The 142,931-nt window shown below is 33.2% G+C and overlaps 7 protein-coding genes, 2 long non-coding RNA genes and 1 pseudogene across 11 annotated transcripts; 5 read left to right on the top strand and 5 right to left on the bottom strand.

Moving 5' to 3' along the window:
- The first annotated feature begins 5,068 nt into the window (after positions 1-5,068).
- On the top strand, positions 5,069-8,742 carry LOC141486612 (uncharacterized). The gene is made up of 3 exons (XM_074184846.1): positions 5,069-5,861; positions 6,068-6,193; positions 6,538-8,742. The coding sequence occupies exons 1-3, from the start codon at positions 5,696-5,698 to the stop codon at positions 8,601-8,603; spliced, it is 2,358 nt and encodes a 785-aa protein (XP_074040947.1). The 5' UTR covers positions 5,069-5,695; the 3' UTR covers positions 8,604-8,742.
- A 12,165-nt stretch (positions 8,743-20,907) lies between these two features.
- LOC141486609 (uncharacterized) lies at positions 20,908-24,108 on the bottom strand. The gene is made up of 2 exons (XM_074184844.1): positions 22,691-24,108; positions 20,908-22,638 (listed from the first exon to the last, which is right to left on the bottom strand). Exons 1-2 carry the CDS (start codon positions 23,849-23,851, stop codon positions 22,468-22,470), a joined length of 1,332 nt encoding a protein of 443 aa, XP_074040945.1. The 5' UTR covers positions 23,852-24,108; the 3' UTR covers positions 20,908-22,467.
- A 1,119-nt stretch (positions 24,109-25,227) lies between these two features.
- On the top strand, positions 25,228-33,904 carry LOC141486611 (glutaredoxin-like). The gene is made up of 4 exons (XM_074184845.1): positions 25,228-25,496; positions 25,914-26,031; positions 30,326-30,430; positions 33,721-33,904. The coding sequence occupies exons 1-4, from the start codon at positions 25,420-25,422 to the stop codon at positions 33,817-33,819; spliced, it is 399 nt and encodes a 132-aa protein (XP_074040946.1). The 5' UTR covers positions 25,228-25,419; the 3' UTR covers positions 33,820-33,904.
- On the top strand, positions 27,914-30,349 carry LOC141486610 (short-chain specific acyl-CoA dehydrogenase, mitochondrial pseudogene; annotated as a pseudogene).
- A 9,831-nt stretch (positions 33,905-43,735) lies between the features above and the next one.
- Positions 43,736-64,759, bottom strand: LOC111511702 (uncharacterized). Of its 2 annotated transcripts, none has more exons than XM_074184644.1 (8): positions 64,624-64,759; positions 60,657-60,779; positions 59,279-59,474; positions 55,645-55,841; positions 48,439-48,521; positions 48,270-48,381; positions 46,680-46,929; positions 43,736-44,043 (listed from the first exon to the last, which is right to left on the bottom strand). In XM_074184644.1, the coding sequence occupies exons 1-8, from the start codon at positions 64,687-64,689 to the stop codon at positions 43,796-43,798; spliced, it is 1,275 nt and encodes a 424-aa protein (XP_074040745.1). In that variant the 5' UTR covers positions 64,690-64,759; the 3' UTR covers positions 43,736-43,795. The 2 variants fall into 2 exon arrangements, with proteins under 2 accessions (XP_074040745.1, XP_074040746.1); XM_074184645.1 differs by having other exon boundaries at positions 64,509-64,742.
- Positions 61,074-61,618, bottom strand: LOC141486517 (uncharacterized). Its single transcript, XR_012467904.1, has 2 exons — positions 61,229-61,618; positions 61,074-61,174 (listed from the first exon to the last, which is right to left on the bottom strand). It is a non-coding gene; the product is annotated as an uncharacterized lncRNA (long non-coding RNA).
- Positions 64,760-70,981: 6,222 nt separating the features above from the next.
- LOC111511699 (uncharacterized) lies at positions 70,982-95,170 on the top strand. Its single transcript, XM_023167735.2, has 8 exons — positions 70,982-71,267; positions 71,331-72,489; positions 82,030-82,144; positions 88,736-88,886; positions 88,941-89,075; positions 89,160-89,293; positions 94,866-94,965; positions 95,024-95,170. Exons 1-8 carry the CDS (start codon positions 71,163-71,165, stop codon positions 95,036-95,038), a joined length of 1,914 nt encoding a protein of 637 aa, XP_023023503.2. The 5' UTR covers positions 70,982-71,162; the 3' UTR covers positions 95,039-95,170.
- Positions 95,171-102,035: 6,865 nt separating this feature from the next.
- Positions 102,036-108,379, bottom strand: LOC111511701 (large ribosomal subunit protein eL38). 2 transcript variants are annotated; one of them, XM_074184764.1, is made up of 5 exons: positions 108,262-108,379; positions 108,024-108,055; positions 106,757-106,817; positions 103,822-103,944; positions 102,036-102,112 (listed from the first exon to the last, which is right to left on the bottom strand). In XM_074184764.1, the coding sequence occupies exons 2-5, from the start codon at positions 108,024-108,026 to the stop codon at positions 102,087-102,089; spliced, it is 213 nt and encodes a 70-aa protein (XP_074040865.1). In that variant the 5' UTR covers positions 108,027-108,055; positions 108,262-108,379; the 3' UTR covers positions 102,036-102,086. The 2 variants fall into 2 exon arrangements, with proteins under 2 accessions (XP_074040865.1, XP_074040866.1); XM_074184765.1 differs by having other exon boundaries at positions 108,159-108,272.
- Positions 108,380-113,056: 4,677 nt separating this feature from the next.
- LOC141486512 (uncharacterized) lies at positions 113,057-114,726 on the top strand. The gene is made up of 2 exons (XR_012467898.1): positions 113,057-113,344; positions 113,436-114,726. It is a non-coding gene; the product is annotated as an uncharacterized lncRNA (long non-coding RNA).
- On the bottom strand, positions 114,107-141,346 carry LOC111511704 (L-xylulose reductase). Its single transcript, XM_074184626.1, has 5 exons — positions 141,251-141,346; positions 140,113-140,193; positions 129,696-129,867; positions 121,295-121,612; positions 114,107-114,273 (listed from the first exon to the last, which is right to left on the bottom strand). Exons 1-5 carry the CDS (start codon positions 141,300-141,302, stop codon positions 114,162-114,164), a joined length of 735 nt encoding a protein of 244 aa, XP_074040727.1. The 5' UTR covers positions 141,303-141,346; the 3' UTR covers positions 114,107-114,161.
- Positions 141,347-142,931: the final 1,585 nt, after the last annotated feature.

Here is a 142,931-nt window from a genome sequence, read left to right as displayed (position 1 = left end):
TGTGTTTTGTTATAACAAATAAACTGTCAATTGCGTTTGGTTATAACAAATGAACAATGATCGTGAGCTGTCAGAATGAATGTGGGTTGTCAGACTAAATATGAGCTGTATTTGCGTTTTATCATAACTTGTCACATTCATGGACGTAGAAAATTAAATGGACTCAGTTATTTACCTCATTAAATGAAGCCGGTGAATGGGAGCACAAAAATAATAGTTGATGTAAAATCTAACAATGATTTTGATTTCAAAGAGAGGCAATGACACTGTTGATGATTTTCGTTGTTAGAGAGAGAAAGTCTGCTACGACAAAATAATGGTGGGTTAAAGAAAATTAGACAGTCAAATTGTAAATTCAATCAAAAGGTGAATATTATCTTCTTACTAATTACTTTAGTAACCCATCTACTCTTAAAATTATTAAGAAATACCGTTTTGTGATCAAAATACTCAATTCAAAACATTGTTCCTTTTTCCTCTTTTTTCATTTATCAATTTTCAACAGTTTTTTAAAAGAACCGACTTTTTCGAGTAATTATATTTATTTCGAATACAATGAAGTTTTCCTGTAATTGATATCGGAAATATCTATAATCTCTAACAATAATTGATGAATAGATCTCTGAAGTTTTCATAAGTATATAACATTTTGCATATTTTCGTTTACATTGCCCATATTGAATTTATTGCGTGCGCCACTGTCGTTGGAGGGTATGTCACAGTCTATCGTAAGATTCCTCCTTCCCCGTAACCCGCTCGCCACCGAACCGAACGGCTTTAAAACATTCTGTGTTGAAGGTATTGGTTTGCCGAGTCCATTTATTTTTCTACGTCCATGGTCACATTTATCACTGACTAGCTTTTACTCGCAGCTTCACTCGCATTTATCCTATCAAATAAGTGTCAGTACAATAGAAATGAATCAATATGAGAACTATATTTTAATGCTTGGCTGGGATTATCAATTTTATTTAATTAGTACATACGATGAAGTTTCGAAAATTCAAAATATGCTTTATTGAATTGCATCAGCAAATGTTAAAATAAATTTCACTGTAACAAAAATAACCTAACCTAACCTAAAAATAAAAATGACAGAAGAAAATAATAATAAATATAGAAAAATTCTAAACAGCTGAAACTATAGAGTCATTTGGATTGGATTGGATATTGTCGAAACTGAATAATACAGTGCGACGGTATTACGGTACTAAGGGTTGGAACTTCATTACTAGAATGCTAGATAACGTTAAGGTAGCTAGATTTTGAGATTTTTTTAACAAACAATTTTTCATCTTAGATAAAAAATAATTTTTTAAATAAAAAGTATTCTATGTTATTTCTAATACCTCCAACAACATGTGTACAAAATTTCATGATGATCGGTTAAGTAGTTTTCGCGTGAAACCGTAACAAACGAACTTACATTCGTATTTATAATATTAGTAGGGATGTTTTACCCTTTTATTAATAATATTTTCATTGATAAAATATCATATTTTAATACCTATTATCCTGTTCCCAAGACAAATCCAAAAACATAAAAATTGGTCCAACTGTTCTTCAGTTATAAATAGTGTAACTAACACAACTTTGTTTTATATATCAAGTATAGTAAAACCAATAATGTTTGAGAGTAAAGCGCGTTGTCATATCTAAATTTTACGTTACCAGTTTATAGCAGAATCAAAATATAGTAAGCAGTAGAGTTGTAGGTTGTGGCAAATTATAGATAATACACAATACTAGTACAATTAAAAGGTATTATTTATGACAAAAATCAGTAATAAGCTTGTAATGAGTAATACTTATACATTTCCTGATTACTGATCAGTTAAAATTCATTATTTTCTGTATAGTGTTAGATATTTATTACAACTAGTGGCAACGCTGTACGCAACGATATTTCTGTCTTTGTCACTTTACCGTAACTTCCATCTCATCGTTGCAGTCCTCACTAATGTACTTGCGGCCATGAGCGTATCATTGGTTTGTGAATTATACAGCGTGAATTGTACGTTTTACAGTTAAGTTAAGTCAGCAATCGACGTGTTGTGATAACAATTGGTGAAAATAATAGTGCTAATAAGTGTTTAAGCGTTACATAATTATATTTCTATACCGTTCTCAAACTACTCAAAAAATGGGAGACATGGTCGGGCCTTCCACGTCGAAAAAGGTAAAACGGTCGGAGTCTGTGCTCTGATTATACCGGTGTACCAAAATCATCGATTTACAAAATACTAAGAGAAGCAGAAATTCATGGGGACGTACAAACGCCAAAAACTAGTAGCGGACGAAAAAAAATCACAGTTGATGAAGAAGCCAAAACCAGTATACGCAGAACTATTCACAGTTTCTTTTTCAGAAATGAGCTGCCCACACTACAAACAGTTCTGGAGGCACTTAGCGATCATGAATTGGTCCCAAAAATGGGTAAAGAAACATTTAGGAAACTTGTACACGAAATGAAATTTACGTACGGAAAAGTTGACAGGAAAAGCATTCTCATTGAATGAAGGCAATGTTGTCGCTGCCTTCTAAAAGAAAGTGTTCTGCAACTGCTAATTTATGTTTGGCCATATCAGCAACTTCTTTCGTGTTTTAGGCATTTGATTATTTTCATTCATATCTTCAACGGTAGCTTATACTAATTATTACTGAAAAATCGGAAAATAATAAATACAATGTAAGTCAAGCAAACGACTTATTATCGTCTTCCTATCATTTGGCGAACAGCTGAAAATCATTACACGTTCGAGCGTAGAAAAATAAACCTAATTACCTGAATGCAACGGTATTTTTAAAATGTCAGTATCTAGATTGTCTATTCACATTCAAATCAACTAAGGATATAATTTCATCATAGTCAATATTACCTGTTGAATTTTTTTTTTAAAAAACCTTTCAATAATTACTTTCCGACTTTCTAATGTTAATGAATTGATGACGAATATTTATATATGAGTAATCCTCTTTTCTGAGAGTTATCTTAAGCGCACAAATCTTTAAAAAGGTATTCTCTACAGATTCATTTTGTCTTTTATGAATTTCGCAATAGGGATTCCAAATAACTGAACCATACTCCAACAGATATCTCACCAATGAACAGTATAACAACTTGAGACTATTCAAATAGAAGTCTTCACAGACTGTACAAACGAATCTTGACATTTGGAATGTTGTGTCGTTAATATACTCGATACACAATTCCTAGAAATTTAATATCTGATGTTCTATTTAAGTAAATGTTATTGTGCGAGTTATGTATATAAAACCCTCCTTTATGCTTATTCATCAAATGCTGACTAAGTTATAATAAACTTATAAAAGCTAGCCATCTTGAAGGAGGAGTCAGTTCTGTTAGTACGATTGTAAGAGTAACTTCTGTACAATAAAGTCTGTAAATCTAAATAAAGTCTTTTTAAAAAGTGGTTCCCGTGGCCCGAAACTATAACTGGCGCAGTCGATTGTAGGATAGTGGAAGAAAATCGATCCTGAATTTTCTTCAGTACCAACTGTTTGTCCACTACAAGAAACCAGCTTCGTCCACCAACCACCCACAAAAAGGACCGGATCGTCAGACTCAGCTACTACAGTCCTCCAGGAAAGAATACTGACACACCATCGAGGTAAGTCGAGTTTTCCTACCTGATTCCAAAATTTCCTTAAATCTTTATCGTAAATATTTGTGGAAGTTTCGGAAAAGTGATTATTATAATCAAAAAACGAAAGCAGACATCATTTTCTCTTATAGCAATTGAAATTGGTGACAGGACTATAGAAGTCACGTAGATTAAGAAAGACAATTCAAATACTGATTTAAATTGAAGCAATTAAGTGAAAAACGCCGAATAAAAATTTCATACATTCAAATCATTTTTCTCTTTCCTCACTCATAGCAAACAATAAATGCATAGTGTTCACTAAATAGTAAAACAAAGAAGCTAAAGAATAACTTGCTGCTACTTATATCATATGCTTAATAGACAGAAAATAATCTATTTATATCACACGCTGATATAAAGAGAGTATTAATTTCACACACACACAACGACGCTTCAGAAATATTCTTGTGATAAACTTCGCAATATTATTACCGTGATTCTTTTCTGAATAAATGAAGAAAGCAAACTTTTATCTTGAATAGATTCGCTGAGCAATCTTTTCCGATAAGATCGCGACAATAACACATGACCGATCCTGAAATTGAAGATTTAGTACAGTCGCTTGTCTCTCTATCCGTTTCAAATATGTCCACCGAAATTAATTATACTTTATTTAAAATTTATTCTGACACCATACCTTTGTATGATGGATCTTCAGACACCCTCGAAATTTTTATAAATGCAATTGACAAATTTCATAATAAATATTATAGCGCTGACGATACACTAAATCAGTGTATCTTGAGTATTATTATTGGTAAACTCAGAGATAGAGCACAATTATTGATTGGTGCAAGAACGGAATTAAACACATGGATTTTAATAAGAAATGAATTAAGAAATACATTTGGTGATAGACAAAATTTAGATAACCTTGAACAACAACTTTTTACACTTGTCCCTAATAGAAACGAACACCCCCTTGATTTTGCGAAAAGAATACAAGTACTGAGAAGTAAATTAATCTTTAAAATTAATTCTATTGTCGCTGTAGACCCACAGACTAAAGCGATATATATTCGTCAATATCAATCACAGTCTTTGAAAGTATTTATGAGAAATTTAACTATTAGATTACAAGATAAAGTAATTGTTCAAAAACCAGATAGTCTTGAAGAAGCAATGAATTTAGTTTTGGAAGATGAAAATTTTAGACAAACACAAAATATGGTTTTTCAGAATCGCTCAAGCACTAACGTTCAAAAACAACACCCATCAAAACAAATAAAACCAAATCATAGTAATTTCCCTGTACAAAATTATTCACCCTTACAAAATTTTCAACAAACTAACTTTAGAAATCCTACACATTCTACTAGTCAAATGCCAAATAGACCTTTTAATAATTATCAACAATTTAACCAAAAACCACAATTTCCAAGCCAACCCATAAATGAAGAGGTGAGTGCATGAAGGGGTTATGTACCAAAATGTAAAATTTCCGGCTTTCAGAGGGAATAAAGGAGTTATGTGTTATACTTTTTTCTGCGCTGAGTCCTGCTCTGTAGAACCTGTATTAGCAGAGATCCTAGAGCATGAAAGAGGTATGTTTTTAGAGCATTCGTAGTTTGCAGGGGATGAAGGGGATATGTAACATAAAAAAGCACATACTTCTAGTATGCACAAGTAACAAGTGTTTTCCTAGTGAAAGAAGGTGTTATGTTACAATAAATCGCACATACCTCCTCCATGAATTCATTCAATTATTCTAATATACTTTCCTCTCAGTGAATAAAGGGGTTATGATACACAAACACCACACATACCCCCTTCATGCATTAAAAGGTAAGACAGATGAATATTAAGAAAGAATGTATGTGTCAAAATATTGAACATAACCCCTTTATGCGCTATGAATTGCAATATTGTACTAAAGAGAAATAGGCATGTGTGAATCATACCTCCTTCATGCACCAGTCAGCTGCTGATAACCCAATAAACTAGTAACATGATGCTTGTTTAGTGTTGCTAAAAATTTGTGATTTTCATTGGTAGTTTCATATAAAGTTGGTGTTAATATTGTTATAATGGCTACAAGAGGCCAACGTATGTTAAACCTCGTTTTGTCATCTACTATTAACACTGAAAATGAAATAAATGTTGCAAGTAACAGTAATGAACCAGATCCTAACCTACAAAATCAGAAATCAGTAAGATTGGAAGTAGAAACAAACAATAATATTCAGCAAATAGGTAAGTACAAGTTTTATTCATTACAATATTTCATTGAATAATGATCAAATACTTTACTATGATAGGCTACAGTGAAACGATCCTTTTTCGCAGCTTAGGCCTACCTAGTTTCGTGTTATGCCGCTAAAAATATCTTAAGCCAATTTTTACTATTTTCAAGTGACGATTATAGACAGAAGTTTAGACATAAACGTGTTTTTTTTCAGAAATAGTGACACCATCCACATCATTGCCTACAAATGAAGGAGATTCACGTATCACGAAAAAATCAGAAAAGAGGTCATTTCCAAAGAGGAAAACGACGAGAAATGTTGACAACTACAGGAAACTACGTAAGACTATTACTTTACTTTCCTTCAATACTAGTATGTGAAATAATAGTGTACAATATAAGTTGAAATGAAATTTGGTTAAAGGGATTAGCGGTCCCTGAAAACAACGTTCAGGTGAGAAAAGTGGGGAAAGCGAATTTTCCAAATGTTATTAAACTTTTAATCGTGATTTTTTTTGTGGTCCTCCATCACGAAAAATGGACTATCTTTTTTGAGTTGATTGAAAACTGTTCAATATTTCAAAGTCTTACAAGAAAAAAAATATCCCATTACAGAAAATGCAAGATCTTCATGTGTTTTGCTACCATAATAAAAACATGTGCACTCTTTTTCGTCTGTTGTAGATAGAGGAGACGATTCTGAAGAAAGCGACACTCTTTTTGGTGATCCTTCCAGCGATGAATATAGCCCGGATGATAACGATCTTGATGAATCAGATTACGAGGACTCTGACAACCAACCGAAAAAACAAAAAATTCAAAAAAAAGTGGTGCGACAATCAGAAAATGAAGTTTGTACCAGACAATGTGACACTGATGCAATTGATGATCAAGTCGATGTAGTCCAAAGTGGAGATGGAGATCTTCTAATGGCTAATGAAAATTTTATAAATTCTGAGGAGCCGCAAATTCACACTGTAAAGCGAAAGAAGAAAATATTTTCTCCGAAACTCAAAGTAACTAAAAAAAGGAAAAGAAATCCTAATGAGTGGAAGAAAATCAAACGAATCTTAAACAGAGAAAGAGGCGAGTCCTACATAAACTCGAAAGGTGACCTCAAACCAGCTAAAAGCGTCTTTGTAGGGAACCTGTGTCCTGACAAATGTCGCTTGAAATGCTCAGAAGTTTTCACCTTGGAAGAAAGGGAACAAATCTTTTCGTCATTTTACAAACTAGACATTATTGCTAAGAACTCTTTACTATTTAGTTCAATGCAAAGAAGCATTCCACAAAGGAAGCGAACTGGTGCAGTCAATCATAAAACTGCGACATTCAAGTATACTGTAACTGTCGGGGGAAAACAAACAACTGTTTGTAAAAGGGCCTTTGTCAAACTATATAATATAGGCACAAAAAAGGTTGAATTAATCCAAGCCTCTATAAAGAGTGGTTTGGGAGCTCCTGCACCTGACAGACGGGGAAAACACAAGACCAGACCAAACAAAACACCAGATAATGTAGCGGCTTACATCATTCAGCATATCTCTAGTTTTCCTGCCGAGGAATCGCACTACTCAAGGAATAAGAATATTCACAAGAAATACCTTCCTCCATTACTTTCAATTCCAATAATGCACAAGCTATACCTCGAAAAGTGTTTAGCGGATAAGGTAGATGAACAGTTTAAAGTTAAAGAGTGCACTTATCGCTTCATTTTTAACAATGAATTTAACTTGTCTTTTGGACACCCTCAGAGCGATACCTGCAGTACGTGCGATTCAGGTGTTGCTAATGAAGAACATGTGGAGACCTATAAGTTGGCTTTCGAATCTCAAAAAGCAGACAGAGAAGAGGCCAGAAATTCATCCAATACTGTGTACATGACATTGGATCTGCAACAAACAATGCCTCTACCTAGACTTAGTACTTCTAAGGCATTCTATCTACGCCAGATGTGGTTTTACAATTTGGGATTGCATATCATAGCTAAGGATATTGATAGAACAATATGTTGCACATGGACTGAAAATCAAGCAGTCAAAGGTAGTAATGAAATTGTTAGTAGTCTTCTTAGAGCAATAGAAGTCGAAACTAATTTCAAAGAAAAGGATCACTTGATACTCTGGACTGATTCCTGCTCAGGGCAGAACAAGAACTTTTTGATGGTGTGTATTAATCAATACCTTGTTGGAAAAGGATATTTCAAGACGATTGATCACAAGTTCCCAGAGGTTGGTCATTCTTACCTAGATTCCGATAGAGATTTCGGGCGAATCGAAAAACGTTTGAGAAAACATCAAAATATTTACACTCCAGATCAGTATCGCGAAGTTATAGTATCTTCTAATAGAAAAAATATGGTGATTGATATGAAGGATCATTTCAGGGACACAGAAGATTTATCAAAAAGAATGAAGATTTTCAACAAGAAAAAAGATCTCTTAAAAGAAAAGGTCTGTTTCAGAGATGGCATCAAATGGTTTCGAACAGAATCTTTTGGATCATATCTCTTCAAAGAAACTTATGACGCCCACACACCCTTCAAAATGGTCATTCTTCACAAACAACCCAGAGATGACGATCCACCATCACTCCCGAATGATTTCGTCATCCCCAGGATCTTCAGAAAATTCAACTCAATGACAAAAGAGAAAATACAAAACTTGAAAGAACAGCTCTGTTTTGTTCCAGATCAACATAAATGGTTCTATGAACAAGTGTTGAATGAACAAGATGGAAACGTAGAATAATAAGTATGTTGAAAAGTGCTATGGTTTAGGAAGAAAGTGACAAGAGACTTGTGTCACTTTACGTTTTGATATTTCCAATGAAATGTGTTCTCTATTATACTTTGTTAAAATATGCATAACAAATACATTTTTCTGAACAGTTATCTAGTACTTATTTTTTCCTAACTACTAATCACATCACCCATAAGATAGCTAAAAATGTACATCTGCGTAAATGTATGAAGGAGGTGAGTGAACATACCTGTCTTTACAAGAATAAAAATAAATGAAAAATAAAATTTCCTTGTGAATAAAGGAGGTATGTACAAATTCTTTTTTATTTATACTTCAATAAGCAAATATTTAAGTTGATCACCATGCCAACATAATTTTATACTATTTAGGAGTACAATAATGTAATTTAGAGCAAAAATGTACATAACACAAAAAAGTTCCAGCCCTTGAACTTTGGGACTATTTATCTCAGAAAGACCTTTTTGTAACATAACCCCTTCATGAACTCACCTCTTCAAATATCCAACCTAAACAAGTTCAACATAAATTTTTAACGAATAAACAAGTGTTTGGACCACCCCAAAATGTGTTTAAACCAACAAATAAACCTGATACTAGAATCATTCAACCAATGTCGACTACTTCTAGAAATCCTACGGTTAGTAGATCAAATATGCCTTACCACCCAGCAAATAACCGATCTTTTAGGCAACCCCCAAGACAAACCTTTATAAGTGAAGAACTTTACAACCATAATGATGACAATGAATACGACATGACACTAGGTTACCCCATTAACCAATACCCTGTCGAAGACCAATACCCAATTGAAGACCAACACCCTCCAGATCAATATCAATTAACTGATTAATTAAATGAATATTACTTTACTCCCCAAGAAACGACTGAAATAACTGACTCAAACACTGAATACGAAGACGAAAATTTTTACAAACCGCCTCCGATAAACAAGACGGTATAATAGAACTTTATTCAGGCTCTATAAATGGATTACCTTATATACAAATCCAAAATCCCCCTATCAAACTACTAATTGATACCGGATGTCATACTTCCATGTTAAGACCATCTATTGTAGAAAAATATTATCCAGACAGAATATTCAGAGAACCCTCTCAGTTAAAAACTTCATTAGGTGAAAAAGAAATTCAATATAAAGCTATTATTCCAGCTTTTGAAGAATTTCAAAGCAACTATGAAACGGAATATATTTTATTCCAATTTCATGAATTTTTTGATGGAATTTTAGGTTTAAAAGAACTTAAAAATCTTGACTTAAATATCGATTTTAGCAATCAAATCTTAAGAAATGAAATTGTACAAATCCCTTTCTACTATAGACAGCCTCACGAAACTTCTTTTACTTTCGAAATACCACCATATGAAACTTTAATAAAGAAATACCCTGTCGATATCAGTGAAGGAGAAATAATAATTCCAGAGGGATATATTGATAAACTATACGTACCTGAAACAATAACTTATGCCAAAAATTATCGCGCAACTTTCGAAATTTTTAATAAAACTAATAAAACTATCTCTATAACAATGAATGAACCGTTCCCATCCAACCAAATAAATAAAGAACAATTTGAATTTTATAATATTGAACAAGCCTTACCTGAAAATTATAATAATAATTCCATAACTGATATAACAAGTAAAATTAGGACCGACCATATGAACACGGAAGAAAAAAACGCAATTTTAACAGTTTGCAAAGAATTCTTAGACATATTTCATGATGAGAATACTAAACTTTCTTTCACAAACAAAATAAAACATGAAATTAAAACGACAGACGAAATACCAGTACACACTAAATCCTATCGGTTTCCTCATTGCCATAAAGAAGAAGTAAATAAACAAATAGAAAAAATGTTGAATGACGGAATAATACGACCATCATCATCATCTTGGAGTAGCCCTATTTGGATTGTACCGAAGAAAGCGGACGCCTCAGGAAAGAAAAAATGGAGAATTGTCGTTGATTATAGGAAATTGAACGAAAAAACGATTGATGACCGATACCCCATTCCTAATATCGAGGACATACTGGATAAACTAGGGAAATGTAACTACTTCACTACTCTAGATTTAACTTCAGGATTTCACCAAATAGAGATGGAAGAAAATTCTATTGACAAAACAGCCTTCAACGTAGAACACGGCCATTACGAATATGTCAGAATGCCGTTTGGATTAAAGAACGCTCCAGCGACGTTTCAACGAGTTATGGATTACGTTTTGAAAGACCTAAGAAACAAAATATGTCTCGTCTATATGGACGATATAATAATTTTTTCGACCTTCCTTCAGGAACACATTTCTAATCTAAAACAAGTCTTTAAAGTATTAAGAGAAGCTAAATTGAAAGTACAATTAGACAAATCGGAATTCTTAAAACAAAATGTAGAATTTTTAGGACATATTGTAACACCCCACGGTATAAAACCCAATCCGAATAAAATAAAAGCAATCCAAAATTTTCCCATACCAACTACTGCTAGAGATATTAAATCATTCCTCGGTTTGCTAGGATATTATAGAAAATTTATTAAAGATTTCGCGCAATTAACAAAACCGCTAACTCAATGTCTAAAAAAAGGAGAGAAAATCCTTCATTCTGCCGAATTCCTAGAAACCTTCGAAAAATGTAAACAAGTTTTAACTAATGAACCTCTTCTTCAACATCCCGATTTTAGTAAACCTTTTATCTTGACAACCGATGCTTCTAACGTAGCAATTGGAGCTGTGTTATCACAAGGCCCTCTAGGTAAAGATAAACCCATCGCGTATGCCTCAAGAACTTTAAATCCCGCAGAACAAAATTATTCAACTATAGAAAAGGAATTATTGGCAATTGTCAATTTTACCAAATACTTTAGACCTTACCTTTTTGGTAGAAAATTTACGATTGTTACCGATCATAAACCACTCCAATGGTTATTCAATTTAAAAGACCCCTCTTCAAAATTAGTAAGATGGAGCCTAAGATTAGAAGAGTATGAATATAACATCATTCATAGAAAAGGAAAAAAGAATTCTGTTGCTGATGCCCTATCCAGAATTGAACTACATCCATTAGAAAATTATTCTTTACTAGGAAATTTCGATACGGAAGAAGATCGTTTAGAAGATTTCGCAGAATATTGCGTAGATGAAAACGATAACCCTGAGATTGATGAAATTGCCAAAATAGTGCAAGAAATAGATGAACTCGCCAATGAAGAAGTCGAAAAACATCAACCAAGAGAAGAACCCCAACCCGAAAATTACCACACAGGACATTTTCAACCAGCTAAAGAAAAACAAAAATTCTCAGAGGAAAAGAAGATTAAAATACTTTCAGACATAATAGTCGTACCAGCCCAACAAGAAGAACCGAAAATAAAACACTCAAATGAAACACAACATTCTTCGCAAGAAGACCCGATTTTAGAAATCCCAATATCAGAGCAACCATTAAATAAATTTAAAAATCAAATATTCTTAGTTCAAAGTAATGACATAATTTCACCAAAAGTAAGCATAACAAAACCCTTTGATAAGACACGTTTAAAAATCGTAATATCTAAGAGAAACATTGAAAACGATATAGTAAAAATCTTTTTAGAACATTTGAAACCTAATACTGTTTATGGCATAATATTTCAAGAGGAACTAAAGAATGTAATAATTCCGATAATCCAAAAACATTTTAGAAACTCAGCCTTCAAACTTGTTCAAAGTAATATACTATTGAAAGACATTTTGAAGAAAAATGAACAACAAGAAAAAATTAAATACCATCATGAAACAAAAACTACACATAGAGGCATAAATGAAACAAAACTGTCTCTATCAAAAGTATACTATTGGCCTAATATGATTCAAGACATAACAAACTACGTAAATACATGCGTAACATGTCAAAAATCAAAATACGAAAGGCACCCTAATGTCATAAAATTTAACCCAACACCAATTGGAGAATACCCGTTTGAACATATTTATGTTGATGTTCTATCACTTGATAGACTAAAATTCCTAACAATTATTGACAGCTTTTCGCGCTTTGCACAAGCATACCCCATACAACTAAATGCGACAGACATCTTAGATGGTTTATTAAAATTCATATCTCATTACGGTATTCCAAATAAAATAACCTGCGATTCTGGCACAGAATTTAAAAATAACTTGATTGAAGATTTTTGCAAACTCCATAAAATTATGTTGCATTACATCACCCCAAAAAACCCGAACAGTAATAGTCCGGTAGAACGTATTCATTCTACTCTAATTGAAGGAATACGAACTTTAAAATTAGAATTTCCTAATCGACCAATAACAAAACAAATGTATGCGATTCTAGGATATAATAATACTGTCCATTCCGCAACTAAATTCACACCCTTTCAAATTATTAAAGGTAATGTAGAACACCAGAGTCCTTATGATGTAACGTTAGAAAAGATAACCTCAAACTATATAGAAAAACATTCGAGAAATATGAAAATATTAAAAGAAATAGTAGAACAAAACAATGAAAAAGCCAAGAACCTATCTAAAGTAAATTCCAACAGAAATGACCCCCCAGAAATTGAAATTAATAAAAATACTTTTCTTAAAGAAACTCCCCGAAATAAATTATCACCCTTATATAAGGAAATTCAACCAAAAAAAGATAGTAACTTCAAAATTGAAACTTCTAAATCAAAATACCATAAAAGTAAGTTAAAGCCACAAAGAAAAATCATTAAGAAACAAATTGTTTCAGATGACAATGTTATACCTTCTACTTCTTGGAATCCTTGCGACGACAGGACAAGACATAATAATGACGAGGATAAATAACCCTATCCTTCCCTTTTCCCTTGGAAAAGCAAGATCCACTACACAAAAACATACGTTTATAAAATACATTGACTTAAAACAATTTGATTCTCCCCTAAACATCTTAAATAATAATACAAAAACAATCGCAGAATTTATCTTGATCAAAGACCCTTTATACCCACAACTACACCACATGTATAATCATCTGAATTATTTGCTAGACAAAATCAAAGTGAAATTAATCAATATTAAACCTCAAGAAAATAATCGATCGAAAAGGGCACTTATTAATATAGTAGGCAGAACAAGTAAATGGCTCTTTGGTACTTTAGATGATGAAGATGCAGAAAAATATAATAAAGCAATTTTCACTTTGGAAAAGAATCAGAACATGCTTCACCATGATTTAGAAAATTACCTAACTATCACAAGAAAATTTATGAACGAAACTACGAATAGCTTACAGCAAATTGTTAAAAACCAACAATTAATTGACGAACAAATAAAAAGTATTGTCTTAAATTTGAATAAGTTCACGCTATTCTTAAGACTTCAAAATTCTCTTGATACAATGATAATAGATTGTCAAATTATATTATCAATACTTAATAACATTGAAGATTCAATTTTATTTGCAGAATTAAACATCATTCATAGCACGATATTACCATTATCTGATATCGAAGAATTATTAAAGATAATGTCAAACCTTTACAAAGGCAGTTTACCAAACTTTAAAAACATTCAGTCGTATAATAAATTACTAAAAATTGAAATTAATTATAAAAATGGAATTATTATATTTGCAATTCATTTTCCGATACTTCTTGAAAATGTTTATGATTACTTCCATTTGTTCCCAATTCCAATACTCAACCAAGCTATCGTTCCTTTAAAACCCTATATAATTCTTAACTCGACTTACCATCATTATGAAGATGAACCCTGTACGAGAATTGAAAATACCTGCATATACCATGTTGACAACCAAATTTCAAAAGAAGATTGTTTACCGAAATTACTAATTGGTAAAACCGATCATCAATGCCAGACGATTCAAATTCAATTAGACCAGGACATAATAGAACCTGTCAACGATGCCTACATGATTATTATTCCCATTGATAAGATCATGATTGAGAAAAATTGTAAGGAGCATGGATACGAAAATATCAGACAACCACAGTTGATCCATATCCCACATAAATGTAACCTCACTGTTAGAGGCGAAGTTTATTCCAACGACGCCACTTCCGTTCAAGGAAACCCTCTACAGTTACCCGAAATAGATACTATCCAGCTACATCCTGAGAATAACCCTATGAAAGTTCCTGAAAGAGTAAACCTCGACGAACTAACCCGACTTCAGGACCTTGCTGAAAAAACCCAATTACATCGACTAGAAGCCTTAGAAGAAGACAGCACTTCTTATACTTTAATGTATATTTGTATATTCATAGTTATAATACTTCTTACATATTTTATTTTATATTCCAAATATAAGAACAAATTCGAATGTTTTAAAAGGAAAAATAAACAAGAAAATATTCATTTAGAAAATGTTGATGAAAATAATGTTAACGTATTATTTTCATCTTAGGGATGGAGGAGTTATGTATATAAAACCCTCCTTTATGCTTATTCATCAAATGCTGACTAAGTTATAATAAACTTATAAAAGCTAGCCATCTTGAAGGAGGAGTCAGTTCTGTTAGTACGATTGTCAGAGTAACTTCTGTACAATAAAGTCTGTAAATCTAAATAAAGTCTTTTTAAAAAGTGGTTCCCGTGGCCCGAAACTATAATTTGCGGTACTCATTCAGATGCATTATTCTGCAAAACATTGAGTGTGATTAGGGCCGTCGCCATGGGGGGGATGGGGGGAGCCTCCCCTCTGCTTTTTCGACTTGGGAAAAAGTCGGGAAATTTTGGACCGTGGAGATAGAAAAAAATAATAGTAAAAAAATGAATGAAGATTAAAAAAATTAAAATGAGAGAAAAGAAAGGGAGAGGTAACAAGAAAAGGGAAAGAACCGGGAGAAGGTTACGATTTCCCAACATGCATAACTTGGAGATCCCATACTTTGGAATTCTGAGTTGTCTGAAAACTTCAAAAAAATTTAATTCTCCCAAGTAAGATAAGAGTCCTGGACAGTCCACAAATTTTGAAGTGACAATTTTACAAAATTCCCAACTTTTCGCTGTTTTTTCTACTTGGAAAAGTTGTGAAATTTTGGGCCGTGAAAATAGAAAAAATAATAGAAAACGATAAGCACAATATTATTCAAGTGTTGTCTCCTTTCATTTGTATTGAATATTCGTATACATGGTGGATATGGTGGAAGACCAAGGACCTTGGCCCAAAGTAGAATAATTCCCATTATTATTTTTATTATTAGCAAAATTTATTTTTGTTTGTGCATACCCTAACGGGCATAAGCATTGAGCCAATCTTTGGAAAGCTAACTAAGAAAATCAATATATTATAGTAGTAACTAATCCCTCGCCTTTCATTTTTTCGAAAGTTGGGAAATTTTGCTGGTGGGGTTGGGAAAATTTGAATTCCTTCCCCCCCTGGTATTTCTTTTCGCTACGGCCCTGAATGTGATAAATTCCAGAATTTAATGACCAATTGAAATTAGTTTGTTATTGTTGTTGTTGATATTGGATTCGCTAATGTGAACACTTCTTTATGAAAATTGCTGGAACATCGTCAGGTCCGAAAAAATCAATCTGGTAAGTTGTTAACTCTGTCAATAACCTCAACATTGATTCCAAAAGTAATGACCTTTAATAGGTATAATGGGGGATTACTATGTTACCATGGCAAGTAAACACAGAAAAAAATACGTATAAAAAAATGTATCTACTTATGTCTCTCTATCAGCTACTTGAGCATGTGGATTCTTTGTTTTTCCTAACGAATCATTGAAAAATGTTTCAACTGTATACCGTAATCTGGGCCCTCTGCCAGTCTGCGCCCTAGGCTTTGGCCTTGGTTGGTTTTATCGATTATCCAGACCTGCAAATATATAACACAATACCATAGGGAAGAAATATGCATTTGACAAATTTAATTCACAACTGAAAAGACATCATCATTCAACATTGGGAAAACTCAATAGTTTGTGAAGAGTTATCAGGGGATGTTTAATAAACATTTCATTAAACTATCTATAGATTTTCTCAAGTCATCAGACAAAGATACAAAACTTCTTAAAGATATTTTTGATTGTTACCTTCTAGAAAACCACTATATGGGCCCAACTAGAATTTTTACTTATAGGAATGGTCATACTAGTTCTACTTGTATCGACTATATGGTCACTAACCCTACCTAATGATACTTTCAAATGTGAATTGATTCAGCCAAATGTAGCATCTGATGTCTGTCGACTGGATAGAATTATACTACCAGGATGTGACAACTTGTTTTTCTTATTTTCTGGACCAGATTTCATGATGCTTCAATGTCTCGTGCCCTATCAAAAATATAAAACTCAAACAAAAAATTTCCAAGCCATGGATAACAAATGATATCATACGAGAAGGAAAAACATTAAAATACATGTTATGGCTTATTTCTTCTAGTAACACTGTAGACCCTGATATGATGCATAGTTATAGGGCAAAACTAAAAAATCACAGATTAAAAATCAAACAAGGAAAGACCAACTATTATAATGCAAAAATATATAACTCCAACAATAAAACTAAACAAGTATGGACTATCATAAATAATGAACTTGAGAAAAAAACGAAAAATAAAAATCCAGCATGTATAGCTTTGAAATATAACAATCAAGAAATTGAAGATCAACATACGGTTGCAGATTTGTTTGCTAGGCATTTCTCTTCAGCGGCTGCAACAGCAATTTCGGATCATTTTGGATGTAACTTAATTCTACCATGTACTTTTGCCAAGAATATTGTCGTTCAAAATGAATTCGATATCTCTCAGAAATTTCACCGCTTGAAGTTTTGAAAACTTTAGATAAAATGAGGAACAAAAATTCAGCTGGTATTGATGATATGTCTATTGTTACTGTAAAGCAAATTATTGATATAATTATTGAACCATTAGTTTTTTTGCTTAACCAGTCCTTTTATGGGGATTTTTTCCCAGATGAATTGAAGAGGGCTCTTGTCTTTCCACTGCACAAAAAAGGTCGGATAACAGAAATTGACAATTATAGGCAGATTTCGTTGATTTCATCCTTTTCAAAACTCTTTGAGAAAATAATAGGTAATAGAATTTTGATGTATATTGAACAAAATGACCTATTCTGCAATAATCAACATGGTTTTAGGAAGAGTAAATCAATTGAATCTGCATCTTATCAACTATTGAACTATATTTATGCACAAGTGGATAATAATAACCTAGTTTTTTCACTTTTTTTAGATCTATCAAAAGAATTCGATACTGTTTCTTCCAAATTTCTATTGAAAAAATTACTAGTAATGGGCCTTCCCAATAATGTGTTGTGTTGGATAGAATCGTACATGGAAAACCGTAGTTTGGTGGTTGAATGTAATGGAATTACATCAGTTCCTTATGATGTGAAACTAGGTGTTCCACAAGGGTCTATTCTGGGTTCATTGTTATTCTTGACTTTTATCAATGACTTGCCTGAATTCATTTCAGATTGTCACATAACTATGTACGCTGATGATACTACAATCACTGTTTCTGGAAAAAATGAGAATGAATTATCGATGAAAATTAATTTAGTTACTGACAAATTCAGTAGTTGGTGTCAACGTAACAAACTGATTTTAAATGAATCTAAGTCAGTGCTGATGAAAACATTTGTTAGGAGGGATTTCTGTTGTAATTTAGTCACTTTGAATGACATAAAAATATCAAAAGAAGTTTATTTTCTTGGAACTATTTTAGATGAGAATCTCCCTCTGGAGAAGTCACATACAAAAAGTGTGCAGTAAACTCAATTCCGCTTATTATTCGATCAAACAGTTGAAACATTGTTTAGATAGGTTTGGTTTACTAAATGTTTACTTTGCGAATGCATACTCCCACATTAGTTTCAACATAATGGCTTGGGGATGTACAAAGGAATTTTCTAGAGTTTTCATCTCAAAAACGACTGATAAGATTGATATTCAACCTGGGGTACCAAGAAAGTTGTAGACTCGTTTTCAAAAGAGAACGCTTGTTAACTGCACCCGCAATTTATATAATGAAATGTGTCATTTTTGTGCACTGGAACCTTGACTTGTATATAACGAACTTGAGCATTCACGGTCGTGATACTCGCCATGCTACTGCTCTGAGGGTCCTTTCAAAAAAAAAAAAAATATATATATATATATATATATATATATATATATATATATATATATATATATATATATATATATATATAGTTATAAAGCCATAAATTTTTATAACAGACTGCCACTTTCTATAAAGAGGTTGAATCCTTCAACTTTTTTTTTTTTTTTTAATTTAAGTTGTTTATTGTCCCTTCAACCATTCAGGTTATTAGAGACGGCATATTACATGTTATAGTAAATATAAAAATGTAAATAATAGATACAGTTAGGTCAGTTAGGTAATCTATAAGCTGGGATGGATTGCAACCTTCCTTCAGAAGTTCGGCAAGAGTTGAATTCTTCAACTTTGTTCAATAAGAAAGTTAAAAACTCATTACTGGACAAATGTTACTACAGTCATAAGGAATATTTAGAGGATTCTTTCACAAAAGGATAATAAGATATATTATCGTTCTAAATTTCCACTTGCTGTTTTGCTTTAGTTTCAGTGTTCTGACTGGCGATTTTATCGTTTTTTTTTAAATATATGTGTACATGTTTGTAAATATATGTATATATGTAAATATATACATATGTATATTTATTTGACTACGGCAAACAAAATTGCCACATTTTTTATTCATATACCTTTGTATATGCAAATATTAATTTTTATTCAAGCTTTGATTCCATAATTTTATTCATAAGTGACGTACTGTTTTTTGTAAATAATCATTGACCTACCATATATACGCTATGTATCACAAATGGTGAATTAATATTATTATTATTATCTTGCCATATTACTAGGCAAATGAATTTTAATAAATTATATTTCAATGTAGTTGATCAACTTACTCATGATGAGAAATATCAGAATTATTCCCTGCTGAGGTCTTACAAATAATGCAATAAACCACCATATCTTTTGAGGATTTCCACAAATAATTCAAATTGAGAACATAATATGGTTATTTCACCATTGTGAAGGCGTTACGTGTATACAAACCACGAACAAATTTGATATTACTGTCAAGAAGCCAATTTCCAGAATGACAGTTTTCAGCTAATTAGAAATGGGAGAAAATAATGGACCTGTTGTTATTTTAGATTTGTTTATTTACTTCTCAATCTATTAAAATGCCAAATCGAGTCGCTTCAACGGTAAGAACCACAAAATTATTCAAGCAATTATTCATTAACTCAACTGTCAGTTTCATAGAACTGCAATATTCCAGACAAAGTTCACACTGGCCGAGTTGAAGAGTCTGTGGTTGAAGAGTTACAAAGAACGATATATTCGATAAAAGAGTGCATGCACTTTAATGTTGATGAAATGGTTATGAGCAACCAATTTTGAAACAACCAATTGTAACAATAATAAGAAAACGGTTTCAGAAATGTTTGAAACTGCTAATAATTATTATTCTGCTAAACTACTCACCTTTTAGATGGAAGTCCAACTGATTACTTCACTAATGCCCGTATTCGCCGTTTTTTCTGTAAAGCCAAGCTTGCGTAAGCCCGCTTAAAAATCAAGCCAAGCTTAAATGTTTGCATTATGCACCGCAGAACATTAAACGTAACTTAGTCAAGCGCCAAAATAACTTGGCAACGTTGTATATTTTGTAAATTGGGGTTTCGATGGTTTACTTTTACGAAATAGTTGGGCCTCCTAAAAATTCCTCGTGGAAATTCAAAATCAATGATGTGTAAGATGACATTATTGACTTCCAGCATGATTTCATCTTCTAGTTAGGAATCACACGTTAAAAGGTAAGACCTCGTTAATCCTTAGCTCGCACAAGTTTCGACTTCTGAGAGTTGTCGTTCGTAGGGGTGCGACAGCTGATTAACGGAAAAACAGAAAAAAAACAGTTCCATCATTCTGCAACAACAGATTTTCAATTTCACAAGTCCGTTTACTGAAACATTTCAGAAAAACGACACATTATTTCCAAAACTAAAGAATAAAAAGTGAGGTTCTGATGTCTACATAAGCTTGGCTTCACATATACAGCCACCGAATTTGGCCGCATACATTTAAGCGAACTTGAAGGCGATTGAGCACACGGTGCATACAAAACTGAAGCGTTAAACGAGCTTGCCCCTTAAGCATCGCTTACTGGTATACGGCGAATACGGGCACAAGAGAATGACAACTTTTTAATAATGAACCAAAATGAACTTTTTAATAATGAACCAAAATGAACTTACTAAAATCGAGAACACAGCTTTTAAACAATAAAATGTAATAAGCGAACTTGAACAGAAAATACATTTTGACTGTACTATAAATGGATCCGTATAGACGTGTGCCGGGTCGATCCTCAACCATACAGTGCTACAAATTAAATGCTGTGTTTTTAAAAGAGTAAACATCAGCGCGTTGCTCGAAAGACCCGAATCCTTCCACCCCCCGCGCAGCAAAGGTTTGTAGGCATATATTTATCAAGAGTGGGAGTGAATATAATGTATTTGATTAACATTGGCAACACCACTCCTGTCCAATTACCCAATATTCATTTAGATTTCCGTATTCTAGATCAGTAGCACGGATGATAGCAGTGGCGCGCTCGAATATTCGCCCTTACTGTACGGCCGATTTATTTCAAAGTTTGTTTTTCAATGTTATTATTTGAGGATGATGAATACCAAAGTTTATAGTAATGTTTGAATAGGATAGCAGTCGATGAATATGATTTTGATATGACGGGTATTCGGTCGGAATATTGAAGAAAGGTAGACGTTAAATAGTCGACGTTTCGAAACTTATTTTTTCATCTTCAGGACTCTGAAGTATAAGTACAAAAATATACATATTAAAATGAAATTTTCAAACGGGATTCAGAAAAAACAAAAATAAATTATGTGAAATAACAATCGTTAAAAAAACAGTATACAGAAAAACAACATTGGTTAGTACTTTCATTTAGAGTGGTTCTCCGAGTACAAAATTGTTGAAAGTAAATGAAATCGACATAAAATATAAATGCATGTACAAGTTAACAAAAGACGTTGACACAGACACATAGAAATGAACAAACTGAATTATCGAGGAATCGGTTCTTTCTTGTAAATAAAAAAAGCTATTGATATTAATAATGAAAAAGTCCCCTGCTAATGAGCTGATTTATGTTTAATTTTTTTTATCAAATTCAAATACGAGGTGTTTAACTTTTCAATATGTATCATACACCATGATATTCTGATCCAACCCCACATTTTTCTTTTAATGTTCAGTACAAAATTGGTATCTTGGAATTTTTATGATCGGAATAAATTACGAATTAAATGTATAAATTCGAGAATTCGATGGCGGATAAAGTGATTTATGTCTCGAATGTAATCAATATAACTCGTACCAACTGTTATTCAAATGTATTAAAGTGGAAACAATGTTTTGTTAAATGTGCGAGGTTAGTTATTTTGTGTTAAAACTGAACTGGTCGCATGGCAAATTTCTGCTATTAGAAGGATAAAAAAACTAACACATCTAACAGAAAATAATCTTCATCAGTGCATCTGAACAAAAGCATTTCTTTGAAAGTTTTCCATTCATACAATTTTGTCAGCTTTCTGTCGTCAATAATCTTTCACAGCTTTTTTAAATCAAAATAGTGTCGATTTGAGGATGTTTATAGGGCATCTATAGAATATATTTATGGAAAGTGGATTTTGAGGTTTTTTTTTTAAGTCCATATATCAATAATATAATAATATATATCAATATATCAAACATAAAACTGTTTTATTCTGTATCATAATTTTGTAATTTCCTCAAGTGTTTTCTAGAATTTTCTCTGATTTCCAAGCCCCTTGTCACTCTCAGATCAACCAGTTTCGGCAGAAGACAATTGAAATAAAATATCTTCAATTTGAGCACCATTTCATTTTTCCAGAAGTGTTTATCTCTGGATATCTGAAAAAAATACATGGCCAAATGAAAAAGGCAGTGATTGATCAATAGTTACCCCTTCTACAAGGAAACCTTTTGGACTCCATACTACAAAAAAACATTTTTCTCTTTTTGTTATTGCTAATTGCCCTTGAACTTGGAAATAATAATTGTGTTTTCTATTCAGAACAAATGTATGGTTCTCAACTTTGCCAAATTTGATCTTATTCGTCCTTATTCTCTCTTCTTGAGACATATCCTTAATGTTGAAAGGACACTTTATCTCCACAATAGCATCATTATTCACCAATCCATCAGGATTTGCCCCCAAAAAATAAAATGTTTTATCAATGAAAAATCCACTCTTCCTGACTTTCACATTATGTTTTGATTCAAAATATTCGATCGCAAACGATTCGTTCAATTTTCCATATTCTGTCGCCTTGTTTCCTTTGAATTTCTTGTATAATAATTCCTTAATCGTATTGATGGTGCGGGTGTTCGATTTCATTTTACAAATTTTTCCAAAATTGGATGCAGTGATTCTTTTTTGTCTTTCTTCCATCCATAAGATGGAAGAGCTCTGGTCATTTGTTTCCCTCTCAATGTCATCGATCTCCTCTTGTGATTTTTTTAATTTATTCAGAAAATTAATTTCTTCTCTTATGTACTCATCATCATTCATATAAGGGATGGATTCGACAATATTGCCGTAGTCATTATCTGGAAGAGCGAACCCTTTTTTTTGGCGAAGCTCTTGTCGACGCCTCCTTCTTTCATTGGACAAGTTTGCATATCTCAGGTTTCTCTTTCTGATTTTTCCCATATAATTTTTGGTAAATATGCTAGGGCTATTGCTTCTTGTCATCGTTTTATGAAGGACCCCATAATATTCTGGTTCTTTGTTGAATGATATAAGAGCAGCTTCACATCTGGATTGGTAGGATTTTTTTTTCGAATAATTTATTCTCTTACCTCCAACAAATTTGCAAACTATCGAGTTATAATATTCAGCAAGATTATTGTTCATGTTGTAAAGTAAACTCTCGATATGTATAATGAGCCGATTCATGCAAACCTGGATGTCTCTGTATAAACCACATTCTTGCATTGAGGATACAACGTTAGTGCCTTTCTTGTTGCAATTGAAATAATTAATTTCATCGCATTTGGCGTGTTCGCCAAACACATGGGAAGGAGCATTGAGAATATCTTCTTTTAATTTTTTTACTTTCATCTAAAAATCAGCATTTTCTTCAATTCTATATTTCGTTGCCTTACTGATGGCAAATCGTAGGCGTTTAGCATTATTTTCGACTTCTTTTCTCAGGTACACTGATACCAAGGCATTCGTTAATGCGCGCTCCTTCGTCTTTCTGAAAAAAAGGTAGAATTAATTCGTTATATCAAATCAACAAGATATTCAACTCACTGCTTATAACTCTCAATTTCGAAGAAAAATTGGTAAATTTTCGTTTTGAGGACACCCGAAAAAATTTTTGACTGTACTTACGTATTTTGATGCGTAGATTACGAATCCGAAAGAAAAAATCGGCGCTCTCCCTTATTTAAAAAGTTACGGCCCTTCAAAGTTCATAAAAGGGCAACTTTTCAGCCTTCTTTTTCACTAAATAAACTATTTAAAAACACAAGCATTTATTCACTAGGTCACCTTTACACCTTATTCCTCCTTCTTTAACACTTTTCACTTCAATAATCAACATTTTTCTTATGAAAATGTTAAAAAATGTACGGAGCTGCTTTTTGGTTACATATCACTGTATTTTACGTTTTTAAGGTTAATGATATGGTTGGTACGACTGATGCAGTCCATATTCCTGAAGTAATTCAAATGATTTTTACCTTCATTCTTTAGATCGTAAATTGGTTTTTGGTGGTGTATTACGAATTTGAAATAGTAGGCGACGGCAAATACCAACCGCTTTTTTCTGAAATGTCACTAGTAACTAACCTAAAAATAGAATAATGTCACCAGGAGAAGCATTCGTTTTTAAATTAAGTTTTTCATAAGAAAAATGTTGATTATTGAAGTGAAAAGTGTTAAAGAAGGAGGAATAAGGTGTAAAGGTGACCTAGTGAATAAATGCATGTGTTTTTAAATAGTTTATTTAGTGAAAAAGAAGGCTGAAAAGTTGCCCTTTTCTGAACTTTGAAGGGCCGTAACTTTTTAAATAAGGGAGAGCGCCGCTTTTTTCTTTCGGATTCGTAATCTACGCATCAAAATACGTAAGTACAGTCAAAAATTTTTTCAAAATCGCCGGGTGTCCACATAACGAAAATTTACCCTTTTTTCTTTCGGATTCGTAATCTACGCATCAAAATACGTAAGTACAGTCAAAAATTTTTTCAAAATCGCCGGGTATCCACATAACGAAAATTTACCACATCAAAACCTAATCTACTAAATACGGAGAATGGAGTGAATTCCCTTACTGGCGTACGAAAAGGATAACAATAACCAATCTTGTCGTATCTTCACGATGATTGCGGTATGACGATTCTACAGGTTGCCAGTTGTGTTCAATAGTTAAAGTACTATGTAGGTGGCAGCGCCAATCAGTCATCAATTTCCCGATCGTAGAATCGGTGTTTTGCAAAAACTAATGATTTCATAAGAATTCGGAAACTTGTTGATTTTTCCAATTCATCATGTCATATAATTTTTTCTTTAAAACTCATCATTATCAAAAATCACTGAAGTTCCCGAATTTACAAATATATGTAGAATCATTAAAAAAAAAACAAAACTGAAGGCTTAAAACCGATTCCAGTTTTATCAAGGTAATGTTGGCTCTCAAAACACTTAATAGAGGAGTGCTGAAGAGTGAATTTTTAATCTGCTCCGGTATGAGTTATAGCCGGTAAGAAAATCAACAAATTCTAATCGATCACATTTTTTCTTCGCCGTCGTAAATACATGTAACTAAGACAACAGATGTGCATTATCGAACGTTTGCCGAGCTAAGGGAGCTATTCATCGCTCAGATTTGTATTAAACGAACGTACCTTTTGTTGAGTGAAATAAAAAAGTCATAATTTTTGACAGTAGTCTGAAGAGAGTTTATTAATTTATAATTTCTCAATATTTGTGATTTTAAAGAATTCTGTAAGAGTTACTCCGGACTTCATAAATTTATTTTCTAGTCTAGTCTAGATCCATTGATCTATCATTAATTTACTTTTAAGTTTGTCACTTCTTAAGTCTAGGCTCCATTCAGTCGTTCCAATTTTCTTAGTTAAATTTTTGTATATTTTTGATTAATAATGGGCATTTTCAGTTCAAAAATGGTGGATCTGTCATCTCCCAAAGCGATTTTAGTGAAGGACCTCATCAAAAGTGATAAAATTGTAATTTTCTCTAAGTCGACATGCCCCTATTGTGTAATGGCAAAAAAGGTAGGTTTATCACATTGCGATGTGTCAGATAATTTTTTAAACAATTTCTTATGTAGCTATCTTGTATGATTGTAGCATGATTGTTGAGAATATGTTGTAGAAAACCTTTTTAAACCTTATCTTGTATAATACAGACATCACATCAGAATACAAATATTTGTGAGAATTCAATTTCCCGTATGTTTCTGATGTTGCAATAAAATTGTTTTTTGTTTGTATATATTTAGTGCCTGACAAATTTTCAACAAGACAATTACAAAAGAATGTCGTATCTGAAATTCCTTTTCAAAATTTAATGGAGTTACTTTTTCATATGAATTATGAAAAGCTCTCTACCTTTTAAAAGCAACACTAATAATTAAGGACTGTATCTAAGAACAACCCTCGTTTTTGTACAGGTAAATAACCCAGTTATTTATCAATTGATATTTTTCTGTATAACTATTTTCTATATATTAATTTTGTCCAAAAAATTACTCGAGTATCCTTGTGAAGTAATAATTATATGTCATAATAAAAGAAATGAATTTTTTATTACTTTGGTTATGTTGGTAGGTGTATTGAAAATGTTTGCCATCTTTTAACACTCCGGATGGTTGGGCTTCTACTCAGTCGTATTATGGTTTATGAAAGAACTTGAAAACTATCCTTTTTTAGTCTGAGTTTTCAATGGTGCAAATGTTGAAGAACATTTTTACAAAAAAAAATCAAATTCATAGCCCAGTTCTCTTTCCTTGAAAGGCAAGTCCTGTTTGGCCATTAAGAAATCAATGAGAGCATGTGACTTTTTGAAAATTTAAAAATAATTTTTGCTTCCTATGCAACCTGTTAAGTTTGTCAGTGTCTCTAAAAGTTCATGTATATGTTAATATACCTCCATTAACAAATATGGACACGGCATGTCAGGAATTAAACATACTTCTGATATTGCACATGCTTTTGACAATATGTACAAAATCAATACACATTCAATATTAGTACAGATAATAATAATAATAATGTTTATTTTAGAAAATGCCACAATTATTTGTATAAAAAATAATTACAACATATAATAAAATGACGTGACACACAATTATAAAACTGATGTTTTGAAAAATCCTCAACACAATAGGGTTCTAGATCTACAAGTATCTTTTTGATGTTTTTCTTTTAAATTGATTGCTACTAGCAGATGTCTAACAAGTACTGGTAACTTGTAAAATTTCATTGCCATATAATAGGGAGATTTTTCAGTAAGTATGATACCTATGTAATTTAATGTATTATATGGATAAATGAGGTCATGCCTCCTAGTGTTATATTCATGTTCTGTAGCATTTAGATTAAAAAGTTCTCTATTTTTAAACAAATACATCAAACATTCAAAAATATACAGAGCATATACAGTCATGATGTTTTTATTCTTGAAAACTGTTCGACAAGAGTCTTTATAATGTTTGTAATTGATTATTCCAATTCCACTTTGGTTTTCGACTCGTTCAATACTAACATTTGTTTTCAACCAGTTTTTTGTTTTCTGAAAAATGTTACAACGGTTTACCATTATCTCCGGATATGTTTCTCCCCGTGCCAGAAGGCTTGTATCATCAGAATATATAGTTATAAATTGATTCTCTGCTAATTCAGATTTGCATAAATCATTCATAAATATAACGATTTCCCAGCACAACAGTCGAAATGTTAATTTAGAATTCACACAAATGTAACACTACATTTTTAGACTGAATTTGCAGGTTGCCTTATTTAACTGTATTGAATGTTGAATGTTGTTTGATCAACTTTATTATAAGTCTCTCACGTTAGACTGGTATATATATATATATATATATATATATATATATATATATATATATATATATATATATATATATGTGTAGACCAAGAAATTTCACAATCTCACTCAGTTTTGAGGATGGATTGGAATTGAATTATCGGCTGTTTACACAAGAATACTATTACCTTTTTGGAATGGTTTTGGCTTTCTACTTCTCCAAATACTTTTGAAGTATACGTGGGCTGTTGAAAAAATAAGGTGAATATTCAGATTTTGCAGGCATGTCCATTGCTATGCTATCGAAAAAATGGATCAAAGAATTTGCATTAAATTTTGTATAAAAAAATGAATTAAGTGCTCAAAAACACTTGAAATATTGACAGTGACATACGGTGATTGTACTCAGTCTGAAAAAAGTTCACAAATGGTACAAGCTTTCCACAGAAGGTTGAGAAGATGTGAATGGCACCTTGGGCGCCCTAGCACATCAACAACACATGAAAATGTTGAGATAGTGAAGAAAATTGTTATGGAGAATTGTCGAATCACTATTAGGAAAGTTGCTGAGAATTTTGACTGAAAAACCCGGTGCATGAGAAACTCTCAGAAATTGTTGAAAGACGTCAACAGGGATCCAAATTTGCTTGAAAGGGTCATAACTTGTGACGAATCACGGGTATACGGGTATGACATGAAACAAAAGTCTAATCGTCCGAATGAAAGAGCTAATATCAAAATAAGAATGCCAAGTTTGATCAAAAGTCGAGCTTTTGCTCACTGTTTTCTTCAATTATTGAGGCGTAGTGAATTCAGGAGTTCTTGCCATATGGTCATACAGTCAATTATTGTACCCAAACCAATAGAAGGCCTGGAACTAGGAAAAAAGGAAGACAAGCTAGGCATAAGAGGATCCTCAACATGTAATTTGATATTCGATAGTTGCAGAGTGCCCAAGGAAAACATTTTGGGAGAGCCTGGATTTGGATTCAAGATCGCCATGATGACTCTCGATGCAGGTAGAATAGGTATAGCCAGCCAAGCTCTAGGCATTGCCCAGGCTTCTCTGGAAGTAGCTGCGGAGTATGCTTCCAAGCGTCTGGCATTCGGGAAGCCCCTCACCAAGTTGCAGACTATCCAGAACAAGTTAGCAGACATGGCTCGCCAACTGGAGTCTGCCAGGTTGCTGACCTGGAGGGCGGCTTGGCTGAAGGACAACAAGAAACCGTACACCAAAGAAGCTGCGATTGCAAAGTTGGCTGCTAGCAAAGCCGCCACGTTCCTCAGTCATCAGTGTATACAGATTTTGGGCGGGATGGGGTATGTGTCTGATATGCCGGCTGAACGCCATTATAGAGATGCGAGGATTACTGAAATCTATGAAGGAACCTCTGAGATTCAGAGGCTGGTTATTGCAGAAAATTTGATTAAGGAATTGGGTATCAATTAATTATTTTCAAGGTGTTTCGGCTTGTTTTTGAGTAACCGTTTTTCCTGACAATTTTTATATTTACACTGTATTTCAGACTGACTGATTATTTTTATAGAAAAGTGTCTTATATTGTACTGTGAACTCAAATATATTACTTCTACAATAAAGAGTATCTTGAAGTTTTGCGCCGCTTTCGAGAAGCAATACGAAGAAAACATCCGATATTGTGGAAAAACAAGTCATGTCTTTTGCATCACGATAATACTCCTGCTTGTTCATAATTTTTTGCCCAAAAACAACATTGTAATCATGCCTCGGCCACCGTATTCACCTGATTTGCACCCCTGCGACATTTCCTGTTCTCAAGATTGAAGAGACCCATGAAAGGGCGACGTTTTGCGACGATTGATGATATGAAAACCAAGTCGCTGAGAGACCTCAAGAATATACCCAAAAAAAGTGCATATCAGAACTTCTTCGAGGATTGGAAAAAACGCTGGCACAAGTGTATTATATCTGAGGGGGACTACTTTGAAGGGGACAAAATAAAAATTGATGAATGAATAAAAATTTTTTTAGAAAAATTTAAATTCACTTTATTTTTTGAACAGAGTAGAATATGTTTCATTTAAAAATTCAAAACTGTAATCACTCCGTTGAAACTGGAAGTGATTGGACAGTGAAAAGTATGTGAAAACTCTCCTCCTTGCATATCATTCATCTATACCAAATCTCATTTTGGAACATCTAATACTCTAGAAGTTGCAACTGTCAAATATATTCATTGACACCAACTATATCATTTAAAAAACAAATCAACTTTCACAAATTATTGTCATCGTATTAGAATTAAAACTATTTTCAGTTAGTAGTAAATGAAGGGAACCAATATATGATGGTCCAGAGTTAAAAAAATTATAGAGAAAGTATGATTTTAATTTTTTGCTTTTCTTCCTTCTTTTTAATTTTAATTCATGATGAAACTTCTTACTCCGTTATTCTGATCTGATATCATCAAAATATTTGTCAAGATTTGTGTGATTATTTTTTCTCAATACTGTATAGCTTATCGATGTTTTTGTCCCTAGGTTTTCGATAATATCAAGGCAAAATATACGGAAGTTTTGTTGGACAATAGAGAAGATGGAAGTGAAATACAATCTATCCTAGGGCAAATGACTGGTTCTAGAACGGTAAGGTCTAAAAAGTTTCATCATTTTCCGTAGTGCAGGTAAAACCACTCTATAGATAATTGAAATGATATAAAACGAAACACCGTAGGATTGTGCATTCTGTATTAATGTACTGTAGGATCTGAAAGAACGCCTCTATTCTTTTATGAAACACTGAAATATTGAGGTTACTTTTCTAACTTAGGCCAGTCCAGTTACAGTATCATCAAAATCACAAATGATTATTTGATGTTTCCTATTATATAGCTACAATTTCAGTGCAGTGATTGATTATCGTTATTTGAGTTTTTCCTGTTTGCTCCTTTTGGAAATATATCTATCGTTTTTAGTGTTAGGCGGTAAAAATAATATTTAATAATTTTTTGAGCATTTTAAATATTAAATGAACTGAACTTTACTCAATAATATTTTTTTAATGTAGTTTATTTTTATATTTAGTAATAAATACATTTAATAACTTTACATAACTGTGTAACTATGACTATGTTTTACGGAAGCACAGAAGGGCAACAGTTTTTCATTAATTTTTTTATGGAAATTACAGATGTGAAACTCTTAATTTTCGACTTCAATCTCAAAATTCAATTTAAATCTCGTAATTTCAAAATTATAACTTTAAACTCGAGATTCAAATTGGAATTTCGAGTTCAAAGTAGTAATTTCGAAATTAACAAACATCTCATTATCCAGGCCGTATTTTTTAGCTGATACCACTATTGCTAGGTCGGAAACGGTAGATCCTACAAGGACGGTTAAATGGAACAAAAGTTGCCTATTTAGGAATGCAACACACTGGTATTTTTATTTTTTTGCTCTACCGCCTCCATTTTCAATAATATCAAAAAATGACAAAGAACATGTGCTTTATATTCTGGATGGACTTATTTTTCAATACAACGTTTTGTTCATTGAATTCAATCATCAATATATTCTTTTGAATACGGACCTGTATTTTTTATACATTTTCGTAGTTATTATAATTACAAATTCGTTGACATATCACAACATATCTATTTCTCGAGGTTTTTTCCCGAAACCACATCATCAATATTCTATCATTTAACTTTATTTATTGAGTGAGAAATCAAATATCAAACTATTGTTGTAATACATAGTTAACAGTATCGTTAATACATCATATTGAAAAAAAGACAGTTGCGAAAGAAAAGTATCGAAATAATAAATAATAGAAAATGAACACCATAATGGAATGTCTCATGTTACATTTTTCAAGTTACCGTCTCACGCGATATCGCATCAAATGTTCAAATTGTCTTCCATCATTTCTTAAACAAATACTTGCTCTAGAAATAGTGTGCTTGTGGCAGTTCTCTAAAATCTGTGGAGGGATAGCGATGCAGGCACTCCTTATTGAATCTTTCAATTCTTCAATATTTTCAAAATTTGTTCTGAATACTTGATCTTTTATGAAGCCTCACAACGAAAAATCTAGAAGAGAGAGGTCCGGTGAACGTGGTGGCCATTCAATAGGACCATTATTTCCTATCCATCTTCCTGGCATAGTTGTATTGAGTAAATCTCTGCACATTATCTTGCGATGTGGTGGAGCTCCGTCGTGTTGGAAATAATCATATTTTTTCGTTAGGCTAAGTGACATCTTCTAGAAACTCAATTAGAGTCCCTGATGAGGTGTCAAGAACATCAAGCCATACGTTAACACCATAGCTCTCTTGGAAATTAGTGACTCAATGTAAATATTCATTTTCTTGTCGCTAGTGATAATGTATATTCCTGTTGAACCATCCGTTATTGGTAAATGTACTTTCATCACACCACACATTTTTTTACAAATTTCATTATGCTGGCGAAATGTTCTAATGCGCCATCTACAAAAAACTTTTCTCCTGTTGAAGTCCGTTAAACGCAAATGATGAACTTTCCTGACTCGATAAGGTTTAAAGTTATTTTTCTTCAAAATTTTCCGTACAGACGTAGTGGATATGGCCGAACTATGAGCAATCTCTCTCAGAGAGATACTTCCTTGTTCTCAATTTTTTTATTTTCCATAAATCCTAAATCAAATTAATGTCACTTCATCATTATTGTGAATCTTCTTTGAACTCACCTAAAACGCCGACTTCATTATCGCCACCACATTCAGTAACCGTACATTTTCTTTCGGAGGGTTTTTCAAAAGATCCATAATTCCGTAAAGTATTTTCGATTCGTTGAAAATATCTATGATTAGGTTGTCGTTCAGAATACAATTCCTGATACATTGCCAGAGATTTGGTAGCATTCCTCAAACATCTCGAATATACCAAAAGCATATCCACTTTTTCGTCATTGGAAAAATTCATGTTTTTCCCTTAAAATCGCTCAACGATTTGAATAACTTTTATTTTGTGTGTGACAATTAACTTGACATTCACATTCATGTATTTCATGACTTACTTCAAAAAAGAAATTATCGCTTATCATGTTTCTCGTGAAAATCATCTATGACTTTTTTAATACAATATTTTTATTAGTTAATTCTTGTTGATATCCTCATTTTCTGAACAGAATATTATGGGTAGCTACAAATTCTCAAAAGTCATTTGGAAGTTATGAATGGCTTGGTATTGATACAAAGATTATTGGTCTCTCTTTTTCAATGCGACCCTGACAGACCCTGAAACAGTATCAGTTAACGTATCAACTGAAACTAGTTTCAGTTGATAGGTCAAAATAGTACTTTGCAGTTGAAACGTTTGGAGATTGTAATCAAAGAAGACCACGGCAAAACCCGGAAACCAACCAAAACTCAGCTGATTATAGTTTACTGCTAAAAACCAATGAAAAAACATTTGGCCCAGACACCCCCATATCTCCTGAAAAAATCATTTGAAACTAAAAGTCTCTTGGGTAAAAACTATGATATCCCACAATTAAGAGACAGTTGTAGTATTGATGTGTTACTCTCTTTTTACTGTGTGTATCCACAGTATTTTTCCTTATGGTATGCTCTGCTGAAGAAGTTCTAGACTCTAATGGTGTTTTAGTTTGGTAGAATATCGTTTTGTGAAACATATTGAAATTAACATCACTTCATATAGAAATCACTTTAGAGAATTGGAAATTCTATCTATATTTAATGTTGCTTATTACACGTAAAAAAATATAGAGCACTTTCTACTTCGTGGGCAAGTTAATCCATACAGGACAAGACAATCTAATGAATACTTCATTCGATATCTTGCTCTATTCATGAGTTAAAAAGAGGACTTACTATGCAGAATTATTTTATTTAGATTTAAAGCAGCTACATTATGAAAATATTTTTTCAGGTGCCAAGGGTTTTTGTTAACGAAGTTTGTCTTGGTGGCGGAACAGATGTCAAGGCACTATATGAAAGTGGAGAATTGCAGAGAATTGTGGCAGCTTGAATAGTGTCAAGTGAAAAAAATTATACTTTGGAATTTATGCTGTAATGTCTTTGAAATGCCTATTAAATTTTAATATATCGTTGTATATCTTTTTCTTTGTTCTAAACATTTCAAAGGTTCCTAAAAATGTCAACTTGACTGGTCTCTAATTTCCAGATTTTTTATTCCATTTCTGAAAAACTACTGATATGAGAATACTAAGCAAATGAAGTGTTTCTACTAATTTCATACATTATACCATTTATTGAAGGATATGAATGGCGCCGACTGTTAAACTTTTTCTGAGAAAAAAATCCGTATGGAGATATTTGACCTTTTAATACTTTGAAAAAGGGAAGTTCTTGAAAGCATGTTGTTGGTGGTCCGAAAGTTAGCAAAACAAAAGTGTTCGTTAGTATTTTAACGTTCCATTCACCAGTTTTCAGAAAATTATATTAACACATGGAATATATCCTAATAATTTCATCCTTGTTATTGATTTGTTGTGCAAGTCAACAAGAATTCACTAATTGAATAGAACTGGCCGATACTTGATGAAAATCCATATTAAAACAATTTATTATATGATTTTTACAAAAACCGCGATACGTGTTTCATTATAAAATTAACTTCCTCAAACGTAAACTTGAGGAAGCTATTATATAGTATAGTAGTATATAGTATAACCTTTTATAGTGAAAATCATACAATAAACTGTATTAATTACTATAATTAATACAGGTATAATTACAGTTATAATATATACTAATTAATTATAACTAATTATAATTAATTAGTATATATAAAGTGCAAAGGTAACAACATAAAGAAAATGGAATGTTGCAGTTACATTACATGAAAATCATTCACAGTAGCGAATTGAATTTAATTTGAATAGAATAGAATATAGCTTTATTTTCGGGAATGAGAATCACAGTGAAGTTAAGAGCATCTCACAGTGATCAAAATTAAAGAACGTAGTGTCAGGTAAGATTGATTGAATCAATCTGGGAACTGGAAGAAAATTATTTGTATGGGTTGAAATTATAAAAGCATTTGTATAAATTAAAATATTGAAATAAATGAAGTGGTTTAAAAAAACGTTTGTGTCTTATTCTCTTTGCAGGTTCGCTTCGTAAGACTATCTATTCTTCTAAATAGTCTTTGATAGAGTAAGGTTCTAGATCTACTATAATATTGATTATAAGCCTCTTGAATACTTTTATGTTGTTGTATTTATTCATCTTTCAGATCATTATGATAATAGACATGTCAATAATAAAAATAACAATAAATAAATATATTCCTATCAAATAAAACAGGTACTATACAAAAATCATAGACAAATTATTATAAAAAAACATAATATAATTATATACAATTAAAAGGTTTAACATAAAAATAGGAAGGAAAAGCAGTGAAAACAAGTTATATAATAATAATAATAATCAACTTTATTCAGTATTTAATATTACATAATAGGCGAAGTTTAGCTATTAGCTACTCTTATAAGACATCCCTTTGCAGGAACTCATCTAAGCTATAATAACCCCCGTTCGTAAATAATTTTGTGATATGGTTCTTGAAACTTACTAAGTGTAGGTCCTTGACATCCTGTGGCAATTAATTAAAAAATATGATATCGTTATACCTAAGAGATTCCTTGAATGTCAAAGTTTTGTGTTTTGGGATGATCAAAAGTGTTTAGTTCGTGTTGCATAATTATGAGTGACTAACTCATGATTGAAATGAATTATGTTGTATCTCACATGAAGCAGAGCTTTATAAATATAGATACAGGGTAAAGTTAATATTTATATTTTGAAAATAAAGCTCTACAGCTATATATTGGTGCAATGTCAAATATGATTCTCACGATTCTTTTTTGTAGAATAAATACACGTCTAACACCAGCAGAAGTACCCCACATTAGTATATTTTGAGCCATGTGAGTATAGGCCAAAGAATAATAGACCGTCTTGATACCATCTAAGTCTAGCAACTCTATGAGCTGGCGTATTGCAAATATTGCCTGATTCAATTTTTTACACACATAATCAATGTGAGGCTCCCAAGACAGGGTTTTATCTAAGTACATACCTAGGAGTTTGGCTGTATCAGATAGTTGGATGTTATTAAGATTCAATGTCTTTCTCAAGGAGAAACCCAAGTGAATTCTTTTATTTGCATTCAGTTTCAGTTGGTTTCTGTCACACCAAGAAACCATAGCGTCCATGACTAAGTGTATATTGTATTCTAACTCATTTATTGTGTTACCAGACACTGATATGGTAGTGTCATCTGCGAACATTATGTTGTAACCATGTTTGATATATTTTGGGAGATCATTTATATAGATTGAAAACAGCAGCGGTCCTAATATTGAACCTAGTGGTACACCAAGCATAAATACTTAAATATGTGAAGCAGTGTTATTCAGAGTCACAACCATTTTTTTGTTAGATAAAAATGACTTAATCCATTCAAGTACGAATCCTCTGATACCAATGTTGTACAATTAACTAATCATAATTTCATTTCTCACTGAATCAAAGGCTTTCGCTAGATCAAATAAGATTGATACTACATACTTTCCCTTTTCAATGTTATTGTAAATGAATATTACTGGAGATTTTTCCCAACACCAAATCGTTATTTTCAACACCTCGACTCGTGTTTCGATCACCAAGTGATCATCTTCAAAGAGGAAGATTAAAACTAGATACTAATGCGAGCTAACCCTATTTATGCTATATACAATTTTGCCTTTTCTATTATTTTACAATATATGAACGAAATCTCGACTTTCAGAAAGGACGAAAACCAAGATGAATATATCTCAGTTCCATACCACCAATATACGAGGAACTTTGGAAAGATTTTCAAGGAACTACACACGTCGGAAAAGTCTAGGGATATTTTTATAACATACTGAATATCATAAAAATAAATGCATGAGGTCGTTTAATTTCGATTAAATTGGTACACTCGACCACCCTGTAGATTTCTATGGGTTGAACAAAGCCTGCAAAAACGGTAACTAAATCTTTTATCAAGTTTTTTACAAACTGTAGGTTTTCGGCTAAAATGAATAATCTAAAAGTGTCGAGTTTGTACATTCTATGCAGTTCTTGCTCAGCAATTAAACTGGAAGTATTGTGCTTTAACATGGAACGCCATCACTTACCATTGGCTGAGATGAATAGAGCTGTAGGGATTCTTCAAGGTGGCATGCGACAAAATGATGTAGCTCTTCGTTTGGGGGTCTCCCAAAGTGTTATCAGTCGATTGTGGCGGCGTTTCCGTGAAACTGGCAGTCCAGCCGAACAACATCCAGGGCGAGGACGCGGTACAACTGCAGTTCAAGACCGATTTTTGGTCTTAACCGCAAGAAGACAACCGACAATCACAGCACCTGAGTTGGTTAACGTGTTGCAGCAGACGCACCAGGTAACCATTGGTCGTGATACTGTCAGAAATCGACTGCATGAAGCAGATCTCCACAACAGAAGGCCACTTAGATGTCCACCTCTGTCGAGAGGCAATCGCGGTAGAAGATTAGAGTGGTGTCAAGAACATCAAAACTGGGATGCAAATGATTGGGCCACAGTTTTGTTTACGGACGAGTCCAGATTTGGATTTCATCCAGATTCTCGTCGAGTAAGACTGTGGAGACGACCTGGAAATAATGAACGTTTGAGACACGTCCAGGAAGTCCACACATACAGAGGTGGTACAGTAATGCTATGGGGCGGAATCATGATCGGCGGCAGAACCGATCTCGTTTTTCCAAATCACTCCCTCACAGCTCGACAGTACCTTGACACCATTCTTCTACCTATCGTCCGTCCGTTTGTTGGTGCTGTTGGTGAAAACTTCCACCTAATGCACGATAATGCTCGTCCACATGTCGCGCGTCTAGTGACTGACTGGCTCACCAACGAAGGAGTTGATGTATTGCCATGGCCAGCACAATCACCGGACCTGAATCCCATCGAGCATGTGTGGGACATGCTTCAACGAAGAATAACTCCGCATATGGGGAACATTCACACAACGTTTCAATTGAGAGAGCTTTTAATCGCTGAATGGGCAAATGTACCTCAACAAGACATTGACAATCTCATTTTGTCGATGCACGATAGATGTAGGGCCGTAATAATCCAGCGTGGAGGCCATACTTTGTACTGATTCTTATTTTTTTTGTATTATGATTTTTTTTCGGGGTGCCAAAGAGCCATATTTTTTTTTAGTTTTGCTTATATGCGCACTCAGTATTTTTGACCATTTAATAAATTTTGTTGTAAGTTACATTCGTTTAATAATCACCCGTCAACTTTTTTTTTCCCTAAAGCGATCTAAAAAAAATTATTGCCATTTTCAAAAATATCCCTAGACTTTTCCGATGTGTGTATAAGTAAACACAATAATATTATGAATAACGATGATGGACCTATATCAAAGAGCATACCTATACCATAGCTTGTTATGTTGGCTTTACTGATTACTACATAAGAACACATTGCAAAAATAAATTTGGATAGGCAATATTGTGAAATTAATTTTTATATAGTTGAAAATTGTTTTATATATATATTGTAAAATAATAGATAAGGCAAAGTTGTAAAATTAATTTAGGTTGGTATACCTGTATAGGTGGTACGCCTGGATGGTTCCTGTATGGGATACCTATATAGCATAAATAGGGTTAGCTCGCATTAGTTTCTAGTTTTAATCAGCAAATCAGTAATTGCAGAGCATGTTTCGACTCAACAACAAAACATCAAGTGAGCTCAAGCTGAAATCATCCACGAGGAAGAACACTGGTTTAGGAGAGAATTCAACGAAGCCGCATATATGTTGTACAACAACGCATTTAGCCAAGCTAGCGTAGTGATACGCAACATACGGAAACCTCTAATCAAGCGGAACACGACCAACTCCCAAACGCTCAGCTTCCGCTAAAACCGATGAAGCGGAGGGAGGGAAGAGGAGACAGGTGAAAGCACTCGAATGACCTACAAATAGTCAGATCAGATCTCAGAAGAATCAGTCGAAAGGGTAAGGGAGCCAGGCTCCAACCTGTTTAAATCAAGATGACACAAATAAGTCCAGTTATCACCCGAAGACGATTGTGGATACTAACAATCGAAACGTCAGTGAAACTTACTTTGGAATCTTTTAATTTTCATTTCTTGTTAATAATACTTTTAATTTTCATCTCGTGTTGATAGTTTGATTTTTAATTTTTTGGTTGTTGTTTGTGTTTTATTTCATTGTGATTTCAGTTTTTTTGCTTAATATTATTGTTATTTTTTCAGTAAATTTTTTTTATAATTTTTTACAGATTCTTTTCGTTATTTTAAATCAATTTTATATCATATTAGACAATGGAAGTCCGAACTAATGAAATGCATTAAAAAAATACTTTCTGCCAGGCTACTTCCTCCCCAGAAAATGATGCCAAAACGCATCAGTGAGTGGAAGTTGACAAAATGAATGGTTCGCTTTGCTCTGTCATCCAAATACGTTAATATCTCCCTCCCTAAATGCATAGCAGATAGATGCCAATTTATATCTGGTTTCCCTGTATTTTTCGAAATCTTAGTTTTGGTCAATGTATACGCAGAGAAATTTCGTGTTTCCTGCTAGTGTTATTACCTATATATGTTTGTATTTGAAGTGCCTCAGGTATGATGTTATTTTTTATTTTAGTTCGAAAACAAATATAATTTGTTTAACCTTTGTTTAGTATAAGTTTATTCATAGTAAACCATTCCGGTGCCTTTTCCACCGTTTCATGTGATATGTCTAAGAGATTGTTTAGTGACCAACCTACTGTAAGAATGTTTGTGTCGTCTGCAAAATTCACAAGAATAATATTTTCATTATTCATAATATCTAAGGCTGAATCAATTATGAAAAATATGAATAACAAAGGGCCCATGATACTAACCTTAGGGACACCTACTATTCAATTTCCTCTGGGTAATATTTAATTCCCTGGCAATTTATAACTACTTTTTGTTTGCGTTGTGTCAAATAAGACTTTCTCCAGTCATGAGCTGGTCCTCTGATATTATATCTCTCCATCTTTTCTAACAGAATTTCATGATCCAGACTGTCGAATGCTTTTGACAGGTCTAGAAAGATATCCATTGATATATTTTTATTCTCATATGCGTTGGTAAGTTTTTCTATCAACTCATATATGGTAGTCTCGATGGACTTACCCTTCAAGTAGCCATGTTGCGAGTGATTCAACGATTTTTTGGTATAGAGATATCTTAGGAGTCTGAAACACATTGCAAGTTTCAAAATTTTTCCATGAGTGTAGGGTTCTTTTTATGAACACCAGAATCAAATACCATGGATATTGGACAATATTGGCAAACTGGACACCTCGATAAAAGATTCTAGCAATAAAGCGGTTTTCAAGTCGAAGTTGAAAGCTTATACTTCAAAAAAAAATGCTTCACTATCAAATTTATAGACGGGTAATTAAACATATAAAAAAAATGTATTACAAGAGTAGAATAAACAAAGCTGATGATAAAATCAAAGAAAACTGGCCATAGTGAATAGTCTAAGAAATAAATCAAATTCAATTCCAGAACACGTCAATATAGATCCGGCAACACTCAATAATTTTTACTGCACAATTGCTCAAAAACTAACTTCATCCCTTGTTCCTACTTCAAATCCTATGGATTATTTAAATAATGTAAATATGCCCAACAACTTTCACTTTGAAGACACAAATTTATTAGAGCTGAAAGAAATCTTGCAAGAAAATAAAAACAAAAATGCAACGGGCATTAATTAACTTTCAGTAACAAGTTTAAATAACCTTTCCGATTCAGCTTTGAATACACTAGTGATGGCTGTAAATAAATCCTTTTCCCTTGGAAATTTCCCTCCGTGTCTAAAAACAGCTCTTGTAATTCCTATTTTCAAAGGCTGTATGCCGAAGATCCAAATAATTTCCGACCTATCTCCATACTCTCAACACTCTAAAAATCATAGAAAAAATTGTGAAAAAAAGGGTATTAGCTTTTCTTTATAAATACAATATATTAAACAACTGTCAATTTGGCTTTCAGAAAAATGAATGAAAAACTATCACACGTTAAGGATATCTTATGGGGCGTTCCACAAGGATCAGTACTGGTCCAGATTCTTTTCCTTATTTATGTAAATGACCTTGTTACAGCATCAATGTCTGATCGTTTGCATGATGCGGGTGATTGTAAGTAAGGGTTTGAGGTGAAAAGAAAAAATTTAACCGAGCGCGTCAGATTTTCTAAAGGGGCGTTAAGTGCAACAGAAAAAAGCTCTCATTTAATAATCTGACGATTTCGATCTGACGCAAACTCGCGATACTAATTATATAACGATATACTATATATAACTAACGATATATATATATATATATATATATATATATATATATATATATATATATATATATATATATATATATATATATATATATATATATATATATATATATAGAATAGTAGTTTTTCGGGGATTCGGTCTGATTAGAATAAATATTTACTCTTTTTAGCTGCCCGAGCTTTCGCTAATGTTTATTAGCTTTATCGAGGGCTGTAATATAAAAAGGACATGATAAATATATATATATATATATATATATATATATATATATATGTATATATATATATATATATATATGTATATATATATATATATATATATATGTATATATATATATATATATATATATATATATGTATATATATATATATATATATATATATATGTATGTATATATATATATATATATGTATATATATATGTATATATATATATGTGTATATATATATATATATATATGTATATATATATATATGTATATATATATATGTATATATATATGTATATATATATGTATATATATATATATATATGTATATATATATATGTATATATATATATATATATATATATATATATATATATATATATATATATATATATATATAAAACATAATAACGGATAAAACAGAATACCTGTGCTATTTGAGAATATTCAATTTAAAAATTTCAATTTTGAAAGAAGTCTTCAACATCAAAATGACAACTTGTTGTCATTTTGATGTTGCCACTTCCTTGAGTGCTATGTCCGATTAAAAAACTCCTTTATCTATATCAAGACACTCGATAACCTTCGTATTTATATTATTTCCAGGACCCGGATGTCACGCAGGTAGCTATAGCTGCCTCCGTGGTGATTTTGATAGTTTTCTTGTAAACACAAGATCTATTAAGTGAAACCACAAATGTGCGGCTGGCTCCTGCTGGTGGCTCCGTGCATTTGTATTTATTTCTTCTGGTAACCAAGTGTTGCCCATCCTTACACTTGGCTGCACCATACTGATGATGGGCCAAAAGCCCGAAACACGTGTCTATGGTTTGCCACTTCCTTGAGTGCTATGTCCGATTAAAAAACTCCTTTATCTATATATATCTTTATCTATTATATCGTTCATCTTTATGTTCTAGACGTGCTGTCTCATAATCTGACAATTATCTAGAGCGATTCGCCTAATCTGTTAATTTTTTTTCAATCATTGAACTTAATTGAAAAGTTCAGGAAATAGCATGCAAATAAATAAGTGTAGGTTTTTTAAGTAGAATACTTGTATTTATAAGAAGATAATTTTTTTAAATGTTCAAAAATATTTAATTTTTTATAATCAATTGATAAATTAATCATCATCTTCATCACGAACGAGTCTCTGTGATCAGCTGTGATAGCGCCATGGCAATAGAATTCAGAGTAGGGACGGAGTGAGAGAGTAATAGATAGACAAAAAGTGAAAGAGGAATAGAAACTCGGAGAGGGAAATATAGGTATTACACAGCTGCACGCATTAAACTTTGTCGACGAATTTTTGTTATTTCGGCTTGCGGAAATCGTCAGATTATATATTTTCCATTAACCTTGAATTATTTCCTTTAAAATGAAAGAAAACTTACCTACGCTCGAGAATGTGGAAATGATGTTATTTTTTTAAAACTTTGCTGCCCTCCCCTTTCTTTACGTCACTCTCAAATTATCAGATTACTGGAATATACACTTTTTAACATGGGGCTCATATTTGGTGGAGGTACTTAACCGGGTACAAGGTTTCCCCCTGAATATTAATCTGCCGTGCTTTAGTTCCGATAATTGAAAATCGAATTGGGAAATCATCGACTTTATGTTGATGATATACACTACCTTGCACTGACGAGTGGCCAAACAGCCCGAAACCGGTCTGCAAGTGTGTTCCAATAATTGAAAATCTATTGCGGCAGTTGTATCGCCAACAGCATATGCAGGAATAAATTCTGTGAAGAATCCTGCACTGACACCTGTCGGATATAATCCAACGCCCTTCGTGGTATTAGCCAGGGGAGTAGTTGTTTTCTGATATGTGTCAGTCCATTAACCTACTGTGTAGGGAGTTGAGACTGGCCTGAACGAATTGTACTTAGATAATTTGATGTACGGTGATATTGGTTTCTTCGGGGTAATTAACGTCAAAATGAAATGGAAAAAGTAGGATTTGTTTTTGATACTCTCTTCGGAGTAAAATGCATCTATTTGAATAATACCTAAGCTTCTAATGTCCCAATTTACTGATATCTCTATCAGCTGTAACGAGAGCTGTAACATGAGTTCAATCATGAAAACGACTTGTTACTTTTCAAATGGATTTCAAATGATGACTTGGTCAAATAATTATTTTTGGTGAGAAGTTACATTTGTTTCATTGCACCTGTCACTGATAAACAAAATATAGAAGGTTTCATATAGCTCCCAAATAGGGTTCCTTTTGATGAACTCCACTCAACTCGATGAGAAATAACTTCAAAGCCCCCCTCTTCTTTTAATGAACTCTACACCATAACTAAAAAAAATTCATTTCAAAATGTAATAAATTTATAAGTAATTAACAAGATTTCCAAATATTTTTTCACCAATTTATACCAAGGACAATAGGAAATCAGTACTATCAGCATCTGCTTGTTCCGACTGTAGTTGATTTTCATAGATGCAGGGATCATCATCAAATATTTGGGTCATCAATTCTTCTTTTTTTCGTGATATTTGGATTTCTGGATCCATATTTTCAACCGGTGTCAAATCTGCACCATCATCAATTATGGATAAAAGAATACTATTTTCGTTAATCGGTTCAACATCATTCAATATTTTATCTTCTTGTGGTTCTAAAATATACGTCACAATTTATTATTCTTCCACATGTTCTAAGGCAGGGGTCTCCAAACTACGGCCCGCGGGCCAAATCCGGCCCGCCAATGTCATCAATCCGGCCCGCGACAGCCAATGATTTACTGTCATCAATCTGGCCCGCGACAGCCGATGATTATCTAATTGTTGTTACTATTGCTGTGATGAGTTGAAGAAGAAAACACAGAATGATAATTACTCGGTTTTATTTACTTGCAAGGTAAAACTTAACGACAGAAATGATGACAAAGAAAACTTAACTTGAGTATCTAAGTTTAAGCATATTAATAACTGACAAATAATTGAAATGAATTACCTACAGTAAAACAAAAACACTAATGAGATTTATGTAATTGTGATTTTCCACCGACAATACTTTGTAGCTGTGGATCAATTTTCTTTGTACCAATTATCAAAACAGATTTAAGATGCTCATCGGTTAATTGAGATCTGTAAACATTCTTTATTTTCATCTTGGAAAACGTTTTCTCACACAAGTAAGTTGTACCAAAAACAGAAAACAACCCACGAGCAAATTTATGCAAATTGTTCCAGTGGAAGACTCTTATAAAATTCCAACAAAGATGAATTTTGATATTTGTTCTTAAACATATCACTGCACCGTAAATCAATAATTTCCATTTGGACTTCCAGAGCCAGGGTTTCAATGTCAGAATCAAAAGGATTTTGAAAAAGCTTAATTTCATTCGCAATGACATCAAAATCTGAAAAACGAGTATCAAAATTTATCTTCAAAGCACTCAAAGTTTCGATTGCAAAATTAACGGGAAATTCAGTCTCTGTAGTGTGGCTGAATATTTCACATGTTTCAAAATGTGTGAAACATGTTTTACGTAAGTGCGATTGAAATAGTATTATTTTCTGCGTGAAGGATTTGATATTGGTGTATAAATCAGGGAGAAGCTGATTTTCTCCTTGCAATCTCAAATTCAGTTCGTTCATATGATTTGTCAAATCGACATAGAAGACTAACTTCCACATCCATTCACTATTTTCTAAATCGGCAGAAGGGCGCTGCTTCTCATTTAGAAAAATTTCGATCTCTGCTCTGCTACAAAAAAGCGCTTTAGGACTTTTCCGCAACTAAGCCAGCGTACGGCAGTATGATATGGTTAATCATTTTCTCCAATCTGTTGAATAAACTCGCGGAATTGTCGGTGATTCAGCCCAGTGGATCTGATGAAGTTAACAACTGATATGACTGGTTTTAAAACTTCAGACATATCCAAACATTTTCCGCACAAGGACTGTTGATGAATGATACAATGTAAGACTAATGGTTTTGAACCACCATCATTTTCTACAGCCTTTGACACAAGTGCAACCACTCCTTTATTTTTGCCATACATATTTTTGCCTCCATCAGTTGTTATAGATTTCAAATTTCTCCAACGAAGGTTCTTTTTATTAATGACATTTTCAACTCCCTTGAAAATATCTGCCCCAGTTGTCGTGCTGTGAATACTATCAATATCAAGAAGTTCTTCATACACTTCATAGCTTTTATCTACTCCGCGAATAAAAATCAATACCCGAGCAGTATCTGACACATCCGTTGACTCATCCAATGCTAGAGAAAACCACTCATGATGTTCATTTTTGTCAGACAGTTGAGATGATATATTTTCTGCGATGTCTTGCACCCTCCAAGCCACGGTGTTTGCTGACAAACTGACACTTTTAAATAAATTAACCTTTTCGGGCCATATTTCTTCGGATACTGCAATCAAGCATTCTTTTATCATTTATCCATCGGTGAATGGTTTGCCACGTTATCCGATTTCAAGAGCCACACGAAAGCTGGCGCGAGTTGCAGACTCTTGTTCAGTATTCGTTTGGTAAACAAAGATTGCTGCGATTGTAGTCCGCATTTCAAAGCTTCAAATTTTTCCTTCCGCAAACTTCCTGTATACTTGGAGTAACTTTCAAGATGTTTCGATTCATAGTGTCGTTTAAAGGTATAGTCTTTGAGAACAGCTATGGTTTCATTACAAATTAAACACAGCGCCTTATTACTGGACTCAATCACAAAATACTGAAAGTTCCATTTTTCTTGGAACGTTCTGCAATCACTGTCGATTTTACGCTTCTTTTCCATACTAACAAATCACACATAAAAACAATAAGTCAAATAAAAATACTTTTATTGACGGGTGTTACTTTATTTCACAATAGACAGTTTCGCTTCCTTCGACTTTCTTACGCAGACTAACTCGCAGTTGCGCCGCTAGCCTTTTTATATGAAATTATTACTGCCATCTCGAGGTGATCGGAATACACTAGCTAGAACCAGAACTTTCTCGAACCAACGCGGTAATTCCAAACATTTAATTACGCCTACTGCCACCTAGCGGGTAGCTGAAAAAGATAGTACATAGTACCACTACACGCCACTAGATGTCGTTAAGTGTCACAATACACAATAATAATTGAAATGCAAAAAAATCGTAAGTTTGCTTAGGTCACGCACTTTGCGACTATCCTAGTCTAGAAATATAGTTAAGGGCAGAAATTGGCCCTTGGAACAAACTGAAAAAATCATTATGGCCCGAAGGTTTCAAAGTTTGGAGACCCCTGTTCTAAGGTATCATACCTGAGCCTATAGTCTCATAAATTATAGTGTCTGAAGAACTATCACTGGAACATGGATCCTCTACCTTTTCATTTGCATTTTTATTTTCCATTTCATGTTCATTTTTGATAGGGTTTCTTATATTTTGGGAATTGAGTTCTATCATATCATCTTTCGGCTTTGGTTTTTTATAACAGCGACGTTTGACTCTATTTTTGGTTGGCGATATATTATTATCAACAGCCCATTTTGACAATATTTCAGTATAATTCTGAAAAATATATTTCGTTGTTTTCAATTTGTTTTTAATGAAGAAATATGTAGATGATATACTCATAGCTTTAACGCAATACAAAATTGCACAAATAGTCTGTCTATGTGCTGTAACAGTTACAATCTGTACCTATATCCATTTTACCATTAAATGTGAAGATGGAGATCATTTGTTATTCCTTTTCTGGACACGAAATTTCGTCAGACACATGATAATACTATACTAATATATTGTTATCGTTAACTCATTAGTTCATAAATATTTATTAATTATGAAAAATGAGAATTAAAACTTCCTTTGTTTTTATACCTTGTATTTGTATTTGTTTTTATACTTGTATTTGTTACCAACGTTACTGCAGAATCGCCCTACACAGACATTTTCAAAGAATACAATAAAATTGTATTCGTGTTTATTGCCCAATTTTTATATTGGTCAAACGGAGAGAACTTCCTTCCCAAGAATAATAGAAGATAATTATATTTTTTCAATAAGACCAATTACACATTTCCAAACCATCCCCTGAGAGAAAGAAATGAGTTAACTCAAGGTCGTGATTAATTGAATTTGCAAAAGAAAGATATAAAACTCTACTACTGTTTGAATAAACTTGAATTTTTAAACAATTTGAAAATAAATTGAATGTTATTATAAACCATGTTTATGACATATAATTGTCAAATTTTAAACACTTTGTTGCAGTATAGCAAAAAAGGGCGTTTATACCTGCCGAACAGTAGGAATAATTGAAGTAAAAATGAAACCCTTTTAGCTACAGTCGGGAATCACTGATGTTACTGGATTGGACAGGAAAGGGCGGCTTTCCTTAGGAAACAACATCCATCTAACCTAGATTCTAGATATCGTTTGGTAGTATTTCTGATCTTAAAAAAATTGGAAAATCTGCTACAAAACTATTCTGAAATATTTGAAATAATGAAATCTGATAGATCAGACAGATGAATTGGAATTAATTTCTGATGTTTATTTAGAGAAAGAATACACTTCACAGGTGTCTGGCGCATAGACTTCAGCAATCAGCATGGCATTAGATAGTATGAGTTCATTGTTGTTTTTTATCAGTTATATATACAAGGTGGTAGAGGAATAGGTGTGGTATGTCCAAATACTTGGTCATTCTGGAACTCACCAAAATATTTTTTGTACTGGTTCTTTCCCTTCCTTGCACTTTATTAGCTAATACGGACATTCAGCCACAAAAACATATATCAATGGTCCGAGTTTGCTATGTGGTACATTCGCGAGTTATTTATTTCCTTTTTCTTTATAATAAAATACTCAATTATCTATATTTCTATATATAAGTATATGATTACCTCAATTTCATCATCTGAAAATGGCTGAAAATGTTTGGAATATTTCCAAGTCAGAGTAAACCACCAATGATGATAATTATCACGTAAGTTGGCGAAATTGTCATTGTCGTTTCTATAAAAAAATATAAATACATTAAGTAGCTAACACATTGAAATCAACTCTTCTCACTGGTAAAATTCGTTCAACTTTCCAACACATCCTGGATTGGACCAATTCAACAATGTCCACTGCAATTTTTGTTGAGGTTTGGCCTAAAAATTTTAATGATTATTAAATGAAAACTAAATGGCTTGTTCAGTATTAATGATTAGTTGATGAAAATATGGTTTAGTAAAAAGTTTCAAATAAAAAAAAAAACAAAAAAAATAGTGAACCATAGAACATAATCGTGTGCATCTTTAGAGAATTTTGTGTTTCAACAGTGTTTGAAAAGACACATTCAGGGTTGCATTATCTAGTAGAGGATGCTACTTTATTTTTTTGATGTGTAGGAGGGTAAGTACAAGCTGAAGTTTAAGTTTGTGGGGTCGCAACCCTTGTCCCCCGGCCGCCATCTTTTGAAAAAGAGGTACAAATGGTTTTTGCACTTTTACAAACCCTTCAGAAAACTTTATGAAGCATTATTTGTAGCAAATGAAATTGTCTACAACTTTATGTTATCGTGAAATGTGAATTAAACAAATCATAAATATTCGTGTGTTATATTTGTTTTCTGGTCATTTTACAATAAAATAACATTTTCTTAATTTATTTCCGACCCTTTTCCCCAGGTATAGAGTCTGGATGCACATTTTTTTATGTGGTATTTCCAGTAGGCCTAATCCACGGACAATTTCTGGGGAAGATAATATTGAGCATAATCATATACTTGAAAAGTTATTTTCCAGCTTTTTTTTTTAATTTTCTTTGATGGTCCAGGCTGCAATTAGGGATCTAATTCAGTGTAATAAATGACCGTCGGGTCTGAATTGGCGATCCCTCTATACTACTAATGATATATAATAATTATCTCAGTTATACTCGTACCAGAAAAATACACCCTACTGTATATAGGATCGTTCAGCCGAAGGTATTTATTTTTTAATTCAGTTTGGTAGCGCGAGAATTGCTACCACCAGATTAGATAAAGTTTGAAATCCGTCCTGATCACACGGATTGAGAATTAGTGGGCTACTTGGTTAACAGATGAATTTTTTACTTTTCTAATTTCGTAGACCAATGACTTGGTTATGCCACCAATTATATATTCAGAGACTGAAGATATAATTGACCCACTTAATCGCTCCTGCCTGGAAAATGCTATAACCTAATAATAACCTTATCATGAAAAAGAGAACCCAATTCGTAGCTATATGATAAATTTTCAACAACACCCTAGGTGCCAATTCGAAAATATATATAACACATACACATTGCAATAACATATATAATATATATCCTGCCTATCCCTTCCTCCGCATTATTCAAGGATTCGTTTTTTTTTAAATGGTGTTAAAATGTACAATCACCTGCCTGAACGCCTCAAAGAAGCAAATCTGAACATTGAATACTTCCGAAAAGATATCAAAGGAGTTTTAATCAGCAGGCCCTATTATAGCTTGGAGGAATTTTACGATGATCATCTCTACTTGATATTTCTTGTTTATTTTACTATATATATATATGTATGTATTCGTAATGTAATAGTATATATTCATACATGTACGAGCGTATTTTCGCATACATTTATTCATTTATTTTGTACTATATATATGTAAGCACCTATGACAAAAATCTTACTGAGAAAGATTTGTTAATGTTGTTTTTAGTTTCGATGTTTTTTGTGAGTCTATATTTTTAAATGTATTTTATATCTTAGCTATGTAAACTTTGTCAATAAGAATACCTTCTTGAGACAATAAAGTATATATATATATATATATATATATATATATATATATATATATATATATATATATATATATATATATATATTACAATGTAGGTTTTCACGGATGGTAGAATATGATGTGTTGTTCTTCCGGGTGTTCATCCGTTGGGTACTATTCGATAGTCGACGTTTCGCCATCATCTCAGATGACATTATCAAGACGAGTTACTGCTTCGCTTCGAGAGGTGTAACTGATGTTAGGTTCTTCTTGTGGTGTTTTTATATGGTTTCGCTTGCGTAAGTTGTATGGATTTGTTACCTGTTTTCCTACCTGACGGTTGTTGATGGCTTTTGGTAGTTCTCCTACCTGTTTTTCTACCTGAGGGTTGTGAATGTCTTCTGGCAGTTCTCCTACCTGCGATGGTTCATTATCAATTTGTGGTTGTCTTTGGTGGTTGTTTTTAATTATTGATTTCCAAATCCTTGGGATGTTTAGTGAGTCATCCCTTTTGTTGATGAGGCCTTGCTTTTCGATTTCGATTGCTTCCCTGATTTGTCGAATTCTTGGGTTTTGCACCTGTGCTATCTGTTTCGTGGACTCAAAATTAATCTTGTGACCTGTTTGTAGATGGTGTTGAAAGAGGGCAGAGGAGGTTTGTTTTGTTCTTATCGAGTTTTTGTGCTCCTGGGTTCTGGCAGATATACGTCTGTTGGTCTGACCGATATATTGTTGTCCACAGTCCTCGCATGTGATGCTATATACTCCTTGGTTTTCTAGGGAGATTCTCTCTTTCGGTCTGGGCAGCCAACTGGATATCGTTTTGTGTGGTTTGTAGGTTGTCCGAATGTTTTTACGTCTTAGTATTCTCCCGATTTTGTCGGTCACACCTTTGATATAAGGTAGTGTCACAGATTGTCTGTCGTGTGGAGAGTCTTCTCTTGATCTAGGGGATGTTTTTTTGGTTCTTCTTTGTCTGTCGATGGCCTTTTGAATGATCTTTGGTCCGTAACCATTTTGTCGCAGAGCCGTTGTTGTCTCCTTCAATTCTGTTGCCCTGTTTGTTGGTTCTGTTAGGCGGAAACTGCGGGATATTAACGTGTTGGCTACGGATTGTAGCTGGGTAGGGTGGTGGTGTGATGCTGCTTGTAGGTAGCGGTTGGTGTGTGTGGGTTTTCGGTAAACTGTATAACCCAAGTTGCCAGTTGGTTTTCGTGTTATGAGTAGGTCTAGGAAAGGTAGCTGCCTGTTCTCCTCTCTTTCGGTAGTGAACTGGATGCGGGGATGGATGTTGTTCAGGTAGGTCACAAACCGGTCTAGTTCTTGGCCTCATCAACAAAAGGGATGACTCACTAAACATCCCAAGGATTTGGAAATCAATAATTAAAAACAACCACCAAAGACAACCACAAATTGATAATGAACCATCGCAGGAAGGAGAACCGCCAGAAGACATTCACAACCCTCAGGTAGAAAAACAGGTAGGAGAACTACCAAAAGCCATCAACAACCGTCAGGTAGGAAAACAGGTAACAAATCCACACAACTTACGCAAGCGAAACCATATAAAAACACCACAAGAAGAACCTAACATCAGTTACACCTCTCGAAGCGAAGCAGTAACTCGTCTTGATAATGCCATCTGAGATGATGGCGAAACGTCGACTATCGAATAGTACCCAACGGATGAACACCCGGAAGAACAACACATCATATATATATATATATATATATATATATATATATATATATATATATATATATATACATATATATATATATATATATATATATACATATACATATATATATATATACAAAAGCCACTTTTTCCCCAAAAACTGTCCCAAATTCTTACCAGGAATTCGAAAATGTTCTCTAAATCAACTAAATTGAACCAAACCGCGAATACTTTCAAAACCCAATATCACTTTTCTAAACAGTGACTTGAAATATCTCAATATTTCAATTCACCCAAAACTTCCTCTAGAATTTCCAGCTATTGTAGGAAATTCAACTGGATTCACCAAATCTTCGCACACGACTGCCTTATAATTCTTTTCCAGAAACTTAATTCTGTTAGGGGATGTACTTCACAATATCTCAGAAAAGTTCCTACCAATTGGAAAGAGTCTGAAATTATTTCCAAACTCGGTACTCTTAACGTCCTCTACATGTTCAGCGAATAAGTCCGCAAGAATTCCCGACTAATCTCCGATATTTCTAATGTCGTGAGTCTGCTATTGATATATAGATGTCACTGCAAGGGTTATTTTGATATTTTCTCTGTCTCGAATAAGAATAATAAGAAGTATGTAGACTGTCCTAAACGGATGCCTTAAATTTGTCATGTTGTTACAACTTTGAACTCATAAAATAAATTTCACGAAGTGTTCTGTTGTTGTTGAATTTATTGGAGCCTCTGGAGACACCCTACATTTTGTTTTATAAGAGAGAGGACATTGTTAGATCAAGATCTTCAGATGATGTGGTGCTGCAGGTTTTTCCGGATTTTCCTGCAGCTGAAAAAGCAAATGCGCCACTGGAATCAATGAAGTCGCCCCGGAGCGCCAATTAATTTTTATTGTTGTTTCAATTTCGATATTTATTATACTTTTAAGTATTTCTTGACAGTTATTCTAAATGAGGTACACAGACTGAATAATATATTTTCGACCCTTAACGTTATGATAATGAAATGAATGATAAGGTTGAATGTTCTGAAATATCAGATTCCTTAAACATCGGGCAGTTAATATTAACGAATTTTCCTTTGAATGGCTTGGCTCTGGTTGACCTGAAATTATTTCTGAAAGCTGATAAAGGTTCCCTTTTCCTACGAAAACCCATCTGTTTTGGTAGTCAATATTTAACGAAAAATAATATACTTATCCAACTCATTACATCAGTATCGGAGGTGAATGTTTGTGAAATAACGGGAGTTGACCTCAATTGGCGTCATTGTGGGTAATTCATTTTCCAATTCATTTTCTTCGATTAATCTTGATATTTCCATGATATTACTGCAGACTTCACCAGAATAAATCAGGCATGCCGCAGAGCATTTGAGGCCTGCTTTTCGGCAACCACACATACCTCCACAGTTTCCCTTGTATATACAGAAAATTAATTTCAGAAGTTCAGTGGGTACTGGAGGCTTGGAAGTTTAAATTGGAATCCAAATTTTTCCATGGTTTTTCCAGACCCAAACTTCAGGATCACAGTGTTTGTCAAGTTACCACTGAATCTGGTGATAAACTAGGATACTGGAACAGGGCTGCACCTTGTATTGGAAGATGCTAGGTTGAATGTATTTTTGGTTACTGTCTTGGCAAATCGTTTGTATCTCATAGTGTTCAGAGAATCATCTTTATTTCCACAGACATTGAGCAAAAATTGCTCGACTTTCTCACCGAGGATGTTTCTGTAAAATGTTCATGAATTTAAGTTTGCCTATGTTATTAGTTGTTGATGACAGTATAATTGATCAAACGTACGCACTTTTGAAGGTTGAAAAATACATTGGACTGCTTCCTTCCTAATGCCGTTAGCAAGACAAGAATGTCAATGCCCTCTGCTACGATAGTCGCAGAATAATAGGATTGGGATGCAGCAAGCGCAGAAAGGACAATGGCTCTATCTGCCCACCTTTGTAAGAGCAGTTTTGAGAAAATCTATTAAGTTTGCTTTGTTCTTTTCATTACCAAGAAAATTATCTTGGGATAATTTTGGTACGGTGCTATTATCAAACTTTATCTCTATCGATTGATGCATTTTCGTGCGTTACTCGCGCTCCCACGACTTTGTTTTTGCGATATTAAGGTTTTTGGAGTAGACATCAAATATTATACTTGCAGATAATCCACAGTACTCTTGAACATACATACATACATACTTATCAAGAATGTTGTTCAAAGACAAAATTCGATCCTAAACCACTACATGTAACAGAAAGCCCAGATAAATCAATTAAGTAGTGAAAATTATTCATTGAAAAACCCTCTGTAAGATTGCTCTGATTCTGATGTTCAGAAAAAAGTTATAAAGCGCAAAAACTGTCAGTTATTTTTGTTTATAATTTTTTCATTGCCCATTTTATGATAAAAAGTAATAGGAATAAGTCGTAGACAATTTAATTTTCTACAAATGTCTCATAAAATTTTCTGTTCGAATGCTAGTTTACAAAATACAGCGCAAAAACCCTTTGCATCTCATTTTCAATCTCACCATACAAACTAATCGGCTTCGTTAAGAAGCTGGGTTTATTTGGCCGAGTGTGAATAGGTGTGAGCCACAATAAACCCTTATGGGTTGCGGTGGAGGGTAGAATAGACCCACTCACTTTAGACCTACCTACCATTTTCCAAGATGGTAGCCGAAGGACGAGAGTTGCGACCCCACAAACACATCAAAAGCACATCAAAAAAATAAAATTGCGCCCTCTAAAAAATGCAAGCTAAAGCCTAAGGAGTCTAACATTTCAATGGAGTATATCTATGAATTGGAAAGATCTTCATTTGACAGTCCATAGAAAGTTATTTATGGCTATAATAAGGGGTTGTCCGGCTCCCTTTAAATATCACATATCACAAGATATATTTTTTGATGCCTGATAGATATCTCACTTGTCCATTTGTTCCAAGTCATCAAAATAAGTCAGCCATCCACTCTCCATATCATCATCTATATCATATACTGGACCTGGATGTCACGAAAGTAGCTAAAGCTTCCTTTCACATTTATGCGCAACACTAAACTTTTATTTGAAACTTATTCAAGCCGCAACATTACTGGCATTATTTTAGTTGAATCGAATAATTACATATGATATATTAATATCCTAGTTACATTACGTGGAAAATTAACAGACAATTTGAAATACATCTTTCTGAGTTATTATCAATAAAAGAGTATGATATAAAAATACAGGTTAGTTTATAGGTTTTACATAGACCAACAAAGTTTTCCCCTTCCCTTGAAACAAGATTCTATATAAGACACTGCTGTAGTCAAATTAAAAAATCTGTCTGGTGGACTTGGCCAATACTTGATGAATATCCATGATAACGGGTTATCAAGGAAAATATTGTATACTAAAAAATCTTACATTTAATAATTTTAAATATAAGTTAAAAATGCAAAAATGTATTCAAAATGTTTCTGCAAAACTAAACAAGATGTAGAATTTTACTAGTTCGGACTATTATTGTCTAATGTGATACGAAATCTATGAAAGAGCAAATAAAATTAGAATGAATATCTAAAATATTAATTATATTAAGCTAAAACGTGAAATGAAAATACAACGAAACGAATAAAATAATCAAGATAAAAAATGAAAATGAACACCGAGTAAAAAGAAATAAGAAAAAATTAAAAATTGAAAATAAGCAAAAAATTATTAATGTTTTGCCACGAAACATTGTCAACCACTTTCTAATCCACAAGATGTAGTTGATTTGGTCTTTACTTTTCAACATTAAAATTTATATTTTGTAATACTCACAAAAAAATTTCTTCTACTCAGCCCAATATTAAAATCACCATGGAGTTTTCTGATTACCAATTTGGTAGCAACTTCATCTATGTGATCTATAACTATTGAAAAAAACTTATATTCAACCAACGCTTCTGCTAATTTGATATTTGTGAAGGGAAGAAGAAGAACCAAACCATGTTTTAGGTCGAAATCTTCTGGGCAAGCTGCAAAAATGTATCAAACAATCACAGTCCAATAAAATATAAATTCATTCAAGACTAGCAAATTTTAAAAGTAGTATTTAACACATGTTACACGTAGCTATGTTATAATAGTTCAATAATAATAGTTTATTAACCATTTGTTGGTACGCTAGGTACGTATGGTAGGTCCTTATAGTATAATATTACAAGTTGTTACACTAAAAATATATGGACATATGTATAAATAAATAAAATCTGTCAATTTGTACATATGAATTTGAGTGTCAGTATATAAAAATAAAAATAAACAATCAATATTGTTAACCATTAAAAAGGTAAAAGTCATGTAAGATCTGTGTCTATCGAATTATCGTTCATAATAATAATAATATTTATTCATCCTTAAAGACGTTGACAAACGTATAGATAGGTCAGTATTAAGCACATAAAAATCACATCAAACGATAAAATTGTAGATCAGTAGATAAAAATAATACAATAATAATTTATATAATAAAAGTCAGAATTACAAAAATTAAAACAATTGCAGTTATAAAAATTGAATATGTCATGCCAAAGCCGCATGAACCCATTCAGTCGAGATGGTCCAAGAGAAATTCACCAATACTATAATAGGCCTTAGAAAGAAGCAATGTTTTAACTGCTTTTTTAAATGCTATAGTGTTCATCTGTTTGAAATGGTCTGGTAACCGATTGAATATTTTTATTCCCATATATTTGGGAGAATGTTCGAATTTTATAGTTTTATGTTTAGGAATGCTCAACTCCTCTGCATATCGAGTTGGGTAGCTATGATAGAATGAGTTCTTAGTACAGTCTGTTATACATTCGCGGACATATAAAAGTCTTTTAAAGATGTAGATGCAGGGAAAGGTTAAAATTTGATGACTAATAAAAAATGTTTTGCATGATTCCCTCCAAGGGATGCCTAGTAATTTCCTAATAACTTTTTTTTGAGCAATGAAAACCCTATCTTTGTCAACAGTGTTTCCCCATAGGATCACATTATAACTTAGGTGGCTATAGACCAGACTGTAATATACATCTGAAATGGCGTGTAAAGGCATACAATTCTTAATTCTTGAGATTGCATAATACCCTTGATTGATTTTTTTACATACAACTGTGATATGGCCAGACCACTTCAAACAGTTGTCTACATGAACGCCAAGGAATTTTGTACAGCTTGTGCAAGCCAGTGCCATTCCATTGATTAGTAAGGCAAGCGATTGCTTTCTCAGATCGTTTTTTAAATTAAAATAGATATATTTAGTTTTGGTCAAGTTTACAATCAGATTGTTCATTTCACATCAATTTAAGAACAGTGATATTAATTCCTCTGTTTTTGATTTTAATTCCTCCCGACTCTCTGCTGATACAGCTAAAGACGTGTCATCTGCAAAAAGAGTGAGAGCATATTCATTACAGGTGAAATAAGTAGGCAGATCATTTACAAACAACAGAAAGATCAGCGGACCTAACACAGAGCCTTGAGGAACTCCAGAACATATATCATGATAGTCTGATTTTATATCTTTAATCTTGACGAACATCATACGATCTGTAAGAAAGTCAATGATCCATTCTAGGAAGTCCCCTCTAAATCCTAGATTATATAATTTGCTCTCGATGAATTTAAAATTTAAACAATCGAACGCACGTGACAGATCGAAGAATACTCCTGCAACATGCTTACCACTATCTAAAGAAGCGTATATGATTTCTAAGAATCTCTAAGTAGCTGATTGAGTGGACTTGTCTTTGCAAAAACCATGTTGAGAATCGGACAGGATATTAAATCTTGATGAAAATCTTAATATTCTCTCATTCACAACCTTTTCAAAGATTTTTGAGAAAATGCTTAGCAGGGCCACGGGGCGATAGTTTGTAATATCCGATGTATCGTTCTTCTTATGGCTTCTTATGATCATGGCTGTAGAATTGAAGGAAATTTGCCACTTGTGACTGATAGATTCAACAAATAAGCTAAATGTTTTGAAATGTGTAACTTTATTTCTTTTAAAATTCTCACTGATATATTATCAATTCCTGTACTTTTTTTATTTTTTAAACTGTTAATTACTGCGTCAATTTCACATTCGTTAACGGGCATAAAGAAAAAAGTATTCGATTCAATTCCAGAAAGCTTGCATACGGATGATCTATTGTCGCCAAAATGGTCTGCTAAGCTATTTTCTACCACTGAAGAGAAATAGTCCCCAAATATGTTCGCAACATGATCTCTATCTGTGATTACTTCTTTGCCTGTATTTTTACATAACCAATGCATACTTTTCAAATCAAGACTCTTGGTAACTATAATAGCACTTTCTAAGTAAACATATTTTACTTTTTGTTGTGAAATACCATATCATTGGTAATTTGTTTCAGCTGATTTGGTAACTTATTATAACAACTGATTACATTGTACCGTGGAGAGTTCTCATACAATGAAGTTCTGTGTTGTGGAATTCTCAAAAAAGCTCCATGCCATGTATTATGTTCGTGTTCAGATCCATTTGTCTCCGAAATTCAAATTAAATATAAGTCCAGGATTTTTTTCTGAGCCACAAAAACTCTATTTAAGTCTCTTTCTCTTTCCCAAGCCATGATATTTAAACTAAGCCAAGAGTGAACCATTGCGTAGTAAATATTTAGGAGGTCTGCTTCATCTAAACTGGGCTTCATCTGCCATATAGCATAAAAGGCTTTGTTTAGATTTGCACATACATGATTGATTTGTTTTTCCCAATTTAGGTTGGCGTCAAGATGAATACCCAGGAATTTTACTTCTGTGGACGTTTGCAAGTCATCAATTTCGATAACGTTGTGGGGTCGCCATTTCCTGTAAAATTTCACGGCTACCGACTTCGAGGTGGCCTGGTGTCAGCTCCTGACACCAGGAGCTGAAATCATCGATAACGGTCTTCATGTTGGAAGCAAGTTGTTCAACAGTTGAACCTGATATGGTAATGGTAGTATCATCGGCAAACATTGTAACATAACCCGATGTTATTCGATGTGAGTCTCTTGATCAGTTTTATGACTCCAATAAAACAAAAGATATCCAATATATATATATATATATATATATATATATATATATATATATATATATATATATATTGCAGTAGTATGGTTTCTCACTGAGTAAAGTGCTTTTTAAAAGATTGTTGAGCTTTTAATTTTCCTTATTTCCAGTGGTTGCATTATGTTGATGACACGTTCGTGGTATGGCAAGATGATGAAGAGACTCTAAACAATTTTCCATTATATCTAAACTCTCTCGACCCAAAAAACCAAATCACAATGGAAAGAGAAACCCATGGGGCTCTAGCCTTCTTGGGTTTGGAATTTTCCAAAAATTGATTGTTCAAATATTTGATGTCAACATTCATTAATTGAAAAAATGAGAAGTGTAAGAAAGATTTACCCACTTTTAGGCGACACAATATGAACTTGGAGATCAGCATCTAGAGATAAGTGATAATGCCAGTTCAAAATAAGGTCATCTGGGCACAACAAAAGTACCAGGAATTTTTCCTTTGCTTGTTTGAACATGCCATTCAGGAATGCAGAAACTTGAAGTTGCATATTGAATCCGTCTTCTTCATTTAAAATTGCACCCTTGAACTGAAAATAGAAAAACTTGACTCAATGAATGGTAGCAGTAGATCTTTCTATATTAGAATATCTTAACGATTTCGTTAATATTATAAAATGGTGAGCTCCATCGACGGTGCCCTCATCTTTTCGTAGTGGTCGGGCTTGGGATCCTTAATGATCATGAGAGCCATGTCGACGAAGAAAGGTAGCACATCCTGCGGCACCAGGGGTTAGAATAGACCACCCTGCAGGTGGTCGCCTGCAGTGGCTTCATGAATGTGGACAACCATTTTCCTCATACTCATAGAAACTAAATGGACCACAACCGTAAAGGAATGGAGGACGACTTTTCGAGCGACCCCTCGGATGGTGTCCTGGCATTTCAACAAGTAAACATTTTCCATGCCGTGAACGGTTTTTTTACCACTTTTATTTGTAACTAACGTTACTGCAGTTTCTCCCTTATAGGACGAAACATGCTATGAAAATGATATATTCATTTCTTGAACAATATTTGGTCTCGAATTCGTAATTGTAACGGTCAGTTTTCTTATCTCCTGAAGTCTTCGACTTAGTTAGTGAAACGCACGTCGAGAAGAGTATTGAAGTTCTGATGATTGGGAAAAAAAAATATGGTTTTCCGTTAACCAGCTGTCGCACCCCTACGAACGGCAACCCTCAGAAGGCGAAACTTGTGCGAGCTAAGGATTAACGAGGTCTTACCTTCTTACCTTTTAAGGTATGATTCCTAACACGTTAATTGTTTTTTGGAATTATTCTCTGCCAGAGGGTCCAGTTTTACATTTTATTTTGTCAAATATATTTGCATGTCAGATTATATTTTACTGAATAAAAATAATTTCTGGTTGAGCATATTTCAGAAAAATATTACATCAATAGAATTGCTGACTTTTGCCACCTCAACAAATGACCTTAATTTCAACTCTTTGGGAAATCAATCGTTTTTCAAAAAAGCATGTTCATGATATAGCTATAAAAATTACTTCAAATGGTGAGTATTTAAATTTAGAAAGAATCTGGTCTCTGTTAGAGTTAGCAGTTAGTATCATTTCTTGATGACGCCAAATTGGTGTGTCGAACACGCATTTCAAAAAAGTATGTTATAATTCAGATTTGTGTAACATAAGTGCTTTTGTTTGATTCATTCTACACAAGAGATACGTAATATAAAAGTAGGGCAACTCTCACCTGTCTGTCGAAATTTCTATATAAATAGTCCAGTACTAAAAAGTCCTGTGTTCTCAATTTTTCAGTAAGTTGTTTAGGAAAAATGCAGACTTTTTCACTGTGTATGGCACAGAATTCAGTAGGCTGAAAATCAATAAATCTCAATTAAAAACAAAACAATGGCTATTTCAGTAAGTTTTGATCTCATTGAAAAGTGAATTCAAACTATCACCATCATTTTTCAATAATCATTCTGAAAATTGTCATATTTTTCATTTCTGATTTCAAGCAGATGTTGAGATAAATGTAGTAAAGTGAATGGTATTACTATCAAAATAAACTTGTTAATGCTTTACAGGAGCTTGAGGTAAATTTTCGTTATGTGGACACCCGGCGATTTTGAAAAAATTTTTGACTGTACTTACGTATTTTGATGCGTAGATTACGAATCCGAAAGAAAAAAGCGGCGCTCTCCCTTATTTAAAAAGTTACGGCCCTTCAAAGTTCAGAAAAGGGCAACTTTTCAGCCTTCTTTTTCACTAAAAAAAACTATTTAAAAACACAAGCATTTATTCACTAGGTCACCTTTACACCTTATTCCTCCTTCTTTAACACTTTTCACTTCAATAATCAACATTTTTCTTATGAAAAACTTTACTTCAGGAATATGGACTGCATCAGTCGTACCAACCATATCATTAACCTTAAAAACGTAAAATACAGTGATATGTAACCAAAAAGCAGCTCCGTACATTTTTTAATATTTGTATAAGAAAAATGTTGATTATTGAAGTGAAAAGTGTTAAAGAAGGAGGAATAAGGTGTAAAGGTGACCTAGTGAATAAATGCTTGTGTTTTTAAATAGTTTATTTAGTGAAAAAGAAGGCTGAAAAGTTGCCCTTTTCTGAACTTTGAAGGGCCATAACTTTTTAAATAAGGGAGAGCGCCGCTTTTTTCTTTCGGATTCGTAATCTACGCATCAAAATACGTAAGTACAGTCAAAAAATTTTTCAAAATCGCCGGGTGTCCAGATAACGAAAATTTACCGAGCTTGACTTATCTTTCATTCCAATTATAATAAATCAAATAACTAGGTTAAAAATTAACTTTTGAGTAGGTATGTAAGTACCTAAAATGTGCCGTCTGAGAGTCAATTATCATTGGAAAGGATTTGATGTTCAAGGTTCATATCAAGAGTATATAGGTATTATGTAATAAGACATTATACCTTGTTGTTAAGGTGCATCATTATTATAATTGTAATGTGGAAATATAGTAAATGAAATAAAAGCTTATTAGTTGGAAGATATAGGTTGAAACTGAGTTGTAAACTCACTCAGAAGATGACACAGTGAGTCGAAACACCTGTTAGCATTAAATGCTAGTATTGTGTAAATTGTGAAGTATTATTTTTACCCCACCAATTCAATTGAAATGAATTTACACATATTAGAAGACGAAGTTAGAACAACAGAGCATATATGAAAGATGTTAATAAAATAATCGACAGAATTACCTGCATTAACGCTATATATCATTTCATGATTATATGTTAAGTTTTTGTTATATTTTATCCCTACACATATGTGCACTGTTTCTCAATATTTTTGAATATTATACCTACCTGACATATTCAACATTAAATTATGTTATTTTTGATGAATTCTGAATGATAACGGATAACTTAAAGCTAACCCTTGAGAATAAATTTCATGAGTTAATCATTTTAATAGATTATTTAGTCATTTGATTGGTCACCTTCATATTTTAACCTAAATAATGGCATTTTTATTTGTAATATGTTTCCAATCTTCATGAGAGTAAGGTAATTCGTGAGATTTTTGTCAACAGGACAATGAGGACTTATTGTAGTTAAATTAAAAAGAGGTATAATGGTATAATTTTAGGATTGATACATTTTTTTTGGAAAAATTTTGGAGAACAAATTGAATAGAAAAAAGTGTTTTTTGTATAATTCAATGTTCATATAAAAGTGGTTGTTTGGAAAATATTTTTTTCTTTTGTGTTATTCAATGTTTATATGAAAGTAGTTGTTCCGAAAGGACTTTCTTTCAGTTTGTGTCTGAAAGTTACTTCTTTGCATGATCTTCACATCTTTTTATAGAGTTATTTCGAAATCAATTGATTTCTTCCCCTTTTTGGAAGATTCCCACATTTTTTGTATAAAGATGAAAAAGAAGAAAGACAAATTCTTTCTTTTCCAAGGAATGTTAAAAACTCTAATATTCAGTTTTCAAACTTTCTTCTTCATAAATTGAAGTTAATTCCCAGTATTTTGTTTGCAGTTGTGAAGATTGAGATTCCAAAGTTTGCTTTATCTTTATTTTCTGATATTGATGTAGATATAGGCTGCATATGCTACTAAACATGTGTGAACTTCTAAATAAAAATAATACACTGAACTTTTATTGTAACACCTTTATATTTCAATAATATTTCAAACAGCAACTTACTAACGCACTACACTTAACGAACTGTACTCTATCCAGGAACTAACATTAATGAAAGAATAATCATTCCTATTTCTCCATTGTTACCACTAATAACTTACATAATTCATGAATACTCAATCTATCAAAAGAAACAATGTGTCATCGAATTTCTCTTCACAGCCATATGCTTCCATCAACAATAATGCTAGTTCACACATGTAAATGTACTTTATTCCTGATTAACATGCATTTTGAAGTGAAAAATGGAATAAGTAGAACATTCACTATTCTACTTTGAGCAACAAACAGATTCTGCTGAAATGCTGGGTAAGCCAATAAATAACATGGTTAGGAACATATTTTAATAGTGCCTTGACCATAGTTTTCACAATTATTCACGTTCATAAAAGGCTTCCTATCTGTTGAATTATTTGAAATCAATTAACAAATCAAAAAGTGATGTTATCAGGAAATCCAGGTTAAAGTTTTATACCGGAATTTTGTCTCTTTTAAACAGGATTTCCTGAAAACATCTCTTTTTGAGTGGTGTCTTTTTCATTCTGGATGTGCAATATCCATAAGCTTCAGAAAGTATTACTTAGAATCATTTTTGTTGAGACTAGTTTTTTTTTTTTAAGTACACTACAGCAAAATCTTGAAAGCACTCTTAGAGCGGTGCCTGTGCTAAAGTAGCAATTCACATTTGGAGAAACGTTCTCATGAAGTTTATTCTACATAAACTCAGTTCTCCAGATGAGAGAGTTCTCAAATAGTGTAGTTCGAGGTGTACAGAGTCGAACCTCAAAACAGTCTTTTCCAATTTGGAAAATATCAAATTTGAAAGAAATGACTTATTAGTTGATACACAGAAATAACAACAACTTTATAAATATTACTGGAGGAAGATCAGTTTTAATCTTCCTCTTTGAAAATGATCACTTGGTGATCGAAACACGTGTCGAGGTGTTAAAAATAACGATTTGGTGTTGGGAAAAAACTCCAGTAATATTCATTACTACACCAAAGTTTCCAAACAGTGCATCATAAGAACACCTTTATAAAGAAAGTTTTTGGCTTTCTACTACTCCATCTTGATACAAAAAAAAGATGGAGTAGTAGAAAGCCAAAAACTTTCTTTCCCAAAAATTAATCACTCCTAAAAAATATAACCCCTTCAACCTTTATAAAATAATCAACAACTTGGACTTTTCTAAATTTGCCAACAAAGAGTTACAATAAATTCTTCATTGATTTGGTGTTGACTTCCCCATTTGAAAGCAGAAACTTGTCTGGGTAGATCTGGTTGTATATCCTTTATTTACTTGTATTTATATTTCTTTATAGAGGGCCAAACCTCAAATTACATACGAGGGTGGATGTAATCTGTGGCCAGAAATCTATTGACTAAAAAAATAATCACCTTCACAAAATTGAACATATTTTCCTTAGAACAGGTTTAGAGATATATCATTAAAATTTGATAATGCATAAAATGTCACCACCAAAACGTATAGAATTGTTATATATAAAATTACCACGAAAACAGAAAAACTGTTACTATTTTCATCAATACTTTCAACATAAAAAACAGTTTCTAGCATCTCAAAATTTTAACGTAGTTATGATTTTTGTTTATTATTGTAGTATATGACATATGTCGATATGTCGATAATGTGAGAGTGTAGATATTTGTCTTCTTCTTTATTCGGGAGATCACGAAGTGAACGACATTTAGGTAAAATGTAATCATTTGAATGTCAGGGAAAATGTATGGAACTGTAATCATATAACTCTAACATTAGCATTATCTGAATACAATACGGTAGTTGTGACAACTGCCTATTCTAATATTGTTTTACTGAAATGTAAATAACAATGAAAAGTGAATCCAAAAGGTTATTTCAGTGAGCCACTGTGATAATTATCTATCAGAATGCGTCCATGCACAGCTTTCTAAGCTTTTCTAAAGAAACTGGTGAAGAAATAGAATAGTGTACTTAGAATCAGTAAATCACTACAAATCAATGTGTTTATACTTCGACAGACATGATTTTACCTCAATTACATAAAATATTGCGAATGTATGTGTATATGGATTCCCGCAACGGTTAATCTAGTTCCTCATAATTAAATATTAAAAGCCCTCCATAATGATAGATATTAGAAACCAAATTGACTTGCTTTACAACTGCAAACACAACGAATAATTCACTTCATTCATTGAAATACCAGATTTAAGGGATGTCAAAGGCAAATCCTTCATCTCACACAAATATCACATGGTTCAATTCAGAAACTTATTTGCCTTCGACTATCGATCTGCTATATTCTTTTTAAAATTATCCACGGTAAGGATACTTTCACTAAGGGGATTATGAAAGGCTTTTTGATAAGATAACAACCGCTACCGCTACCTTGTGGAATTGGCCTCTTGGATATATTAAAACATCGCGACTTGTATCTAATGGTGGTTCTACATTTTTCACAAATTTGTATTCGGAAAACAAAGTTTGTATATCGTTCGGTAATAAAATTACGAATCGGGCGTGGGATCATGAATCCAGCCCTAAGATTTAAAACATTCTTGTGTGGAGACGAAAAAGTTGACCACCTACCCAATATATAATCAAAGTACAATAAAAACTTCAGAAGTGGCTGATGATCCAGTCATCAAATCCCAGAAAATTAAAAGTTTGTGCAATGACACTTTCAGTTTTTTTTTCTACTTTAAAGGTACACCTGCAATCTGCAAAGAGGGTATCACCACCGTGTTTTTTTACTGTATTCGAAGGGTCCATTGTCACAAATAAGGGGTGCAAAGAAAACAGAGAATTGCCAAAGCAACTATATATATTTTTTATGTTGGCATTTCTGTAAAATTTAAAATTGATTAATTTGACACACATTTCACCAGAATTCATGAAGTTGACGAAAATAACCCGTTATTTGAAAGTTATTTGAAAGTTATTTGAGTAAAATCATGTCTGTTGAAGTGCCAACACATATATTTGTTGATTAATTTAACGATTCAGAATATAATTTTCAATGTCTTTGCTTATTTCGGAAGTTAGAGACCTATATGCATGACCGTATTATCTGATACTTAATTATAAACTGGCTCACTTTATGATTTAAAAAAAAATCTAATCACTATGAAGGGTTCATCTTCATGGCTCCACTCAAGAGTATAGCCTTGAAGATGATAGTACAGCCTGATATAGAAAGCGCTCGCATATAATAAGTAAAAGTTTTTAAAGCTTCAAATCTCCGGACGCGAAATTAACACTGAAACCTTCTTCTAAAATTAGTGGCAACGTATGATAGTCCTCTCCTAATTCTTCAGAGCCTACTTGATCGTGAATGTGTGCACGCACCTCTCTCTCTCTCTCTTTCCCCTACAGTAATATAAGAAACTTAACTAGCAGAATTTTGCTTCAATATAGTTAAAATTAAAGATTCGGCTAATTACAATTACAATGAACAAAGATTACAGAATTCAATATATCTATCAGAAACTAATGAAGAGGAGGTTCACAAAGTTATTATGAAATTAAAACAGAAGAAATCTCCAGGTCATGATGGAATTTGCTCAGAAACGCTCAAATTGATTGTCAATGAAATTAAAACGCCAATAACTCACCTAATCAACAAATGTTTACAGGAAGGCTGCTTTCCCAAAATATTCAAAGTTGGAATAATAAAACCACTTTTTAAAAGTGGAGACAAAACAATAGTGAGCAACTATAGACCTGTATCACTGATCTCAAACATAGCCAAAGTAATAGAGAAAATTCTAAAAATAAGATTAGTGAATTTTACTAGGAAATTCAAATTGATATCTGATCAGCAATACGGATTCCGGGAGGAAAGATCAAAGGAAGATGCAATACAAAATCTGACTACTTGTATTTACGAAGCTCTTGACAAAAAAATCCAGCAAGGTGCATCTTCGTTGATTTATCCAAAGCTTTTGATACCGTCAGTCATACAAAACTCCTGAGAAAATTAGAGAACTGCGGAATACGTGGGAAAGCTTACGATATTTTTGAAAACTATCTATGTGACCTAGAACAGAGAGTTAGTATCGATGGATTTATGAGTTATCCCAAAATTGGTACTTATGGTGTTCCGCAAGGAATGGTTCTAGGACCAATCCTGTTTACAATATATTTGAATGAACTATTGCAGATACCAATAAAAGGTAAAATAGGTTGGGGAGGAGTGAATGATTGTTATACTAGGAATCTAAATGTTATACAAAAATGGATACTGAAGATTATATTTAATAGGAAAAAAACTCATCCAACTGCTGCCTTATTTAAAGAAGTGAATGTATATGATATTCGACAACTTTTTTGTTTGAGCATACTCAGAAATGTAAAAAAAGTAAACATAATCCACTCCTACAATACTAGGAAAAAGGCAAACTCTTTAAATGCACCACGATGTGACAAAACCAAAGACAAAGAAATGCAACATATCTCGGACCACCAAATATTACTAGAAAAAATAAAAAATATCAACAGTTCTCACATGTTTAAGAGAGAAGTGAAGAAATTCATTCCGAATACCGAAAGAACTTTCTTTTCTGATTTTGTTAATCAAACTATTTCAAACAGCAATTTAACTTAAGCATTTGTTGAGCAGACGAAAATAACTATGTATTCTGTCTGAAACTACTGTCTGTTAATAGGGTTATTGATTAATTCATCATTCATTATCTTTCAATGTTACATAAAGTATTTATACAGTTAATTACAATGTATCCTTATCACGAACAAGCTATAGATTTCAATGGCTTCTGTGATTATCTTGTTTATTTTCGATAGTACTCTATGTAATGTATATCAGTGTATGCGATAAAAAACATATTATTATTATATTATTATTATTATTATAATATATAGGCAGTGTGACCACCTGCTGGCAAATCTGGCATCTATTTGTGCAATGTTCTTCAAGAAGAACACTGGCTGGGTTTGACAGGCAAATCAGTTTTTTTCATTCGTTAGAGACTCTCTGACACGATTTTATACGTTTAATATTTAATTGATGTAGAGATCAAAACCAATGTTCTGTTAGGCAGTTTCAAAATAATGATTCTACAGCATTGCAAAAACTTAATAATTATCAATCGAAAAAATCAAACCGTGATTCAATTGTCATTGATCAATTACCCGATATTTCTTTAAAATTCGTTAAAACAATTTTTTGTTTGAAGGTGATTGACAATGTTTCGTGATGAATTTCACTAGTTCGGACTTCCATTGTCTACTATATAAAATGATTTGAAATCCCTGAAACAAGTAAAAAAGAATAATTAAAAAAAAATAGTTGAAAATAACAATTATATTAAGCAACAATAAACCAGAAATGAAATGATAGTGAAATAATCTACAAGTAAAAATATAATAATTGAATAAATAAAAATTAAAGAAATGAAAAAAGAAAATAATAAAAAAAAAAAGTGTAGAGATTCCAAGTCACGTTAGTTCACGACGTTTCGATTGTTGGTATCTACAATCGTCTTCGGGTGATGACTGGACTGATTCCTCCGAGAGATGACTATTTTATAGGTTTTATAGGTCGTTGAGGTCGACAAAAAGAGGAATCATCAAGACTCTATTAGACCGTGCTTTTGGGCTCTGTAATACAAAGGAAGGTCTCGACAAGGAACTAGACATCATCAAAAATGATCTTCAGCGGAATGGATACTCCAAAGCGATGGTAGAAAAGACTTTGGCTAAAAGACAGCAGGAGCCTCGCAAGGAAGAGAAGCCGTCACAACCAGTGCTTGCACTTCCCTACATCAGAGAATTATCGGAGAGGATAAGAAGGATTGGTTCCAAGTACAACATTAGAACCTGTTTCAGATCCGGTAACACTATCCGTAGCAGCCTCACGAAAACCAGGCCCCCAAACGCGGACTGCGATTCCAAGAATTGCATTTACCGGATACCCTGTGAGTGCGGAAAATCCTACATTGGTGAAACTAAGAGGCCATTGAATGTTCGCATTGCCGAGCACAAGAAGCACACACAGCGAGGAGAAACCAGCAAATCAGGAATAGCAGACCATGTTTATTGGACCCATCAACACAACATCGAGTGGTCCCAAGCTGAGATCTTGCACAGAGAGGAACATTGGTTCAGGAGAAAATTCAAGGAAGCCGCATACATGTTGTCCAACAACGTATTCAGCCAGGCCAGCGTAGATATACGAAACATATGGAAACCCATCATCAAACGAAAAATGACCAACTCCCGCCAAAACGGTCATCTCTCACGGAATCAGTGAAGCGGAAAATGGAAAGTAGAGAAAGTGAAAGTATTTCAACGACCTATAAAATAGTCATCTCTCGGAGGAATCAGTCCAGTCATCACCCGAAGATGATTGTAGATACCAACAATCGAAACGTCGTGAACTAACGTGACTTGGAATCTCTACACTTTTTTATTTTTTTATTATTTTCTTTTTTCATTCCTTTAATTTTTATTTATTCAATTATTATATTTTTACTTGTAGGTTATTTCACTATCATTTCATTTCAGGTTTATTGTTGCTTAATATTAATTGTTATTTTCAACTATTCTTTTTTAATTATTCTTTTTTACTTGTTTCAGGGATTTCAAATCATTTTATATAGTAGACAATGGAAGTCCGAACTAGTGAAATTCGTTAAAACGAATCGATCCATTAGTTCTAAATGTGTGACCTCTGAAAATAATACACATCTGAAGAGACAGAAGAAAAAAGAATTATACAGAAGATACTTTTCTTTACTCAGTTTGTATTTCAAACATTCGTTGTGAAATAAGATCAGATATCATTCACATGAGTTCTACTTTAAATGAATGGTAACAAATTGTACTCACATGGAACACTGTCATCCTCACTGGTATACATAAATTTGTCAATTTGTTGCCATTCATTTAAAGTAGAACTCATGTGAATGATATTTGATCTTATTCCACAACGAATGTTTGAAATACAAACTGAGTAAAGAAAAATATCTTCTGTATAATTCAGTGTTGATATGGAAGAAAGAATTTTTTCTTTCATGTAATTCAATGTTTATATGAAAGTAGCTGTTTCAGGAGGACTTTCTTTCAGTTTGTGTCTGAAAGTTACTTCTCTGCATGATCTACACATCCATGTATAAGATATTTATTGACCTTCAAAAATTACAAAAATGTTTATGAGATAAATTCACAACATAATTGTGTAGATACGTCAAGACTGAGGTGTAGATATAAAAATGTATATGAAATTTGTAAAGCTATGTAAATAAAATTTGTAAAGCTGTAAAAATGAGATAATCCTAGAAACTAGGCTTTATGTAAGGTAGAACGTTAAATGGACAGTACTAAATATTAAGTCCATATATGGGAAAAACATCTTCAATATTATAAAGTGGATTGTTTTAAGTAGTGTTGTGAATGTCGTTCAATCTACTGGTATAAGGTTATATAGTTTAATTGGTAGATAGTCAGTCTGCTTCATTGTTTTAGTGTAGTTCACTCGAGGTAATCTATACAATTCTTTATTGCTAGTATTGTACTTATGAATTTCACTCCCCGTAGTGTTTGCATTTTTGTTTTGATGTATAATCGATGTTGCCAAATGGTGAAATAGAAACGAATCCCTTTAAATGTTAATGCATTATTTCATTCCTCTTTTTTAAGTATTTAAATATTTTTTTCAAAGAAAAAGGTTGAAATAATGAGTTTAAAATGCGTTGTTTTAAAACTCTTATATGAAAACTACTTGATTTTCGTCAGGAGGAAATTCCCTATTATACACTGTCAGCGCGCTGACAAATCCACTCATGGTAGAAAATTATGAAGGCGCAGTAGTCCTACAAACATTAAAAGTCCCGACGCGACGAGTGTGACACTTGACACTCTTGACAGCTTGATAATACTGGTTCAGCAATACTGTGGTGAAAGTTTGTTCCTGAACACATAGATTTGATAATAATAAAATCATACATTTAACTGAAATCTTCAATATATTTGCACGTTGATCCGAAAGTAAATTCTAATCCTTATTCATTTTGTATTTATTTGCTAGAATGGAGAAGAGAAATTCAAAATTAGATAAGATCTGGAGACAATATGATTCTTTAATACAGGAAAAAAAAACTCTTGAAGACAATTTGATTCTTGTTTTCAATCAGGTGTGTAAAATGATTATTCTTGGTAATAAATTAATTCCAATAGAAACTTTTCATTTTTTATAGATACATGTTTTTGTTGATCATGCCAGGAAAACTGGAAATCCCAAAGATCTTAATGAAATATTGACACTTGAGTTAAAAATTTTAAAAAAATTGACTGAATTCAGTATGGATTTAGAGAGAATTCTTGAGGACAAATCTGTTAGTATATCAGAAATTTTAGATAACTTTCACTGCATAAAAAATCCAATTGGGAACAAGACTGAACCATTTAATGAAAAATTTGAATTATCTGAGGTTAAATGTGAAATTGAAATGCCTGCTCAACATTCTGAACATCGCTTAGTAGATTCACCTGTTGAATGTACAACAGATATTGATGAATCATCTGCAACGATAATTCCATTTCAATTTTTTGAGTTGGGATGTGAAAATGAAAAGCATCAAAATGATATCCAGAACATGAAAAATTGCCTTGACAATGTTAATGCAGGATTGGGACTAAACCAGCAGAGTTTCTCACGTGTGGGAGATTTTTATGAAAATTCATCAATCGGTCTTAATAAAACAAATCAGAGTGACCTATCCCAAAGGGTTGTTCCAGAAGAAGCTTCATGCAACACCTCAAAAGGAGCCATTTCAGTAGGGTTTGAAATACCAGAGAGGGATACTCTCATATCTGACATATTACAATCAGATCCTGACAATATAAGTTGTCCTGAATCTAAAAATTCACGTTTCAACACAATCACCCAAACAGATGAAGAAATACAAGATTCAGCTGGTGGAAATTCCATTTTCTGCAATGATAGTAGTGTCAGTGTTGAAACAAAAGTATCAAATATAACCGACACTGATTGTATATCAAGTATGAGAAGCCAATGTAAAACTCAAACAAACTCTGATTATAAGTATTCTGGGAACAGTAGAGATCAAAACCAATGTTCTGTTAGGCAGTTTCAAAATAATGAATCTACAGCATTGCAAAAACTGAATAATTATCAATCGAAAAAATCAAACCGTGATTCAATGGACATTGATCAATTACCCGATATTTCTTTAAAACTCGTTAAAACAAATCGATCCATTAGTTCTAAATGTGTGACCTCTGAAAATAATACACATCTGAAGAGACAGAAAAAGAAAGAGAATTTAGAAAGTGATGTGTGCAAAAGCAGTAAGCAGTGGCCTGGAAGCACAGTAAAATTGGATACACTTTATGGTAAGGTAATATATATTTGATTGTCCTGTAAACCAGAGCCTCAAATTTGCATAAAACGTGAAAGAGTGTATTCTTTGATGAATAATTTTTGTGGAAAGGTCAATGTTCTTGTTTTTTTAGGCGTATAACCTTTCATAATCCGAAAAATGAACGAAACTAAATCAACAAAGACTCTGCTGAAGTGTAATAAGGGACAAACTGAAGAAGTTCATCCCAAAAATGTTACTGTATAATAGAAACTACTGAAGAGTGAAATTGGTCAGTAACTTGTTGTATTCACATATTTTGCCTACACATTGAATAATCATCAAAAAAATGAAATTTCTATACTTAGCTTCCTTCAGATAAATGACATTTCGGAAAATAACTTTCTTCAGATGAATGACGTTTCGGAAAATAAATTTCTTCCTTTCTTACGCCCAAACAACTATATTTCCTTTTACAAATGTTAAAATGTTCTTTAATATTATGCGCTGTCTCTAAATTATCGCTTACAACTTTCTGCCAATCAATAGTATCGAAGGTTATGTTAGGTGGGATGTCCTGATAATAATAATATTTTTCATTGCAATACGATCAACAGTTGACAGCAAAATTCAAACTTTCAAGAAGTTTATTCTCATTTGCCCTAAGAAAAAGGTAGGTATTGGTTTAACAATGATTAAAACAAAATAAAAAATTTAAATTCATTAGTTCCTTCAGTAGAGGTCTATATGCTTTTATTGCCTGATAGTAAGCTCCTTTCTCATAATATGTAAGAGTTATGGCTGGGGATAGCCGGTTCGTTACAATGTCTGGTATTAATATTCTTAATATTTGATTATTGACCACTATTTCTGGGAAACAGGTTAGAATATTTTTTTACAAAGTGGACAAGACCCTGGTGTTTTCCAGATTTCGTTTGGATCATCTTTGAACTTGTGAATTTTATCAAAATAGTACAATTTTTTCTTTGATTTAAGAATTACCACACTATTTTTTTGCCCAATAGATTTCCTTGGCTGGTTCTGGCGAAACATAAATAAAATTAGAAATACTACATAATAATTTTTAATGATACAAAATGATACAAAAACGACTTATGTTTCGGAATTTTTGTCACCTTCAAATTCTAAAATATCAATGATTTTCAATCACAGAAATGTACAATGAATAACTTCACTTAGAATAAATGTTTTGAGTTTTTAGTGATGAGACTACACTATGATATGTAGGAATAAAATTTATAAATTAGAGATATTATACAGAGAAGGTAAAAATAAAATGAAAAAACAGAAAAAAAATATAAAGTGGTTCAAAAAGTAAGATGCAGAAACTTTATCTGTTTACTACTATTACTTTTTCTGTTTACTACTATTACTTTTTCTGTTTACTACTATTACCTGTGTTGTACAGTTTCCGTAAACGTTTTTTCATGATTGGTTTATAGAAACTTGATGGATAATTATTTGCTTTTAACACTAATGTGATCAAATTTAAGTTTTTGGTCTTTTCTCATGGTGGGGAAGTCGAATTGCATGGTCTGTTACACTTATCAAACTTTTTTTGTAACAAGTGGGTGCATTCATTTCAAAGTTGAAATAGTGTTGTGATTAAATATTCTTTTTAAACCAATCAATCTTAATGTTTTCGTGTACATTATATTTCAGGGTAGTATCCTGTTATTTTTTCAATTGTGAATTGCAGGTGAGGATGGAAGTAGTTCAAACCTTGATGAGTGTATTTTGATTTGTTGACAGGGATACATAAAACACTTGAATTATTTTTCAAAACATAACTTTCAACATTATAAGGAATTTGAAATCAGGAGAAATTGCCATTTACAATTCTGAATTTCACAACAAACATCTCCAATTAATTGAGAACTACCTAGTGAAAAATAATTATCCTAGAGCCCTTATTAGAAAAATAATTAAAGAAAGAAATTACTCTTCCCAAAATACAGGGGTGAAACCCAAATATCACAAAATTCCATTTGTAGAAAATGTATCTGATAAAGTTGGAATGCTACTCAGTACCCAACAAATTAAAGTGGCCTTTTCAAATAAAAATACAGTTGGAAAGCATTTTTAACAGAACAAAAAATGAAAACACAAGACATACATCCAATATAGTGTACAAATTGAACTACGGAAGCTGTCACAAATGCATTGTTGGTCAAACCGGACGGCTCTCGAAACACGAGTTTCAGAACACATGATATACTTTAGGAAACTAAATGTAAAAAACCCCACAGTCGTCGTTGAAGATGAAAATGAATATAGACATATGTTTGAATAGAACACCTACACATGCGGATGGTGAATTAAAAAGTTATTGTCTACAAAATATTTTTTTCTAGAATAACTTGGCAATGCCTCAGTGGAAATTCGAAAACAAGAATTCCTTAGAGAGCTAAAAAAATATGGAATCGAATGACGTATTCATATACTGGGGGTTCCATTTTAAAATCTATTACTTTGTTGGCCACGCTCGGCTGAATCACCCAGTATGCTAGAAAATAATTTTGAAAGATGGTATTTATCGATATGACTGTGAAAAAAAATTGAGCAATTCAAAAAATTGTTTTCCATGATATCAATGGACCGAGCAGGGAATCTTGTTGATTCACCCTGTATATAATACTCGTACCAGATCATCTCAGTTCCGTTGGGGGTGTCAGCTCATTCAAAGTTGTTTTTATTGGTTAACTGTTTTCATTCAATTGAGGAATATCTCACTTTAATTAGCCCAATATTACATTTTTTTCATCTTTCAACGTGAGCCTCTTAATGTACTGTGTAATGTGTTTATATTTATTTATTTAATAATAATAATAATAAATTTAATCTTCAGAAACATACAGTTCATAGGCACGTCAATAAATATGCTTGAAGCAGTTTGAGATACATTACTATAACTAAGTTATAACAATAATAATAATAGTAAGTCACTTGACTAAGATAAATACATAAAGTCATAAAAAAACATGTAAAATATAAAATATAAAGTGCAGAAGTTACAAAAAAAAAGAAACTAGTTAAAATTAAGTGTTAATATTAAGATTAAACATAGATACATACATGTGAGACTATTAGTTTAGGTTGGGTTTGTGACTGCTCAGCGAGTATACGTCATCAAGCCCCCGTTTATCACACAAGTTTCATATTCCTCTAGTGAGTAGAAAGCATTGTCCGTCAAGAAGAGTTTAATAGTGAATTTAAACGTAACTTAACTGGTAGCACATTATATAGTTTGTAGTTGTTTATATGAATCATGTCAATATCCTCTTGGATCTAATGATAATAAATATTATCAGTATCATTATTACACTGACTGTGATAGTGTAGTGTTATCACTAAAGTGAAATTACTTATTGAACATTTCTGTTTGTGGTTTATTAAAATTTTCTAACCTGAAGATGGCAAAAATGCTGAAACGTACTTCGTGTTTGTGTCATTGAAAATGAATATGTTGAGTTTTTAATTTTGGATATATATTGATCGAATCTGCCAAGGAAATCACTGAATGAAGGAAAACGGTCAGGATAACTCAGTATTTATATTTCTATGTCGTTTGTATATTCGCCATTTAATTCGTTTTAAATTATTAGAGCTATTTCTGAACTTTCTATAAGATATGCCTCTCATCTGAATTTTATCAGACTTTATTGTGAAACCAGGAAACATTTGATTTATAAGTATAAGATTCAATATGTGCCATATCATTTATGAGGGGGAAAACGAATGAAACTACAAATACATTTTGATAAGGGTTACTGCCCTAGATCGATAATTTTTTATGTACATCTCCATTGTTGGAAGAACTACAGAAATGTAATACATTTGCTTTTGGTGCTTACCATCAAAAAATATTTTTTTATTTATCCAAAACAAACAGTTTCCTGTGCCATGCAATTCTTTTTTCCTAAGGGGAGTCGCAAGCTATGAGGTTCTTGAAGCAATTCATGCATTAAAAAATTAGAAATCGGTAGATACACATGATTTAAATTGCCATATCATAAGACAAACATCAGATATAATTCTTGAGCCATTAACATCAAAGATCAATTTGATCTTCAGTGAAGGCATTTTTCCAGAGAGTTTCAAATTTACCAGAGTTATTCCTATTCATAAAAAGGGTGATATTACAGAAATTGACAATTATAGACCAATATCCATTATTTCCATATTTGCTAAAATCATCGAAATAATTCTGAAAAATAGACTAGTGAAATATTTTGAAAAAAAACAATTTTTGAATAATGCACAGTATGGGTTTCCACAAAATCGCTCTACAACTCTTGCAATTCTTAATATATTGGAAGGCATAGTTGAGGGTCTGGAACAAGGTGTACTCACGGGTATTACACTCTGTGACTTGTCGAAGGCCTTTGCGACTCAAATATTACGGTATTAGAGGGGTGGAATTGAAGTTATTCAGTTCATATTTAGAAAATAGAAAACAATGTGTTACTGTTAACCAAAGAAACTCGGACTTTCTACCTATAAAACATGTCGCACAGGGGTCAGTGCTTGGGCCATTCTTATATGTCATTTATATAAATGACCTATGCAACTTCCTATTACCCAATAAAAGCGTTCTATTCGCCGACGACACTACTTTGATGAGTACCGGTAAAAACCTTATGGAACTCACGTCTTCTTCTCATAACATTGAAAAACGTGCTGAAAATTGGTTTACTGCAAACAAACTCAAGTTGAACGCAAGCAAATCCCAAAAAATAACCTTCACCTCTGAAATAAACTTACAAATGGGAAACACTGTCAAGCTACTTGGAACTGTTATTGGTGACAAACTCACACGGTCGAATCACATAGAACAGCTCTGTAACAAATTAACAAGAACTCTATTTCTCTTGAGGCAGTTCAAAAAAGCAATTCAACCTGATACTTTGAGAATGACATATTTCTCTCTGTTTCATTCGCAGATAAACTATGGAATAATTTTATGGGGAAATGCCACTCGTGCAATAACCATCTTTCGACAACAACAAAAAAGTAGTAAGAATTTTAGCTGGAGTTGGATAAAGAGAGCATTGTCATCTACACTTTATAATGTTTGGCATCATGCTTTTACCTTCATTATATACCTACAATTCCTTATTAGAAATACACAGTTACAAACCCAGTCAGATATACATGACCATAATACTAGGTATGCTAAGTACTTATGATACACTGTTTGGATCCTTTGGTGTAGTAATGAATATTACTGGAGATTAAAATTTAATCTTCCTCTTTGAAGATGATCACTTGGTGATCGAAACACGTGTCGAGGTGTTGAAAATAACGATTTGGTGTTGGGGAAAAAACTCCAGTAATATTTAGGTATGCTAAGTTATTAAAAACTCCAAGGTATAGATTAACCAAATATCAACATAATTCTCCGAATATCAATCTATATAACTGCTTGCTGGAGAGAATCAAATCACTATCTTTCGATCAGTTCAAAAAACGCACAAGAAAATATATTCTTGAACACTGCTTTTACTCCACAGACGAGTTTCTCGTCACAACAAAGCAACTGAGTCATGCACTCAACACATCGCTTCTCTGAAATGTTCCATTCTGTTTATGCTATTTATTTATGCCTCACTTGATTATGTTTGTAACACTTTCAAAATATCATATGTTTTATTGTATAATTTTATTCATTGTATACTTTATATTGTATCTATTTATATATTATTGACATGCCATAAATGTATTTATATATGTAACGTGGTGAAAATATATCTATCTATCTACTGCACCGGATTGGCCCTTTTATAATAGTACAAGCATGAAATATAATAAATATTCATATACAATTTTCACCGTTCTCACTGAATCGATTGATAATAGTTTGCATTTTCGTAATATAAAGCCCAGTAGTTTTGATGTATTGACAGCGATTAGACTTATATGATCTACAAATCGAAATTGCTTTTTAAAGATTACTCCTATATCGTTCATTAAATTGACATGTGTTAGTAGATTATCATTCAGGGAGTATGAGGTGTGAAATTTTCTATTCACTTTGTAAAAGATGATAAAACTACATTTGCTGATGTTCATGTCAAATCATCTAGAGGAACAATTCGTTCAGGCTAGTCTCAACTCCCTACACTGTAGGTTAATGGACTGACACCTATTAGAAAACAACTACTCCCTTGGCAAATACCATGAAGGGCGTTGGATTATATTCGACAGGTGTCAAGTGCAGGATTCTTCACTGACGTTAATTCCTGTATATGCTGTTGGCGATACAACTGCCGCAATAGATTTTCAATTGGAATATACTTGCAGACCGGTTTCGGGCTGTTTGGCCACTCATCAGTGCAAGGTAGTGTCTATCATCAACATAAAGTCGATGATTTCCCAATGGGGATCATCTTCTAGACATAAAACTATTGAAATTTCCATAGAAAAAAAACACTAGTATATTTTTTGAACAAGTCATTACACTACAAAGCCTTTTAGGAAGTCCAAAAGACAAAGTCGAGAATTCGGAAAAGTCTGGAATTTACAAAATCAAATGTAAGGACTGCAATGCAAAAGAGTCGACCTTCAATTTTTTTTTCAGTTGTATGGCCAATTGCTTATACAGGAAATTTTCTGTGAAGATTTCTGCACTGACGCCTGTCGGATATAATCCAACGCCCTTCGTGGTATTAGCCAGGGGAGTAGTTGCTTTCTGATAGGCGTCAGTCCATTCAACCTACTGTGTAGGTATATTCGAGACTGGCTTGAACGTTTAAAGTTCATTTCTTTAGATTTGTTTACTGGCAGTCTTAAAGCATAGCCCACTGTCTAATAAAAAAATAACAAAGAATATTAAGAAACATGAAACATTTTATTAGTTTTCTTTAAGTGATTTTAACTTTGATTGTAATTTTCACAGTCACACACAAACTGGAAACAGTTTATGTGACTTCTTAGTTTATTAACTTAACTTGTTTTTACTATGTCTATATTCTATATTTTATATTGTACCTGAAGTTAATAAATAATAATAATAATAATAATAATAATGAATCAAGCTACATTAAAAATAACATGATACATAAACATCACACTCGGAATGGTAATGAACTGCGATATTATTATTATTATTACCCTACTCTCGACTGGCTCTTGGTTATCAGGGTATCATCTGCAATAATAGAGAACTTCAGCTATTTGGAAACATATATGTAGTTTCACTGAATTCCAAAGTGTTTTACTTGACTACCTTACAAAAAATGCATTTTATTCTACTGAAGAATTTCTACAACTCTGGATATTATTATATAATTACTTTATTTTACTTGTACAAATATATATATATATATATATATATATATATATATATATATATATATATATATATATATATTTAACAATTTTAAATAATCTAAGCTAATCACCCTTCTTGCATCTTTTTCAATATGTCAACTTAACTGCTAACATGTATATAGACATTCTAACTATAGATAAGCGCAGTTGCTTTATGTTCTGTTCTGACTAGTCTGATAAAGTTTGATATCTGTATGTACTACATGTATGAAATATTCAATGATGAATACATTTCTATTCTATTCATTATACGTGCTGCTTACGGGTTTAGAACACGGTTGATTCATTACAGTGGGCAAGGTAGACCGTGTCATGTTATTTTCCGTGTCTGATACGGTCCTAGCATGGCCATGGTTGGTACGGTATAGTGGGCAGAGACCTTAATCTTTAGCACTAATTCAGATGGTTTAAGGCCAGCTTCTTTCTGATTATTTTCCTATCTTCGCAATGAAACTTAATTCTAGCGAATTTTCTTCTTCCAGTTGCTCTACCTCTTCTTTTGAAATCTTCAAAGAACTAAAACAGACTCTACTGGTGTGGCCTTTTCTGTTACATGCAAAGCATTCCCATGCTTTTGCTGGACAATTCTCTGGGCCATGCCTTCGTCCACATCTTTTGACGTATTACTAGATGGTGGTTGTGGCTGTGACTGTGATTGCGACCGATTCTCTAATTTAAATTAACTTTCACGACTCCCAAACTTCTTTTGATTTTAGTACTCTCCATCCATGGCTCTAATTTGACCCTCCGCTAGCTCCATTGCCACAGCAGTGTTAAAGTTATTTAACCATGTATTGAAGACTGTATTGAAGTATTGCACTAGCCTACTAGCTACTAGTTGTTGTCAATCACTTTATCTAAATCAACCTAATTCCAAAAATTTGAAAAGTTTCTCTTGAATAGGCATGTCGATGTATTTAGATCATTCTCCACTCTCACCTTTCTCTTAAGTGGAAACTAGATTCGCGATGTATTAATCTTATTTATTTTTTTCACTGATGAACGCGTCCATTTGTCTTTTACCAACAGTATCTACATACTGTACATACATTATTGTAACAGTTGAGCTGAAAAGTGGGTAGGCTTACATAGAAAAAAAATGTATTGCCTTCGAGGGCGATACAACGATTATAGAGGTGATACAATTTTTCGATACCATTTTTATAGTACGATTTGTCTTTAGCCTTGAAATAGTCCTAGTTTCGTTAATTACCTTTTCATCGACGATACATTTCTTTCCAGCAAGCATTTTCTTGGAATCAGAACAAGAAAAAGTCGCTAGGTGCCAGATCTGGAGAATACGGTGGATGCGGAAGTAATTCGAAGCCCAATTCATACAATATTTCCATCGTCCCCATTGATGATGAAGCATCACTTACTTTCTTCAAATTGGACCGTTTTTCGTGATGTTGTTCTTTATATGCTAGGTAATAGTCCTTTTCAAGATAGTCGATGAATATTATCACATGAGCATCCCAAAATACTGATACCCTAACCTTGTCAACCAACTGTTGGTCCTTTCCACGCTTTGGAGTTCACCATGTGGAACAGCTTCAAACAATGCTCATCAATTCGTTGTTGTTTTTGGTCGATTGTGTGCCTGCGCGGCACCCTCTTTGAACAGAGCTTTCTCATACCCAAATATTCATGCACGATATGTCCAACACATTCCTTTGATATATTCAGACATCAAGATACTCAATCAACTTCACTTTGCAGTCATCCAAATTTATTTTGTGGACTTTTTTATGTTTTCATCAGTAACAGGCTCTTTGGGGCGTCCACTGCCTGCATCGTCCTCGGGGCTTAATTCACTTCGTGTAAACTCAGCAAACGACTTCTCAACGGTTGATTTTCCTAGTGCAAAGTCCGAATAATGTTTATCAAGTCAAGCCCTGGCTTCAACAGTATTTTTTTGCCAAAAATCAATGGTTTATCAGCACACGAAATTCCTTTTTATTCATTTTCTTCAATCTAACAAAAGTGGCTTCAATCAAAATGTTCTATCTCACAAACTAATAATCCGACAGCTGTGAAACTTGTATAAGTGTCATTTGAAGGTTAGGGTTAACTGATAATCATATTTATAGGTTTAATGTGCCATCTGCCCACCTAATATTTCTCAAGACACGTGTTCAAGGCAAAACATTCTGTTCTACTGCAAAATGACAATTTTGTTGACTTATCAATTTAAACAGGTTGTCTTTTCAATTCTTTTCAGAGCCAAAACGTAAAAGGACTCCAAAAGTCGGAGATGAGTGTGCCTTCAGTCACATAGAGTCACCCTCAGAATTCTATATACATATAGATGATGAAGAAACTAGTATGATCGACAGGTAAGCTACTTACTCGAATTCACTATTATTATTGAAATACATTGACAAAATTACGTATACAAATTCACCAAACAGAAAAATCAATAAAAAAAGGATTTGAACTTTTTGTTATTTTCAATGTACTGTAAGATAAACTCAGGTAGTTGGTTCACAGATGGATCAAAAACACCTTCCGGTTCTGGTGCAGGCGTTTTTAGTCGCATATCAAGGACAGAGATATCTACCTGCCTAGGAACTTATGCGACTGTATTTCAAGGGGCATTGGAAGCTCTTGGCTCCTACTGAGCAACGTCTAAATTGGTAGCAAATTGCAAAAAACGACTCTCCTCGATAGGAAGACTTGACAGATTGTCTCTGGTCTGGATTTCTGGCCATACTGGCCTGGAAGGTAATGAAGCTGTCGACTCCCTTGCAAAGGAGGGTGCTGTAAGCAGCTTCATTGGACCAGAACCTGTCATCGGCATCCCTTTAGGCTTTGCCAAACAAACGTTGAACACCTGGATGGCAAAAAGATTTATGGACGTCTTGCAGAACCTTTGGCTCACTCCAAGGCGTTTATTCACCCTTCAAAGCTTGATACCAAACAGTTGTTGGACTACAGTAGGGATGAATTACGATGTCTATCAGGCCTTCTTACAGGTCACTGTCATTTGAATCATCATATTCAGAGACTCGGACTGTCGGAAGACAGTGTGTGTCGCCTCTGTTTGGAAAATGATGAAACAGCAGAGCATATACTTTGTACCTGCCCCGTTGGGGACCGAATCAGGTTTTTAGAGTTCGGCAGAGCCGTACTCTTACCATCTGACCTGAAAGACCACTCACCATACAAATTAATCAGCTTCGTTAAGAAGCTGGGTTTATTTGGTCGAGTGTGAATAGGTATGAGCCACAATAAACCCTTGCGGGTTGCGTTGGAGGGTCGAATACACCCACTCACTTTAGACCTAACCTAACCTAAGATAAACTCAATATCCATCCCTGAAGTAACTAAATAATTGAAATTGAAAAGACCCCAAAGTTGCATGATAGAAGTAAACCTTATAGATTGATATAACAGTTTTGCATTTCTTGTATAATTTATAAAGGTTCCAGCATAACTCAAAACTCGTACCTAATAAGAACACTGCGATAAAAATCATCCTGCATCAATACCTATTCTAGAAATCATATTTGTCATTATCTGTCATATTGTAGTATAGTGATTAAAGCCAATTTCATTTTCAATCTATTTATAACAATTTGATCAACAAAATTAAGACTTCGATTGCGGAAAATAATGGAAGATATCTTTGAGGTTTATAATGAAACCTCAGATGAAATTGAATTGAAGTCAATGATAAACCACATATCTCCTAATATTTTCGGAATAATCAGTGAGTATAAAGTCTTCATCAGCTCTAAGTGCACTCGACAAAGTCTACATCATACCCAAAACGAAATTTTCGCCTGTCATCGCCTTGCTTCACGAATTCAGAAGGCTGGAGAAACTATCGATGAATATCTTCAAGAACTGAAACAATTGTCGAATTTTAAAGCTGTAGCAGCAGAACAGAATCAGAATGATAGTATGTATAAGAGATGCTTCATCGCCGGTTTGTACTTACATTACTTTCAAGTTGAATGAAGCTTTTGATAAAGCTTGATCACTGAAAATGACTCAACTAGATTCTGCAAAGTGCAAATTTGATTTGACTTTTTGCTTTTCATTTAGAAACAAAACTGACAATAAGTGTAGCTATATAAATCAAAAGAATCTCAACTGATTAATACAAAATTATATCCATCTAACAAACAAAGCAACCCAAACATGAAAGATGGGTGATCAAAGCATGATCACCATACACATCTGCATCTATTGAATGAAATAAACAAGCCTCCTTACGCTGGGTGCCAATTAGATTCAACTGCAATCATTGTTATAGTGTCGGAGTGGTCAGTTACGTTTTAACACCTGTGATGTGTACTTATACGGTATTTTAAACTTCATAATTTTTAAAATGTCAAGTACTGATAAAGCGGAATAAAGTGCAAATTTTTGTCCTTACCCCCCCACCTAAAGAATGTTCCTATACTCAGCCGCATATTATTAAAAAAATAAAATACAATTAAGGATGCTCCTTAATGCGACTCTGTACAAGCAGCCTTGTCTGGGAGATCACGTGCACTGTACATGATAATGTTTCGGAGTACTCCGTTGCTTGGTTGGAGTCTAGGTATGAAATTAATTAACTTCCTCCGGGGCTCGCAAATGACTACTTTGGCTTTAATAAAATTATTTTTGTGATGGGTCGACGATAAACACCTGTTGCTGTAGTCACTTGAACTATTAGTACTCTGCCATCTGGACCAGGAAAAATTTGAGTAACTTTTCCTTGTGGCCATGAGTATCTGGAAAAACTAACATCTGCAATGACAGTGTTCTTTCTGCAACATCACTGCCATTTGCCCGTAACCCCCGTCAAAGCTTCCGCATATTGATGATCAGAAGGCACATAAGTTAAGGGAAGGCTATGTACTGTATACTAATTTTTTTCTAAGGACAAAACACAAACACTACAGAAAAATCCTTATGGCGCTCTAAGGGCGGTGCAAGTACGAAAGTACAGACACTATTATATATTAAATTCATTTGAAAAAACTTTTTCAGGAAGTTTATTCCACATAAGCACAGTTCTCCAAATAAAAGAGTTGTTAAACAGTGAAGTTCGAGGTGTACTGAGTTGAACCTCAAAACGATAAGCAGCCACAGTCCATTGCGTATTTCTGATATATAGGTACCGCTCTTGGTAGAATCAAATGTGCCAAGTCACTTGAACATCTCCCGTGAAAGTATCTACAAAAGAGAGACAAATCTCCAACTTTTCTTCGATGTTTCAGACTATCAGACTACATGATTGGTGTTCATTTTAACCCCCAATAAAGTCATCAAAGCGGAATTGTCTGTCCTGAAATTATTATATTGTGTTCGGAGATATTTATCTTTTTGAAGAAAATCGATGCCTGGTTACTTTCAACCAAATTCAAAATCACCCTGTAGATCCTCATTAAGATATGCAACCTCCTGCTGCTGGTAATGATGTGTGTGGCTGGACAGCCACACACAAAAATGATCCGATAAGTCATAGCATCGAAGTTTCGCCAGATTGAGAAATATCAAGCGCCACTACTCTTGACTTTCTATTTTTCTTCATTGCGTTATTCCAAATACGGGTAATATACGATAGAAGATCGCTTGTTGATCTTTGTTTCCAAAAGTCACATTGATGTTCGCTCAAGATGTTGAAGCCTTCCAAATATTTGAGGATACATGATTTTTTATATCACTGATAGCAAAGCGACAATTTCAATAAGAGTATTTAAAATCTCTTCTTTCGGGCTTGTTGGGTAAGAATTACCTTTAAGCACTTTTAACATATTTAATAATTCTTACATTCATCCTACATGACTTGTTGCTGGTGGATTCTTGAACTATTTTATATGACGAATGCAGCAAAACTATTGAGTTCGGTTTGAATCTAGTTCTTGGATGGCTAGTTTCATTTATTTTTTCAGCACCGCAGAGGTTTGGTCCACTATCAGGAGTGTAATTCTTATAGATTACCTCTTCTACAAATGAATCTACGAATTGGCACGATGGCAGAGTCGTAATAAGGAAAGAAGGCAGTTCTAGATGAATTACCCTCGTTGACATGCAGTTAAAAATAACCCCGTACCTCTTTTCCTACCTTCTGCCAATTGTGACTCCCATCGGATCAAAATGTCCATGCCTGTAATCAAGAATGGTCTGCATTGTCACACTGTCCTGAAATACGGAATAAGTCCCATCTGTTGAGTTTCAATCCTGGCGTTATTTTTCTTGCATATAATGCAGGATGATACAAAAGCTTTTACTGCTGATCTCACCTTGATTATATAAAATTGTTCCCTTGAATGGTTCATGATTTGTTCTCTTCATTGATGAGGATTTAGTTTATGATAATGTATTATCAACAAAATGGTCATCCATTTTCTTGAATCTAGAACAATTGGCTGTCTCATACGTATACCTTGGTGTTGTGCTTCAACCAATCGTTTACTAAGTCTGGCGATAAGTAAATTTGAATTTAGAAGACGACTTTGTTATCTAGGTTTTTTCATACGATTTAATATCTCAATATCTTCCAAGAAACAACTCATTTCTTATTTCCTAATGATTTCGAGCTCAATCTTTTGAAATTCTCCAACCGTTAGCTCATCCGAGAAAATCTGAGAAGTTGGTAGACCAATTTTCTTCTTCACGAGTTGAATGGATCTCATCACCCAAGCGACCGCTGACTAGTCATAAATAAGTCGAAAATCTTGAAAAATGAAAAATTTCTTCACATCTCTCGTTGATTACATGAACAATATTTTCCTTTTTGTCTACCTATGTGCCATCTTTTATCTTTTCTTCAGCATACGGTCTTCTGATCTCTTTCAAAGTCAAGTATTGAGGATCTTCAAACCAATTTTGAAAGTTATCAGTGTTCCTGGAACCCCTGGTCGCTTCATCTGCTGCACTTTGCGTGTAGCCAATGCCATTATTCAGGACTTCTATTACTAAATTTAATCCAACTCAAAACTATTTCAGAACCAGTCCAGAAGATTTTTTTATCTATTTTTAGGCCATGATCATTTTTAATAGCTTTAGCCGATCATGATACAAGAACTGCTTGAAGTTCAATGGGCTTGTTTCATGATTTGTGGTTTACAGTTCATTTGATAGTAATTTCAAATTGGAAAATAGTATACTTTGTTTCAGCTCTCTAAATACCGTTGTTTTCCCATAATTAATTATTAAAAATCGGATTTTCTAGGCCCGTGATGTCACCGGCCTGCTTCTTGTTCGATTGACCAATAAGAACAATACAATTAATCAACATTAAGAAATCTTAAAATTCATGGAGCGTATAAACAGTTTCTGATTCATTCGTGATTCAAAGTAAAATGACTCTCACTTTTGACAACTAAATCTAAGAATCAAGTGCAAGAAATGCATTGGAAGGGATAATTAATTATACATGGGATGCAAATAACACAAAACGCAATAAAAACGTTATCTTTGAAATATCTGTGGCATTAGACATTTTAATGTTGATATCACAGACATTTTAATAATGAAATTGTAGGTATATTAACCTGTTAACGACTAAATTAATGAAAAAATTCTCCACATGAAATAAAATGTACACGAAAACCATTGTAGGAAATAACTTCTATATATAAAATCAGTATGCAAAATCGAAAGATCACAAAATATTTACCTAAGCTATGAAAACGTTCTTCAATTAGAAAATTGTAACAAACAAATCGGATTATAACAGTTGTATTCACACCGAGTTGACAACAATAACAACAAAAATGGTATCTGTCAAATTGGATCACTATATTTCAGTTCTGTGATTGGATATTAAAAAACCAATACCCTTGGCAACACTGTAGACACGATCGATGTTATTGGTGAACAGACACGCGGCCAATTTGAACTCTTGCTTCTCGAATTTTTCTTTTTTCTGCAAATATAAAGAGATTTTGGGACCGATTAGGCTTGATAAGTATAATATACCCCTAACTCGATCAGCATATAAGCAAACCAGGATCATTTTCAATAGTATGAATCTAGCCCATTCTGGGTACTGTCATGGGTTTCAAGGAAGTGACTCCTGACTTAGCCATTACCAAGGTATTGTGAAGATATTCGAAAATATGACTCAGCAGTATATCATTTTTCACCGCCATCAGTGAAAATATATAGTTGAATTTCAACAGTACAACATACAGCTGCTGAATACATCGAGGAATTTTCAAAATTTTTATTTTGTATAGAGCAGATATATTTTTGTGAACCAGACTTACTGTTTCAAGAATAAATAGAGAGATCATTGTTAGTATTCCTTGTTCAATGAATAATGGTTTGCAGAGTTCTTGAAAATAATGTAAAGGGATTGAAGTCACTTTTGAAATAGAGGTTTGATTTGGCTTAACAAATCAATGTGAGCTTGAATTATTTTTTTTTTTAATTTAGATACTATTGTTTTTGGGTTTTCAATTATATGATCACATATCTTGAATGTAATAGGTATCCCTTTGTGTATTATTTTTATTTGTGATCTCAGATTCGTTCCATAAAGAGCAACTTGTACTTGGTGAATTGAATCTAGTGTTTTGATATTAGTGTTTCCTTTCTTCTTTCATCAATAAATTGATGAGTGGAAGTGGAGGTTGAGTGGAAGAACAACTCAGTAGCACTTGTGCTAACTAAGTTGAACTTCGCCTTTTGTTATCAGCAACTAGCTCTCTAATTTATTTAAATATTTGTATGTAACTACAGCTGGGTAACAATAAAGACGATTATTATTATTATTATTATTAAATGGTGCTTTTCCTTAGATTCTTTATGTGCAGGTTCAAAAATAGAATAGGCATTGTTCAGTATAAACAAATCTTTTAAAAATGTACATTCTGCACAAGAGGTCTATTCCTACTTTTTAATTTATATGTCTCTCATCATAACCACTGTAAAAGATTAGAATGATTACATACAGAGTTTTTGATTTTTTTTTATTCCAGCATTAATGAGCAAAGCAACGAGTATTTTAAAGGAACAGTTTCATCATATTGCAGTAAACGTGCGGCTGTAGGTGATATTGGTAAATTTTGCTTTTCATATATACCAGATTATCATGGATGGTTCCGAGTGGTGGTTTTGGACTGGTGTTTGGTAAGTTATAGCAAAAGTATAACTCTTGGAAATGACATTACTTTTATATTTTAGAATGATACAGAAAACGTCCTAATTCAACTTGCAGACTATGGAAATATACGAAATACGTCATACAAAAACCTCAGGAAAATGATTAAAGAAATTAGCGACATACCGTTACTTGCGATTCGATGTCACTTTCCTCAGGTAAGATTTACCAATATGTTATGGGTATCAACTTTTCGTTCAGGAAATGCGGTTATATTAAATGATTTTTTCCTATCATTTCAGATGTTTCCATTTGGTTCAACAGCCAATAATAAGCTAACTGATTGGCCAGATGTTGCTATAGAAGCTCTTATAGGCTTAAGCAGGAATAATGAAAACCAAAATATGTTCAAAGTAGTGTATGCAGAGAAAAAATCGTGAGTACTTATTCTCATTTTAGCATTTCATTATATCTATCAAAAGGTAAAGGATAGGAAATTTCTTAAATTATCATGCAGTTGCGTATCTACTAACTTGCTGTAGGATGCCAATTTTTCCAATTATCTTTAAAAGAATGATATATTTCTTTTCATCTGTGTCTTCCGATGCTGGGGAGCCCGAACATTTTTTTGAATATAATCAAAATTGTTTATCAATCGAATATAATCGAGGAGGATCCTTAATTTTTTCAGCAAATAATTGATTTCATGATCCCATCTCAAATGTTTATATATTATTATGCCCAAGTACTTGATACAGTGGACCCAATTTCGGTGAAAAATTTTGGCAAGAACTGATCAAATATTTAGTTTTTTTAAAATTCATCATTAATACCTAAATTACTATCAAACCATTTCTTGATATTTTTGAAATCTGCTTCCACACTTACTTTTAAATTACACCAGCTATTAGCAGTATATAAAATGACCGTATCATCTGCAAAATATTGAATTTTTTCTTCAGTTTGCATATAAAATAAATCATTGATGTAAATATTGAACAATTTCGGACCCAAAACAAAACCTTGAGGAATACCACTTTTTCCAAAAGTATTGAATGGCTGGCCTTATCAAAAGCTTCAGCTAAATCAAGAAAAACAGATAAAATTGGTATTTTATCATCAAATAATTGATATACATCCATAATATAATAATTAAATATGTGGTCAATACAAGATTTTTGATTACCCACTTCTCTAGTGAATTCATTATAATAGAGTATTCGTGAGCATTCTTATTGAATTTCTTATTCTCATCGAAAAATGTCTTCAGCTGTAAATTGAAAGTACTTTGACATGTTGAAGGTAATATATATAGGGCAAATATATTAACTTTTTTACATTCATTTAACAGTATTTCCATAGTAATTATATTTAATACACCAACTGGTACAATATTATATGAATAGTTGAAATTTTGTTTTATAAATACTGTTACTCCATCATTTTTGTTCACATTTCCATTATTATATATAGGATCATATCCATTTAGGTAGAATAAAATATTACAATCAAGTTTTATGGTTAAATCAAATTCTTTTTCAAATTGATTCAGGTATAATATGGCTTTATCAAAATGTTTAGCTAATCTCCTAATATTTGAATGAAAAATTAAAAATTATTACTTTTAAAAACTTTTGTTTGAAGGTAGTTGACAATGTTTCTTGGTGCATTTCATTAGTTCGGACTTCCATTGTCTAATATGATATAAATTGATTTGAAATACTGAAAAGAATCTGTAAAAAAATAAAAAAGAGATTAGCTGAAAAATAATAATTATAAGCAAAACAACTGAAATTGCAATGAAATAAAATACAAACAACAACCAAAAAATTAAAAAAACAAGAAATGAAAATTAAATTATTCCAAACCAAGTTACTTCACGACGTTTCGATTGTTAGTATCCACAATCGTCTTCGGGTGATAACTGGACTTATTCCTCCGAGATCTGACTATTTATAGGTCATTCGAGTGCTTTCACCTATCCCCTCTTATCTCTCTCCGCTTCATCGGTCGTGTTCCGCTTGATTAGAGGTTTCCATATGATGCGTATCTCTATGCTAGCTTGGCTAAATGCGTTGTAGGACAACATATATGCGGCTTCTTTGAAATGAGAAACATGTGTGTATTGAAAACCCACTCACACAGGACAGTATCTGAACAAGGAATCCAACCACCATCAATCGACTAAGAGAGGAATCACCAAGACTCTACTAGACCGTGCTTTCGGGTTCTGTAATACAAAGGAAAGTCTCGAAAAGGAACTTCAACGAAATGGTTACTCCAAATTGATGGCGGAACAAGCTTTAGCTAGAAGACGGCAAGAGCTCCACAAGGAAGAGAAGCCGCCAGAACCAGTACTTGTACTTCCCTATATCAGAGAATTGTCGGAAAGAATAAGAAAGATTGGGTCCAAGTCATCAGAACCTGCTTCAAATCTGGGAACACTATACGTAGTAGCCTCACAAAAACCATGCCACCAAACGCGGACTGCGATTCCAAGAATTGCATTTACCGAATACCTTGCGAGTGCAGTGAAACTAAGAGGCCATTGAAAGTTCGCATTGCCGAGCACACAGCGAGGAGAAACCAGCAAATCAGAAATAGCAGAGCACATTTAGACTCATCAGCACAACATCAAGTGATCACAAACTAGGATCGTACACAGGGAGGAACATTGCTTTAGGAGTAAATTCAAAGAAGCCGCATACATGTTGTCCAATAATGTATTTAGCCAAGCCACCGTAGAGATACGCCACACATTGAAACCCATAATCAAGCGAAAAATGGCCAACTCCCGCCAAACGGTTATCTCCCGCTGAACCGATGAAGCGGAAAAAGGAAAGCGGAGATAAGTGAAAAGTACTCGAATGACCCGAAGACGATTGTAGATACTAACAATCGAAACATCGTGAAGTAACTTGGTTGGGAATCTTTTAATTTTCATTTCTTGTTAATAATTTTTTTTTCAATTTTCATCTTGTGTTAATAGTTTAATTTTTTGGTTGTTGTTTGTATTTTATTTCATTGTAATTTAAGTTTTTCTGCTTAATATAATTATTATTTTTCAGCTAATCTATTTTTTTATTTTGTTACAGATTCTTTTCCGTATTTCAAATAAATTTATATCATATTAGACAATGGAAGTACGAACTAATGAGATTTCAAAAACTATTTCATTTCATCAATTACTTTTGTCTCAATAGTAACTGTATCTAAATCTGCAATGTACTGATCCATGAATAATTTGAATGTATTCACCAGTTATTCATCAATATAAATAGTTCATCTGCCAGTAGATCTTGCCATGATTTTTTTTCTAATAATATTATGAATGTGTTCTTCATCATTTATCAAAATTGGTTTATCATTTTCTGTTTTTCGGGCAAGGATTCTTCCGTTTTTATACCAAACAATTTTGAAGCCATATTTCTTCAGTTCTTTTGATTTTCCAAATAAATATTTATTTCTTGGTGTCAGTTCTTCATTAATATAAATTACATTTGTAGATTCTCTTATTCCTAAAGATTTAGTGGTAAAATTTCCATTTGTTCTATAAAACATTCAAGCAGCATACAAAATACTTCTTTTTGTTCTTCTGTATATAAGACAATTTTCATCCATGCTCCGGATGTTTTTGGGTTTTTGTTTCAACTACTCTATTTATATGTTGAATTTGCACTTTGTCTATATTCAATTGAAGCTTTTGAAAAATGTCATTTACTATGTCCAAATCAGTTTTATTTTCATATAAACCAATGATTTCTAAATTTTTTTCTAGCTTCTGTTGTCCATGAAAATCTGTAATTTGTTTGAGATGACTTATATCTGACTTGATTTTTTTCTATTTCTTTCTTGAGCATGTCATTATCACGATTCATTTCTAATCTTTCTAATCTCATTTCTTTCAATAAACACAATATATCCTTATTTTCATTTTTAATTTCATCGTATTTGCTGTAAATGAATTCAATAGTTTTTCGAAGTTCTTTCTTCGTTTTTATTAGATTTTCTAAAACTTCATTGCATTTATCATTTTTGTTTGTTTCTGGTTACTCAGAACAATTTTTACAAATCCACCTATTTCCATTTGGTTTTCGCATTTTTTTAGAAAACTGTTCAAATTCTTCAAAGTCTAATTTGGAACATTTCAAATGGAACCATTTTTTATAGCTGCCTTTGAATTCTTTGGAAGTATGGTTTGATTTCACAATAGAATCACAATCACCACACTAAAAATGGTGGATGTACCAGCAATATTGCGGTCTTGAGAACAAAGAGAGAACTTCCTTAATTTTTCTTGAGTGAGTTTTCCACTTGCAGGATATTGTAAAGGCAAATATCCACTCTCTTCCTCCGATGTTTCTTCAGCTTCCATTTTGTTTATGTTCCAAATTTTTTGAATAAAGTTCTTTTTCCTCCCATTTGGACAAAGATGTTGACTTTTGTTGTGAAAAATGTCAATCACAATACAATAAAAGTGTTTGATAAATTTTCTGTTTTTATGGCCAACAACAGTTTTTATCATCAACTGCCCAAGAGGACTAAGGGGTGTTGATTTCAATTCTCTCAACAAACATTCAGTTTTCAACCTGAAGAAAATGTTCTAGCATCACTGAATTTTAAAAGAACCCCAATAACTGAATCATATTCATTTTCCAACGGAAAATTTCGACTGTCCGAAGAAACTTGGTATGACAGTTACCACTTCCATATCTTGAAAACAAAGTTTTTAATGAAATAATTTATCTAGCATCACTAAATGCTCGCAGAACCTTCTTATATTCTTGTATGGAGTGAAAAGAAAAATTATGACTGCTAAAGGAGAAACTACACAGTATTGATTCCGATCTTCTTACAAACAATTATTTTCTGTATGAAAAAATATTTAGCATCACCAAATTGTTAACACGAGAATACCAACAACTGTATCTAGTTATTCAGTTGTTTCAAAAGAATTCAGAATTCAATATTCTCAGGTAACTCTTGCCTGCTCCAAAATGAAAAATCATAACTGCCCATGTAGGGTACTTTTATTTCAAACCTCATTTTTCACTATAATTATTCTTCATGAAATAATTTTTCTAGCTTCACCCAAATCAATTTCGTTTTTCATTGAAAACTTTCTTGGGCCAAAATGTTTCAAAATGTTTTGAACTAAATCAAAAATGTTTTATGAAATATATAATTTTAGTCAAATATTGAATAATGACATAATATCAAAATCAAAAAGAGTTAACATGCTTCAAAAACGCAAATATCATTATTATGATCATGTGGAAGGTGAAAATACGCAAAGTGGGTCCATAAAAGAATATGATCATATATATTATGTAGCACAGATACATGGATTCAAAATTTACTAGTGAATAAAAATAATCAATAATAAAAGCTATAAAATACTAAACAATAATTAACCTATAAGGTTAATTTTTTTCTTTCACACAGTGTTATGAAAATGTAAAGACTAAAGTGAAAAAATAACAATATTTTGGTGGTCAAAGGTGAAAATCATACAGAGATCATGGAAACCACTATTTGTATCACAGATCATTTGACCAATAGTTGGTGAGTATATTTATTCAGGGAGTATACTATAATTGGTTTCTTTCGTAGAAATTGATACAGCCAAAAAATAACTTAGAAAAGGTATTGATTTACATAAACATCTCTCAAAAAAAACAAAATTACTGACGGAAATAAAAATCATTTCTATTATTAAAAATATTCAAGTAATTAATTGCAACTACTCCTCAACCGGGTTCCCCAATGAATTTTGAAAAAAAATTACAGAAAATATTTTTGCGTTGCTGCCCTTTTTTTGAGATGTCATTTGAGACATTTTTTTTAATCTCAAATAGGGGAAGCACACATTGATACACCCTGTGTGTGTACCGGTATGCGTGTGTATTTTACTGATGAGGATCAATTAGCTCGAAACACACGTCTACGATTTTTGCTGAACGCTACTTCCGATTGAACTCTCTCTTAATTACACATTTTGTTTCAAGACAATCCGTTGCCATTGACCTAATCTGTACTCTGGATGGATCAAAAGATACTGTTGGACAAATATTGATGGATATGGGAATAGCTGTACAAATTTTTGAGGTAAGGTAATCATACGAGTAATGTATTTTGTGTCGTAGTATGTTTGTGTGTTTTTCAGGAACATCAATTATGATGATTTTTCTAATTGGACGAAATTTAGTGATAAATGGATCTCAATTGGAATATACATTGGTTCTATATGTTATATACGTTTATATTTTTATTTATACATATATTGATTATGAATTAAAATAATATTTTTTAATTCTCACTCTTTATAACTACCTTTCCTAATTCCTACCAATCCTAATACACGACAGAATAACAATCAGTATAGTGGAGACTTCGTTACATGGGTCTGATTATAAAAACGCTCAGTTTTCAAGTTGTGGGGACTGAAACAATAGTTTATTGGTATTACAACTTGCTTCAAAAAGGTTCGGCTCATCGGATTTCGTCAAAAATTTGGTATCGATTAGCAAGCCTTATAAAACGGGTATAAAATGAAGGAATTGAAATTTTTAAAACCAGTTTCTCACACTTTGGATGTAGCAAACTCCAGCATGAGTACTATACACTCTGTGTAGGTGGATTTTCATTTTTGTTAGAAAAGTTCATTTGTTATTTGTTTATTTCTTTTTTGTCCCCTTCAAAGTAGTCCCCCCTTGTATCCTCGAAGCAGTTCTGATACACTTTTTGGTATGTCCTTGAGCTCTCTCAGTGGTTCGGTTTTTATTTCCTCACTTGTCGCAAAACGCTGTTCTTTCATGGGTCTCTTCAATCTTAATAACAGGAAAAAGTCACAGGGGGCCAAATATGGTAAATACGGTAGATGCAAAAGTCATGAATTGTTTTTACTTTTTCTTCGTATTGCATCTTGCAAGCGGCGCATAACTTCAAAGCAATACTCCTTATTGACCTATGACCATATGGCAAGAACTGATGCACTACGCCACGGTAATCGAAGAAAACAGTTAGCAAAACCTTGACATCCTTTCGAACTTGACGTGCTTTTTTTGGACTTAGCTCTCCAGAGCTCTTCCATTGGGACGATTGGACTTTGGTTTTGATGTCATAACCATATACCCATAATTCGTTACCAGTTATGACCCTTTTAACATCCCTGAGCAATGCTCATGCGACGGTTTTTTGATCAAAATTCATTAATTTTGGAACGAACTTTGCTTCCACACGTTTCATGTTAAAAATTTCCGAAAAAATTGCAAGGCATGAGTCAACCGATATGCCGAAATCTTCAACAACTTCACCAGTAGTGATTCGATGACTCTCCATAACAATTTTCTTCACTTTCTCAACATTTTCATCGGTTGTTGATGTGCTTGGACGTCCAGAGCGAGCGTCATCATTCACATCTTCTCAGTCTTCTGTGAATAGCTTGTACCACTTGTGAACATTTTTCTGACAGAGTACAATTACTGTATGCCACTGTCAACATTCTTAGTGTTTCGAGCACTTGATTCCAGTTTTTACACAAAATTTGATGCAAATTCTTTAATCCTTTTTTTTCGATAGCATAAAATCGTGGAACACGCAAAACACTTCCAACTTCTATGCCTTTCACCAACAACAAACTAAACATTTGAAACTGTAAAATATTTTCGAGACGGGTGTATAAACATAAATAAAAATGAAAAAACGCTAATCTAACCCGCAAACATTCCACTGAAAGAGTCCAATTAATTGGTAAAAAATTGAATTTCTATACTTAGCTTTCTTCAGATGGTAGATTTTTCGGAAAATATTTCTTTTTCGTTTTAATCCAAAAATTCACTTGAAAATCTCCGACTCAATTGTGAATAGCTAACTTTATTTGATATACGTCAAAAGAAAATGAAATTTCATACGCGATAACCTACATGTCGATCTACATGAATACATATAAAGAATGTTTTTGAGAATTAAGTTTTGGTTCATATTTCTTCAAAATAAGCAATAGGCCCTTGACGTCATAGTGCAAAAATTGGAATAAAAATAGAGCGCTTCAAAAATATCCAGTGGCTGAATTAATCATATATCCTCTAGGACATTCAGCGGTAGTTTTTTGTGGAACGATTTTAACGATGTTACTAGTTTTGATTGATTTTCTATTAAAAGCCCGCATTTTATGTTAGTATATCAATCATTTTTGTATTTTGAAATATCGTTCTTACCGGAAAATATTCAAGAGAACGTTGGTTATTCAGCTCACTTTTTAGTTTCGTTTCGCAAAAAGATTCAAGCAAAATCCACAGACCTGTCTTAAAGATTCTTTACTTTTTTCAATTTGTGCTAGGTTGATGAGTAACACCTAATTTAATCGGTTTCTGAGGTCAACTAAGCAGTTGCGTCACTTTTCGAAAAAGCTAGCTTTTACTGTTTCCGAAATGGCCCCCTGTAGGACTGTAGGCCCATAACGAGGATTTTCCTGGTGTCTATATTTATAATGATCCAATCCAGTGGTATCAATAATCCTCAACGGGATCCCTCTTTCAATGATAATCCCCAAATACACTCAACACTGAGTCCACCGATAATACTAGAATGGGTATACCTCCTGCGACACTTTCAAAGTTCCGTTCAGATACAACCGTCTATGCCATGCGGGAATGCTTAAGATGAGGAAGATGAGGCGCCACTGTTCGCCTTTTCGACGCGGACAGTGTGTCAGGCAGGAATCCAGGAATGCTGACTGTTAACCGTTTCTCCATCCGTCCCGACACCGATGTTCCCGGGGCCAACTCATAACTAAATGTAAATTCAACATTTTCCACCCCACTTTGCGTATAGGACTGGAAGGTCAGTTTCGATGGATTTGGAGATATCGCTACATTTCTAGAACGTTTGAAGGAGATATAGCGACTCCCAAAATGTGTCTTCCGACCCACGACTCCTCGTGATGCTCGACTTGTTATTAGACATGCCGGTTTGTTGTTCAGAAACAATCGAGCTTCTTGGACAACTTGAGCCGTTTTGTTGTCGATTTCAAAAATTTTCATTTTTTTGTACACGTACACGTGACTTACATTTTTGTCCGGATGCCTTTCATGAAATATTTGAGCTGTTTTTAAATAACACTGGTTCTGGGAGGCAAATATGAAAATTATCTCCACGCGCTCAGGTATACTCTGTAAACCAGGGATGGCCAACTGAACGACTTTGAAAAGTATTAGATATTTTTTAACAAAAACATAAAAATACAATTTTTATATACAAATACAAATTGTATATTGTTACGACCTTTAATGTTTTAACTAGTAAAGTTAAGGTTTAATGCTAAGTATAAGAGAATCACTTATAGATTCTCTTATACTTTTTATAAAATGCAATATCAAAAATTGTTCTAAAGTATTTGTTTATATATTTATATAGCCTAAATTTGCCTTAAATTTTTTGTGCGGCCCCCGATTTTAGTGATAGTATTGAAGTGGCCCTTTGGGCAAAAGAAGTTAGCCATCCCTGCTGTAAACCATTGCGACTACAGCTGAATGACAGTACAGATCGTACTAATGATGAAAACTAATGACATTTAAAAGTCTAAAACAAACCGAAAATTATTGACTCTGACAGAACCTAAAAAAAAAACAGATCTTTCCAACTTGTTTTGCAAAAACGGCAAATGAAGTTTTTATTTAACAAAAAAAGTATCGACGGACACTTATCATTTAAAATAATAGTCCGGAGGTAGCATTACAAAAAGTCATAGTAAGCCGGCTGATATTAAAGTTCGTGCAGACTTTGACAATAGGCTGTATTATTGTTTACAAAACAACGGAAACGGAACCCACTTTGAACATTTACTTAATTGACATTTTCAATAAATTTGTAGTAGAACAAAACCTCATTAAATATTCCATTTTAGCCAAAATTTCACAATTATTGCTTCACCCTGTATAATTATTATTTATACCATTGGATAGCATTTTTTATAGTATTTTCAATGATGTATCACAAGTAGAGGTTTGCAATTTAAACCCTTTCAGTTTTGGTGGGTGGGGCCTAGGGGGTGAGGTTTCTTTCCTGTCACTTCAGTTCCCCTTTACTATCCTAGAAACGGTTTCAAGCATTTTTCGATATCACCTTTCGTTCGTGAGATATATCCCATTGTAAGTTTTATAATTGACACATTGTATACAGAATGATTCGTGAATATGAACAAATTAAATGAGAGAAAGGCCCAAACATTTTTTCCAAGAATAAATTCTCTCGATGGTAGATGAAATATTAGAGATCTACAAATTGTGAATATCTTCTGTAAGTCCTGATGCATGTAAATGAATTGTTGAATATAAAACATTTTTCTTATAATAAAGTCTCAGTATAAAACATAAATTCAACAGACAGTTGTTATTGTCCAAACAATTATATTTACAAGGTTTATTCAAAACAAGGAAAATGTTCAAATTACGCCAACTACGCACCTACTTATCCCTGTTTAGTTTGAGATAATTTGAAGTAAACCAACTTTCATCATCATTATCTGTTACAGAACATTTGAGTCAGCTTCTACCGTTGATACATCATCTGCATGGCAAAAAGATAAGCTTGGAAGTAAGAAATTAAAAATATCATTAATATATACCACAAAAAAGAGTTGGTCCCAGTATGGACCCTTGTGGTACACCGTGCAAAATGGATCTACATGTGGTAGAATTTCCAGATGTACTTGTTTTCCCCCACATAAGTAGGTTTTCATTAGCTGTGCCACGTATACTGTAATATTCCAATTTACCTAGTAGGAGCTCATTATTTACACTGTCAAATGCCACTGGACCAGATACAAGGTGTAGGGTTTCTTTAATCATTCTACTGTTTAAGTTGTATATGTCCAAGCAAGCAGAGTTTTTCAATTTAATTATTGCTTGTTCAACTTCAACCTCAGTAACTGGACTAAGGAATGTAGAAGTACTAGGTTTGGGGAGTGTAAAAAGATAAGTTAGAGCATTAATGTTACAGGAGGGTAGATATTTTACAGTTTGTTCAGCTATATTTGTGAAAAAGATGTTGTATTCATCAGTGGAAATGCTGTTCGAGGCTGAAAGTTTTTTGTTTAAATTTCGCTCATAGTTAACTTCTAATCGTCCTTGGATTTATTACTTGATTCATTAATGAAATTATCATATGAAATTCTTTTGGCATTTTGTATAGCGCTCTGGTATTGCTTTTTGTAAACTTTAAAGTGTTGAATATATACATATCATAAAGTATATGTATGTATAAAGTATGTAATAATACATTTATGGAATATTTTACAGAAAGTAATATACAGTACAAGTAATACATAAGTTCTGGGATAAAAGTGTTGAATATAAAAAAATATATGGTAACAATTACATCTTCATTGAAAAAAACAACAAATTTTAAATGAGTTTTTGTTGCTTCACAAACATAATGGTTTTTATATATTGTTTTAATATATTCATTGGTGTTGAATCAATATATACTTTCTGTCACAGTTGATTAAATTCATAGCACATTGTGAATAACGGAGATTTAAATAATATATTGGTTCTCGGTGTTGGTAGGTAAAAACATTGTTCAGTTGTTCATTGTTCACTGATTCTTGGCACATGAAACTCTAGTCAAGACAGTAGTTTTGCTGAGTTGACAAGATTGTTCACCAGTTTGTATATGAGTATGCAAGAATAATAAGTTCTTCTGCCTTCAAGAGATAGAAAATGAAAACACTGCAACAATATATTATTATCTATTCCCTGTCTGGGGTAGACATTATCTAGTTTGAATATAATATATTCTATAAACCGTTTATTGGACAGATTCAAGTGATTGAATGTGTGAATACGGTCAATAAGTTATATTATCTTGAAGATGTCTAAATAAGAAAAGCAGACTTTGAAAATATCTCATTTGAATTCATTTCCATTAGGCATTTGTACAACAGCAACACGAACCACTTGATTGTCATTGTGATGGAACAGAGGTCTCTCCAATGGTGATATATATTTAAAACAAATCAAAGTTTGAATATCCAAACTGTCCAACCATGCTGACCGCCATTTCAAAACAAGTGTTTCCACTCCAGTTCGATAGTAGGTAAGTGGTTCTTTCAAATGGAACTTGATTACAATAATCTCCATATTACTGTATCGAAAGAAAACTCAATACAAACAGATATCTCCACTATGAGTCTAATCACCATGCTAGTGTCGAAAAGGTATGACAGTTTGCAAATCAGTTCATAATATGAAAGAGGAAAAAAAAGTTTTGGATCAAAACGCATATCCGGAGCAGTTTGTGGAAAAAGCAATATACAACACTAAGACTGACGTACTTAACTATGATCTATATCTATAAAATGATACATGAACTGACTCCAACTTAAATGGGTAAGTTATTATAACTGTAAACCAAATCCACACATACAATACTAGAGGCCAGAATCATTTATATGTAAACAGGCAGAGTACCTAATATAGTGTAAAAAGTTAATTTTTTAAACGATTCATTCAGTATAATAGTTTACCACAATATGTTAAAGAGTTAAGAAGTATACCAGAATTCAAACAAAATTTGATTTTGTATTATAATTGAAAGAAAAAATTCCACCATTATTCTGTACTGTATTTAACTTTATAGATATGTATATATTATGTATATTTATACTCAAATTTATTATATATCTTTATACTTACATTTATTATAAGTTATATTTAGTGTAAAATAAGTATGTTAACTACTTTATTTTTTGTAAATTAGGGTTGTCCTACTTGAATGAATAATAAAAAAAAACACACTTCAGTAGATTCGCTATTGATTTAGCTTCAATTTTTCAGATTGTGGAAGGTTATAAACCCAAAAAAACAAAATGAATTTTCAGTTCATTGTTGTACAGGCATGTCCAATTAATGTTTCAGTTTCTATACATTGTTTGATACATAAACAGAGGAAGTGATTTCTGTATAATTCAATAGAGGGGGGAAGGAGTTGTTTCTGATAATTTTTCTTCAATTTGTATCTGTAGAAAATAATCTGTAAAGATCCACACATTTCCTTTAATATTCAATTTTTCTTCAATTTAGTTGAGAGACAAAAAGGTTTTTTTCAACAATCTCTCCACAAAGAAGGTTTTCAGGATAATTTATAGAAGGTGTCTTAAAATACAAAAAAAACTATTATTAACCTAACATTTTATTAGAAGTCAGAATATTATAATTCCATGTTCTTCACTTGACTTCTTTCACCTGTAGGCCTGAAAAGAAAAAAAAAATAAAACTTTAAACAAATGAAGAATAGTCAAGAATTATAAAGTTAGCAAGGCCTCTTGCAGTAAATTCAATAAAATGTGAAAGTTAAATAATTGTCATGCCCAACTCTTTTAGCTCTGCTTGATATCAGGTTAGAGCAGTCAAATTGTTGATTTCTTAATAATACTCAAATGTTGGTAGTTTTGTTAGCAATATTCGTCATAACTCATTTCATATCAGGAAAAATACTTAAAAACAAATTTTTTTTGAAACTATTGCATTTTATGTGTTGCAGCTTATGCTGCAAGAATAATAATGGTAATCTTTATTGATCCCAAGAGACAAGAATGTTTATAACAGGGATAACCTTGGAAATAATGATTAAATAAATTATTACAATACTAATATATCAATTAAATGTATATGCATATATAAATATATACATAATTGAATTAAAATGGTATTAAAAACAAAAAATGTGATATAGAGATCAGAATTTTAATTAGAGGAAGAAAGCAGAAACTTTTTTCAATAACGATTTGAATTTTGATTGAAATTCAAATGTTTGTGATTTTTTCTAACAGAATGCATGAAACAACAAATTTTCAATTGATAAAATATCTGAATATCTAAAAGATCACATGGTATATATAAATTTGAGGTAGGTTCAAGATATGGTAATTTGAATATACATTTTTTTATTTTATTTTCCAGTCTCTTGAGAGGCTTTATTATTGCTAAATTATCTGCACCCCAAATTGAAATTAAATACTGTAGATTTGAATATACCAAACAGAAATATATTATACATTTGAAATATTTTAATCGAATGAAATTTCTAACCCTAAATAATATTTCTAAAATTGGTCCGATTTTTTTCAACATCTCAATATGAGTATTCCAACAGAGACTTTCAACAATGTATAGTCCTAAAAAGTATGTATTTTGACAATATTTAAACATTTTGCTGTTGAAAGCCAAATTCTCTTTGCATTATGTAGCAAGATGACACGAACAATGCAATAAATTCCAAATGAATAGGTCTTTGGTATTGGTTGATATTCAATGAGTTACTATAATTATTCAACAAATATTGGTATGGCAGATCAGTTTTATCAAGAATGATACTAGTGTAGCTTTGCTAACTTGATAAAAAGATAGCAGAGCTAACCCTTATCCACCAGGCATTACTTCAAACAAAATGATATGCTTACATAACTTGAGAGAGAATAATTACTAAGAACTTGCAGGTAGTTAATTACTGAGAAATTCCATATTGGACTTCAGGTATACAACCTCAGGTAACAAATTTTAGTATATAAGGATTAACCAGACTAGACATCAATTTTCTTCTCCTGAGGATGCTAAATTTGTTGGCGAAACGCGCGTCGAGTGCAAAAATATCAGTTTGGTGTTAGGGCAATTGATCTCGAAAAAAGTTATTCAACTTTCACACCAAAGGCTCCAATCTCATCGTTATAACTTATTTGATTTTATTTCATATCACAAGAATTGAAACATTTTCAAACCTATATCCATTTGAATGAAAATAATGAGATCTCAAACACATGTTCGGCCTAGAAGTTGATGTGATCATGAAATAATCTTAACTAATTTTCAAATCCTAACTTAGCCATACTTCAATATATGGCCATGATGCATTAATGAAGAGTTTTGGATTTTTGTTGTATATGAAACATTTTGAAGTACTTACCTGGTGGCAGAGACTGTTTCAACTTCTCAGCCTTTTCTTTATCTGTGATCACAAGTGTGTACAAAAACCTAGAGCAACGAACTTTGAACTTGGTGTTGTCTGAATTTTTCTTTATTTTTACAGCTGAAATAAATAATACACATATAAGATTATGGTGCAAACATATGATGATAATATTCATCACAATACATTTATGAACACTCCAAATTCAATAACATTCAGCAAAAATTATCTACCCTTCGGGTTTATTCATTTATTGATAATCCCATTTAATGTTAAATTCAATGTTGAATTATAATTAAAATAAAATCAGATAAGCTTCTGAATTACAAATTCCAACTATGAATAGCTTAAAAGGGTTAAATTCAAAGTTAAAAAAAAAGGTAAACTTCAAAGAATAAAACGATAAAGAACAAAGAGCGACAATAAAAAATATACTACCATAAACTATACACTAAAACATTATGGTACAGTATTCCGTAATTGAGTTTAAAAATGATACAAGGAAATGTTAAACATCTCAAGATCAACGTTACTATTGGCTAATCGGAAGATTCTTGGAATGCAGCGATTGAATGTGTGGTTCAAACGATAAAATGGTAAGTAAAATGTTTGTTGCTATCGAGTTGAGCGGTACTTGAGCAGACTGTTGAATTCAATAATCATTTCCCTTACACCTTTAAATTGTTTTTCAGAAAAGTGTGTTGCTTTGGGTAAATAAATATGTTTTAAGTATTTCATCTATCATATAATCTTTAACAAAATAAAGTGAGTTATTCTACTGGTACTCTGATTATATTATGGGTCCAGAATCTCTATAAGTTACTACTATGCGTTAAAGAAAGTATAAAGCTTTAACCGGGACTTTCTGAATACATCACTTTTTGGAGTTGCGCCTTTTTCATTCTAGATGCGCAATATATTTATTTATTTCGGATAATCACAACTGAGGTGGTATGTGGGAGTGGTGGAATTTTCAGTCAAATACACTTTTGAAAATCAAACTTACTCTATATATTTTGTCTGGCTTTCATATCAGAATATACTTCTTCAGTACAAAGTAAATTGAGTTTAAAGTTTTGTTCAGGAGTCTTCATCAACGGCTAGGTTATATTTTTTAGAAAATACTAAAATGGCCTTCTATGTTAATAAAAAAAAATTGATTCGACTCCCAAATCAACATAAAGTCATTTTCAAACTCTTAGAGACATCAACCAAATCACTAATACCTAATTACCTTCATTAGAACTGACTTGAGAGACTAAATCCAAACCAATGACTGTTTATCTCAAGTAAATTGTATTAGATGCTATGTGTGTTTCCAAATTAAACTAGTCAATGATAACAGAGAATCATTCTTATGAATTTAAATCATAAAAATGTAGCAATAATAAATTGAAACTCAATGTGGAGAAATGTAAAGTAATGAGATATAGTTGAAAAAAAGAGGTTTATACATTCTCGTATGTAAAACAGGATTCAGATCTGCTTAGATGTAATGAGATCAAAGACCTAGGGATATTATTCGATCATAAATTAACATTTGGTAGACAGATTTCACAAAAAGTTTCAGAATCTCTCAGAGCTTATGGTTTCATTGATAGAAATTGCAGAAACTTGTATTTCACCTAAGTACGTTCGAAGATAGAATATGCAAGTTATCGTCTGGAGTCCATTCTATGAGATTCATAACATAGTCATTGAAAGAGTTCAAAGAAAGTTTTGTAAATTTCTAATTTTCAGAATAGATGGTTCTTACCCTGAGAGAGGTATCAGTAATGATGTCAGATATGAACGTTTGGAACTTATTAGTTTAGAGCATCGCAGAAAATGTGCGTCGCTCATATTTTTATTCACGTTAGTGAATGAGAGGAGTTGACTGTCCTGAAATTCTTGAACAAATTAACTTCAATCTACCACGGCCAGCTTCACGATCTCAATCCATTTTTGGACCTCTCAGAGCAAGAAATAACATTATGCTCAATTCCCCAATGTATGTTATGGGCACAAATTTCAATAGCTTTTGTGCCCATGGTGATTTATTCTTCACTAACCTTCATAAGATGGTAAATTTTCGTTATGTGGACACCCGGCGATTTTGAAAAAATTTTTGACTGTACTTACGTATTTTGATGCGTAGATTACGAATCCGAAAGAAAAAAGCGGCGCTCTCCCTTATTTAAAAAGTTACGGCCCTTCAAAGTTCAGAAAAGGGCAACTTTTCAGCCTTGTTTTTCACTAAAAAAAACTATTTAAAAACACAAGCATTTATTCACTAGGTCACCTTTACACCTTATTCCTCCTTCTTTAACACTTTTCACTTCAATAATCAACATTTTTCTTATGAAAAACTTTACTTCAGGAATATGGACTGCATCAGTCGTACCAACCATATCATTAACCTTAAAAACGTAAAATACAGTGATATGTACCCAAAAAGCAGCTCCGTACATTTTTTAATATTTTTATAAGAAAAATGTTGATTATTGAAGTGAAAAGTGTTAAAGAAGGAGGAATAAGGTGTAAAGGTGACCTAGTGAATAAATGCTTGTGTTTTTAAATAGTTTATTTAGTGAAAAAGAAGGCTGAAAAGTTGCCCTTTTCTGAACTTTGAAGGGCCATAACTTTTTAAATAAGGGAGAGCGCCGCTTTTTTCTTTCGGATTCGTAATCTACGCATCAAAATACGTAAGTACAGTCAAAAATTTTTTCAAAATCGCCGGGTGTCCAGATAACGAAAATTTACCCATAAGATTATTAGAATTGCTAACGTGTACTTGAAGTAGGTAATTAGAATTAGTTTTGCTTTTATGTTAATTTTATTTTTCGTTTATGGTTAAATATTGTGAATAAAATTTTATATTGTCCTGTAACTGTTGGTCAATAAAGTTATTACTATTATTAAATCATAAACAACCATTTCAAATTATACTTACATTTGGCATCTTTCCTTCGGGCTGTCAAGAGAAATTCTTTGATTTCTGTGAGTTCTCGGGGCTGAAATAAAGTAGAATTGCAGATTATAAATGGTATTAACCTCTGAAAATTGAGAATTTTATTATCTTGATAGTGTTTATGAAGTTTCGATTTGTAGGAAAACTAGATGTTACTATTTTATATAAGGAAATGAAATAGTTGCAAATTGAGAGCATCCAACTGCTTGGAATTCTGACTTTTCTAACCCCCTCAAATTCACACAACAGAGGTCTAAGGAGCAACTGGTTTCAATGATATGATCATTACTATCACCTTTTCAAAGTCACCTTCCTTCAATAACCTACCCAATCTACCGAACCCGGATTACATACTGTGTTATTGTGTATTTTTTCATTATAACAATAGCATTAGTGCAAAATTTAGTTACAATATCTAGGATTGTTTTTAAATTATTCAAAGGTGTTATTTATAATATAGTCTCTAACTTCAATACAATTTTCAGGTAACCTTCATACACAAAATAGTTCCTAGATAATTAGAGACAGACATAGATCCTCATATATTATGTGAATGTAAGGCAGTAGATCACAGGACACAATTTATGAACCACCCAATTTATTCTAGCGAAAACTATTTTTCACCAAAACAAAAATGCTTTCGTTACACGTATTTTGCTAACCAAATTAGCATCATCAACTGATGGCTAAAATACCTCGTGTATTGGTTAGCGAAACACTCGTCTAAAAAGCATTTATGTCCTGGTAGTGTTTTCAATAGATGTACTTTACGTCAGAGGTTCCAACTTATGTCTAGAAAAATATGATATATATGTGCAAGGGACCTGTACAGCCTAGTAGAGGGAACAAGATTGTTGAACCAATGAACCCATGAGGTGAAGTGTTTTCCAGAGATTTAAAAGGCAGCTTCCAAGTAATAGAAAAAAATGTAGTTATGAAAATCCGCGGGTTAGGTATACTAGTATATAAAAAAACGACATTTATATCTGTTACTTTCGATGAAAGCGCCCACACTATAAAATATAAGTGTTGTGTATGAACGCTCCCATTGATTTACGTTGTGACATCTTTCTTAAATGAAAAGTAAAAAATAGCAGTTTGGGTGTATCAATTAGCTATAAAATAAGTTGTGCCTGTTCTTCTCTGATATCATTCAAGAAATTGCTCCTAACCAAGCAGTTATTTCCAGGGTAAAATGACAACACTCCAAGATAAAACTAATGTTAATATCGAAATAAAAAATACTCACCATTTTGCTATATTTCTGTTTCTCGTCTAACTCTGTAAGGAGAAAAACACCAGATTTTAAATTAGTAAAAATAAAATTGTTTTCAAAATATCATGTTTACAGGTGAAAAATGCAGAAAATAAAGTCGAATATTACCTGAACCTATGAAAGAATGATCAAAAATACTAAATTAGTTACAAAAATATGAAAAAAACAGAGGATGGTTAAAGATTTCTTAAAAATAAAAAATTTTCATTACCAAACAGAACAACACTCGGCACTGTTACTTTAAAGAAGAAATAATGACAAGATTACCTCATCTTCTTCACAATTTTCTCTATTTGGCCACAACTTCTGTGATCCGAAGCCTCTCTCCTACTGCAACCATATTGTAAATTGAAAGGGGTATGTTTTTAGCAAATGATTATTTTTGGGAAATAAAGGTTTTGGGGTTTCTACTTTTCCATCTCATTTCAAAAAAATATAGAAAATTACCAAAAGAATGAAGAAAGCAATTCATTTCAAAATAAATTAACTACAAAGATTTGTAGATCATGTAAAAGATGTTACTTTCAAACACAAAATGTAAGAAATAGCCCTCTCAAAACAATTTCGTTCATATAAACATTGAATTTAACGAAAGAAAATGTATTTCTGAAACAATTACTTTTTTATGAATAGAAAATTGAACAAAAACACTTTTTCTCATTCAGTTTGTACTCCTAACATTCGTTAAAGAAAAGGTGTCTACACTGGTTGAGGTGTCTATACACTGTATAGAGTCGCCTGATGAGCTGATGTATAGCGAAATACGTGTTGTGTTTTTGTGAAACTGTGTAGTGAAGTATTTCTTGAATATGTAACGCGTGTTCGAACTAAAATTATCTCAAACGGATGAAAACAAAAAAAATAAGAAAAACATAAAACAAATCACTTCACCTGTCGATGCTCAAGTACACGCGTACAAAGGGGATGCACGGCTTCAGTCGTAGAGTTTGGGGGTAGGTTTTATTATAAAAAAAGAGGGCGCCACTGGCTCGCAAGCAGCCCAAGCCAGAGGACTTCCAGATCTCGAGGAACCAACAGGTAATTTTCGTGAAATGATCACCATTAAAATAACTGAGGGATGTAGTGATTATTTGCTGAATTTTGGTAGCCTTTTTCACGGCTCAGTGATTGTATAAAATTCTAGATTCAGATGGCTTGGAAAATCTATGACCCAATGCTAGAATTTCACACCAGAACCCAGAACTCTACAAATTTGAATGGGAAACAATTCGTGTATTTATCACCCAAAAATTAGAAATATAAAAAAAACTACATTACCTCTTTTCATGGAAAGAGGGATCTCTCAAAATCAATGAATACCAGTAAATATATAGTTTATGCCGGGGCATTGAGCTTTGTTTTTGTTTAACTGAAATAAAATGGCAGTGGTTCGACACCGAATTTTCCATAAAAAAGCATTATTTCTTACCCAGATTTAATTTAGATCTTTAACTTTGGTGCTTTCCAAATTCCCTTCAGGGTAACAGTTTTTCACACTGATCAATACCATACGTAACGTGACATAACTGTTTAATATGAAAATTTACGTTGAAATCCCAAAAACTTGGTACGAATTAATAAATCGAATAAACGTAGATTTTCTAGCGACCAATAGACAAACACTAATTCAATCGTGGGTGTTATGTTGTTATTCGATAAACATTCGTAGGAATCATACGTATCGATCAAAGTATCGGGAGTCAATATATTTACGGGGGATTCTCGAGGTAATTAAAATAATTTTAATGTTGTCGCGGTATTTCAAACTGTGACAAATTTACCCTGAAACTAAATCATTTCATAACTAAGACCCTTTCAGGTAACATCCACTGATATTTTCAATCATGCCCAATAGGTTGTGGGTGTTCGCTGAAATATATCAACTTAACATCCATCTATGATGTCGAAAAAATGCCCTTTGCGGATATCTTATCAGCATACTCGAACGATATCTTATAGAAGTAAAGTTGATTGGCACTTTCATTTGTTTTTTGTGATTCATATAAGTTTAGATTCGTTGAATCTTGAATCTATATGGAAGGACCATAGATCAATATCTAGATTTTATTCAGTCGAACGTCAAACTCATGGAAAAAACATTCAAATAATGATCTCAAATATGCAAATAATTTTTGTTTCGATTAATTTACTGTAATTTTAGCAAACATAAAAGTCTGTTTTTCATTATGATAAGCTCATTTAAAAATTTCGTCCTGAAAAGTAGTCTACCAAATAATCCGTTCATTCATTGGCCCATAGAAAACGTTGGTCAAACCGTGCGTTCCACTAAGCGCTCGCAACGATCAAAATGCTCCTATAACCGTTGCACGTATTGACCGCAGTCTTTGTGGTTGCCTCGAAAACGTCACTAATAACGTCATTACTTTCGCTCACGGCAAGCTCACAACGACCCATCTGAAGAGGTGGATCGAGGTCAACGATTATGGACATACATGATTGTTTACTTTTACAATTTTGTTAGACACGTCACGTAATCTTGTGACGTAACAGTGGTGACTCTGGATTGATTCGGTACTGCACTTTTAAATTGAAATAAACAAATTTTCAAATCCCTTATTAGAATATTACTTTTATATAGGATTAAATACTTAATATATATGGATTAATACTAAGTACATTTTTTCTTTTGTGGATGACAGGGCGAGCTGTTTTGCCTTTTTTAAAAGTAAGAGGTTTCATCAATTTTTTATTATTTTCGTGAAAACTGTAACTCCCCCAAAAATTTTGTTATGAACTTTGTTTTAGATGTTAGTATTATCTAAAAAAAATTTTCATAACTTTTTGTTCCATCTTTTATAATAAACGCTTGATAATCAAAAATATATAAATTGTTTATAGGTGTAACAACTTTTTTTATTTATCTGACAGAAAATACATGATACGGTTTTTATTTTTTATTAATGAAATGAGAAATTTAGATAGAATAATTTAACTTAAACTTTGTGTCATAAATGATGAAATTGATAAATCTACAATTTAATATATTATAATACTACATTAGAGCAAAAAGGAACTACTTTATCCACTAAATATGTATATTTGATATAATTTTTTTTGGATGAATGTAGAAAAATAAATTTATAAGGACTAATGTATTACTTTATTTCATTTTCGATTTTTTTCTATTATCAGAATTGTTTAAATTTTTTTTTGACCTATTTTCGCCGGCCTTTAAGTTATTATATTTCATTCGGATAATTGTTCTCAGTTTGCAAAATTCAAAAATAATTTTTGCAATTCTTTTTGGAAGAGTTTTTCCAACTTCTGGCCCTTTTCTAAATCCATTTAAATGATATTTTTCGAAAAGCTTGTTTCACTATTTGATTTTTTCTAACCAATTATCTCTGGGTTTAATAAGACCTCCCAATGAAAGTTGCTGGACCCAAGAAGGTATATCATAATTATGATCTTCTGCTTTTATTTTATAAGTATAATCGCCCAAATCAGGTAGATCATTTTAATGCTTTTTAGCAAAGTATTCAGCAATATATTCTAAAGAGTCCTCTGTTATTTCTGAAATATTTGTATTTGAAGTTGAAGGAATGTTAGTAGAAATATCAAACTACTAGATGAAATTGAGCTACTGCAATTTGATCCTATTGTCTGCTCTAAAATCGTGTCTGCGTTAATTTCAATTTCATTTGGACCACGGCTTCTGATTTGAGAAAATCCATTTTTGAGAGTAAATTTATCCCCTCTTTTGCAGCGACGAATCCATTCTTTTTGCAAAGTTATGGAAACCATATCCTTAGCAATAGGAAAAGAGTGAAATATTACATCAGTAACACCACTTTTTTTTAAAGTCAACTGATTGCTTTTGCAAGTTGACACTGTACAAATACGACCAGGCATTCTAACTAAAAATTACAAGGTTATTTGATGGTTAGACAATTATTGCTATTATTTACAAAAATGTGAATATTTCCAATTTTTACCTAAATTTGATTTAAAAATGTTCAAAAAACAAAAAAAGTTCCACAATGGCAAAAAACAAACCTCAAAACGAAAGAAAATAACAAAGTCTTATATGGCGTCTACTCGTTACACCAGTTAGAAAAATGTCGAAAAGCACAAAAAAATACAACTTTCACAATAACAAACTCAATGTTTCAGAAACCTAATTGGTATAGTTAAGTTAAAATTGTATCAAAATGAACAAAAACAATGTAATACTGTCCGAAAATAATCCTCAAAAAATGTTAAAATAACACAGTCTTATGGCAGCTACTAAAAGTGTCACCAGTGTTACGTCACATCTGCTCGGCGCTTGTTTAACGTGGCGATATATGTAAGTAAGCAATCCTGTATGTCCATAATCGTTGGGTCGAGGTGGACGTTAAGAATATTTCGTCGCAATTTTTCAAATATGACATAAATGATATCTATCATTCGTAATTCATTTCTATTTTTTTTGACTTATTCCATTATTCCACTTCATAAGTAATCAAAGAAATAATTACTTACACATAATCAAGTAAATTCAAGAGTAGCATAAATTTAGAGAATAATCAAAGTGTGCAATTAGACATGACATTTTCAAAATTTACAGTGTAATATATGAAAGAAAATCATGTACCTGAAATGAATTTTGAATTCTTAATCTGAATAACGATTAAATACATTATCGTAATCAATAATACGTGGCCAAGTTTTCGGTTTTCACGATTATAATTTTGTAAAGTTGCATTCCACTCTTCATCTGAACTAGATGAACAAGTTTCTGGAGCACTACTGCCACGCAAGTATACAACTTGATCATGGGGTCAAACCCGAAACCGGTCGTATAAATAAAATCAACTAGTGGTAATTATACAAAAGTGTTTTCATTCATTTCGTTGAAGTGACATTTTGATTACATTCAAACTCATTTTGTTCAATAATTCATATTCCTTTTTGAATATAAATAAAGTTATCTTGCAATTATTGAAACTTATTGTTGAGTTTTACGTAACCTTATTAAAACTTCTACTTCATTTTTTCAACCTCACCATTTGTAATGTTCACATGAACGCCCAAAACGTTCCATAATTTATTCCACTTGAGTTTACGACAGCAACGCTCACAAGCTAGTGGATCGGGAAAAACTGCGGTCGTGAGCGTGATCATTGTGAGCGCTTAGTGGAACGCATGGAAAGCAATCCATCGGAATTATTCACTCGAATTTAAGAACTCACCTAAACATGCCTCTGAAAATGTACCACTTCCAAAAAGCGTAACAAAATTGTCAACTGAGATGATTTCATTCGAAAGTAATGTAGTTAGGGTGTTCTGTGGTAAGAGTACATAAAATACCAGTCGCATCAACAGCCCTCAAAAATTTGAAGTGCATGAGCATCATTCGACGTTTTTTGAAATATTTTTCAGGCTAACTTCCTGTCTGATCGCGACTGTGCCGATAACGACGGACCTCAAAGATGGCACGTGGATATCGTGATCGGAGTGGTGTCCAAAAGAGAGGTGTATTCGGAAACAAAGTTGAGTCGAATAAATTGAAGTGAAAGACGTATCGAGAGGACACCATTAACCAGGCTGGATTTCGACGGATAACAAGATCAGTCCGATAACAAGATATGAACATGTGTTTAGTGGTTTTGTCGATTTGTATTATTTGTATTCAAAAGCCCTCCGAGAAGAAGGCAACCAGTAAAAAATGAGGCGTTTTTTTCAAGAAGAGATTGAAAAAACTAATGGTAGCAGAATTGTCACGTGCAAGACCGCTGGGCCCCCAGACGAAGCTTCTACCTAACCTATAGGTTAGGTTATCAGTTATAACTGATGTTGACACGTTGTCTTGTTACGGAAGTAATAAACGAACGAATCTGCATTTGAGACTTCTGCTTTCACTTTGCTTGATTTTGTAATTCATTCAAAATTATTTCTAACCCAATGTTGCAATGTCTGATATCTATCCGAATGATTCTCGCTAATATCGAGTTAATTGAGTCCTCAAAGGGTAAGCACCTTTACGTAGTTTAGCAATATTTGTACCTATATATGATTCAATATGGCGATTCTAATAAAATAAAAATCAAATATGACTACCAAATGTTCTATTATTTCAGCAAAATATTTTTCATAATTTATACATTGTTAAGAAGAAACATATCCTCCATCAATAGGTAAACACGTTCCAGTTATCATTCCCGCTTTATCACTCAGCAGATAAACCACTGCATCCACTACTTCATGAACCTCACCAAACCTATAAAAAAAGTTTAATATCAGTCAATACATATGATAAAAGTGCAACTGCTCACAAAAAAAGGTTTTCAGAAGTTTCATCTGTTTTTCTGTGCACATGTGCGCGGTAATCCCAAACTTTTGTCAATTTGGATGCGGTATTTGAATTGGTTGTGCTCAGGTCAACTTATTTCAGTCGGTTCATAATTATATATCGCACTAGTATTTCTAAAGGGACACAACTCAAAAATCAATATGAAAAAAATCGATAAATATTTCTTTATCGATCATATAAACTGTATCAAGTTGATACAGTATCATCTGAACTATATCAAGTTGATACAGTTTGGATGTTAATACAATTTGATACAGTTAATTCAACTTGATACAGAAATATTTACCAATTTTTTCATAGTCTCAACTCAAATATACCGATTTTTGAGTTGTGGCATTTTAGAAATACTAGTGCGATATGTATCGTTTATTTAGCACAAGCTAATGCAGTTACAATATTAGTCTTAATCTAATTTAAAAATTTAAATGTCACAATTAAAATTTAAAATTTAAAATCATGTACATTGAAACATATAAATAAAAACAGCACAATAAATAAAATAAAAAGAAGAAAAAAACTGTATTAGCAGGTTCCTATACTAAACACTTTGTAGGTCTAAAAGGTGCACTTTTAATTTTCTTTTAAATATATTTAGAGAGGTAACATTCTTAATATCCTCCGGTAGTTCGTTGAATGCTTGAACTCCTTTAATGAAAACTGTATTATTTGAATTGACATTACTAGTCTGACGTATATGAAAGTTATTGCGATTTCTTGTATTGTATTCATGATATTCAAAGTTATACTTTAATTTGTCACGTAGATATACAGGAACATCACCAGTTTTAATTTTAAAAATAAATATTAATGCTAAATAACGAAAGTAATTTTTTACTGATAACCATTTTAATGTATTCAACATTAATGTTATATGTGTTCTTCTATCACAAGATAATATTATTCTCATAATTAAAAAAGTTATGACAATTTGAAGAATCACATTTTTTGAAAAAAAAAACTTCAATTGATTTGGCGAAACTTTGTTCAATTATCTACATGTATTAAAAAAAATAATTGATTGTGGAGTTCTTAGCTGAATCTCTACTGTTGAATCTCACAGTCATGCCGGCTCATGACTCATTGCGTCTGCTTAGGGTACACGATTCTCAGACCTAATGATCATCTCAGGGTGTGGGAACAGTCATTGGTCCTCCCGAATGTATCAGGAGGATGCACTTTACCAGCTCGAAAGACGGATTGCCGCCTCTTTGGTTCGAAATCTTGAACGATGAATATTCAAACAATGGACGGACCTTTCACAGCTGACTTGAAACGTGCCCGTCACTTTGCGACAGAAAGTGTTGCTGACCAGCAATCAGCAATGAAAAGTCACTAGTGATGCGAACGAGAAGTACTTTTGAATATCAAATTTCCCGAGAATCATTTTTGCTTATTTTAAGAGTCTAATCCACGTATTGTAAATAATCCTTCTGTTTCTGATCGGGTGAAATACTTCTGGAAGGATATTTATGAGCATTCCAACCTAGATATCCATTCGAGCCCTAGCGCTGTTCCAAACTTTCTGTAGAGAATTTCTACAACCTGAACAAAATGAACTTTGTGAACTAATAATTACCGAAGAATTTCGAAGAGCTCTTTTGGACAAACAAGAATTGACCGCCGCAAGGTCAGAATTTATAATTTTTGTCTGGATGGGGAGCAGAATAATCCGGCTTGGCTTGTTGAGGAGAGAAGACCGTTTTTATCCTCAAAAACGGAGATTTGACTATTCCAAAAAATTTACCGACCGATAACATGCTTCAATTCGTGCTGTAAATTGTTAACCATGCACGAATACTCTTCGCTGTTAACTTAGTATATCAGCAGAGTGGGTCTAAGAAAGATGTGACTGCTGCTCATCTATAGACCTAAACTAATTATACAACAAAAGACCCATAATCCCACATTCAATCTCAGTCCGAGGTTCCCATTGTTTATTTATTTGTTTATTTATTGCACGACTAGGGATACATACAGAATAAATCCAAAAAATATCCTCATTTTACATATGAAAGATAGTGAGTAAAAACATATGAAAGCTATTATTATTATTGTTATTATTCTTAAGAGTAGATTACACTAGTAATGAATACGAGAAAAAATTAAATAAACAATATACGAAAAACCGGTAACTAATTATAAATAAAAGTAGATTTCACATAGTATTAAAATCTAAGGAAAGGTCTTAGTTTTTCCATATCATTGCAATAACTATTGAAGGATCTGACAATTCTGCATAAAAAAGAGTTTTTATCTGTATTTGTTTTTCTGAATCGGCTAGTAAAGAGGTCATTGTTTAGCAAGTCTCAATACGAGGTTTATTCAATGAAATTTTTGTTATCAACTTTGGACAATCGACACGATTATTAAATATTTTGTACATTAATAGACCTGACATTTCTCACCTATCTGTGAGAGATAACAGAAAATATTTTAGAAAATCGGGAGAAGATTTCCATCGACTATAAGATTCTGTTTACGGGCTAATTGTTTGACGAATTTGTTTGGAACACTATGGATTTGGAGTTGAACACTATGGAGTTTTTCAATGTATAAATACGTATAATATAGTTTTCTCTTTTTCACCTATATTCTTAAATTTTTTAATTTTTATCTATGTTACGCAAATTTTCATATTCTCATGACTGTATGTCATATATGTTTGAAAGTGCTTGATAATAAAGATGTATGTTAAAAGTGCTTGATCATATTTCTAGGTAAATGTTACTAGTTCATAATTCCAAAGCCTGAAACAGGTTTTGAGATATTTGAAATCTATGGAAGAACAAAAAAAAATAAAAAAACATACTCGGGAATACTCATGAAAACACTCAGCAAGGCATTCGATAAAAATAACTCATAACGTGATTATTAAAAATAGCCGGAGATCAGCATTGATCAGCATTAGCATCAGGATATTGTCATATACTAATAGGAAGGCATCAAGTTGTGAACGTTAACGGTTACCAGTCGGGACCTTTTGTGGTTACATCAGGTATACCACAGAGTAGTCACTCGGGACTGTTAGGGATTGCAAAATGACCTTGAGGAATTTGCAGAAATATGTGATAATAGTAGCCTATAACGGAATCAAAACGAATGCCTTGAATAACTTTTACCAGAAATAGGAATCTCATTGATTTTCATTACCAAATAGAAAAACATATAATAAAAACTGTAAATGAAGTACGCGATTGAGGAGTAATAATTGATTCCAAAATGATTTTTAAATCTCACATAGAAAAAACCGTTAATATTTGTGATCGATTATTGGGTTCAAAAATACAAGACATTTCAGAAACGGAATAACTCTGCTGAATTCATATTACTCTTCAGATTGGTTTTTGCGGTCAGCAGTATGTTGCCCTTGAGTTCAGATTGAACCGCGTCTGGAGTTTTGTGTTCAACGTTTCGGCTCCCATTCAGGAGTCATTTTCAAGAATTTGATGTGCCTTGACGCCGGGGCCTCAATCTGCCTACTTCCCAGGTCTCGTCACGAGTTATCTCTAAGGTCTCAATCTGCCTACTACTTAGATTGAACTGGGGTGTCGATGGGTGTTCGGTGGTGTTTATATCGAAGGAAGTTACTGAAGTGAAAAGGTGGGGGCAAGGCTACGGGTGATTACCATCACCGAACGTCTTGGTGGTGGGTGAGCATCGGGAAATTTACGTGTGTTCAAGCAGAAAGGTCGCTTTTCAATTTCGATGGCCTCGCGAATTATCCAAGCTTGTAGTGTTTTCGCTCTGGTGATGGTCTTAGTGTTCGCAAAGTCGATGTTGTGTCCTGTCTCTTGATGATGTTTCAGACAGCAAGTTGATGTTTGTATACTCTATTTGTCACACGTCTGCTGGTCTGGCCTACACATGTTCTATCGCAATCGGAGCATGGAATTCCATATATACCTTGGGATTCATTGACAATTTTGTCTTTGGGAGAACGGAGGAATGCGGAAATTTAATTGTTGGCGGTGAATATTGTTTTTATGTCCTGTTTTTTGAGAATTCGGACAATTTTGTCGGTTATACCTTTGCTGTAGGGAAGGAAAGCTTTGTGGGGAACGTTATTGTCTTTTGGATCTTTGGGACTGGACGAAGAACTTTGTTGACCACGGATGAATCTGTCAATAATTTGATGGTCTTTGAATCCATTTTGAAGGAGAGCTGATTTGAGTTGGGCTAGCTCTTGTGGTTTGTTGTGCCCACACATCACCAGATATACATGGAATATTCCCTCTATGTCATAAAACGAAAGTATATATTCCAAATATTCATAGAATATTCTTGGAATATATACATGCCTTTAGAATATTCATAGAATATGTTTGAATGAATATGGCAGGATTATTCCCGAAAGAATGTGCATAGAATGTCTATAAATGGATTATTCTCCCGTGAATATTCTAAGAATATTGTCGATCGAATATACCATATGGTATATTCTTAGAATATATCCCCACAGTATATTTTGGAATATTGTATTATATGTATTGCATAAATTTTAAATTAGCGTATGATAACGTATTCAAATAATTCAATATTTTTGAACTTTTTGAACTTAACGCGAGGATTCTGACGAATTGCTCCAACTGCAACTGTTGGAAACGACAAAAAAATTCGAATGGGCCAATAAATGAATCAATTTCATCAATGAATCGATTTATTCTCATCCTATTTGTCTTTTTGTAATTGAAATTATTCAATTACAAAGCGACAAATTCTGGCAACAGAGAAATGGGGAAGTGAACTATTAGACGTTTTTCATTGGTCAATTGAAATCGACATTTGATTTTACATGGCGGTTGACATGGCAGGTTCGCGTGTGTAATGCATGGTGTATTGGTGTTATTATCAAAGTTTAATTCTATCATGTTTAGTGTACCATTTATAGTTTGAGTCTGCCGAATTTGCAGCAAAGCTTTTGCATCTTCAAACAGTAGAGTTACATATTCAGTCTTTAAGAAAAGTATGTCATGATGTTTAACCTAACAATAGGTAGATACCTCATTTCACGCCCGAGGAGAGTTGGTGTGTGGGATTTGTTGGTTTGACTAAGTACATGTTTAAACTAGAGTGATTTCAGTTTATTGTGTATCTTCAGTAGAGAAAAGTAAGTGAATGACACATTTTTTTGTATCATTTGTTTTCATAATTTATATCACTCTTTTTTAAGATAGTATCAATATGCTCAAAAGGAAACGGAGTGGTACCTGATACAAGAAGGTGCGCCAAGAAACTGAAAAACGTAATGAGTACTTTTCAACAAGGGAATGCAAGTTGCTCTCCAAGTCATAAAAAGTTGTAAATGTTCATAAGATACCTATGAGAAAAATATCTATTTGATTTTTATTCCAATTCTAATATCATATACTCGTCACATTCTTGGAATATTCCAAATATTCCTAGGATATTCATAAAATATATTTGAAGAATATTCTTTGGTGATTCCCTATTTTATATTCCTACAATAAACTATGAATATCCCGAATGTTTTATGAATATTCCTCGGGTTCTATTCCTGGAATATACTTAATAGAATATACCTTACCTATTCTAAGAATATTTCAAGATATTCTAAGAATATTCCCAAGGAATATTCTAACCTAACCTAACCTAACCTATGGGGGCGCCCTTCACTTGTTTGTAGAAAGTATCTTGGAAGAGGAAGTATGTTCTGGACATACAGTGACTGATGAGGTTGAGGGTGCTTTTGGAAATTTTGTATTTTGTTTCGAGTATGTTCAATGTGTCTGATATGGGAATATTAGTGAATAAAGACAATACGTCGAAACTTACAACGATGTCACCCTGTTGGATGTTGAGGTTTTTGAGGATTTCAATGAAGTGAAATGAACTTCGTACGTATGACGAAAACTGTTCTGCAAGGGCTTGAAGAGTGTTTGCAAGGTTAGCAAGGTTTTGTGTTGGAGAACCGAAAGCACTGCCAATGGGGCGAAGAGGAACATTGGGTTTGTGTATTTTTGGGAGACCGTATATGCGGAGGGCACGTGAGGATTTTTCTCGGGGGATGAGAGCTTTCTTAGTTTCGGTAGGGAGATTGGAGTTGTTGACAAGGGTGATGGTTTTCATCTCAAGATAGGTTGTTGGGTCCCTATCGGTGGGTTGAATCGAGTGTGTACTTATTTTATCAACATAGTCAAAGGTGTTGACTATGTTGATAACTGTCGCGTTGCCTTTGTCTGCTGGGAGAATGATCAGATCTGGGTTGTTGTGGAGACTTTTGAGAGAATGTCTCTCGACCGGTATGATGTTGGATTTGGGAAGTTTTGCCCTCCTAAAAGTAGTAGCGATATCTTGTCGAGTTTCTTCTGCTTTGATTTCAGGAAGGTGAGAGATAGCAGATTCAATTCCAACCGATCCACAGATTTCTGCAAATTCGTCACGGTTATTTTGCAATCCCTCACAGTCCCGAGTAACTCCTCTGTGGTATACCACAGAAGGTTCCGACTGGTAACCCTTAACGTTCACAACTTGATGCCTTCCTATAGTATATGACAATATCCACACCAATAGATGCTCATCAATGCTGATAGCCTGTTTTTTATATTCACGTTATGATTTATTTTTATCGAATGCCTTGTTGAGATCTTGCATGTGTGTTTAAGAATATGTTTTTCATTTTATTTGTTCTTCCATAGATTTCAAATATCCCAACAGCTGTTTCAGGTATTGGAAGTGCGAACTAGTAACATTTACCCAGCAATATTATCAAGCACTTTCAAACATACATCTTTATCATCACGCACTTTCGAATATACATCTTCTTTTCATTCTCGTTGAACCATGAAAATATAACCCAATATTTAATGTGAACATAATTCACTGAAGTAGTTGCAACAAATGATCAAAGCTTTACTTCTGGCTTAGTGAATTTATTTCAAAATCCAATTGATACGAGTATATTACTCACCTTCTTAGCGGAATTTTTTCCAGCATAGGATTCGCAACTGCAGGATCTGACCAGCCCAGTTTTCCCATATCCGTCATGATTACCGTGGGGTTAACCGCATTCACTCGAATATTTTTAGGACCATATTCTAAAGCAGCGGCCCTTGTGAAAGCATCAACAGCACCTTTGGTGGCACAATACACAGTATGATCATTTAGTCCGACCATAGATGCTTGAGAAGAAACATTAACTATAGATCCAGGTGCATTTCTTGATATGAGATTTTGGACAACAATTTTTGTTACATGTATTAAAGCTTTAACATTGATGCTGAATAACCTGAAATATACGAATATAACAAAATTTTTGTCTTCTCAATCTATTCATTATAAATAGGTATACCATTGCATTAGTCATTATCGCCTATTGCTATTATACATATTACTGATGAAAAAATAGTTCCAAGAGTTACATTACGAGGATGGTCCCAGAAGTATTTGCCTGTCCTAGGGATGGCGGTAGTTGTTTGAAAACTATCACTGTATTAGAAAGTACACAATCTATTAAGCAAATGTTCAAAGTTTGAAGATGCTGCTTTGTGTAGTATTTGGCAGCCATCAACTTCAGCGAACTTTTTCGCTGAATTTGTGAAAATGAAGAAAATTGGTCATCGTTATGTGATACAATACTTTTATTTGAAAGGCCTCAGCCCAACCAATATAAAAGCTGAACTGGATTCTACTCTACGTGAGTCTGCTCTTTCATTTACGATAGTAAAATATTGGTTGGTACAAATAAACATTACCCCCAAAGTATATCAACTAGAAACTAAAAATTGTGCAGGAGAAAATGGAGAGTATGCAAATTTGAGCAAAGAATACTATTTTTGATCTCACTTTTCGTAACGCTCTCGTCATGCCTTCGTCAGCTTACTCCCCAAGTCAAGTGCGTGTGAAGAAGTTGTTCTCAAAAAATTAAAAAAAAATCGATAATTGAATGTACATAGCCCGCGAAATTTGAATATTCACATTATTTTTTGTTTTTGTGTCATAAATTATTCGAGAGAGTAGGGGAGACCGAGTATGGTTGTCTCACGGGTTGGTAGTCACAGCGGCCATATTGGAAAATTTAACGAACTAAAGAGATTATCGAACAAAATCAAAGGATCGCTAGAGCAATATCTCCATTCTAACGTCACTTCAGTTCACTCTCATACTGTGTGAGGGAGGACGTACATTTGTTTTTTTTTCGGACGGCAAAAGTAATTTTTCTTGCCAATGTGTAGAGTCTACAGTTTGAGTAGAGCCTTGATGATGATAGTACGACCAGCTGTCGAAATATATATATATATATATCTGTTTAAAATCTGTTTTTCCGTTAACCAGCTGTCGCACCCCTACGAACGACAACCCTCAGAAGTCGAAACTTGTGCGAGCTAAGGATTAACGAGGTCTTACCTTTTAACGTGTGATTCCTAACACGGGTTGGACGATAGCAAGTGAAGATCGATCGTTCAGACTAGGGCTTGAACCACCGACCAACACGGCAGTCAATTCGAGTGAGTGAACAAAGCACCCAAACCGAACCGCTTGGCAATCGACCGCTATATATATATATATATATACAAATATAGATTTTATCGAGTGTGCATGATATAAATCAAAAATTAAACAATTTGTGGACACAACACTCAAAAAAGGGGGGCAAACCGCGGACACGTGTTTCTGGCTATTGGCCTCATCAGCGCGGTGCAGCCAAGTGTAAAGATGGAAAACACTTGTTTAATTTTTGATATATATATATATATATATTTGATTATCTAGACGTTTCCAGAGAACGAAAAAAGAAGAGAGTTTAAAATTTTGGATACCGATGTAGATGACAGTGATCTATCGTTTGAAAATATTTTCATTACCGCATTTTTGCCACATCTACATGTAACAGATATCAACTTGGTAATTTCAAATTGAACACCCTATATATTGTATCATTTTTTAATTCTGCATCAAAAACCAAATTACTTTTGAGGAACCTTGTTCTATACCTATCTCTCACCATTTTTAAAATATAAATTATTTTCTAAGTTTTTTAGCGAAAACATGGTATTTTAAATATTTAATATCACACGAATTAACTGATACACCGAACTCAAATTCTAGCAACATTGAGATAAGGCATTGAGAACAAAACTCAAATCTTATTTCATACAGAGTTTCTAAAAAATAAGGCTCAATTTGTATCTTTGATAAACGACCATAACTGATTTTTTTTCAAATGGAACACCCTGTATATTATTCAATTGTCGAATTCAGGTAACCAATGTGTGTGATATGAATTCTTCTCTATTTTTTTTGCTTCTATACAAATATTACATTTCAAATACAAAATTCGGTGAAAAATGTATTATTGAACACATCGAATAATGAATAATAACTTTATATTAGTTCAAATTTAATGGAATACGCGAATGAAGTTTCATTTCAAACATTACTATTTTGAGGGAAGAACGAACACCTTTCAAAATTAAATTGATAACAAAAATAATTCTACACTAAAATACAATAACTAATATTGTGAAACTAGCTTCCCAATTATTTGACTTCTGATACTGACATGACAAAAATTCAATAGCTCAGGTGCTTGAAATGCTGACCATTCATTTGTAATCATTGATGGATTGATGATTCGATTTCCTGGAAAGCACAAATAACCCGATCTTTCACTTCCTGTTTCTCATTGATAGGTACTCTATATACCTGTTCTTTGATTTTCCCTAGAGGAAAACATCTAGGGGAGTCAGATCCGGTGATCGAGGCGGCCAAATCTAAGGACTCAAACGTCGTATCCACCGATCTTCGAACATATCGGTTAGTTTCCTACTCACTTCACGTGTGTAATGTCCAGGAGCTCCATCAAACTGATACCAACAATTCCAAGACAAATTCAGAGGCGAATTGTCCATAAAATCACTCTCAGAATATCTAAATATTTTTCGGAATTCAACTTAAAACTGAATTTTTGTTGGAATCTCTTTTGTCTAATGAAATGGGAATTTTTTGAAGCTCAGAAGTGATTATTTCGACGATTGAATATTCCCTCACGTGATTGTGATTCATCAGTCCATATAATTTTTTTCAAAAAGTTCGGATCTTCGTATGTTCATGTTAGTGCCATTTCGCAAAATTCTACCCGTTTTGGTGGATTATCTCTATGCAAAGCTTGCAGCCTGATTAATTTATAATTGTTCATATTATGTTTTTGTAAAATTCTCCATATAGAAGTTCGAGATATTCCCAAATCAACCTCAGCACTACATACTAATGCATGAGAATGAGCAAAAAAATACCCTAAAATGTTTATTTCATTATTCATATCACCAGTCACCGGACTCACTCGGTTTTCTGAGACACGACCTTTTCCATAGTTGAGGTAAATTCGTTCAAGTCTTCTGAATTTTCTTTCATTTATTGCCGGTAAATTAGGATATGACTCGATAAATTTTCTACGGGTCCTTGATATGAAATTAGTGCACTCACCATGAATATAAAACAAGTTTAGGATTTCAGAGTTCGAATAATTATTATTATCCATCTTCACTACTTCAATATGTCGTACTAATCAAACAAGTTATTGTCAAATCCATTCTTTTGTTTTTTAAATCAGACTTAGATCATGACCGAAATTCAGTTGCGAATTGAATTTTTCAGACTGATTTAATAATATTCCAAAGTATTTCTTGGAAAAACAATCTCAGTTGGTCACAATAATTTTCAATCCAAAGGAGTGAATTTCCGAAGGCCCGAGACCCACGTCATTTTTGCAAAGATGACATTTTGAGAATGTGTGTATTATTCAATTGATTTTTAATTTTATTGGAAAATTTATGCTTGCATAGGAGCAATTTTTTAAAAATAGTTCATGTCTCATAAACGGTCAGAGATAGGTATAGGACATAGTTGAACAAAGTTGTATACTTTGGTTGGCTGAATTCGAAATTGAATAATATACAGGGTGTTCCATTTGAAAAAAATTAGTAATGGTCATTTATCAAAGATACCAATTGAGACGTATGTTTCAGACACTCGGTATAAAATGAGATTTTAATTTTGTTCTGAAATAACAATCACCATATCTTACCTCAATGTTGCCAGAATTTTAGTTCGGTGTATCAGTTAATTTGTGCGATATTAAATATCAAAAATAGGGTCAATCGGGGCTAATGTGATACACCATGAAAAATGGGACTAATATGATACACCAGGAGATTATTTACCTGCTTTGTGCCAAAAATAGTTTAAAAAATACTGACTAAATAATATATTCTATTATTGTTGGGCATAACGGAATTTCTCATTATTGCATGGTAAGTGGACAATAAAAAAATAAATAATCAGCAGTGATTTTTTCAAGCAAAAAAAATTTCAGTCACTGACTGTAAACTTTTATGCGAACTCCGTTGTTTATTGAGGTAGAAATGTTTTTATGCGCCCCCCGTATTGGGGGAAGATAGCTTTATGTTTCTACACTCGAAAACTTCAAAATAGGTAATCTTATCACGGGATATATGACGTCACATATAGGGGGCTAATTTGATACAAATTAGGGGGTTGATTTGATACAAACATTAGGGCTATTGTGATACAGCTGAAGGGGCTTTCTTGATATTGCAATACCTTGAAAATTGTGCATTTTATTAGTTTTTGTAACTTTCTTGGATTTCAACTTGTTTTGTTTTGTGAGGAGTGGGGGAGGAGTGAATAAGAAACATAAGAAAACAACCACATCAGGCACCCATGAAACCCAACCAGCGGAAAATGCTACACAAGAATAACAAGAAAGGAAGAGAGTCAGATAATTTAGAAAAAACAAAGAAAACAAAAGAAGCGTAAGAAAATAACGGTTTCGTCAGACAGCGAATCAGATATCCCGAGTGAAATTGATTTTGCAGATGAGGATAGCAGTGATTCCGACATTATACAAGCCATGCAGAGAGAAGAAGAGTCAGACTTGGAATTTGAGAAGACTTTAGGAAACTGCAATGGTAGTGACATGCATGACCAACATACTACACCTAGAATTAATGACTGGGTTGTAGTTAAATTTGCAACCAAGAAGAAAGTGTTGCATTACGTAGGTCAAGTTATGGATATTGAAGCTGGTGAACCAAGAGTAAAATTCACACGAATAAAAGAGACACATGAATATACCACAGTTTTTTGTTGGAAAGAGCCGGAAGATGTGTCATTTATTGAAAATGAAGATGTGACAGAAAAACTTGCTGAACCTGCTTTGGGAAGGAGAGGAGAACTGATTTTCAACTCGACTGTTGAAAATTATAATATTCAATAATTTCATACAGGAAAGTGAAAAAAAATTATGGAATGTTGAAAATGTTAAGTTTTTTCAATAAACGGTGCTTTAGTTATTTTTTTCAAAGGAGTTTCTTTTAGTGGAAAAAACATGAACAAGACACGGTTGTATCTTTTATATGGCTGAAGACAAAAATTCGAAAAAATTAATGGTATCACATTAGCCCCAGAGCTGTATCATTTCAGTCTCGTCTTACGTTCATTGACGATATTGAATGAAATACAATGCTGTGTCAAATTAGCCCCCAAATTAGTATATGGTTAGGTATTATAGTGAAAAGTGTATATTTTTGTATCATATTAGCTCCGATCGACCCTACCATGTTTTCGCCAAAAAAAGAAAAAAATCAATATTTCAAAAACGGTTCAACGGTAATTTGGACTGCGATGCTGAATTCAAAAATTATATAATATATGAAATTTTCAAGTTGGTGATAGTTACATGTAGATGTGGCAAAATTGTGATGATGAAAATATTTTCAAACGATAGATCACTGCCATATACGTTTTGAAATGTATTTTGGGGCTGGTTGTCTCAACTTGACGAGGGCTGATAGTTACGTGTGACAACCAACACCGTATATATGTGCTGCATTTTTTGTTGGCTTTTTGAGCTTCTGCTGCATACAGTTTTGTCTGTTTTAGAGAAAATCATAGAAATGTCATAGCATCAAATGAGAAAGTCTTATCGACTAGTATTACACGTATAGTGATACTGCGTGCTGCAAGAGAAGTGATTTTAGGATAAATTATTATCGCATTCTAACACGGTTTTGTAAAAAATTCACTGTCGAAGAGATAAACAACACGGTATTTTCAATACAATCAACAAAAATTGGTTATCAAAGGTAGGATTGGCAAATCTTCACCGACAAATAGAAGAAAGAATTAGAAAAATACATATTTATGGCTTCAAGTATTTATTTCGGTTCGTCTCCCAAGGATATTAGAAAAACTGCGTTACATTTACCAGGTTACATTTGCCATACCAGTCCACCAAGTTACATTTATCAAAAATTTAATTTCAAATATTCATTGGATTTCAGACTGACTAATAATAGTTTTCCTATGATGTGTATTTTTAGTTTACAAGCATTGCGGCCTGATGCATTTGGAGTAAATATGTTTTTTATTATAAATGGGACACTTTTTTCTCTGTTTAAAAAATCTGTTTGAAATCTGCTTTTCCGTTAATCAGCTGTCGCACCCCTACGAACGACAACCCTCAGAAGTCGAAACTTGCGCGACATAAGGATTAACGAGCTCTTACATTTTTAACGTGTGATTCCTAACCCTGGATATAATTAATTACTTATTCCACTTTCAATGGATATATTCATTTGAATGTGACTACCTGCCCCAGATACTATGACAACCATCCCCGGCCCGGGTTTGAAAGTCACAGTTTTTCTTTTCCATAAGTTTAACGCAGCTTTTATTTTCTCTATGAATGATGTTGGAGAAAAAAAAATAGTTCTTTGCAAAAGAGTATAAAAACACTATCTATTGATAAAGAAATCAATGATAATTTATGAAAAAGGACACTAAATATACGCAAGACAAAAAATGTGACTTCCAATCCCGAACTCCTCTAATGGTTAGTTTGCGCGATTATACGTTTTCCATGACTTATAACAGAAATATTTCAAAATGAGATTTATTTTTAATTCCAACGTTCCATTTTGTATTGAACAAATTCTTTTAAAGAATTTATACTCGTACCTACCCTATAAGAAATTAGTTACTCAAAAAGTAGTCAAGTCATAAAATTTTAGCAAAAAAGTGGAATAGGCCTTTTCATCATAAGACTAGCACAAGCGTAGCTGTCATATTGAAATGGCGGTAATTCAAAACATTCGTACTGTTTTAATCAACAATGGCTGGGCAAGGAATATTATCTCTACAAACAAATAAATTATTGGAAAAAACCATTGATGGTAATTCACTTGTAAATATTTGAGTCGAGGCTCATAATTGTGAACAATTAAAAAGGTGGTTAAAACGTCATGGGCGTCCGCAAAAGGGAAAAAAGTGAGCTGATTGAGAGGTTAGGTATCAGCATTTATTTACTATCTAAAAATATATTGAAAAATAGTATTTAGAGTTTTATTCTTATCAATAATGTCAATTCATTTGATGTAATTGAAAATATATTTCAGTATTACTACATATGGAACTAATAAATAAATCAAGCCATTAATATTTTGAGGCTGTACATATGACATTATTAATTGGACAAATATGTAAATACTGAATTGAATATCAGTAATTTTTATCAGAATGAAATATTTAATACAACATGATATATATGAAATTTATGAAATTTACAGTCAAAAATGCAATAAGGAATAATATACGTATATTGAAATTCCTGATAGCTTAAAGTCTTGAAGGATCATGGTTTTGTTCAGTTGGACTACTTTCCCCAATGAAATGTAGTGAGCAAATATAAGTATCCTTGGTAACATCATCAATAGATTTAAAGCCTCGGCTGTGGCCTCGGTCACTCCTACCACATTTTTTCACCCATAATTCACATTTCGCACATGCTTTAATATGTAATTTGCTTCATGATTTGATTATTTTTTTGCGGTATTCAAGACAAGGCTTTGGAAAATTTTACAATAGTATGTGTTGGTTTTGAATGATTTGTATCGTGTATCACTTTTACATACTCCATAACCACACCGTTTTGTTTTTCCTTACTACTTTTTTTTTCAATTTTTTTACAATTAATAAACTTCAATTTATATTATAATTTTTAAAACATGAGTTGCGGGCTCTTTAATATGGTTGTTTACAAAAAACAGTACGAAAAAGATGGCTGATACTGACGCATGTGCACAAAAAATGTGATGAAAAGGCCTATACCTAGAAAATTATTCATGACGAATACGAAGTTATTCCATTAAGTTACTTCTACAAAATGGAGTTCAGGAACCTTGGCCAGAATTAAATGATTAAGTCATGATTGTACTGATCTCATAACCAAATATTCAAAATAATCCCTCTCATAACGCATATAAAAGGAAAGCATCAAAAGTTATACGAACCTGTCTACATCATCTTCTTCAACTTTCGTCAATGGTCCTAAAATAGCTAGACCGGCATTATTCACCAATAAATCAATAGGTCCTATATCTTTCAATTTTTTTTCTGTTTCACTCCAGTTGGACAAATCTAAGCAAATTGTCTGAATAGAAGGAACTTCTTGCTTCAACGACACTGTAAATTAAATTATTATAAATCAAAGTGACAGGTATATCTCATGAGCTTCAAAGGTGAACTTGCAGAAATTCAGGCTTCGTTTCTAGTAAACTCTCGATAAAACTAATGTTGTCTCCTAGACAAGATATTTTAGTGTCTTGTTTGGTTTTGCATCTTGTCTCGAATGAGACTAGAACACGTTGCAAGATATCCCGCTTCTGAGAATGCGACTAAGTTTGTTCCTGACAGCACCACCTAGCTAGCTAAGTTTGTTAACAGGATCAGGCGTTTGAGACCTAAAAAGGTCTTACTCTTCATCCGATGTTACAGGGAGAATAGTTGGTATCATTGGGTCGGCACCCATCTCCTCTGTAGTTTCGGAGTCGGGTTATTTTGTTACTTCAGGGTCCCTAAAAGGCCCCATATATATATATATATATATATATATATATATATATATATATATATATATATATATATATATATATACATATTACAATGTAGGTTTTCACGGATGGTAGAATATGATGTGTTGTCTATTCGATAGTCGACGTTTCGCCATCATCTCAGATGGCATTATCAAGACGAGTTATTGCTTCGCTTCGAGAGGTGTAACTGATGTTAGGTTCTTCTTGTGGTGTTTTTATATGGTTTCGCTTGCGTAAGTTGTATGGATTTGTTACCTGTTTTCCTACCTGACGATTGTTGATGGCTTTTGGTAGTTCTCCTACCTGTTTTTCTACCTGAGGGTTGTTAATGGCTTCTGGCGGTTCTCCTACCTGCGATGGTTCATTATCAATTTGTGGTTGTCTTTGGTGGTTGTTTTTAATTATTGTTTTCCAAATCCTTGGGATGTTTAGTGAGTCATCCCTTTTGTTGATGAGGCCTTGCTTTTCGATTTCGATAGCTTCCCTGATTTGTCGAATTCTTGGGTTTTGCACCTGTGCTATCTGTTTTGTGGACTCAAAATTAATCTTGTGACCTGTTTGTAGATGGTGTTGAAAGAGGGCAGAGGAGGTTTGTTTTGTTCTTATCGAGTTTTTGTGCTCCTGGGTTCTGGCAGATATACGTCTGTTGGTCTGACCGATATATTGTTGTCCACAGTCCCCGCATGTGATGCTATATACTCCTTGGTTTTCTAGGGAAATTCTCTCTTACGGTCTGGGCAGCCAACTGGATATCGTTTTGTGCGGTTTGTAGGTTGTCCGAATGTTTTTACGTCTTAGTATTCTCCCGATTTTGTCGGTCACACCTTTGATATAAGGTAGTGTCACAGATTGTCTGTCGTGTGGAGAATCTTCTCTCTATCTAGGGGATGTTTTTTTGGTTCTTCTTTGTCTGTCGATGGCCTTTTGAATGATCTTTGGTCCGTAGCCATTTTGTCGCAGAGCCTTTGTTGTCTCCCCCAATTCTGTTGCCCTGTTTGTTGGTTCTTTTAGGCGGAAACTGCGGGATATTAACGTGTTGGCTACGGATTGTAGCTGGGTAGGGTGGTGGTGTGATGCCGCTTGTAGGACAAGACGGACGTTCCACTAAGACCAATAGTGAGTGCCATCAACTCACCGACACAAAATCTAGAGAAATACTTATCCAAAATCATGCAACCAAAGACGGAGCTGGCAGAATCTCATGTGAGAAACTCAGAGCACTTGGTGGATATCATTAAAAACATCAAACTAAACGACACCGACATCCTTGCCAGCCTAGACATAAAATCCCTCTACCCGAGTATACCCATAAACGAAGCCCTAGCCACCATTAGAACTGATCATAGCTTTCCGCAACATATCACGGATCTAGCAGAGCACTGCCTTAAAAACACCTATTTCATACTTGACAACCAGATCTATAAACAGGTAGAGGGAGCTCCGATGGGTTCCTCCCTATCGCCCGTGATCGCAAACCTGTTCATGATGCACTTCGAGAAAGAAGCACTTGACAACGCCCGCCTCAAACCAACCCTGTGGAAAAGATATGTAGACGACATATTCATCATCTGGCCCCACGGAAAACAAGAACTAGACCGGTTTGTGACCTACCTGAACAACATCCATCCCCGCATCCAGTTCACTACCGAAAGAGAGGAGAACAGGCAGCTACCTTTCCTAGACCTACTCATAACACGAAAACCAACTGGCAACTTGGGTTATACAGTTTACCGAAAACCCACACACACCAACCGCTACCTACAAGCGGCATCACACCACCACCCTACCCAGCTACAATCCGTAGCCAACACGTTAATATCCCGCAGTTTCCGCCTAACAGAACCAACAAACAGGGCAACAGAATTGGGGGAGACAACAAAGGCTCTGCGACAAAATGGCTACGGACCAAAGATCATTCAAAAGGCCATCGACAGACAAAGAAGAACCAAAAAAACATCCCCTAGATCGAGAGAAGATTCTCCACACGACAGACAATCTGTGACACTACCTTATATCAAAGGTGTGACCGACAAAATCGGGAGAATACTAAGACGTAAAAACATTCGGACAACCTACAAACCGCACAAAACGATATCCAGTTGGCTGCCCAGACCGAAAGAGAGAATTTCCCTAGAAAACCAAGGAGTATATAGCATCACATGCAAGGACTGTGGACAACAATATATCGGTCAGACCAACAGACGTATATCTGCCAGAACCCAGGAGCACAAAAACTCGATAAGAACAAAACAAACCTCCTCTGCCCTCTTTCAACACCATCTACAAACAGGTCACAAGATTAATTTTGAGTCCACAAAACAGATAGCACAGGTGCAAAACCCAAGAATTCGACAAATCAGGGAAGCTATCGAAATCGAAAAGCAAGGCCGCATCAACAAAAGGGATGACTCACTAAACATCCCAAGGATTTGGAAAACAATAATTAAAAACAACCACCAAAGACAACCACAAATTGATAATGAACCATCGCAGGTAGGAGAACCGCCAGAAGCCATTAACAATCCTCAGGTAGAAAACAGGTAGGAGAACTACCAAAAGCCATCAACAATCGTCAGGTAGGAAAACAGGTAACAAATCCATACAACGTTTGTTTGAAGGTGATTGACAATGTTTCGTGATGAATTTCACTATTCAATTATTATATTTTTACTAGTAGGTTGTTTCACTATCATTTCATTTCAGGTTTATTGTTGCTTAATATAATTGTTATTTTCAACTATTCTTTTTTAATTATTCTTTTTTACTTGTTTCAGGGATTTCAAATCATTTTATATAGTAGACAATGGAAGTCCGAACTAGTGAAATCCATACAACTTACGCAAGCGAAACCATATAAAAACACCACAAGAAGAACCTAACATCAGTTACACCTCTCGAAGCGAAGCAGTAACTCGTCTTGATAATGCCATCTGAGATGATGGCGAAACGTCGACTATCGAATAGTACAGAACGGATGAACACCCGGAAGAACAACACATCATATATATATATATATATATATATATATATATATATATATAAAGTTGAGAATCTTAGCGACTGGAGAAATGTACAGTAGAATGAAATAATGGGGTCTCTCAGTCAAAAAATCAAAAACTCTGCTTTACTTTGCCAAGCTTTCGCTTCTAGTGTGAAGCTTCTTCAGGGCCTATAATTCATTGAGTTGTGGTTTTTTTTGCCAATGAATAAAATTACAAAATAATCAGACCCTTTTCTTGATACAAAAGTTATCCGTAAAACTGATAATTCTTTGATCACTGATTGGTATGTGAAACCTACTAATTCAGGAAGATATATCAATTACTACTCTTTTCATAGGGAATCGGTTGAAATCAATTTAATACTCTGTTTGAAAAAAAGAATAGAAAAATTAGTACACTCTTCCCTCAAGCAAAAAAATCTCAAACTTCTTAGAGACATATTGATCGAAAATTCCTATCCCAGAAAACTTCTCAATAAAATAATTTTCAATACTGGCAGTAATACAAAAGATAAAACGGATGCTACCAAAAAGTCAAACGTGATTTATAACATTCTTTGTAACAATTGTAATTTGGATTATATAGGAACAGCATCTAGAATTCTTAAAGATAGAATAACTTCACATAAAAGTGATATAAAGCTTAATAAGAAATCATGTGCATTAGCGCAACATTCTATAGAAACAGAACATAAACCAAATTACTCTAATATCACAGTTTTACATACAGAAAAAAATATTTCCAAACGCCTTTTTCTTGAAATGGTTGAAATTAATAAGTCTTCTAATTGTATGAATAAGAGAACTGACATTAATAATCTCAGCAGTATATACAGTAACTTGCTGGAACTACACCAAAACTCATATTGATAATAATGAAAATTGTATCAATCAACTTTCCCTTTAAAGTCAAAGATTATCAAATCATCATGCCCATTGAAAAATGACATTTATGTGAAGGTATGACATTTGTCAAACCAAAAAATTCCATTAATATTTAACTTTTTTCGTCGATTAATATGTTCAATTAATTGTTTTTTACTCATTTTTACTGTAAGTATGATTTGTAATTTTATTCATTGGCAAAAAAACCCACTACTCAATAAATTATAGGCCCTGAAGAAGCTTCACACTAGAAGCGAAAGCATTCTACTGTATATATATATATATATATATATATATATATATATATATATATTGTAACAAATAGTGGACATAACACTTCAAAAAGGGGGGCAAGCCGCGGACACGTGTTTCTGGATATTGGCCTCATCAGCGCGGTGCAGCCAAGTGTAAAGATGGGCAACACTTGTTTGCCGAAAGCAGGAAACAACATAGACGCACGGAGTCAACAACAGAAGTGTTATGTCCACTATTTGTTACATTTTTCTAGCCGTAGCTAGAAAACAATTTCGGGGAGGTTTCGTTTGGTGGAACAGTAGAAAAACATGAAATATAAAAATAACGAAAGAAAGTAAATGGTGTTACATGTTCATATATATTTATTAGAAAACCATTAGAGAAATCTTAACTTTTTTTACAAAATCATATTTAGTTTCATAGCTTTCTTTGCAGCAAAAATTCAATTACCTTCTCGGTGTCGATGTGGTGGATTGACATTAACGCCAAACCGTTTAGTCGTTCCTGGCTTGTGGAGTTTCTTGAACAAGTTTTGAGGTGTTTCAGAGAAGAGAACGTCCTTTCAGGGGTACATGTGGAAGCAAGTAGTGTCGACAAGATCTTCAAAAGTTTGTACGCATATTGCCGTAATGTTTTTCCATTGTGTTTCGGGGAAGTTTTTTCAATATTCTCTTTCAAGCACCTGGTTCGTTTTGCCAAGGACTTGATGAAATTTCTAACGGATTTTATGATTCCAATAGTACTTGTATCTGTATAGTAGGGAGGGTGAGTGTTGGCCCACAGCACTTAGGCCACATGAGACCCATTGTACATCCTCCCGAAGAGTTGTCCTCCTAGGCCATCGTCCATCCTGTTTTTTTCCAGGAAGGTGGCTAGGTCACTAGGAGACATCTCCTTTATATCGGCAGGTGCACGCCAAGAGTCGCCGAATAAACACTCTCTTATTGACGATAACTCCGGACACTCCCATAGGACATGCCTGAAAATTTCATCTTCCTGTTCACACATCCTGCATAGTGGTATGTCCACTAGCTCCATATTATGGAGGTTTTTTCTTAGCTGACAGTGGCCAGTCAGAAATCCTACTGTTAAGCGTAGATTTTTTCTGGTCATCGCCAGATATTTCTTCGGCGCCAGCTTTCCAGGGATTGAGCATGGGTGTAACGTTTGGCTAGTCCCTCTTTCTTGGCTGAAGAGTCGGCAATGCGATTACTTTTACTCCTATCGTGCCCTTTAATCCACCTCAGGATAATGGTACCGAGGCTTTGGCTGAATTTTCAAGGCCAATACGGCTTGTTTGCTATCAGTGCAGATTGTTATGTTTTTGTGGCAATTGAGATACCAGCCAGTTCCGTTTGAACCACGATGGTATTTTTTCCCATTCCCCACTTAATCCTTAGGCTTAGTGATCTGGAGTACACTTCACATCCTGAGCCTTCTTTGGTTTTTGAGCCGTCTGTATATATGCGAATTGCATTTGTAGCATCTGACTCTGTGTTCTGTTTCATTTGTATTTTGTAGGGTTTATTAAACAAAAACCTGGGTTCAATTGCATCACTGGTTGCCTGCAACAGAGATTGCGCAGTGAGCGCTTCTCGCCATAGGCTCAGCCTCAAATGACCCATTCCCACTTCGAGGTTTACACCAGCTGTGCACAGTCGTAACATGGTCATTAACGCAACCTCCTTAACGTACAGGTCCAGAGGCAGCGTTATGCTGATCATTACAATTGTAATGATTTCATTACAATTCACTTCTATCATTACATCATTACGTACATTTCAAAATATAGCTAAAATCATTATATTTCCTGAATCTAATCAAGGTCACGTCACAGATGACTTCTGCGGTCAGGTCACATCCATTTTGAGAAGAAGTATGCTAAGATTGCTAAGAGACATCTGTTATCTGTTGAGAAATGATAATTGACAGTTGAGTAACACCCAAACTAGAGAGAGAAAGAGATATAACAGACAGTTGACAGTGAAACCTGTAACAAACTGGCATCAGTGATCAGTGACATCTGACTCTGAACCTGAACTCTGACCACTGTCACTGTCACCACTGCTAGTTTTATCTTTGATACATGTTTTACGTGAAGTATTTCAGTTTGATTTTGCACGAAAACATAAATAATTTTTTTTTATTATAATATAATGTGTTTTATTTTTTAATGTTCACCCATTTTCAATCTTTTATTTTTTAAAACGGCTAAATATGAAAATTGAGTCATTTAAATATAGGGTTTCTCTACATTACACCAAGTTTATGTTGGCAACATCAACTGTCATTACAATTCATTACATTTTCACAGGTTTGATCATTACAAATTTTTTTCCTGTCAGCACAACCCTGTCCAGAGGGGACAGACCAGTCATTAATTCAATTGCCGCGGTTGGTGTTGTTCTCATGGCTCCTGTGATGTTTAAACAAGCGAATCGTTGTATTTGATATAATTTTTGGCTGGCCGTTGCTTGTAGAACTTTCGGGGGGAACAATCCCCCTTGATCCCCCTTGGCTACGGCCTTGCGAACAGTGTGTGAAATGGAAAGTGTAGGTAATTTGAGACTGGCCTGAACGAATTGTTCTTTTAGATGATTTTCTTCCTTATACGAGGAATTGGGCAAATGTCGGATATGCGGTTGGTTACCTCGTTCACAGACAGATGGGGTTATGAAAAACTTGTTGTTTGCCGTTCGCTTCAGCCTAGGAATTCGATTTTCAATTATCGGAAATCATAGACATTACCCTGCACTGACGAGTGGCCAAACAGCCCGAAACCGCCAATATTATGTAACTGAATTTCAAGTTCAGGCAAAGAGAGGATGTTGAATAAATAAAAAATAAAATGTTTGTTTGAAGGTGATTGACAATGTTTCGTGGTGTATTTCATCAGTTCGGACTTCCATTGTCTGATATAATATAAATTGATTTGGAATCCCTGAAAAAAAATTAAAAAGATTAACCGGAAATAACAATTTTACTTAACAAAAAACTGAAATTACAAAGAAATAGCATACAAGCTACAACCAAAAAATTTAAATATTGATAAGCTGAAAATTAAAAATATTATTAACAAAATCAAGTTACGTCACATTTTTTTCAACTGGAAATAACGATTTTATTAAACAAAAAACTGAAAATTGAAAATATTATTAACTAAAAATAAAAAATAAAAGATTCCAAATCAAGTTACGTCACGACGTTTCGATTGTTAGATTGTAATTTCAGTTTTCTGTTCAATAAAATTCTTATTTTTGGTTACTCTTTTTAATTTTTTTTCAGGGATTTCAAATCAATTTATATTATGTTAGACAATGGAAGTCCGAACTGATGAAAATAAAATGATTATAAAAACATTGAAGGAATAATATTCACTCAACATTATAAATACGAATATTACTGGAGTTTTTTCCCAACACCATATCGTTATTTTTACACCTCGACACGTGCTTTGATCACCAAGTGATCATCTTCAAGAGGAAGATAAAACTGTTTTATCTGCCTCTTGAAGATGATCACTTGGTGATCGAAACATGTGTCGCGGTGTAAAAATAACTATTTGGTGTTGGGAAAAAACTCTAGTAATATTCATTACTACACCAAAGGTTCCAAACAGTACATCACAAGTATTATAAATACGTTAAAATATTTGAAAGTTCAACATTACCAATGACACACCTATATAGAATAGAATAGAATAGAATAGAATAGAATAGGATAGAATAGGATAGAATAGGATAGAATAGGATAGAATAGGATAGAATAGGATAGAATAGGATAGAATAGGATAGAATAGGATAGAATAGGATAGAATAGGATAGGATAGGATAGGATAGGATAGGATAGGATAGGATAGGATAGGATAGAATAGGATAGGATAGGATAGGATAGGATAGAATAGGATAGAATAGGATAGAATAGGATATAATAGGATAAAATAAGATAGAATAGGATAGAATAGGATATAATAGGATAGAATAGGATAGAATAGGATAGAATAGGATAGAATAGGATAGAATAGGATAGAATAGGATAGCATAGAATAGGATAGAATATGATAGAATATGATAGAATAGAATAGGATAGAATAGATAGAATAGGATAGAATAGGATAGAATAGGATAGAATAGGATAGGATAGAATAGAATAGAATAAAATAGAATAGAATAGAATAGAATAGAATAGAATATAATAGAATAGAATCGAATAGAATGGAATAGAATAGAATAGAATAGAATAGAATAGAATAGAATAGAATAGAATAGAATAGAATAGAATAGAATAGAATAGAATAGAATAGAATAGAATAGAATAGAATAGAATAGAATAGAATAGAATAGAATAGAATAGAATAGAATAGAATAGAATAGAATAGAATAGAATAGAATAGAATAGAATAGAATAGAATAGAATAGAATAGAATAGAATAGAATAGAATAGAATAGAATAGAATAGAATAGAATAGAATAGAACAGAACAGAACAGAACAGAACAGAACAGAACAGAACAGAACAGAACAGAACAGAACAGAACAGAACAGAACAGAACAGAACAGAACAGAACAGAACAGAACAGAACAGAACAGAATAGAATAGAATAGAATAGAATAGAATAGAATAGAATAGAATAGAATAGAATAGAATAGAATAGAATAGAAGAGAAGAGAATAGAAGAGAATAGAAGAGTATAGAAGAGAATAGAATAGAATAGAATAGAATAGAATAGAAGAGAATAGAAGAGAATAGAATAGAATAGAATATAATAGAATAGAATAGAATAGAATAGAATAGAATAGAATAGAATAGAATAGAATAGAATAGAATAGAATAGAATAGAATAGAATAGAATAGAATAGAATAGAATAGTTTATTGGCTACGTGATACATTTGAACAAATATTTGTAGCAAGTCAAAACACAAAAATTTATAAATATGACGTCATATATACAAATAAATAAATAAACACCCTACATTTTGTTTTATAAGAGAGAGAACATTGTTAGATCAAGATCTTCAGATTTTCCTGCAGCTGAAAAAGCAAATGCGCCACTGGAATCAATGAAGTCGCCCCGGAGCGCCAATTAATTTTTATTGTTGTTTTTATTTTATTTTTACCGTTGTTTTAATAAAATCTTTCTTTGAATAAAACCATCACAATGCTTGTATAACAGAACAGTGTACTTAATAATGAGAACAATCAATCAACTAATGTTAAAAATGAGAACAATTGTTACTCACTCAAAGTCACATGAATTATCTATGTTGTATGACATGTATTCATCTGTAGAATAAAAATAGTGATTTAAAGAAATGATTTCAGTTTTTGCTTGAAACTGAGTTGTTTTATATGACACGGTAACTTATTATAAAATCTCAAATTCAATGAATTATTTTGTGAGGTGCTCAGTCTGAATCTCACAGTTCTTATCAGATTTCCTGATCTTGTAGGATATTCATGTTGTTGCAATTGTAAAACGTATTTTGATTTATTTTTATGAATTTCAATCAATGTTTCATATACAAAAGCTGTAGGAAGCGGCATTATTTTGAGATGAATAAAAAGTGGGCGACAAAGATCTTTAAAGTTGGCATCAGATATTAGACGTATAACTCTTTTTTGCAATATAAATTTTTTTTTGGAATGACAAGAAACCCCCACAACACTACGCCATATACCATATAATATACTTACTCAACAAATCATTGTTTCTGGCAACAGCTATAACTTCAGCTTGGCATTTTACTAATTGAACCACAATTGCTCTGCCAATTCCTAAAAAAATAAATGAGTTAATTTTTGAAATTGATTGCTTCCTACCTTTCTTTGCAAGATATCCAAATTTTTTGTATAAAGGTGGAGAAGTAGAAATGCAAATAGGTATCTCTCCTAAAAATATGCCATTTCAATTTGAAGAATGTTTGAAGTACAAACTGAAATGGAAAATGTGTTTTTGTATAATTCAATGTTCATATAAAAATGGTTGTTTTCGAAAGTATGCTTTCATTCGTAAAATTCAATGTTTATATGAAAGTATTCGTTTCGAGTGAGTTTTTTTTGTGTCTGTTTGTGTCTGAAAGTTACTTCTTTGTATGATTTACTAATCTTTGTAAAGAGTTTATAATCTTCAAATACATTTCAAGCAAATTCATCAGGTACATTTTAATTGTTGTATGTAGAGGCGGGGTTCAGTGTGCATGATAACAAGTCATCATTCAATTGCTTAATTGAAATGAATTGTTCTTTCGAATTACTATTCACATTCAGTTCTATATAAATTACGAAGTTTTCAGGAAAAGCTGTGTGCGACGTTATTTCGTGACAATGATTTTAATTACAAAAATATAATGATCAATGGCAATCGCGTTATGGCCACTGGAATATTTACCTGAAATATAATGTCATTAGTGTAATATGCGAAGTTGCAGAACCTCCAAGCGATATAACGTGTTTGCTGGGTACACTCACTCCAATTTAACTTATTCTGTTTCAGTTCATATATAATGGTGAAATGAATGTACAAATCTTTTGCAAATTTGTTCATCGACCTGGGTTTGTTTTTGTTTATCGAATTGATATGAACCAGTTGATCAAGTACGAATCAGGTAATTACAACGAAGGAATCACTACTATTATTCGATATTGGGCCAGTTCGCCTCTGTTCCTACCTCGATCCACACTCGACACGTTTTACCTAGAGGGCGACGTAAAAGTGAAATTTCCCGAGACTGTTTCCATTTTACGTTCGCCTGATCGCAAGATGTTTCAAATAGGTCGTGGTATTTGAATTTAAAATAGTTCTGAGATGATAGTAGGCAATATTGTAACTTACCTTGGCTGGCACCAGTAACAATTGCACGTTTTCCTTTAAAATTGATCTCCATTTCAACACTACACCGTGTTAATATGAAATATAAAATGATCTGATTGTTACTGCTCAACTGGATTAGTGTTGATAAAGATGTTGATTGCCATTTGACTAACAGACTACGTCATCGCGTCGTCCAAGGTCGCACTTTCGCAAGTCAACCTAACAACTGATTCATATATACTCTTATCAAAAAGTTAAGTACCGTCATAAGAAGAGGACATTATATTAGAAGAAGGTAATGTTGCAAACGGAATATTTTTAGGGGAAATTATTTTTTTTGGAAAAATCTATTTTGGTTTAGGTAAGATTAGGTTAGGTCAAAAGTGTGTGAGTATATTCGACAATTTACCGCAACCCGTAAGTGTTTATTGCGGCACACCTCATTCAAACTCGACCAAATAAACCCAGCCTCTTGACGAAGCCGATTAGTTCATGTGGTGAGAATTCTTTCAGGTCAGATGGTAGAAGTGTAGTCCTACCAAACTCTAAAAACCTAATTCGGAACGCAGCGAGGCAGGCACAAAGTATATGCTCTGCTGTTTCATCATTTTCCTAACACTGTACGAGTCTCTGCATACGATGATTCAGACGACAGTGTGAGGAGGCCTGTTAGACATCGTAGTTCATCCCTACTGCAGTCCAACAAATGTTTGGTTTCAAACTTCGAAGGGTGAATGAACGCCTTGAAGTGAGCCAATCCTGTAAGATTTTGCTAGAAGACTTCAAATATTCTTGCTATCCAGTTGTTCAATGTTTGTATGGCAAAACCCAAAGCAATGCCAATGACAGGTTCTGGTCCGATGAAGCTATTTGCAGTACCTTCCTTTGCAAGGAAGTCACCAGCCCCATTGCCTTCCAAGCCAGTGTGGCCAGGAATCCAGACCAGATACAATTTGTTCCTATTGAGGAGAGTCGTTTTTGGCAGTTTGCTACCAATTTAGACGTTGCTCGGTAGGAGCCAAGAGCTTCCTACGCCGCTTGACTGCCCGAGAAAATTTTTGACTTGTGTGTGAGGTTAGATTATACCAATCTCTCCGCACATACTTCAATAGCATAGATTTCCGCTTGAAATACAGTCACATAGGTCCCTAGGCAGGGTCTGCAAGTGAAAACAGCTGCACCAGAGCCTGAAGGTGTGTTTGATTCATCTGTGAAGCAACAACTATCTGCTCTTGAAATTTTCTTTTTCCTATTTTGGCTTTCTACTTGTCAATTATTTTTCCAAAGAAAGGAAGTTTTAACTCAAAAAATACAAAGATATGGAAAGTAAAATATCAACAGAACATGTTGAGAAAGGAAAAGAAGCGAATAAAAATGTTGTTTGATGAACTGCTAAAAATTGCTTCCAAATGAAATGCATTTGGAAATTGATTTAGCAATTTTCAAATTCAACTTCGTTTGCAGTATGAAATTGCAAGTTCTAAGTAGGTATGTAGATACCATGAGATGAAAAATTATATTTGTAATTGAATTTTGAAATAATTTTTCAGTGAGGGTTTTCTGTTATTACTTAGTCACTGAGTGTTCTGGTGATGTCTTGAATTTATTGGAGCCTTTGGAGACACCCTACATTTTGTTTAACGAAAGAGAGGACATTGGCAAATCAAGATTTATAGATGATGTGGTGCTGCACGTTTTTCCG

The sequence above is a fragment of the Leptinotarsa decemlineata genome, unplaced genomic scaffold, assembly GCF_025532065.1.
Source record: "Leptinotarsa decemlineata unplaced genomic scaffold, Ldec_3_MD MMD2_tig00026358_RagTag_RagTag, whole genome shotgun sequence".
Classification (NCBI taxonomy): Eukaryota; Metazoa; Arthropoda; class Insecta; order Coleoptera; family Chrysomelidae; genus Leptinotarsa; species Leptinotarsa decemlineata.
The sequence above is the reverse complement of the archived record's forward strand: the minus strand, read 5'-3'. Positions and strand labels throughout refer to the sequence as shown.

Excerpts from the sequence above, each read along its gene's own strand:
- LOC111511699 (XM_023167735.2), top strand. The coding sequence starts at position 71,163 with ATGGAGAAGAGAAATTCAAAATTAGATAAGATCTGGAGACAATATGAT. Across the intron at positions 71,268-71,330 it reads TGATTCTTGTTTTCAATCAG|ATACATGTTTTTGTTGATCA; the intron begins GTGTGTAAAATG and ends CATTTTTTATAG. Across the intron at positions 82,145-88,735 it reads GAAACTAGTATGATCGACAG|CATTAATGAGCAAAGCAACG; the intron begins GTAAGCTACTTA and ends TTTTTATTCCAG.
- LOC111511704 (XM_074184626.1), bottom strand. The coding sequence starts at position 141,302 with ATGGAGATCAATTTTAAAGGAAAACGTGCAATTGTTACTGGTGCCAGC. Across the intron at positions 121,613-129,695 it reads GAAGAAGATGATGTAGACAG|GTTATTCAGCATCAATGTTA; the intron begins GTTCGTATAACT and ends CGTATATTTCAG. Across the intron at positions 114,274-121,294 it reads GAAAAAATTCCGCTAAGAAG|GTTTGGTGAGGTTCATGAAG; the intron begins GTGAGTAATATA and ends CTTTTTTTATAG.
- LOC141486612 (XM_074184846.1), top strand. The coding sequence starts at position 5,696 with ATGGCTACAAGAGGCCAACGTATGTTAAACCTCGTTTTGTCATCTACT. Across the intron at positions 5,862-6,067 it reads CAATAATATTCAGCAAATAG|AAATAGTGACACCATCCACA; the intron begins GTAAGTACAAGT and ends GTTTTTTTTCAG. Across the intron at positions 6,194-6,537 it reads TGACAACTACAGGAAACTAC|ATAGAGGAGACGATTCTGAA; the intron begins GTAAGACTATTA and ends CGTCTGTTGTAG.
- LOC141486611 (XM_074184845.1), top strand. The coding sequence starts at position 25,420 with ATGTTGGCTCTCAAAACACTTAATAGAGGAGTGCTGAAGAGTGAATTT. Across the intron at positions 25,497-25,913 it reads TCCGGTATGAGTTATAGCCG|TTCAAAAATGGTGGATCTGT; the intron begins GTAAGAAAATCA and ends GGGCATTTTCAG. Across the intron at positions 26,032-30,325 it reads ATTGTGTAATGGCAAAAAAG|GTTTTCGATAATATCAAGGC; the intron begins GTAGGTTTATCA and ends TTTTGTCCCTAG.
- LOC111511702 (XM_074184644.1), bottom strand. The coding sequence starts at position 64,689 with ATGCTAGAAACTGTTTTTTATGTTGAAAGTATTGATGAAAATAGTAAC. Across the intron at positions 60,780-64,623 it reads ACAGTTTTTCTGTTTTCGTG|CCTACTGAATTCTGTGCCAT; the intron begins GTAATTTTATAT and ends ATTGATTTTCAG. Across the intron at positions 59,475-60,656 it reads ATAGAAATTTCGACAGACAG|TTCAAGGGTGCAATTTTAAA; the intron begins GTGAGAGTTGCC and ends TTCTATTTTCAG.
- LOC141486609 (XM_074184844.1), bottom strand. The coding sequence starts at position 23,851 with ATGAAAGTAAAAAAATTAAAAGAAGATATTCTCAATGCTCCTTCCCAT. Across the intron at positions 22,639-22,690 it reads AAGGTTTCCTTGTAGAAGGG|ATATCCAGAGATAAACACTT; the intron begins GTAACTATTGAT and ends TATTTTTTTCAG.
- LOC111511701 (XM_074184764.1), bottom strand. Across the intron at positions 103,945-106,756 it reads CCGAAGGAAAGATGCCAAAT|CTGTAAAAATAAAGAAAAAT; the intron begins GTAAGTATAATT and ends TATTTATTTCAG. Across the intron at positions 102,113-103,821 it reads GAAACAGTCTCTGCCACCAG|GCCTACAGGTGAAAGAAGTC; the intron begins GTAAGTACTTCA and ends TTTTCTTTTCAG.